Source organism: Conger conger, chromosome 6 (assembly GCF_963514075.1).
Source record: "Conger conger chromosome 6, fConCon1.1, whole genome shotgun sequence".
NCBI lineage: Eukaryota > Metazoa > Chordata > Actinopteri > Anguilliformes > Congridae > Conger > Conger conger.
In genome coordinates this window covers 47,997,659-48,118,722 of record NC_083765.1, presented here as the reverse complement: position 1 = coordinate 48,118,722, position 121,064 = coordinate 47,997,659, and the positions used below count along the sequence as shown (strand labels likewise).

Below are 121,064 nucleotides of genomic sequence, written 5' to 3'. Positions count from 1 at the left end.
TACCTATGGGCAATTTAAACTTTCCAATCAGCCTAACCTGCATGTCTTTGGACTGTGGGAGGAAACCGGAGTACCCAGAGGAAACCCATGCAAACACGAGGAGAACATGCAAACTCCACACAAACTCCCCGGCCGACCACGATTCGAACCCAGGACCTCCTTGCTGTGAGGCGGCAGTGCTACCCACTGCATCATCTGTGCCGCCCCTTACTTTAAATGTTGCTGAAAATGTACCAATAGCTGTGACCTCACCAGTCTGATTAACACATAGCATATTAACTTCTGATAAGGAAATGCCTAAGTGTGTGATGACATGATCCTCACACAGACTGCACTGACAAATTATGGAATGAAAGATTAGCTTGTGCAATTAAATTAAGTTTCAATTTAATTATCCTCTGCCGAACCTTTCTGAAAATGGGAAATTGCCTTTAAATTACACAAAACAAATCATGGCATGAATCCAAGTAATTAAAAGAAATCCTTAAATGAATTTTAATCAAAGGCCAAATATGCAAACAAGTACTTGACTGTTGCATGATGGACCGGTTTGAACCAATTCTCCCATCTGTGTCATACAGTAATGTCAGGAATGCAGAACAACAGACCCAGTAGCGAGAGTAGCTTTGTGTTTAGAGTCTATTCATAATTTGGTGTAAACAGGCAGAGGTCGATAGCCAGCAAATGGGAATAGCAGGGAATAGGCAGTTCGTAGTATAGTCTCCAGACAAAGGGTCAAGACACCAGCAAACAGAGATAACAAAGAAAATCCAAAATTAAATTTTGGTCACAGGCGAAGGGTCGACAACAAGCGGGCACAGCAGACAAAAACAAAATCCAAAGACAGGTCAAACTGGTCGGTAAACAATGGTTCGAAAATAGACTGACGGGATAAGCTAAAGGCGGAAGTTGAACAAATCAATCAGATATAAACTGAACTGTCGGACAGACTACGGTGTGAGGGTAATAAAACACAGAAATGCTAAGCACTTAGACAGAAAAACTAGACAATGAAAAACACAGAACCTGACACAGTAGTCTTTCACATGGTAACTGGGCTCTTCCCTGAGAAGCATACTTGGATAGTACATCATGTCCTCACTCTTGTCAGTCTGAAGACTTTCCTCAACTCCTTGCTTTATTTAGAGAGTGATTTTATTTCAGGGGCGACATGGCTCAGGCAGTCAGAGCAGTTGTCTGGCAGTCGTCTGGCAGTTGGAGGGTTGCCGGTTCGATCCCCCTCCCGGGCTGTGTCGAAGTGTCCCTGAGCAAGACACTTAACCCCCAAATGCTCCTGACGAGCTGGCCGGTGCCTTGCACGGCTGCCAATCGCCGTCGGTGTGTGAGTGTGTGTAAGAATGGGTGAATGAAAAGCATCAATTGTACAGTGCTTTGGATAAAGGTGCTATATATAACCATTTACCATTTTTATTTAGAACCACTATCCGTTTGTCATTTGAAATGTTTCTGTCCTATTTGTTCTGTTAAGAGATGTTTGACACAGAGTGGGGTGGTGTTGTGTTGGGTATGTACCTGTATTTTTCAGTGCTTTCATAATGTACAGTATGTGGAAGGTAGCTTTTATAAATAGTCCTGACAGTTGTGACAGTTAGAAGATTTTTTCATGAGAAATCATTTGACAAAAAATAACCAAAAAGGAATAATTAAAAAAACTATTTCCATAGTAACAATGTTCCTGTCAGACCAAAGCTGCTTAAGAATTATAACAACCTCTCTCACTCTTTCAATCTCATTCTCTCTTTTTTCTGTCTCTTTTATTTTGCTCATTCTAACACTCCCCATTCTCTTTCTTGCAATCTCTTTGTCACCAGCGGGGGGAAGCAAACACTTTTTCAGAATAATGCAGAAAACCGTATTAGAAATATGATGGGAAGAGAGTGCTATGATCAGATGAAACAAAAATTGAACATTTTGGCCATACACACCATTGGCAAAGGAGGAATGCATATAAGGAGATGCACCTCATACCTACTGTCAAATATGGCGGTGGGTCATTAATGGTTTGGAGATGTTTTGCTTCTTGGCAGAAAATGCTAGGAAGCTGAAACTCAGTTCTGGGTAGATTGTCAAGGAGGGCAATGACTCCAAACAAATACCAAAATCCACACAGAAATCGTGAAGCAAAAACAACATCCATGTTCTGCAATGGCCATCTCCATAAGCACAACCGCAAGGATATCAATGTTTCTGAAAAGTTCTGCATGGAGGAATGGTGAAAAATCACTCCAAATGTGACTTGTCATCTTTGCCAGAAGTGTTTGCACAAACTATTAAACCAGGTGTTGCAATAATTGTGGAACCTGTTTTATGGGGAATCATTTTATTATGAGTCATTAAGTCATTGTTCAGAGATGCTCTTCAGCATACCACTGTTGTTACTTTTCTTATAAAAACCCCTCTGTTTGCAGGTTTAGTTGCCAGATTGTTATGTGACAAATCCATACTCTCCAGCTTTTATATGTGATTGATACCTGGTATGACCTGTTTCCACTTCTGCATTCTGCTTATCCTGTCTGTCTAGTGCTGAACTGCTGTGTATCGGCCTGTTTTTGTTTTTTTACTTTGTTCTTTGGAGTTCTTTTGTCTGATTTGCCCACTTGTTTTCGACCCTTCGCCTGTGACCATGACTATGATTTGGATTATCCATGGACCTGTTTGCTGTGGGTATCTTGCCTTCTCAAATCTTTCAGTCGGTAACATTGTGATTCTGTGTGATATAGAATGCTGATTTTCACAATGTGGCAAAATGTATTGAAACATTTGAGTGTGCTGAGAGTGCAAAGGAAATCAGGTCTGTGCTGCCGGAATAGAATGCTCAAACATGCCATAGATTCCATCAAGCTTTATTCGAGTGAAAAACTACACAGATATTTTCTAGTTGTGAATAAACAGAGAGTTTTCATGGGCTGAGTGGCCTGTTCCACAATTCAGGATTACCGAGTGAGACAGATAACGGCACTGAGTAAAACCTAAACCTTGCCCAAATCTTAGACCTGGACTGAAGTAAAAATAACTCTGGGTTTTACTCTGTGCAGTTATCCAGCTAACTCAGTCAGCCTGCTTTGTGGAACAGGCTCATTCTCATGATTATTCTTTCTTATGAATTTATTCTGTTCATTATATTTTATAGCATATTAATGACTATTGTCCATATTGAAAAAAGTACCCGGAGTGCTTCCATATATTCAAATGTATCGTATATTTTCTTTGCATAAGGGACAACTAATAAGGTTACACTTTGGGCTCATAAAGTTAACAACTTAAGGCTTATAAACTTGAACCATTCTGCCTTTTTAATGGGGCACTTTTAAAAGGTCTCTGTCCATGTAACTAGACATGCAGCTTTTAGTGTTGAAGCAGCTTCATTTGGAAATAGAATGCCACTTACAGGAAGTGCCCAAGAGGCCTGTATTAAACAAGTAGTTCCTGTTTTCTCACCTCAATATTATTTTCTCATTGTTTATTAATCATCCAAATCATATAATAGTGTCAAATCATATCTTAGGGACAGTGGAGTCAAAGGTGGAAATTGAATTCATTTTGGTATGTGAAACAACTCCAAACAATGCTCCAAGAAAAAAACGAACCATGCAAAAGAATGCACAAACTGATGGCAATGTAACATTTGTGAAGCAAATTGGATCTTTTATTTATAATATTTTATTTTTTTATTTTTTTAAGGCGTCTAAAATTGATTTTGTAGAGGCACTATGCTTTTCAGTGGCTTCCTAATCTTCCTGTCTACACTTGAGAAATCGTTCTTATCTTGTAATTGCAGTCTTCAAAGTGTTGAAGAGTGGAAACATTAGAGTAGACAGAAGGAATTTCTTCACTGGGTATAGATCATTGCCATTTCAACTTGTGTCAAGTTTGAGCTAGCTCTTTTCCTCTCTGAATGAAGTGTCTTGATTGAATGAGAATATAAACATGAAGCATTATACGCCTTTATTGAAATGAGGGAGAGGGACGAGGAAATCAAATATCTTTATTTCTACTTTTAGAAGGCTTGGACTACTGGGGGGAAAATGTGAGTTCCATGAACACATGGCAATGAAATATAAGCCCTGAAATTCCTCCAGTCAAAGTAACACAAGGTCACAGAATTTTACTATATAGCATTTTTACATTCAGTGAGCAATTTATTGGGTAGAAACTGTACACCAGCTTGCGAATGTAAATATTTAATAATGTGACAGCAACTCAAAGTGTAAAAGCATGCAGACATGGTCAAGAGGTTCAACTGTTGTTGTCTGTTGTTTGACCTGACTGGTCAAAGCTGACAGGAAGGTGACAGTAATGCAAATACAACAGTGGTATGCAGAAGAGCATGTTTGAACACACAACAAGTCAAACTTCTAGGTGGATAGGCTACAGCAGCAGAAGACTAACAAATACCTAATAAAGTGCTCACTGAGTGTACGTGGCCACACAGTCACCACATGTATACATCTGCAGTGCTCAAGTTTCACAAATGGAAAATAAACTTCCTAAATGATGTATGAGATGAAAACATGAATCGCCATCCTGAAAGATTACAGGAGCAATTCCCAAAAAGAGGATGTTTCTTTTTTAATTCATGAGGAAATGAAAAACGTACCACCAGAGCTGGCATTGAGTTCCTACAAACACAGACCTCAAAATACAAAAAAGCAACTAACTAACGGATAAATAAAGAAAGAAAGAGACAAATAAATAAATAAATCAGCATTCTACTTTATAATATTTTAAAATAACTTTTACTTTTGTTTCTAGCTCTCATGAAGGCTCAAGATGAATAGAATTACTGTCACCCTTGATAAATATGCACATGAAATGCTGTGAACTAAAAAGTAATGCAATTACTGACACACTTTATTTTTCAAGATGTGTAATATAGTATGCTTTATTAACAATTCAGTGGAATCAAACAAAGTCTTGATTTTTTTAAATTAAAGAAAATACTCCAAAAAACAGGTTTCACAATTATTGACACATTGATATCCCTGGGTTTGTGCATATGGATGCCCCTCTCCAGTTTAGACCACAGGTTTTTGAATACATTTTAAGTCTGGAGACTGAGGTGACCATTGAAGAACATAGATGTTGTTTTCACTTAACCATTTCTGTGTGGGTTTTGATGTATGGCTACCTACAGCCAAGTCTCAACTTCCTAGCGGAGACAGCCTGATTTTCTGCCAGAATTTCCTGGTACTTAGCTGAATTCATTGTGCCATTGATCTTAAATAGTGCCCCTGGACCACTGGCAGCAAAACATCAATACCTCTATATTTGACAGCAGATATGAGATTCTTCTCCTTTTTTTGGCATTTCTCTTTTGCTGCAAAACATGTTGAGGGTGTGTATTAAAAACATTAAATTTTGGTCTCATTTGACTATTGCACTCTTCCATAATTCCAATTATGTATGGCAAACCCCAAATGCTTGGTTTTGCTTTTTGTGTTCAGTAGGGACTATCATCGTGCCACCCTAGCAAAGAGTTTTTAAGTATGGAGGTGCCATTTTATTGTTCTTTTTGATCCAACAAAACTCACTGCTATTGTGATCCTTGGGTTCTTTGTGGCCTCCCTCACCATCTTCGTAGGGACCACTTACTTCCTCTTCCTCACAAGCTTTTTTCTTCATCCTTCCTTGAAGTTCCAGAGGGAGGCTGTGTGGGTGTAAATGAGATTTCTCAGCTGAATGCTTTGGTACTCACCTTCATGGTGAGTGCTGCAAGGGCTGTTCCCAACGAGAGAAAATCTAAAAGTAAAATACATTTTGTGAAGTTTTAGGTAAACAGTGGTGCATATACTCTCAAACATCTCAGTAAGATTTTATAAATTGACTGGGTCAGGTAAGTGACATGTTCTGCACTGGCTCATAGCTGGACAGCAGACTTTGGTCTTCACTGTTCAGTAGGGTGTGAATGGAGCTATGTGTTAATTCAGCACCAGTCAAGTGTGGACAGCTCCTGGGAGTACTTCGTTGTGTGCGTGTCACTAGTTGGTAGCTATACTCTCAGAAATAACTCTTTATTTCGCGAACCCTTTCTAGTTCTTTATGGAACGTTCAGTAGTAGAAGTGGAAAGGGTGAAAGCTCCCAGTTTCAACATTTTGCCCAAAAAATAACGTTTGAACAATATAACAGGCAATGTGAAACATTACCTATCAAGTTTATATAGCACATTTATAATGTGCCAACGTGATTTGTTCAATTTTTACAAAACATCTGTGCTCAGACATAAATGAAATGGATTGCACATCGTGCAGCCCCACGATAATACAGTGATCGTAAATAAACGCCGCTCTGGAGTGGGGCCTGAGCCGCTCGCGCTCCGTGGCTGCATTTTTGCACTAAGGCCGTCAGACGTTCGTTCAGACCTTTTGAACGTGCTTCCTCCTCAGAGGGGTCAGGGAACGTTGCAGTCTCAATGTTTCTCAAGGAATCCTTTTGAATTCAGAGCCTAGGTAAACCGGATGAGTGCATTGCATAGACTAGGGAATCTAAACGCAGGTCTAGAATTGCCACATGATATGCTAGTTCTTTTTTTTATACTGTCACTTGAACATTTCATTGACATGAACTCACCCTGCTTCATATTTGTGAACTCGTTGCTGACGTCATGTAAAAGAAATAGCCTACATAAAAATGTCTGCCACATTTTAGCGTCTGATCAATGCAGCCTACACTTCAGGTTTTTGTCATTCACAAAGTAACTTGAAAGTAGTCACATGCCTTACATGAGATGAAAACACACACTTCATTTATGCATAAATGCATAAACTATATCACTTCGAAGTTGCACAGACATTCCATGACTGGCGTCTACTGGCGTGCATTCCAGCGGAGACACCGACGTAACAGGAACAGTAGCCTGTAGGCGCCGGACTTTCACTAGAAAAACATTGGGGAAACCAGTGAGTGTGTGTGTAGATAGATAGATAGATAGATAGATAGATAGATAGATAGATAGATAGATAGGTAGACAGAGAGAGAGAGAGAGAGAGAGAGAGAGAGAGAGAGAGAGAGAGAGAGAGAGAGAGAGAGAGAGAGAGAGAGAGTCTGCGCGTGGTTAGTAGCAACATCCTCCTGTTCTTCTCCCCCAGACTCCAATTTACGCACAACGATACAGGGGATTCTTTCTGACTGAAAGGGGAAAATGCTGCCTCGAAAGTTATGGGAATTTTCTTACATTGGATTCTATCTTTGGACGTCATTCCTCTTCAAAGGTGGGCTATGCCTTAACTTTTGTCTCACTTAATCAATCTAGGCTACGTAAAGAGAGTTTACAGCAAAATCTCTTGTAAAATGTTTGTTCGCACTTGTACTTGTGTTTGATCTGCACTTCGTTGTACGTCTGGATAAGAGCGTCTGCTAAATGCCTTGTAACGTAATGTAATGTTTGACAATGAAGTCAGTGCAACTAAAATCATTACATTTAACTACACTGGACTTGACATTACATAAGTCATTGCATATTACTTTAACATGGCGATGATGATGATGACAACAACAACGACAACAACAATAATAATAATAATAATAATAATAATCACCATCATCATCAAGTACTTTCAAAATCACTTAAAATGACTTCTCTGCTCTCTGAGCCGTGGTAACATTTTAACTTGTGTGTTATGATACATATATAACTTTTGCTAAGTGGATTTATGTAGATATAGAGTATACTCAAGCTTAATCGTCCTTCTAAACTAGAATCTGTTGTCAGCCTTTGGACTGTGTCATGACGTTTATACCGGTCTGCTTCGCTCGCTCACACTTTTTGAGATGATATTTATTTCCACAGCGGATACTGTATGTTAATACCAACATCTGCAGATTCTGTCATGATATAGTTTAACGAAGGAAGTAACAGTATTTACTGCTCCATTTAGCCAATATAAAAGTGCCGAGAGAGAGAGAGAGAGAGAGATTCCGTTGGATTCTCCGTTCGATGCACAGAAATTGTAATAACAAGCCAACAACTCTAACGAACACAGGGAGATTGCGTCCATTGTACGCCTCATAAAAATATCGAGCAATAGCTTACCTTCTGCACTATAATTTGTGAATAATAGTTTCGAGAAAACGTGACAATACGGAGGGGATGGAGTTTAGCATATTCTGCACAGTGCGCTATAAAGAATCGGGTCAGAAGCTCAGACACTCAAATACCCACCGCATTTTGTCCTATTTCTGTTGTATGTTAATGTATTTTCCTTGGTAATTGATGTATTTATTCAGTATGAGTTCTGTCTTTGACATGCAGTATTTAAAAAGGTCTTTTAAAATTTTTTCTCTGTCTGCATGACCTCTAAGCGCCTGACAGGTCAATTTCAATTTCATTAATGCTCACAAATACAAATAAAATCTAAAATATTAAAAATGATATGATTAAATAAGTCATTTTAATGTATAGGCGGCACGGATGGTGCAGTGGGTAGCACTGCTGCCTCACAGCAAGGAGGTCCTGCGTTTGAATCCCCGTTGGCCGGGGCCTCTCTGTGCGGGGTTTGCATGTTCTCCCCGTGTCTGCGTGGGTTTTCCTCCGGGTACTCCGGTTTCCTTCCACAGTCCAAAGACATGCAGGTTAGGCTGATTGGAGAGTCTAAATTGCCCATAGGTATGAGCATGTGAGTGAATGGTGTGTGTGCCCTGCGATGGACTGGCGACCTGTCCAGGGTGTATTCCTGCCTTTCGCCCAATGTATGCTGGGATAGGCTCCAGCCCCCCTGCGACCTTGTTCAGGATAAGCGGTTAAGATAATGGATGGATGGATGGATTTTAATGTATGAAAGACATGCATTAACTTCAAAAGTGGATCTGAATCCATGGTGGGTGTTTACTCCAGATGTGACGTGGGTAGCTTGCCAGGAAGTAGCATAAGATGGATGAGAAGTAATGATGATTTATTGGTCAATGTACTTACTTCCTGTTTGGAGGACACATCTTCTTTCTCATCGGCTGAAAATGGCTATGATATCTTAATAAATAAAATTACAAACCTACTGGTCTTAATTTTACAATCTTTACTGACGATGTGCCTGAAATGACATACATCATTTTTATGGATATCATTTTTCAATACTTACACTTTATTAAGCTGGTATCTTCTGCTTAGGATGTCCATAAGAGGAAGAAAATGTGTCCAGTCACAGGGCTACATATGTACTGTATTTTTCTGAGAAAAATTAAGGGCCATGTGATGGATTGGCATTGCATGCTGGGATAGGCTTCTGCCTCTTGCCCACTGCATGTTGGGATATGCCCCCCCCCCCATGACCCAGACCAAGAATACGCAGTTTAGAAGATGGATGGATGTTTCAAAGCAAAATAAAGAAACTAAATGGCAGGAATGACTCAGAAATGCAGAATTGTATTTTTAGATTGTCAATACGGAATGTTTTAGCATTCAAACTGAAAATATTCACACAATCCTTTGAGCACCCTGGGGTGAGTACAGTTTTAGTCATGTGGCTGTACTTACATGCAGTATGTGCTGTAGATGGATAAAACATGGATAGACTGAATAGACATAAACCAATGCTGGGAGGTTAAGCCATATGATCTAGAACAGGGGTCTTCAACCTTTTTCAGCCCAAGGACCCCTTGGCTGAGAGAGACACTGAGCACGGACCCCCACCCCAAATTTAGTATTGATAGGCCTATTCATCTTATATTTGAAACGAGCGCCCGCAAGCACGCACACACACACGCACACACACAACATGATTATACATTATCTGTAACGGGTGCTTTATACAACTCGTTTCAATTTATTCTGTTTATTATTGACATTAATAAAACAACGCAAAACTTCACAATGAACAAAACATACTCCCCAAAGTTCAGTGCCCATCAGTCCCAACATTTAGCAACTGAATCAAACAGTCCAAACGTAAATTAAGTCTCAAACTGATCTCCCGGAATCGAAAAGAAGGGTTTGGCTTACGGTCAGATGCCGCCAAAAAAGAAAGCCCAATTTCGACATTTAACGCACGTTATTTCCTAACGTGCGTTAAAGGATCCTTTACTCGCCGTAATCCAATAACTCTAAAATAAAATAAAAGATAATCCACAGCGATCGGTAGATACACAAAAAGGGTCACATTTTAATTATGGAGGGACAAACAATTAAGCTAATTGAGTATGGATGGAATATCTCATAGGCTACCTAGTGAGAGGACTGACCCTGGTGAGTGACACAGACCTTCTCTATTCTAGGACAGATGGAAGTTGTGATATTGGGAGCCACATCTTTGACGAGCGCATTAAAGGCATTTAAGGCAACCATAGCTCCATAACCATCGCGACACATTTTGGCCAGGGTATATCATGTTCACGGAAAAAATCATCGATCACTTTGAAAATCTCAGAACTTGTTGTGCGCCCAGGCAGCTGCTTACACAAAATAAATTCCTCCTGCATCTCATTTTGGTCGACAAACCGCACAAACGCCAAAAGCTGAGCGTCGTTTGACACATCGGTGGATTCATCTAATTCCAGTGCAAAATAATTAGATGAATCCGGCGGGCGATGGTTGTGTCTGACAATGGGATGCTTTTCAATTTTTTAATGTACTCATCATTCCCAAACATTGTTTTGCACATATCACTAGCTGCAAGCAATATTAAACTTCCCGCTATTGTGTAGGGCTTTTTTGTCTGAGCGACACGTAACGCGACTTGATAAGATGCTTTTTAACTTTCGCTGATTGTCTCATCAAGGTCTGTTGGCCCGCAAAAGCTTTAAAACGGGACTTGAAATATTCAATGGTTTTTTCCTTCCAAGTGAGAATGGTGTGTCTCTAAGTGTCGTTGCAGCTTTGATGGCTTCATACTTTCGTTTGATAGCACGGCAGAGCAAACTACACACATTGGTAATTCAACACCATCGGTCTCCAGATGAAGCCAAACTGTAGATAATTCTCTGAATATTTACGAGTCCTCTCTCGTTTGCGTTTATGGCTATTCATTGAAGGGGTGTTGGCATCCTCTGAAGGTGGGTCACCCGAACCGCCATAAGTCGTGTTTGACGTGGAGCTTTTGTTCCGAGAAATTACAAAACGATCCATCATTTCACATTTTATGGTTATCGCTAACGTGTTTTGGCACAGGATAGCTAAATGTTGCACATGGGGATCACATGATCGCATGCATGATTCATGGGTAGCCTACTATGTGTTATTATAAACGAATAGGAAGCGTTTTTCTTTTCTATATTCTGTTAGCCTATGACATTTTTAATTTTTGGAAGAGGGAAAAATGCTTCAGGTGAAATAATTTGTAGTACCGCCGCGGACACCCTAGGTGTCGCGACCCCCCGGTTGAAGACCGATGATCTAGAACCACATCTCCATTACATTCAAAGCTTTAGTATAGCACAGGGGCAACTGTATTCATATGAAAAATATATTTAGATATATTTAATACATGTAAAGTGTTTAAAATATGTGAACATCACCTCATGTATTTCACTTGATTTCATGTTTAAGTGGCTATTTCTGCTAGTATAATTATTGTTTGAATAGACTGAATATGATTGCTTGGCAGTGCTCTCTTTTTGCAGAAATCTGTCTATTAATAGCAAAGTAACTTCCCCATAAAATAGACAGAATGGTCGAATAAAATTGTGGATGCCTTTAATAGAGTTAAATGCATTCTATCTGTGAAACACATGTGGTCTAGTTACCCCTTTTTTATTACTACAAGCTCATGTTCTGAAGTTTTGACCTGGAAATGAATCAATATTTAATCAGCTTTCTTTGTTATTTATATATTTAATTTAACCTTTTATGGTTTCAGCGAGTGGTGTAAATCAATACTGTACTTGAGAACGACCTTCAGCTCCTTTTCTGTTCTCTAAAGTTGTAGTGCAGTTGTTTTGCCTTTTTCTTCAAGGTCAGCTTGGTGTGAGATTGGAATCTCCTATCCCTACCTGCAGCATGCATTGAATGTGGACACATCTGTTTGTGGAAATGTATGAAAAAAAGCATATCCCCAATACAATTTCCCAGTCCTAATAATGTCCTAATAATAATTCATAATATAATGTTCTTATAATACGTTTGTAATTAGCTTGATTTAAAAATCCATGTGGGGACTTACCATTGGCTTTAGTAACTGAATGATGATCACAATAATTTGCATTCATATCGTTACTTGTCTCGTGACTGGTTGAAGGCCAGTTGGGTTGGCTGAGCTGTATTGAAAATAACGGGGGTCTCTTCGATCTAGCATGGGCTTTGGCGGAATGGCTTAGTTTGGAGGGCTACGTCTCGACATACTGTTAGTGTGATTATATCAAACAGCAAATTTTTAACCCCCCAAACAACCATCTACCAAAGGTGGTAAGAGCAAACATGGAGAGCTTATCGTTTAGTGACTCCCAGAGGGAGAGAGAAAGAAGCGCTGCACCTTGATACATCAGCAGAGAGGCGCTGCCTCAACATAGGCAAGACACGGCAAGGCAAAGTTTATTTGTATAGCACATTTCATACACAGAGGCAATTTAATGTTAATTAGTTAAAGTTCATTAGTATTTAGTATTTAGTAGTAGTAGCACCATACACACTAGAATTTAGTAGTAGGCACATGAAAAGAGAAATGTTTTTAACCGGGATTTAAAAATTGCTACATCTGGGGCACATCTAAGGTCTTCTGGCAGTTTATTCCAGTTGCATGCAGCAGAACGGCTAAATGCTGCTTCACCATGCTTAGTGTGGACTCTGGGCTAGCCCACCTGAGTCCATGGATCTAAACATAGCCCACAAAGAAGCGCTGCCTCTTGATACATCAGCAGAGAGGGGCTGCATCAACATAGCATCAAAATACAGAAATTCCAAATTATAAATAACTTCCCAAAAGTAAAAAAAAATCTACCTCTCAAAAGAAGAGAAATGTGCCATTTTCAAGTTGAAATGAACCTGGCAACAATAGGGACCAACTGCCTATTGCTGCCAGGTTCATTTCAATCTGGCCTAAACTGAGCGACAGTGAGTGACCACCCCTAATAAAATAAACCTGAAAAAGTTCTAAAAAGTAGCAAAAAATGCTTGTTTGCAATTGTAAAAAAACAACTGTGAAACAAACCCAAAGTAGGTTATAATTATATATATATATACATACATTTTTTACAGTATTCAGATTTTTTCTATGATTCCACTCTCTTCTACTGTTTCTATTATTCCCTTTATTTACAACCAGAAAAAGACCATATTGAAACATGTATCAAGTATTTTTTCATGCTATAGTGAAGTATTGTAAAAACAACTAAACAGTGAATTGATAGGTATTTGTATTGTATTTTGTGTGGGCGATCTAAAGAAATGCATAGTATTTCATGAAAAATGAGGAATTTCAAGCAATGAGTTTGGAAGTCCAAGATTTCTTCAAAGATAAGAATGCAAAATGCATGTTTTGAACAGGCGAACGGGCAAGTGCTTACCATCTTGAGTGTTCAGTTTTGAAAATTGAGCACAAGTTTGTGAGATTAGGGTCGAAGTGATTGTAAAAAACGTAAATGTTAATGAAGGGCATTGCAGTTGGATTGAACAGATTCTCAAATGTAAGGCCTCAGATTCAGTTTTCTGCCTGCTGTAATTGTCTCTGGTTGAACGATGTTTGAGTTGGAACCAGAACACCTTCTGCTAGTACAGCAATGCTGCACCAGTTAGACATCCATTACACAAACCAGCATGTAATTTCCAAGCATTAGGGAGCAGCAATAGGGATTAGGACCCCCTTTGATTTTCTACCTGCTGTTGAATTTCTACATACAGATACTTACCAAAGATACTAAGGCACAGAAAACAGCAGAAACCAAGATGCTACACTAATTTCCCAGAAACTAATTTCATGGGTCCAATAAGATAGAAGTCCTGGGGTTGTAAATGGGGACAGCACTCCATTACCAGAGGGCAAATTAATGTGTGTGTGTGCTGATATATTGTAATCTGTTTTCTTGCACAATGCTCCTGTTTTTCAAGATGGACAGCAACATTTTTATCCCTCTGTCCCTATGCCAAGACATGCAGGGGAAGCTGCTCAGCTCTGAGACAGACTCTGGGGAAATTGAGCTGTTGTGTGTCTTAGCTGCAACTCATTGATGTGTGTGTGTCTGTTTGTGTGTGTGTGTGTGTGTGTGTGTGTGTGTTTGTGTGTGTGTGTGTGTGTGTGTGTGTGTGTGTGCAGGAGTGCATATGTGCACGTGTGCATGTGTATTGTGTGCGTGTGTATTGTGTGCGTGTCTGTGTGTGTGTACGTGTGTCTGTATGTTTGTGCCTGCATGTGTATGTTTGCGTGTCTGTGTGTGTGTGTGTGTGTGTGTGTGTGTGTGCGCCTTGTGGTGGGAATTTTAATTTATTCCTGTAAGAAAACACTCAGAGACAGAGACAGTAAATAAAATCCAATCTTTACTATGCGCATAGGGTCCAAGTTACATGCAAAAACAAGGACAAAGGTTTTTCTCCTTTGTCTGGATATATGTATGTGCAGAGCACAACAAATGTACGCCCCCTTTGAATAGTAATATTCCCAATGATCAATATTCAAAGACAATCCACCACTCTTCTCCTTTTACATTACATTACATTATTGGCATTTGGCAGACGCTCTTATCCAGAGCGACGTACAACAAAGTGCATACCCATAACCAGGGATAAGTTCGCTGAAAGACCCTAGAGGGAAGTACAATTTCAACTGCTACCTGTACAACAATGATAAGGACAAGGGCCATTTTTTTTTTTTTTTTTTTTGAACAAACAAACAAAGCAAAAGTGACCAAAGTTAACTATCCAAACACTGCTTACCTAGCCAACTAAAAATACCGATACACAAAGCAAGTCAGAGACAACAATTAAGGTTCACAGGGAGGTAGGGACGGATGGGGAGAGGTGCTGCTTGAAGAGGTGTGTCTTCAGCTTGCGCTTGAAGGTGGGGAGAGATTCTATAGTTCTGACCTCAACGGGGAGTTCGTTCCACCACCGTGGAGCCAGAACAGACAGTAGTCGTGAGCGTGAGGTGGAGGTTCTGAGAGGGGGAGGTGCCAAGCGGCCTGTGGAGGCTGAACGAAGAGGTCTGGCAGGGGTGTAGGGTCTGATGATTTTTTGCAGATAAGCTGGGGAAGACCCTTTAACTGCTTGGAAGGCTAGCACCAATGTTTTGAATTTGATGCGAGCCATGACAGGCAGCCAGTGGAGGGAAGTAAGCAGGGGGGTGACGTGTGAGTATTTGGGAAGGTTGAAGACCAGACGAGCTGCTGCATTCTGGATGAGTTGGAGGGGTCTGATGGCGGACGCTGGGAGGCCAGCCAAGAGGGAATTGCAGTAGTCCAGGCGGGACAGAACCATCGCTTGGACCAGGAGCTGGGTCGAGTAGGGGGTGAGAAAGGGGCGGATTCTCCGTATGTTGTATAGGAAGAACCTGCAAGACCGGGTCACCGCCGCAATGTTCTCGGAAAGGGACAGTCTGCTGTCCATCACCACGCCGAGGTTCCTTGCACTGGGTGACGGCGTGAGTGTGGTATCCCCGAGGGAAATGGAGAGATCCAGATGGGGAGAGGTATTAGCAGGGATGAATATCATTTCAGTTTTACCTGGGTTGAGCTTTAGATGGTGGTTGTCCATCCAGCTCTGGATGTCCCTCAGGCAAGCAGAGATACGGGCTGAAACCTGCGTATCAGACGGCGGGAACGAGACGAAGAGTTGGGTATCGTCCGCGTAGCAGTGGTAGGATAGCCCATGTGCAGTGATCACAGGGCCAAGGGAGCGAGTGTAAAGAGAAAAAAGAAGTGGGCCAAGGACTGAGCCCTGGGGAACTCCTGTGGCGAGGGGCCGAGGTGTCGATACCGAACCAGCCCAGGCAACCTGGAAGGAGCGACCAGAGAGGTAGGACTCAATCCAGTCCAGGGCTGTGCCACAGATGCCCGTTGCTGACAGGGCAGACAGGAGGATGGAGTGATCCACAGTGTCGAAGGCAGCAGAGAGATCTAGAAGAATGAGGACAGAGGAGAGGGAGGCTGCTCATGCGGCATGGAGTGACTCACTGACGGAGAGGAGCGCAGTCTCTGTCGAGTGGCCCGATCTGAAGCCAGACTGATGGGGGTCTAGCAGGTTGTTGTTAGAAAAGAAGGAAGAAAGTTGAGTAGAAGCGGCTCGTTCTATAGTTTTAGAAAGGAAAGGAAGAAGAGATACCGGGCGGTAGTTCTGGATGATGGAGGGATCCAGGGTAGGCTTTTTTAGCAGCGGAGTGATGTGGGCCCTCTTGGAGGATGCCCGAAAACAGCCGGAAGACAGGGAGGAGTTGACAAGGGAGGTGACAAATGGGAGAATGTCAGGTGTGATAGTTTGGAGAAGAGAAGAGGGGATAGGGTCAAGGGCACAGGTTGTAGGGTGGTGGCAGAGCAGGAGTTGAGAAACATCAGAGTCTGTAAGGGGGGAGAAAATGGAAAAGGAAGGGATGGGCCTAGAGGGGGGGAAGGGCACAGTGAGGGGGGCGGTGGTTGTAAAGGATCTGCGGATGACTGTGACCTTCTCATCGAAGAAATCAGCAAAGTCATCAGCAGCGAAGGAGGACTGAGGAGGAGGAGGCGGTGCGTTGAGGAGAGAGGAGAAAATGGAGAAAAGTTTCCGGGGGTTAGAAGCGGAGTTCTGAATTTGTGTTTGATAGTATTTTGCTTTGGCGGCAGTGACATCGGAAGAGAATGCCGCCAGGAGAGACTGGTAAGTCATGAGGTCTGAAGCGTCTCTGGATTTCCCCCACTTCCTCTCCGCTGCGCGGAGGCTGGCCCTGGAGGTACGGAGGGTGTCAGATATCCAAGGACTGGGAGGGGATGTGCGAGGTGGCTTTGAGACAGGGGGACAGAGAGAGTCAAAGGCGGAGGAGAGAGATGAAAGGAGGGTGGCAGATGCAGAGTCAGCGGGGAGTTTGGAGTAGGATTCGAGAGGGGGGAGTGAGGCGGTGACGGTGCTGGCAAAGGAAGAGGGTGAGAGGGAGCGGAGGTTACGGCGGGCTGAGGAACTGTGGGTGGGAGGAGGGGGAGGAGAATGGGGAGGAAGAGGGAGGGAGAATGAGATGAAGTGGTGATCAGATGTATGCAGAGGGGTAACCGTGAAATCGGAGCATGAGCAGTTCCTCACAAAGACAAGGTCTAGGACATTGCCTGCCTTGTGGGTTGGAGGAGAGTGTTGCAGGGAGAGGCCGAAGGAGTGGATTAGCGGTAGGAAGGCAGCAGACTGGGAGGCTTCTAGGTGGATGTTGAAGTCTCCAAGGAGAATCAGTGGGGTGCCATCCTCAGGGAAGGACCTGAGAAGGGTGTCTAGCTCATCAAGGAAGTTTCCCAGGGGCCCTGGAGGACGGTAGATAACTGCAATGAAAAGGTTAGTAGGGTAGGATACTGCAACAGAATGGAATTCAAAAGTGGATATGGACAGGTCAGAGAGGGGGAGAACAGAGAATTTCCACGAGGGGGAAATTAAAAGACCAGTACCTTACTATAGATTGCTTACTATAGATTGTTTATTCATATCTCCCCCTTCAAGGTACTGTCTATGCAGATACATGTTCTCAAAACATTCCAGCATGATGTATACGCAGGGGCCTGTGCAATTAATTGCGCGTCTGAGAAATCTATCTTATCTTGTTTTAACTCCCTATTTCCAGGAAGATAATCCCCATGGTAGCTTCCGTCATGAGGTCTTATGTTTTTGGTTCTGCAGGCTCTCAGGCACCAATACAAGATAGTCCAGAACACATAGTTAATGGCCGTGGCCTTGGAGGCCCATGGTACAGACAGGGAGAGACATCTCCACTCACCCAGTTACAGAAAATAATATTCATTAGCACAAAGCAAGTTATGGTACTTTAACAATTATGTATGATCTGGATCACTCCAGCATAAGCAACTAATAATAGGATAAGCAATTAATAATAAAATAATCACATGAATATATAATTTCAACAACAGCCTGCATGTGTGTGTTTGCTTGTGGGTGTGTCTATGTGTGTTTGGAATGCCCAATGTGCTTATTTTGGGATGCTCCTCCATTACATTTATACATAATTGTTTATGACATTTCGGTTTGTTATTGGTCTCCCTGATATTACAGTTTTTGCCGATTGCTAACACACTGAAAGTGAATGCTTAGACAAAAGCATCGAAACCTTAACTTTTGTAAGCATGCCTTAAACAAAGGCACCAAATTTTCTGCTTTGCACCTCGTTTGCAATTCTGCAACACACTTCTTGCAAAACGCTACACACTATTTCTTACATTAGACACTTCATTCAAGAATGAAATATCTTCCAATCATTGGGAAAACACTGTGTAGGGACTACAACTTCCACATTCCCACAGGAAAATTCTGCGACGTCCACCACGAATGACGTCTAACTCGAATGACGTCTAACAATCCCGTAATGGCGGGAGCAATAAACGGTCCCGTATAAGAGCAAGACACGTACTTGGGATCTCTCTTCGGCTTCTTCTGCTTTTTCTGCTTCTTCTCTTCGACGCAACCTTTTTGGCCATTCGCTTCAGCTCATCTGCTCCGAGACTCGGACAGAGGCTGAATGCTGCACAGCGCACTACCAGGCCTACGGACACACCCAGTTACCTCGCGGTAACTACGTGGCCTATAGTAACTACGCGGAACGATACATCAGTTTACCCCAATAAAGCAACAAACTTTTACACCTGGAAAAGGACCAGCGGATCAGACGACAACGCGCTGCTAAGACGGGAACACCCCAGTCTGCGCATCTCTCCTGGACACCATTCACAGCACCATTGCCGCTTCTACAAGGACAGCATGTCTTTTGGATCCAGCAATGCGTAAGAAAACGAAACATTCAGGCATAGCCAGTGTTTAGTTTAGTCTTAACTGTTTTTGTGAATCTGTGTTTCAATATTTACCGTCCTACCATTGTAATGTGTTTGGTTAGCTACATATATATGTACGTGAATTGATTTGCCGTCTTTTGCGCATATATAGAGTAAAACTACATAAGTAGTCCCTACTCACAGCTAACTCTAACTCATTACCACACCCAGAACTCTAGCTTACTCAAGCTAGCTACTCCCACCTTTCCTTTGTTCAAGCGACACGTGCGCTCGCGCGCGCCCACACACACACATACACGCCCTAACTTAACCTACTAACTTCCCCTACTAATTCCCGTTAGTTTATCTGTTATGTATTTGTATGTTTGTTTAATAAATATTTTATTAAACCCTGGTGTCCGTTGTGGAATCGCATAGACGAGAGAGCCGAGTTAAAGCAGTCTTTTGAAGAACTTCCAACCTTCAGGTTATCGGTATGTTTAATCATTAATATTGGTTATTTTAATTATTAATTAAAATACGAAATTTGTGGTTAGATATTTCTGATAATAGTAATTTTATGAGACTGATTACTTTTTGCAGTTATACTGCTACACAACGTTTAACTGGCGCCCCGGTTTCGTAGAGAGTAAAATCCCTGCGTTATTTGGCGGCCTGTGCGAGGACCCTACATAATTTGGAGTCCTGTGCGAGGACCCCTACAACTGCTATTCAAAATATAAAACATACCTGAAATTGGCAATACCCACGCACACATGAAAGCACTTATACACCAATTGAACACCAATCAGTCTGAGCCTTAGCACTATAAATAGATCTATTTTGTGAGAAGTTTGCAAACATGGAGGCAGTGAGGAAGAGGAAGAGGAAGAAGACAAAGACAACAAAGACAACAAAGACAAGAACAAAGAAGGGGACCAGGCAATAGACAGAGACATATTTCCAACGACATTAGGGCCACTTTGGTGTACCATGTCATAAAGCATGACGAGGGAGGTGGTTTTTGGTTTTGATTGCAAAGATTCATTTTTCCATAGAAGTGAGATGTCATTTCTCAAGTGTTGTGTCTTATTTGGCTTGTGTGTTGACACATTGTTGACCCAATGAGCCAAATTCCGCAAAAAGTCTGTAAGCAATCGAAAAAAACTGTAATGCACATAGCAGAAGTATCCTTATGAATCCTCTTTGTCATGTCTTCATTATTAGTTCTGTTCACCTGCTTTATTTTTCACAATTTTCCCTACTCAGCCTCTCTCTTTGGAGCGGCATAACTGGCTCGCTGCTCCAGAGGGAGGGTCTTGGCAGGGTTAGCTGATCGCCGCAGAATAAGCACCTTGGACGGCTGGGAATCACGGACACAATTATGAGAGATGAGACGTCTTGAAGAAGGCACGTTGCTCTTCCTCGAGCTGCCAAGGGGTGGGGTGTGGACGGTGTATCTAACACTAACTCTAGTTGGAATAGAGGGGGTTGGCTACCAAATTGAGAGAAAAAGGGAAAAATCTGAATAAATTTTTTTTTAGCTTGAGCTGGTCTGAACTGGGCGGCACGGATGGTGCAGTGGGTAGCACTGCCGCCTCACAGCAAGGAGGTCCTGGGTTCGAATCCCCGTCGGCCGGGGCCTCTCTGTGTGGAGTTTGCATGTTCTCTCCGTGTCTGCGTGGGTTTCCTCCGGGAACTCCGGTTTCCTCCCACAGTCCAAAGACATGCAGGTTAGGCTGATTGGAGAGTCTAAATTGCCCGTAGGTATGAGTGTGTGAGTGAATGGTGTGTGTGCCCTGTGATGGACTGGCGACCTGTCCGGGGTGTATTCCTGCCTTTCGCCCAATGTATGCTGGGATAGGCTCCAGCCCCCCTGCGACCCTGTTCAGGATAAGCGGGTTAAGATAGTGGATGGATGGATGGTCTGAACTGGACAGCCAGCTAAACCATGTCAAGCTGACAGCTGGTCTGAACTGGTCTGAACCAGCTACCAGCTACCAGCTACCACCTGTTTTTCAGCAGCCTTTATACAAAGCGCTGTACAATTGATGCTTCTCCATTCACCCATTCATACACACATTCGACACAGCCCGGGTGGGGGATCGAACCGGCAACCCTCCAACTGCCAGATGACTGCTCTTACTGCCTGAGCCATGTCCCCCCTTGACACACACACTCACACACACACTCTCTCACAGACACACTCACACACACACACACACACACAAAACCATAGTAAAACTGAATTTTGTACATCTACGTTAAAATCACTGTCAAATGCTCCTGCATTCAGTGATTACCCAGAATTTTGCAGTGAAATATCCAGTGTTAATTCAACTCTATCAGAGTGCACATGAACATTTTACACTGAACATTTAGACCCAGGCCTCTTCTACACTCTGCAGTCCATCCTTGGTGCAGGCCATCCTTGGGAGTTTGTTCAAACAGAGGTGGTGGTTAGGGGGAAGGTGACTCATAATATCATAATTTCCTGGAGTCTCCAAATGTTCTTTTTGGAAAACTGCTTAGACATAGCTTAGAAAAAACTATGCAGAATGCTAATATTTGGAGATATTGTCATGAAATTTGAAAGGGGATTTGTCCAGTGTTTTGACTTGGCTGCTTTGTATTTCTATGCATGCCAGGCACCGCCACAATAATCTGTATCCACTGAAAAACCGAAAATATTTTCAGTGGGAAAAAAAATATTCCACTTCCACTGTGTTTGAACTTCTGTAACTTTGTTTTAGTAATACTTACAGTCGAGGTTCAACAATAGGGTTCAAGAATAGTAAAGGTTCAAGAATAGTGTTATTTTGGGTATGCAATTCTCAAGCTTGTGTCAAGAAAAGGGGTGATACTGAAAGGGTTAACTTGTGGTAAGATGTGAAAATATTGGATTTTAGTGTCTTTATCAAGTCCCACACACACACATTTAAAATATTGTCTAAGAAAAAAAAAACAGAACAGCTGGAACTTTATGGCTTTGGAGGGTGGAAAAGAAAAGATAAATAAAAATGTGGGTACAGCATTGTAATTCACCAAGGTGCTACACAACACTTTAAAGAAGTTGCCATAATGTTTCATGGGTGGAAATAAGCTACATTGTCAAGAGTAGCCTTGTCCACAGGAACTGTGGGAGAAAGACAAACGCAGAGGCTAAAACTGTGCATGCTAACGCGTGTTTGTGAGACCGGCGCCCATGGCAGTGCTTCAGTAAATTGTGTCTGTATCAGCTATGGAGTAAAGGCCTTGAATAACAAAGCTGCGGTAATGAGAAGACGTGGAGTGCAGCCAGATGAGATGTCAGCTGGAGCAGTCGTGAATCACTGAAACTTTTTGCTGCATTTCACTTTTTAATCGTATTTCAATCGCTTTGATCGTGACAAGCACTATTTTTTTTTCCGGCGGACAGCCCATGTGCACCGTTTATGGCCCTGAACTCCGTGATGAAGTTGATTTCAGTGTTTCATGAACGAAGGGTATGTAAACGCCACTAATTCTCCATTCCGCATGCGATGGCGTTCTGCAGTGCCTTGATGGATCCCGCCATCTGTTGCCGATGGTCTGTTCCAGTCGCAGCTATAGAGATGTTTTTATGTTGTAGTTTCCATGTTATCCCCTCCGCCTCAGATCGCGTGCAGGGGAACTTATAGCTAAGAGAACGACAGCAGGGTAGCCTAATGCATCACTGCATTTTCCGCCTATTTCTTTGAGTACTTACGAATCCTATCAGTTTTTTGGTTCCCCTCATAAAGGAGGACACATAGAATGTTTTACTCTACAGTTACCTTGCATGTGAAAAGGGAAGACAGTGTACAGTTCCATTAACACTATTCGCCTAATCCTCACTTGGGTTCTTCCTGCCACTATCAACATATTTCAGAAAAAAAAAAAATCGGTACACATTATTGACTTGTACTCTACCCATTATTGATTTCCCTTCTGAAGATTAATCATACCATGACAAATAAGATTCTCACATGTGCAAACAAATGTACCAACCATGTGTAATTACAATACATGCACACACACACACACACACACACACACATGTGTTTGTGTTGTGTGTGAATGCTCATGCTATCTTGATTACACAAGACTTGTTTGTGGTGTGTTGTGTTAAAAGCCTGCTTATGATTTTGTTATTACAATTGCGCATCAGAAAAGTATTATCCCTTTCAGGGTGACACACTGATCGGTTCACTCAGTCTAAACTGTGCAGGACTAATTTGTCTCAGGCTTCAGGGGCCTTGATTACAGTACAAACCACACTCCTGTTTCAGTGGGGTTTTTTTTGCTCTGTGCATCAGCATTGCGTGTGGCAGCTGTCCTTTAGACAAGTAATTCAAAAGGTTAAAGAACCAGCATTGCAACCGCTAAGCCAGAGATTTCCAGAGTTAATGCAAATGTGCATATCCTAATGCTCTCCATAGAGCCGCTAAGCAGGATATTATGGAATAAGTATGTACACTAAAGTCTGCACGACACAGTCTGCAGACGAAGCAGTATGAAAATCAGTGATTTTTCAGTGTGGCTGCCATCGGACCTCAGTTTAATTTTTTTCCCCTCATATGTGACACATTTAGGATGTTTTTAGAACACTGTAAACAGCAAAAGATTGCATGGAGTCACATGTTTTAAGTTCACATTTGTCCTCTTTATGCGGGAATAATTTTGCTGGCCATGTGTCTTTTATGTGACACCTGTGTGGATGCATAAATGTTACAAAACCGTGTGTGATTTTCACCATTAGACTGTCTTTTTAAAATCATAAGGCATTTAAGACATTAATAAAGAATGCCTTCCATATGCCGCATGCACTGCACGCCCCACCTCAAATCATAGATATGGCGTCCAAGAGTGGTCATGCTGTAAATTGTAATGTCGCACTGCAGAACTACACATAAACTGCCTTTTTATTCTGGCTACAAAGAAAACGTGAAATGTCTATGGCTAATGCCATCTGTCTGCTCCCTAAGCTGAATGTCAAAGGAACAAATTCGCATTTCCAGTTCAGCTCACCTGTGATCAGAGGTATCATCAGTTGTGAATTCATAGTGTGGAGCCTGAGAAGGGACTCTGAAACCTGTCAGAAATATCCTGTCAATCTCAGCATGTCAAAATTGAATGTCTGGGAATAATATTCAATGGATGTTTTCCAATGCACTATCATCTTTGAAGTACATCCATATGCATTCAAAAATGCTTATTTGTATTTTGAGATACTTTGTATCTTATTTGCTTCAAAGAATCTAAGCAGAAAATTAAAAATATGACTTTATAAATGCCAACCATAGTCTTGATCAGAGTCAGAGTTACCTCATGGGGATGGGGGCAGTGGTAAACATGGCTTGGTGAATTAATTATTTTTGGCATACAACCCAATTCCAGGCAGAATTCATTTTGAAAATGATCGCAAACATGTTTAAAGCAGAAAAAGCAGGATAGGAACTATTGACTATACAGTAAATGTTGATTCAGCTGTGAGCAGAGCAAGTACATATGAGCTCAATATGTACCACTCTGCTAGAGTTCATTTAACCCTGGACATGTTACTGTGTGTAGCCATTGTTCTAAAGTTCCACTGACTACATTTCGATACAGCTCAGAAATGGGCTTAACTGCTGTTTGCCTTTGGAGATTGCAGAAGGCTCAGGCTCGAATGCTAATTGTTTACAGGCCCTTCTGATTTTGGCTGGTGCAGTCAAATGCAGTTCAGCAGAACCAGACTGCAGAACTTTGCATTCAAAGCATTTATTACTTAGGACTGCCATTTTCAGGATTAAATACTGCCACAGTTGATCAGACTATTGCTACATTCAGTATGGGGGAGACAAAGGAACAGGGGCACAGATGAGGTAGAAGTTGGATGCCAAAATATATATGAACATGAAAAAAACAGTAATGGGCTAGAAATTGCAATAACACACAATGAGCTGCACTGAATTTGTAGAGTCAAGTGGTGGGAATAACAACAGTGGGATTTGAAAGTTAATTTACCTAATCTTTCCGCTCTCTGACTAGGTGACAGGGCCTTATTTGCACTGCAGGCAGGTAGGATGTCAGAACAGGCTGATACTCACCCAGACTTTCTTATTGCCATGACAAAGAGAATTGTGCTGATGTGAGTTGTCTCAATATGCCCCATTGACTTATAAAGCAGGGCATTTTTTTATCAGACTGTAATACTTTGTATTCTCATAAACAGTAGAAAGGTAGAGCTCATAGTGATTAGACCCACTGTACACAGAGCCAGCATATCCGTTTGTGTTTAATTGCAGTGTTTACCAGGGTAGAATGCAGCTCGGAGCTGTGGTTTTAGAATCTGATTAGATCCCAGATGGGGCATTGCTGTTTCCTTCAGCAAGTTATTTAACCTGAATTGCTTCAGCAAAAACACATCTGTGTGAATGGAACAAGGTGGAAGCTCTCTCATAACCCCAGATCTGTTATGCAAACATGCAGCAATACAGCGCAATACAGGGCTTTCCCAAAATACCCTCTCTGTGCATGTACATACAGTATGCTTCACTGAAATTCAGGGCATTTCATTATTGTCAGCTCTTGTCCTATGAGCATTATTCCTGCTTTGAAAGTCCCCTGGGAATTTTACACTTACACTTACTTTAACACTTTGAACATTGTTTTTTTAATGCTTTTATTTTCTAAATTCTAAGTCAGCATTCCAGAACTCTGTTGCTTTCAACCAAAAGTGGTGATTGTAAGATCAGCATTAGAATGTTCTAATCATATAATTTAGATCAAGGGTTCAAATCCGGCAAATGCAAGCCCAGACATGGAAACATACCATATAGTTTAACACAGATTAAAGGGATGATTCATTGTCATTTTCATTTTAATGTTATATTTTCAGCTGGACTAGCCATATTTTTGTGCATTTTATTTAGAAAGGTTTCAGACAACCTGATAGTTTTAAAATGGTGGGTACTGTAAAGACCATTCAGGTATTGGTTATTCTGGGATTTGTGGTGTAAAGCAAGGAAATACATCACAAAGTGACTTCAAAGCATGTAAAGTGATGTTATGTTGCTCGTGGTTGTAGGCATGGCATGATTATTTTACAAAAGTGCAAGAAAGGACTGCAGGTGATTTAAAGTACTTTATGTGCTTCAGTTGAATTGTTCTCACACAGAAACCCCATCATGTAGGGTTAACAGGAAAATAAATTTAAACTTAAATTAATTGGGAGTCACTCAAGTTTCTCCTACACACCCCTGCTGAATACAAATAATATCAAAGGACCGAGTGTGAAACTCTTCTTTGAATCATAAATTGGGTTTATCTCAGGGTTTATTTCATAATTCATATTCTCAGAAATCAGAATGAAGAAAAGGGAAAAGAAGGCAGCTGTACAATATTTTTTTATCACCAAGGAAAAAGAATCCCCATGGTGAATTAAGGAGTGATTCGGATGCATATTATCTGCTTGCTTGCTATTGGGGTCTTGCTACCGGTGCTCTGACGTACGCCTCCTTCTCTGAGACGTTTTACGAGTCTATTTTTCACTCGGAATCGGATGTCTCTTAAATTCAGTCTTATCACTTCAGTATAATTAAAATTGAACAAAGTAACACCATTTAATTTTGTCCCCTTTCATTTTGAGAGAGTTTGCAGGGCTCATTAAATGGCCAGGCTGTGCAGTTGGGGCTCGTAGTGTAGTATCAGTGCCTTGCTGTGGATAACACTGGTATAAAGTACATTCAGGATATCCTCTCTCCCTCTACTGCTCCATCTCTGTTCTACTGCAGAACAGTGGAGAAATGCTTCATCACCAGATGAGCGGAGGGTCAGTATGAACTCATCTTGCAGCAACCCACTCTTGCAGTATGAACTGATATTCCAATCATAAAATAAGTTTCATATTAATTAAATAACCTATTCCCCCCTTTCATTTTAAGTTCATTTGAATGAACATAACATTTTTGAACTGAGAAAAAAAAATATATATATAGGTGTTACTTCATTTTTATTGAAGTAAAAATGTAGTAGAGGTTTATCCAGTGAAACATTTTCCAGTGAATGTAGCGGTAAGTGGTGGAGGAGTCGCGGCGGTCCAGAGTGGAGGTGAGGGAACCTGACCTCCCTGTGCTGAACTCAGCAGAGCTATGGGTGACACAGGCAGGCAACCGTATTTTATGTGCTCGGTTATTAGGCAAATCCGACCGCCCCCACAAACCCATTTTAAATGATCAAACAACTACTCTCTACACTAGAATGCCAAATGCCAGGAAGCAAGGTGACATTTGCCAGATAAATAGAATAGAACTGAAGCATTTCTAGGCTTTATCTTGTAGACTTAGTGGCAGATTTGTTGAGGATCTTAACTCTTAAAGCATTCACTGCTCACAACCTCATTTAGAAGAGAGAAAAATACAATTTACAGTTTCACAAGTTCCAATGTAATTTGGCAGATGTGTTTAGCCAAAGCAAATAACAAAAGCGCATTTCACATGGTGAGCAAGTAGCGCTGGAGATAGCCTGAGTTACAATCATGAGTGCCTTAAGAGCTGCAATATAAAGGGAGAGAAGGGTTTTCTAAATCAAAACATAGTAGTACTCTGTAGTCTGACCTCTGTGGAGAAATGCTAATGTGAATTGGCCTTTGTGAATGATTAGGAAAGTTTGTTTTGGTCTCTTTAGAATGTATCTTATAATGAGCTGGAGTACAGGTCAGGTAAATATGTGACCGTGTAGGTGGGTATTTCCGGCTGACCTGGCACAACATTTGGTAGCCTGGTATGAGGCTGCTCCCTGGCGCTCTTCAGATGATGCCTTTAAAAACATTGGCAGCATTAAGTGTGAGAGAATGGGGTGGGGGCTGACATCCCAGATGTGATAACTCCATTGCATCTTGTGGAAGCTATGCATCCATCTAGCCCAGGTATTTTTTTTAATATTTTTTCATCTTTGCTCTGATCTGTCCATTAAAGTGGATGTCTGTGTTTTTTTCCTGGTGTGAACCTGATGGTCTAATACTGCACATCCATGCTGCTGGAGACTTCAAGGACTTCCTGTGAAAGTCAGTGCTCCCAGATCCCCATGAGCCCATATACTCACAGGCTCTCTCTCTTTCTCTCTCACTCGCGCTTCCTAACTCCTTCCCTGTATGTATGTGTGTGTCACACTTATCTAAGCGAGTAAACTGCCCATAATCAAACCAAGCAAATAGCCTGCATTGTGATGCACAAAGGAATGACTGTGCAAAAAGCGCATATAATAAGCGCAACAGATGGATGTTTGGGTGGTGGAGGGTGAGTGCAATTCTATGATGTATTTTTCCTTCATGGCAAGCTACTGTTTTCAGCAAATAGCAGACACTGTAGAACCTTTATTTGCAATGGAAACAGTGGTGGTCATATAGGCGGTGCAGCAGGTGCAGTTGCACCAAGCGGTTTGTTCATACATTTGCGTGTTGTGGTATTACGGAAAAAAATAAAAATAAATGATGATCAAATAGGCCCTGGTCCTTATCTTTGTTGTGCAGGTAGCAGTTGAAATTGTACTTCGCGCTAGGGTCTTTCAGCACACTTATCCCTGGTTATGGGTATGCACTTTGCACTTTGTTGTACGTCGCTCTGGATAAGAGCGTCTGCCAAATGCCATTAATGTAATGTAATAATGTACTTTTTCAGGAGAAAATTCTGCTACATTTGGCTGAAAAGTTTTCTAGTAGTTTTCTACCTGGATATAGCATGTATATAACCCTGAGCAGTATTGAGGTTAACCTAGTCTGTCTATAGGTCAAAACATCTCTCAACCTATATTTCCACTGTTTTGCTCAACGCAGTACAGTTAATGTGAGAACTTCATTCTTACATTGCTCAATCTTGTAATCATTCATTAACATTCATTAAGTCCGTAAATGTACTTCACTCGCATTGCATTCAAATTAGCCAAGGAAGCTGCTAATTCTCCCAGCAGTTACCGTGAATTCGATTTGTTTGTTCAATTGTTGGACTGGTTTTCTGCTGTAAACCTAGCGTTCCACCAATGTTAGGTCAGGGGGCTGTTTTATAAAAAACCTTATGATATAGAAAGTATAAATTGTATCCCTTAACAGAGATGAAGTGAACATATATGTTTGTTTAGTTTTAGCAACTGATGGATGAGTTACATCCATACTAAGAATAAGTACCTGCAATACATATACATATGCTGTACATTTTTCTAATAATAATGACAAGTTGAAAGATAAAACAAGGGCTAAGGAAATAAATGATTTTCAGATATTAATTCATATTTTATTGTACAAAATGCATTCAGTGAATTAGGCATAAGAACACAGTGAACATTCAGTGAATTCATTGTGTTGTGCTTTTCCTCTGATACTGACACGAGTAGCATATGCCTTAGTTTAGTTATGTAAACATCAAGTAGTAAACATAGTTGATTTGTTGACTTGTTGATTTGCTTCTATGACCATCCACTTTGGTCCATGGTTCTGACTTGATTAATACACATGTTCACAAATGTATCGCAAACGATGTAGCCTGTGTCCCAATAGCCAAAGTTACTCATGAGCCAAATAAAATCCAAAGTATTGTCTTTAAATATCTGTCTAATGGTGCTGTGTGTGTGTGTGTGTGTGTGTGTGTGTGTGTGTGTGTGTGTGTGCATGAGTGTGTTTGTGTGTGCGCGCGCGCGCACATGCCTAGGTTATATGCATTTGCGTACGCGTGCCTGCATCTTGGTTGGCATTTTTTGTCAGAGGAAGGGCCCATAAATAAATCTTGCACCGGGGTACATTCCTAAATACCTGCCGCCACTGAATTATGGAAAATACCAATGTGTGGGTGGCAGAAAAAGTTCAATGGGAATGATGTTCCCAGGGGTCAAGGGCACTTGAGCGCTTGCCGCGACTCCCATCGAACACATGCTAAGAGGAGCCAGTGAAATCCAGGCTAAAGTACCCATCCAGCCATGCCATAATTTTCATTCTGACATTATAAAATGGGTGGAATTATATGCAGAAATGGATTCATCCACTAACAGATAATTGTTCCTGCCCTCAAGAGTGAAATGTGGAATAGGGTAGGGCAGTAAATGACCAGCGGGGGATCAGCCGCCCACCAGACCTAATGCTGCATCCATTTAGAACCCTACTACTGTGTGACTGTTTTAAATGTTCTCAATCACTGTGGTTGATACCAAGATGCATGTCTGGTAGGAGCTATACAATTAAGTTATTAGAGTGATCATAAAACGTACATTAACTACAATTATTATTATTATTATTATACATTTGATATTGCAGTTGTCAACTGTCTTGTAAAATGAAGTGATCTCCGTGGTGTATTCATGGTTTAATAAAAGCTAAATAAATATACAAATAAATAAACTTTTCTCTCTGCTATGCACCAGTAATGCATGAGACAGAAATAGTGCAGTTGGTTCAGACAGAGACAGTGCAGTTGGTTCAGGCAGAGACAGTGCAGTTGGTCCAGGCAGAGACAGTGCAGTTGGTTCAGGCAGAGACAGTTTATTTATTTATTTATTTATTGTTTTTATTTTCTATAAGAAAAGAAAATGGAAAACCTTATATTGTACTTCTCTCAGAACACTGAAGTCAAATAGCCAATCAGGACAGAAGTAGGCTCAGCAGCTGTGTTTATTTCCAGCTCTGGCATGCTGTAAAATAAATTAGGAATGTATGTCAGTCCCATAAGTCTATAATATATAGCAGACACTTAAATGAAAACGTAACTGAACAGTTCCTGGAATGTAGATTAGAATTTCACATTATATGCATAAATTGACACATGACACACTAATTTCTACTATAACCCTGCAAAAAACACTGAGGGAGTGGGAGCGGGAGAGAGAGAGAGAGAGGGGGGGAGAGAGAGATGGAAAGAAAAATAACAAAAATTCTCAGTTCCGCCATTGGAAATTTTGTCTTGATGTTCTTCGCTTTGGTATTGCATTTCTTGTCAACTATTAATAGAAAGGTAAATATAGAAATATATTCAGGCATCTATGAATAAGACTAATATTCCCGTCATCTGAATGGTTTCAAGCCAACAGTGATTTTTCACACATGAACCAGCACAGAGAAATCTTGCTGTTGTTCTCCTCCGGGGGGGAACCACAAAGAGGCTTCTAGGTCCTCTTGTGATTCACAGTAATATGGTTTCACATTGTCTGTCTTACCACGTATGCCTGGGGTTAACAGTGGAAAGAGCTGTGAATGTTTCTTTTATGTAAAAACTGCAGAGAATATTGTATAGACCACTCAATCTTCCATAAAGTAGTGGACCAAGATGTAAACATATGGGGATTATGTGTGTGTGTGTGTGTGTGTGTGTGTGTGTGTGTGTGTGCACATTCATGCAATGATGCGTTTGTGTACATGTACAGCGTGTGCAAATGTGTTTATACATATGTTTCATATATCAATTTCTCAAGCTATCCTATTTTTCAAACAAGCTAACTGGCATATAAACATTGAACAAAAAGTTCGGAAATTTGCGTTTGGTAGATTATTTCTCTGTTGTAACAATGCTTCTTGGCAATAAATCTTATGCTGTTGGAAAGCCTGTTTATTTCCCTTTTAAATTGTCCCCCATTTGTAAGGAACATGCATTTGTGGGATGAGGAGCACAGCTGAGTATGTGGGCAGCGCTGGTGTCAAATTTGCCAAATCTTCTCTGCCAATGCCAAACAGCTTATTCTGCTGTTGCTAGTGACTCTTGTTTGGTGTTGTTTGGTGGATTGGATGATTGAAGTCTATTTAGTAACAAGGAAGAAACAAGACATTTTGGCAATTTTACAATTTATTCATTTAACAAACAGTCAGGAGCCTCAGTAGCATGTGGAAGAACCGTACACAGCCACAACAGCCTGGCACCTCCTCCTCATGCTGGTCACTAGCCTGGTCACATACTGCTGTGGGGTGGCATTCCACTCCTCAACCAGGATTTGTCGCTAGTCAGCCAACGTGGTTGTGTTGGTCACTCTAGCACGAACAGCACGCCCCAGCTGATCAATTGGGTTGAGGTCAGGACTGTTGGCAGGCCATTCCATTCTCTCTACTCCCAAATTCTGGAGGTAGTCTCTGATAAACCCCGCTCTGTGGGGGCGAGCGTTGTCATCTTGGAGGACTGTGGAGATATGGGATTGCCACTGGTATATAAACAGGCTTTCCAACGGTATAAAATGTATTGCCAAGAAGCATTGATACAACAAATATAAATAATCTACCAAACACAAATTTCCGAACTTTTTGTTCGATGTTTATATCTCATCTGACAAAATAAATCATACAGTTCTTTATGTTTATTATTGTAAAAGAACACACTGGTATACAGCTGAGTACTTTATTAACAGGTTGACACAGGACTATAAAGCTGTTCATAGCATGATGAACAGAACCGGGTACAAACACTGACTCACTCACAGGGAAACACAATACTCTCTAATCTAATCAGATCTCTCATCTCTAAGTACAGTAGTAATGAAAACACCATCTTCCACTTATTGTCCTGGCAAGTTCAGTGTGAAGTCCATAATCACAGAGCCTCTGGCTATACAACCCTGTAGGCTTCATCAATAATGCAAGTCTATTTATCCCTTGGAGTGATTTCAACTGTGGTAAGTACTGAGAGGAAATACATTTCTCACAAATAAGAGTGTTTCTGCTGTACATTACCACAGCACAATTATGTGAAACCAACATAGCTTTGGTGGGGCTCTGAGCACTTTCTTTCACAGCCTGATGATGACACAGCTTGGAAATGTGACTGCTCAAGACCCAGGCTCATGATACATGAGGATTATAATACCTTTTAGTTACATTTAGCATTTAGCCATGCAAGCTTATATTGCTATCAAATCTATTGACTTGCACTTTCTTAGGGCCAGGTTAACCACATTAGGCAGTGCAGTCAGATGCTGAATTTAGAAAATTGCTTTTGTTCTTAACTGAACATTCTTATGCCTTTTTTCATATTCATTACTGGTCACAGTAGTGGAGTTCTAGAATATTGGCTGAAAATGTTTAAAACAAAACAAAAAATAACAACAAGCTTGGCCACCCCTGGGTTACACAGTTGAGAACTGCATTATAGGCTTGTCTCCAGTTCACTGCATGAGTGCTCCAGGAGTGATGCTGTGTGTTGCTGTCCTGTTGATTGGTGTGCCAACCCCTTCTTTTTGTGACAGGATCTCTCCAGGGGGAGTATCAGCGGAAACTGTACAACGACCTGCTGAAGAACTACAACCGCCTGGAGCGGCCCGTCCAGAATGACTCTGCCCCTCTCCTGGTGGAGCTGGGCTTGACTTTGCTGCAGATCATTGATGTGGTGGGTAGCTCTCAATACGATGATGTCATCCCAGCTGACTGAAACCCTCTCTCCCTCAGTGATGCTGATGCTAATTGCATGTCTCCCTCTGGGTCTGCTGGCCACAGTCTGATTCGATGCCACGCCATAATATTCTTATGCTGTTTCTCCAGTTGTTGCTGTAGTTATAATTGAATACAAGGAACGAGACTGCTTTTTTGTGTGATGTTAATATCATTTTAAATTCTCGGAATGTCAGGGCTGCCTGATATTCCCACTCCTCCTAAGTGGTGTGCTGGCTGATTCTTAGCCTGTTGCTCAAATCCCAGCCTGGCAATGGGACTAAATACAGAAGATTATTGCTATGAAACACATGCAGCAACAACAAATCCCAATATTTAATCCCTCTTGTGGAAAGATGGATATACTGTATCGTGTTGGGGTGGGGGAGGGGCAGACAATTGTTACTGCCATGCTGGACAACATTTGGACCAAAATTGTTGTCTGCTGCTTCTTTGTAGTATTGCCAGTACTGCTTACCTCGATATAATTTTCTGGTATATTCTGGGTCTGTATGAGGGGGGGTTATCATATATAATGTTATTAATTTATTGCTGGTTATTAATGGTTGGAAACCATAGCTGTCAGTATGACCAAGTCATCACTCGCCTTAAGTGCTTCATCGTTTCACTACCCACAGCCCCCCTGCAGTTTTCTGTCTCTCTTCTCTTTTCTTTTTATCTCAGCGGAAGTGCTGTCACTCTTCTGCATTCTGTCTGAGTCCCTCTCTATCTTTCATGTGGCTGATTAGCATGAGAGGGGAACTGGGGAACCCTATGGCCTAGTGGCCGAGGCGCTTGACTGAGACCTGGGAGGTTGGTGGTTCTAGCCAAATTGTAGCCACTAAAAGTTCAGTGCAGCTGTTGCTTGGATAAAAGTGTTAGTTAAATACTGTATTGTAATGTAATGAGGGAAAATGCATTTTGGCTCATAGCACATCAACGTGATGCATCTCCTGCAGCTCCTTAGTAGAAGGCTCCTGCAGCTCTACTGAGGCTGCTCGGCCACCCACCAATTCAAATGTAGAGAAGCTGAATCCTAAAATCCTAAAATAGTTATTATTAGTAGTACCATTTTCAGTTTCTTCAGACATGGGCAGACATCATCCCTTTATAATTTAACATGCAATTTATTATTAATTACTTCTTTCACAATTAAGTTAAACCCAGGACAATGTCATACCCTCTACCTCTGCCTACGTATGTAATTCCTGTTTTGTCGTGTTACAGTAGAAGGAGACAACTGAGAGCATATTGGTTGTGTTTTAGTGGAGTTGTTTTTCATACTTTAAAGTGGGAGGTTAATATTAGTTTGCATTTCAAAAATCCTATATTATAAACAAGGTAAGGTGGATTTGTTTTTAAGGTGAAAATCTTTATGGCCTTTAGGGGACAGAGAGGGACATAGGTAAGGGCAGGTTTGAGGTTCTGCAATTTGTGGAATTAGCAGAAAATATTAGGAGCAGAACCTCCATGGTAGTCTTCTCCTGTTCCACATGCAAGCAGAGGGAAGCAGAAATTTATCTGGAGGTTTAACACGTGGCTACAAACTTTTTGTAGGAGAGAGGGATACATGTTTATAGGGCATTGACTCCTTTTGGGACAGGGGTGTGCTGTGTGATGGGCTGCACCTGAACCAGCAGGTAACTTTTGCACTGGGTCAGTGTATGCTTAGTGTAGCACAGGATTATTTGAACTAGGGACTTGGGGAGCAGATTGGATAGAGAGTGAAATGGGCAGGGAGGCACAGACTGCCCAGATGGTAATGGTCAAGACTACATATAATGGTGAGAGCACTAATAAAATCTCTTTAAAGCAAGATTTTAGTGATGGTGGCTTGGGACAGCAGGGAGTGAAGGGATGGGAGAGGATGAGTAGAAGCAACAACCTACATTTTTGTTTAATTGCTATAAGTATTTTTGGATCTTGAGGCTGTTAAAAAGAGTGGGGGACATTGTAGAGATTACATTGTAGGGATTACAGAGACATGGCTTGAGGATGAAGATGGCGAAGAATATAATATATTAGGGGTAAACTTATTAGTTCTAGGCGGTGCGGAAAAGTACATTGAAAAAGCAGTCTCCACAGTGAATGAGTAAAGTTATATGAAAATAGAATAAACTGTATGAGATATATAAAAAGAACATTACTGACATTAATAAAGCTGAATATTATAATATGTGAGCTAAGGTTAAAAAATAACGAAGGTTAGCCAAAAGGCTATTTGAAAGGCAAATTGCATAAATGCTAAATGTAATCTTAAGAATTTATTTAAATACTGTAATTGGAAAAGGAAAATTAAAGAGAAGGTTGAGTGCAAGAACAACAAAGAAGAACTGCTGTACAGTATAAGAATAATGATATTGCTGATGCCTTAAATGGCTTCTTTGTTGAGACTTTTACCAGGGAGGAGAGTTACACCATAGATTGTAAGATATACTCAATGCTCAGAATGTCTTAGCCGATATTGAGATAAGAGCAGTTGGAGGGCTGCCGGTTCGATCCCCTGCCTGGGGTTTGTCGAAGTATCTGGTTGGTGCTTTGCATGGCTGCCAATCACTGTTAGTGTGTGAGTGTGTGTATGAATGGGCGAATGAGAAGCATCAATTATAAAGGCGCTATATAAATGTCAACCATTTTCCATTTGCCGTGATGGCATAGTCCCAAGGGTACTCAAAGAGTGAGATCATTTTTAAACCACTGGTGTAAGTATTTTTAGACAGTCTTTAGGCAGAAACTAGACAGAAACTAGACAAATACCAGATGCCTGTCTGTCTTACATCACATGTACAATATTGTAATCTATTTTCAGAGACAAACTGGAATTATTTATTTAAAATAATAATATTCTAAAGGACTTTTATCAGTAAAACATTCTGCAATTTGTCATGTCAAAGTATGTAGGTGAGAGTAAATTCATCTGTTTGTGGTGGCCTACTTAGAGTCCTGTTATATCTAATGGAGGACAACTGTAATCTAATGTAATCCAATCTCTACACACAGCACGCAATGTTCACATCCCCTAATGTTAAACCTCTGAGGGCAGAGCTTTCCTCCAGTGTCACCAAGCTTTCTAAGGCAACAAAAAAATATATTATTCTAAAAATGCCATCAAATATTATGTTAAAATGCATTATCAACACAGTATTCTTAAAAATGTATGTCTGCTGTGTAAGAGATTGATTCAACTGCTGTCTTCCCCCTGCATCAACAGGGGCTATTAGGGTCAGTTGTTTGTAAAGATTTAGTGCCAGATAGAGAGCGCCTTTCACTGGTTTTGGAAATTTACTGTAATTGTCAAATGGTCACAAATAGTTAAGGCTGGCAATTTGTGCTAAGATTTACAGCTGATCTACTCAAACTGTCAAATGTAGCTGCCAAAGATGGTACTGTAAAGTACTGTCATTTATTTAAGCAAGAAAGAAGTCATATATTGAATTAGTGCTGAAAGTTTGTAGAATTTGCTAACTCCAGTTTAGATTTCACACTTGCAGTCATTTTTCTTCTTGGGTAGTTGTGTCAGATGTTTTTATATCACAATTAATCATATTTATAGAAAAAAAAAGAGTCACGCTTCTTTGGAAAATATATTTGGCCACAATTACAGTTGAATTTAGTTACAAACAAAACTTTGCCGGTTTCTAATTACTCACTTGTTCTTGCTAATCATTCAACAAACAAACTTAGTGAACTTGCGGGCACCTGCTCGACAAATGGGGGTTGCTAATGAACAATACAGTGCTGTAATCCCGACTAACTGAAACCCATCACCCATCCCTGGGTGATGCTAGAACTAACTGTACATTGTATTGCAGGTCTGCCAGACAGTGCTCACTGGAATAGTCCGGATGCGTTTGTAGGTTTACTATACAGGTGGGAAAAGAAAAAAGCAATTCAGTCATTCTAGGGCCATTCTGAAAATTCCTTTCACGTCAGAATGTGTCTCTTGACTGCTCTTTTAGTAGTCAGTAAGTCCTCATTCTGTCCAGCAAATTATTCTGCCCCCTGGACACAAAAACGTGGTGTTAAAGATACAGCAGCATTTATGACTGTGAGAGCCCCATATGCCCATGTACCTGTCAGTTCCCACTCTGTTGGTGAGAGGGAAGTGTTGGGGGGTGGGGGTGGGCGCTTGTGGTTGGCATGCTGCCCACTGCCTCTCTGGAATTTTCAGCTTTTTCAACTTCAAAAAGCCACAAAATGTGCTTTTCAGTGGACCATATGTCAGTGTAGATTTGCCACCTGGGTTCTGAGGTAGTCGGAATAGAAATGTACTGTTTAGCAGAGATTTGCTTCACCCGAAGGACTCTGCCTTGCGGGCATTGTTTTAATATGCTGTGCGACACTATGCACTTCCTGCCCCACTCTTGGCCTAGTTCACAAAGAATCATGCTAATAACCGGGCTCTGTGAAACCACACACACCTCTGACCTCAGCCAAGAGGGAGAGGTCAATGCAGAGTTAGGGGTTATGAATGAAGTACAGGGCATTGAGTGTAACGCATGATTCATTCAGCGGGCATTTTCATTTCCTTTGGGCTTTAAAACAGCTACCTCCAGAATGCTAGCATTTATGCTGTTTAACACTGATTTGACCTATCATTATTGCTGTGCTATTGATTTCAAACACACTAATCCAAGTGTTAATACTAGTGTGCCTTTAGCTGTCCTCCTGTCTAATTAATATAAATACTAACGACTGCTGATGCAGGTGCGGTGGACCTAGATGCTTATCTTTAACTTCCATCACCATTAAGCCTCTAGGCTTATATGTAGGGTTAGACCATATACAAATTGATCTTGTGAGAAGAAAAAGGAAACATATACATGAAACATATTTTGGATTCAGTGGAAAACCTTTGCAGTGTGAAAGTTTTATACTGTTTATAAATCTCATGGCCACTGCATGTAATGGAGACTGCACTATGAATGCATAATTGTCAGTTTCCCCAGTGAAATAAACAGTACTTATATCATTAGAAGAGGTGACAGATGTGTGCATGGGCTTGGGTGGAATGCAATATGCCAAGCAATCATGTGTTATTTCTATGTTAACGCTGTCAACCCCATGCAGTATACACAATGGAGCATGATTGGGGGGGGCTACCATTCCAGAGGCTGCATTTCAGCTCAGAGTGGGAACTGACAAAATGGCTCCCCCAGCCCGAAGCTAGTCTCACACGATGGGCACATGGATGGGTGCATGTGCGGAGCTGAAAGCGTGTTTTTCCGACATGGCTACATGTGTGTGCCCACGGCTTGCTTGGCGAGTTCTGACTGCTTGTTCGGTTCCATGAAGCATGACCATCAGCCTAATGAGTTACATGTTTACTCTGGTTGCAGTTTAAAGTGCACATGGCCATTCACACTGCAGGGAAGGGTAACTTTTTTACTGGCTTGACTTACCACCAGCGGTGTTTACACCAGAATTTTTAAAAGTCACCTTGCCAGTTGGGGATATTTTATGTTTTTCAGAGCTGCATTTCTATTACATATATTGCATTTCTTTTCTTTTTTTTTGCGAAGTACGTATGTCCCAAAATCAAAAACATCTAATAAAATCAAAATTCAGTCATGGTGCTCAATCTTCAAACACATCAGACACATCATGTAGTTTATAATATATTACACTGTATGTATGAATGTGCACTGGATGTAAACAGTACTGAATATTATTGTACCTTACTTTTAATATACATGCAGTATATACATATAACACCCAAATCTCAATGTTTCACCCACTACAGAAAATATGGTATGCAAAAGGTTTAAATGTTTAAAGGACCTTTAATCTATGAAACAATGAAATAGCATATTTAATCTGTGAATGCCATTATAACCCAGCAGGGAATGAGCCTGCTATTATGAATTATACTGCAAACTGATACAGTGATTGCCCTGATGACGGGAAGAAAGGGGAAGTAATTACGAAATGCAGATGTTAAGTATGAGACATCTCCACAGATGTTCAAGTTTGGGATAATTAATCCTTCACATTGATTCAACAATGCCTGAAACAGTTAATTTTCCCTCACATTATCGCAGACCCAGATTGAGGGTAATTATAATGTGTATTTTCTCACTTTACTATGAATGAGGAACTTAAAGCTTCTTAGTGCATATTCTTAGACATTTCTTAAATAATATATAGTGTATTATTTTTACTTATTTTTTTAATTAGAGTGGCTGCTTAGTGATGTGTCCTTTTTTGTAGTCCCACCCTTGTGTAATTATAGTATATCCAACTAAGACCTATGCTGAAACCTACATGACAAGGCAAAAAATCTGATAAAAATACAGCATTCACTGCAACATGTTTTAACACTTTTGTGTTAGCTAAAGAAATGTCAAAAATGTTCTGCCTGGTCTCAGGTGGATATTCAAAACCAAAATGGATAACACAGTCCAGGTGTATCAGTTGCCAAGTTTTAAGATTCCTAGGCTCGGCTCAAGCCTCCATTGTGGGCCCAGATGGCCGAGGAGCCCATAGGCCACGGCTGGGAAGCTGTAAAACTGCACATGCATGACTTCCTCCTAATCAGTACATGGGTGTGGACAGCTGCTGCAGCCCAGGCATATGCTAGTGCGGGGAGTGGAGCAGAGCAGAGCAGGCGAGGAGAGATAGACAGAGATGTGGTGGAAAAAGAAACGAGTGGGAAGACTGATCAGAAAAGGCACCGGTGGCACACGGCTAAGGCGTTGGACCTTGATGCAGGCATCAGTCCAATGCAGTTGCACACTGAGGACTGGGGTCCTGGTCCTGGCAAAAGCCGAGTACGGCCAGCACACGAGGGAGTGGTATAATTGGCCCTCCCCTCTAAGGTTGGGGGCAGGGACGGGGCATAGAGATAATGCAGTCCTGCAGAATGAGTGTCCATCTCTTCCTGGGCTGCCGGCGGACTGGGTCGTAGACGTGTTGCCCATGTATCCTCAGCTAACATGGGCAATTGGAATAGATAGGATGCAATTGGCAACCAAGTTTGGAGAAAATGTGGAAAAATCTGAAATAAAAAAAAGAAAATAGAAAAGACTCGCTTGCGCTGAAATGAAGGACTGAACTCCTTTTGTCCCTGTCTTGCATCATTATGGCTCAGTATGTATTAACACCTGAGAAGCAGCAGCTTGTGATGGACCATGCTGTTCTCACACAAGTTCATCAATATAACTGTATATGCCCTATTATACAGCAATGTACAGTCCCATTTCTCCTTTACAAATCTCTCTCAAGTTTTAAATACTAGGTCTTTGTTCTTATACTGTAATTTGTTAATGGCCAGCATTGTACTGCAATTACCATAAATTGTTGTTTCAAAAAAAGCGTTTCGATTTTGGGTCTCATTCAGGGCATTCAAATAATATGATAATAATAACACATTGGGAGCTGTTGTTTTTCCTCATAGTCTAAAACATGCATTCATGAATAGTGTTGCAGTGAATGGGAAAGAAACGCATGGTGTGCAAGATGGCTAATGGCAAAGTATCTGAACTGGTTAATGCCATAAGGCCAATGAGAGAATACTATGTGATGTTGCTATAGCAGGCTGGTCACAAAGCCTGGATGTGGACAGTGAGCAGGCACGAGACCAATGGCTACACGGACCTTATGTACTGTAAGTGTCATGGTGTAGTGACCGATTGGGGCTACCAGGGGGCAGGGGGCTCATTGCCTTCACCTGGCCCTCATTAGTGCCAGGGAAGCGTTCCCCCTCACACTTCTCCACTGAGGATTCTCGTGTGTCATTTATTTTATCCCTGTTGACCGGGACTGCTCTGACCTGGGCGGAGCCGTTGATCCGGGCACAGTCTCCTATAATGAGTCACTCCCAGCTCCTCATGAAAGAAATTACACGGGTGTTTGACCACAATATCACTGGCAAAGAGGCGGCGGCCTGGTTAACTTATATGAAACAGAGAACCCAGAGTGTCGCAGAGTTTTCCGTGGCATTTCAGGCTCTGGCAGGGGAGACGGGGTGGGCTGACGACCCGCTTATGACCCTGTTCACGGGCACTTTATCTGACCCTGTCCGGGACGCTCTGGCCACCATTGAACCACCTGGGAATTTAAGGTCGTTGATTTCCACGGCGATCCGTATCGATAACCGTCTCCGGGAATGTGAGAGAGAGAGAGGGGGCAGAAGGGGCAGATTCAATTGGCCGGTTCCGCCTCCATCAGGCAGGGGTGTTGGTGCCGAAGGGAAACAGGGGGCACACGCCGGGGAGGAGCCGATGCAGCTAGATAGTGTAGGAACTACAACTTCCACATTCCCACAGGACAATTCCGCGACGTCCACCCCGCATGACGTCTAGCTTGGTTCAGCCAATCCCGTAATGGCGGGAGCAATAAACTTTCCCGTATAAGAGCAAGACACGTTCTTGGGATCTCTCTTCTGCTTCTTCTCTGCTCTTATGTCTCTCTCTTCTTCTCTTCACTCTCTTCACCCACTTCTTTCGACGCACCCTTTTTGGCCATTCGCTTCAGCTCATCTGCTCCGAGACTCGGACAGAGGCTGAATGCTGCATAGCGCACTACCAGGCCTACGGACACACCTAGTTACCTCGCGGTAACTTCGTGGCCTATAGCGAGTGGAAACTGGTGTATGCGGAACGCTACATCAGTTTACCCCTGCAAAGCTCACCAAAGAACAACAGCAACACACTTTTCCACCCGGAAAAGGGACCAACGAACATCCTTCCAGCAACCGAGTGGACCAGAAAACAACGCACGGCTAAGACAGAAACGCCTCAGCTTTGCGCACCTCTCCAGGACACGCATTCAAAGCACCATCGCGGCTCCTACAAGGACAGCACATCTTTTGGATCCAGCAATGCGTATGCACTCAGTAAGACTAAACAAGCATTTGCAGGCATAGCCAGTGTTAGCTTAGTCTTAACTGTTATTTTGAATCTGTGTTTCTACATTTGCCGTCATACCATTTGAATGCATTCTGTTAGCCGTGTATGTACGTGAATTGATTTGTCGTCTTTCACGCATATATAGAGTGAACTACACAAGTAGTCGCTCTTCTCACAGCTAACACTGATACTCATTAACATACCCAGAACTCTAGCTTACCCAAGCTAGCTACTCCCACTTTTACCTTTCCTTTGTTGAAGCGACAGGCGTGCTTGCGCGCACCCACACACACGCACACACACACCCTAACTTCCCCTACTAATTCCTGTTAGTTTATCTGTTCTGTGTTGGTACGTTATAATAAATGTATTTTATTAAACCCCGGTGTCCGTTTTGGAATCACATAGACATGATAACAGTAATTTTATGAGACTAATGACTTTTAGCAGTTATACTGCTACATAACATTAACTGGCGCCCCGGTTTCGTAGAGAATAAAATCCCTACATTATTTGGCGGCCCGTGCGAGGACCCTACATAATTTGGAGCCCGTGCGAGGACCCCTACATATTTTGGAGCCCGTGCGAGGACCCCTACAATAGCACTACGCTAGTGCGCCCCAGGAGGCAACCCTGGAGAGAGAGGGGCTGTGTTTTTATTGCAAGCGGCCGGGGCATCAGATAAGGAACTGTCCCGACTTGAAAGTAAAAGAGCAGTCCCACTAGTGGAGCGAAAGTCACTAGTGGGACCTATCAAAGGTACTAACTTTCACACTGTTCTTCCCGTCGAACTGACGTGGAAAGGAGTCGTAGTTGGGACAGATGCCTTCATCGATTCAGGGGCGGTGGATAATTTTATGGACCGTCAGTGGGTGAAGCACAAGAAACTGCCGGTTCGGTCCATGCCGCACCCCCAATCCATTACGGCGCTTGATGGGCGTCCATTGGGGTCCGGGGTGGTACGCCACATGACCGAGCGGATGGTTATGCGGATCTCGTTTTGGGGGCACCGGGAGCGTATATATTTTTTTTTAGTGGAGTCACCGGCTTATCCGATAGTTTTAGGACATGTCTGGTTAGCCAAACACCAGCCCCAAATAAACTGGGGGAACCGGAGCAATCCGGTCTCCCGGTGGGGTCCGCAATGCACTGGCCACTATGATTGTGTGCACACTCCCTCCGATCCTCCCATAGAAACTGAGATAGGGTCCGAATGGGACGAGGAGGAGGCTAGGGGGTTCCCTAGGTTAGGACACCGGACAAGGAGGAGCATGAGGGGAGTCTGGAGTGGGACTCAGTCTGTGACTGGAATCTCCATATTGACGAGGGTGAGGGTAGTGACGTCACAGACTGGGACACAGAGAGCCTTGCCCAAACATCAGGCAGTGGGGGTGAGGACAGGATGGTTGCTATTGCGTTCTCGCTGCCTTCTAATGTGCCGAAGGTCTATAGCGAGTTGGCTGAGGTTTTTAGTAAACAACGGACGACCACGTTACCTCCGCACTGGCCGTACGACTGTGCGATCAACTTACACCCGGGTACAGTGCCGCCCATGGGTGCACTCTATTCGTTGTCTGTGCCAGAGGGCAGGGCCATGAAGGAATATATTTGTCAGGCCTTAGCGAATGGGTTCATCAGACCGTCTTCGTCACCGGCGGGGGCGGGATTCTTTTTTGTAAAAAAGAAAGACGGGCGCTTGAGGCCATGTATCGATTACAGAGGGTTAAATGCAATGACTATTAAAATTTGGTACTCCTTGCCACTGATGAACTCAGCATTCGAGCACCAGCAGACGGCATCAGTATTCACCAAACTAGACCTCCATAATGCGTACAACCTTGGGTGATGAGTGGAAAACGGCATTTAACACGCACACCGGCCACTACGAGTATCTGGTTATGCCGTTCGGGCTCACTAACGCTCCCGCTGTATTTCAGGCGCTCGTAAATGATGTGCTCAGAGAGATGCTGGAGAGGTTCGTGTTCGTCTATCTGGATGATATTTTGATCTTCTCCACCACCATCTGAGCACATTCAACACGTGTCGCAGGTATTAACGCGCCTGTTAGAGGCTCGCCTTTTTGTTAAGGCTGAGAAGTGCGTGTTTCACGCCAGTTCCGTGTCTTTTCTCAGTTTTATAGTATCAGCAGGCAAAACCGAGATGGATCCAGCGAAAGTAACTGCCGTTAAAAATTGGCCCACCCCAGAATCTATTAAACAGGTGCAGAGATTCCTAGGGTTCGCCAATTCTTATCGCCGGTTTATTAGGAATTTCAGCACGGTAGTCGCGTCCATCAGTGCGCTCAAAAAAAGGACTGCTCCGATGCGCTTTGTCTGGACTCCTCGTGCGCAAGCGGCGTTCGATGAGTTAAAAAGAAGGTTCTGTTCTGAACCTATCCTGATTACCCCAAACCCGTCACTTCCATTTATTGTGGAGGTCCTTGCCTCCGAGTTGGAGGTGGGTGCTATTCTCTCCCAACGATCCCCCCAAGACCAAAAGGTACATCCCTGTGCGTTTTTCTCTGGGTTGCTGTCCCAGGCCGAGAAAAATTACGACGTGGGGGATAGGGAACTGTTGGCGGTCAAATTAGCCCTGGAGGAGTGGCGTCACTGGTTGGAGGGGCAGAGCATCCGTTCACGGTGTGGACGGACCACAAAAACCTAGAATACATCCAGACCGCTAAGAAGCGCAACTCGCATCAGGCTCGCTGGGCGCTGTTTTTTTGCACGTTTTTCCTTTACGGTAACATATCGCCCTGGTTCAAAGAACATTAAACCAGACGCCCTCTCTCGGGTTTTTGATATGAAGGACAGGGATCATGCTCCAGAACCCATTCTCTCTGGGGCTCAAATCATAGCGCCAGTGACTTGGGCGGTTGAGTCGGCAGTGCAGAGAGCATTGCGGATCCAGGAGGGGGTCCGCCTCACTGCCTCTTTGTGCCCGCTGGGGTCTGGTCCCAAGTGCTACAGTGGGGACATGCCTCACGGCTGGCAGGGCATCCCGGGGTTCATCGCACCAAGGACGTTTGGGAATTTGTGGCTGCCTGTCCGGTCTGCGCACGCAGCAAGGGCTCGCACCGTCCTCCCTCAGGGCTGCTACGCCCGTTACCGATCCCGAGGCGCCCTTGGAGCCACATCGCCCTGGACTTTATTACGGAGTTGCCGCCATCAGAGGGCAAAACGGTCATTTTGGTTGTAGTGGATCGTTTTTCCAAGGCGGTTCATTTTGTGGCGCTGCCTAAATTACCATCATTACATTACATTATTGGCATTTGGCAGACGCTCTTATCCAGAGCGACATACAGTTGATTAGACTAAGCAGGAGTCAATCCTCCCCTGGAGCGGTGCAGGGTTAAGGGCCTTGCTCAAGGGCCCAACGGCTGTGCGGATGTTACTGTGGCTACACCGGGATTAGAACCACCGACCTTGCGTGTCCCAGTCATTTACCTTAACCACTACGCTACAGGCCGTCCATCAGCAGTGGAGACTGCACGGCTGGTGGTCGACCACGTGTTTAGGCTGCACGGCCTGCCTCAGGACGTGGTGCCTGATCGTGGACCCCAGTGGACCCCAGTTCGGTTCTGGTGGGCATTCTGTTCCCTGTTGGGTGCCTCAGTAAACCTCTCATCCAGTGCTGTGTTTGTTCCTGATTGTCAGGAAGATTGTCAGGAAGATCACAATACGCTGCAGAACGCCTCCACCGGTCTCTCACCTTTCGAGGTTCAGTTTGGGTATCCTCCACCACTGTTCCCGGAACTGGAGTCAGGGGGCGAAGTGCCCTCTGCTGAGGTTTTTATTCGGCAGCACCAGGCCACCTGGAGGAAGGTGCGGGCTGCGCTCCTAAGGGCTACAGTCAACCAGAAAAGGCTGGCTGACAGGCGTCGCCGGTCGGCGCCCTCCTATAGGGTGGGGCAACGCGTGTGGCTGTCCACGCGTGATCTGCCGTTATGGGTAGAGTCACGCAAGCTCGCTCCTCGTTACGTGGGGCCATTTAAGATTGTCAGGAAGATCAACCCGGTTACTGTGCGTCTCCAACTTCCCTGGTCCATGAGAATCCACCCCACGTTCCACGCCTCCCGCCTCAAACCGGTATTGATAAGTGCGCTGGCTCCGGCGGAAGTTCCTCCGCCACCTCCATGGCTTATTGACGGTGCATCGCATCCTGGCTGAGCACCGCGTGGGCAGAGGCAGACAATACCTTATTGACTGGGAGGGTTTTGGTCCTGAGGAGCGCTCTTGGGTCCCCTCTACGGACATTTTGGACCCAGAGCTTATTTGCGATTTTCACAGGCAGGGGGCTGAAGGAACATCTGGGGTCGCTCCTTTCCAGCACCCTAGAGTAAACTTTCCCGGGGAGGCTGTGGAGTGTGATACCCCGATAATTGGAGCACACCCTCCTGTCCCCCTTCTTGAAAATGGGGACCACCACCCCGGTCTTCCACTCTGCAGGTACTATCCCCGACCTCCACGCAACACTGAAGAGGCGTGTCAGCCAAGACACCCCAACAATGTCCAGAGCCTTCAGCATCTCAGGGCGAATCTCGTCCACACCCGGCGACTTGCCGCTGAGGAGCTTTTTGACTACTTCAGCAACTTCCGCCAGGGATATAGGTGCAGATTCCGCCGAGTCTTTGGGCTCTGCCTCTTCCACAGAGGACATGTTGTTGGGGTTCAGAAGCTCCTCGAAGTGCTCTTTCCACTGCCTGACAACCTCCCCAGTCCGGGTCAGCAGTTCTCCTACCCTGCTGAAAACAGCCTGAAACAAGCCATGCTTTCCCTTTCTGAGCTGTCGGATGGTTTGCCAGAACTTCCTCGAGGCCAACCGAAGTCCTTCTCCATAGCCTCCTCGGGGACGAACTCAAGTACTCCGAACGTTCTGGAGCCCTGGTAAGTTCTACTGAACTTCCAGCCCAGTCTCGAAGTGAAGGGTGTGATGCAAATCTGGTATACGATGTCCTGTATTCAATGTATTCCTCTAAAAGAATCTTTATCACATATGATTATAGTAAGATATACTTTATTATAATCAATCAAAAGAATAGAGTTATACAGATTACAGGATATATATCATCTTTCAGTTTGCTGATCACATGCAAGTTACATATACCCCTTTAGCTCTTTCTAATTTACCTTTCCACCATGATGTTTAAAAGTCAAGGTACACCCCTCAAATACCCATCATCCTCTTTGGCCTTTACCTTATCTTATGGCTCCCCCTTCATGGAGATAAAAGCTGCTGAACTTCCATTAATACAATGGGTACGAACACCCCTACTCTACTACTTATTTATATCGTATATAGTATCTTACTAAAAAATAAAAGACATAAAAATAAAAGGAAACTTATAATGTATTACTTCTATGTACTACTTTTCCTACTTTTACAAGTAATATAGATTATAATTACCACCCATGCCCTAAATATAGTCATCTCGTTTTCTGTGGGATTTGATCCCTCCTCCTTGCTGTTGATGAGCTCTTTGAACAGCTGCATTGGTTTGGGAATCTGGGGCAGGATCAGGACCCAGACTTTCGAAAGACGTGACTTTGCACTTCGTACTTCTCCTGCCTGTTGTATGGGATGTGCACTGGTATGTCTTCGAACACGTCAGGGGTTTTGCAGTGCAGCCGCAGCATATGCCTCTCCTCACTGACACTGAGGTTAGGGGGGGAGGCTTCAGGTTCTTGCGTGGGTCCAGCAGGAAGGTGTTCTGTAGCGTGGAGGAACCCCGCATCCCGTCTGTTGGCCTCCAGGTGCAGTTCACGGCTCCAAGCATGTCGTAAAAGCCCTTTAACTCTTTCACCAGCTTTTCTGTATGATGAGGGATGCGCATGAACACCTCTTCGACATCAGTCCTGCTGCCACAACTCTTGTCCGCACCGCGTACGTCACTCCACTCTCCATATCCATATCCTCCCTCTGCGCGCCACTCCAGCTTGACTACAGCTGCCGTGCGTTGCTCTTTCTTCAACAGCTCATAGATATCTTGTGAAGCAAAATTCTAAGATGCTATCCTAAGGTCTAAAAGCTTATTCCTTATATATCCTTTTTGCGTATAAGAGTGTACCTTTTTTGATAAGAAATGTCCCCAATATATCGAGTGGGAAGACATTTATCTCTTATGCAACTTTTTAATGACCATATTCATCACTTCTGTTTGTCCCACTGTCATTTTCTCATACCTCAAAAGAAAATTCCCCAATACTTTATCTCATGTGCCCCTCCGGTTGGGAATTTCCACCATCTCAATATACGAGTGGAAAAACACTAGCTTTTTTTGTATTTTTTTAAGGAATCTATTCATCACTGGTGTCTGTTTCAATTTCATAGTCTCTCCTTGACTTCCTCCACACCTTGACCTCATGCAAGCCAGAAGTTAGTGCCTGCCACCATCTCAATACACTCTTCAGGTGCCCCTTTTTGTGGCGCCTTAAGGGATCTACAAAAGAAATCCAGCTAATAGCTGAGTGTAATTCATCATTTAACTCCTCCACTGTTAGTCCTTTGAATCTATCCGATAAATTATTTGTGCTATAATCAGGAAGGCCCTTAAAGCCTCTTAATATTCTTTCGGTATTGACATCCCTTCCGTTTTCCTTATCTCTCCTACATTTTTCCATCTCCTCATACTCTTTGATCTCCCAATTATCTTCATTGTTTTCCTCATCCTGTTGCTTTAACCAGGCCTTGTGCTCCTCCCCTGTAGGAGCAAGCCCACACATGTCAACTAACTATGTTATCACATCTACCGTTTCCTTGAACGCCAAACTCCCAGGGTCACCAATTTCCCGTTCAGCATGTTGAGCATATTCCACGGTCATGCTAGAACACATTCTACGCATGGCCTCAGTCAGACCTTTAGCCTTGCTCTCTAAAACCCTAAATCTAAGTCCTCTGACTTCAGACTCCTCTACTGACAAGTATGGCTGCTCATTATCTCTGAACTACATATTTTTCCTCTTACGGGCGTTCTTGCTACCACCTCGATGGCATGTGCGAGGGGTTAACAATGCATTCCTTCCTAACCCATCCCCCGTCAATCTCTCATCAGGGGGGCCTAGGGCCGGGTCCTCGACAAGGTGCTCTGGTACCAAGTACACTTATGAGCTACCCTATGCTCCAGCACAGAAGTCCAATAACAAGACACTGCTCAGGTTAAGATCAGGCAGGCCATTTCTCCCAATCACCCCTTTCCAGGTTTCTCCGTCGTTGCCCACATGAGCGTTGAAGTTGCTCAGCAGAACTATGGAGTCTCCGGGTGGCACCCTTTCCAGGATGCCGCCCAGTGACTCCAAGAAGGCCGGATACTCTGAACTGCCGTTTGGAGCATAAGCACAAACGACAGTCAGAGCTTTCCCCCCAGTGACATGTAGTCGCAAAGAGGCAACCCTCTCATTCCCCGGGTAAAACTCCAACACAGTGGCACTCAACTGGTAGCTTGTGAGTATCCCCTTACCCGCCCGGCGCCTCTCATCCTGAGCAACTCCAGAAAAGAAAGTCCAGCCCCTTTCCAGGAGTTTGGTTCCGGAACCAGTGCTGTGCATGGAGGTGAGCCCAACTATATGTAGTTGGTACCACTCCACCTCCCGCACTAGCTCCGGTTCCTTCCCCATCAGAGAGGTGATGTTCCAAGCATAGCTAGTCTACCCAGATCAGTGATTGGAGTGGCAGCCTTTTCAAAGAAACAAACCTGTAGGGGAAACTGCCAATCTGTGGAAAAGCAGAAGTAAAACGAAGATGGTTGTGCATCCAGCCAAGATGCAGAACTGCAAGCACAAAAGCCTAACAGGTCGTAACACTGGGAGTCAGATGTGAAGACAGTCTGGCCAATCAGTATCACTAAATGTTAAGTTAATTACCAAGGAGAAAAGAAAAAAAGGGTTAGATTTCCCTGTATTACATTAACAGGTATTTATGGTGGGTCTGTAGTAAATTTAAGTGGTTGCAATGCACCATTAACTCTATGAATCAGCTATGTTTGTTCAATTCACTTGGAAAGCATTTGGTGAATACTTGAAAGCCAGCACTATACTTGGAATTCACAGATTCTTTTGGGATTAATTATTCTCAATTGAAAATTATGAATTGTTAATGGTTTGATAAAGGGATGTACGAAGGGGTACATATAGGAAATTTATTGTAACGGGATAAACCCCATGAGAGGTATACCTTCGTTTTCGAGGGGGGCGCAAAATATATCCCAATATATAAAGATTCTAGAATATTTTAAAGCAGAAAGCTCTTCTCAACTTTCAGCACCTGGTGGACTTCTGGCTCACACTGAAAATGTAAACAATTCAAATTCATTATTCAAAAGAAAAATTTGTATTTGCGTGAGTTCTGGGGAGTTTCTGGTGGCGTACTCACATCTACAATGGATGTTTCTGTTGCAAAAACATACTTTTTGGAAATACTTTTTTGCCATGGCCAAGCTCTGGAGAATAACATTTGCTTCTTTGTTCATTTAAACAGACACACAACACATTTTTTTCACTAGGGAAATACAGAAATATGGCTAGTTCCTGCAATGCTTAGGGTTGATCTTGGCCTGTGTTCATAGAGTCACTGATCTAGGATCAGCTTGACCTTATTCATATGAAAATGTGCCAGGGATCCTTTTGAAAGCCTTTAGATGATTAAAGTACCATGAGCTGGATAACACAAAGTAAAACTTAGAACAGCTATTTTATTTCAGTCCATGTTCCTGATTTTGTTCCTCATGTCCAGTTATCTGGCTAACTCAGTAATCCTGCTTTTTTGGAATAAGCCCCAGGTGTATTGCTTAAATTGCGTTAAAAAAAAAACAACGTTCAGCTGTTAGAGGGAGACTGGTGAAAAATATTGCATGTCTTCTTACTTGCAGGAAGAGCTGGTCCTGTATGCCTGATTGTCTTGGCCAGTTGAAACAAAACTATTCCTAAGAACAGAGAACTGTTTAAATGAAAACTAATAATTAATGTAGTTTAGCTCAAGTATGTCATATTTAAATGCACTCTGAAACGGGGTTGACAGAAGATGAGTGTATCATATGTGTAAAAGGACAGATTGATTATTTGTCATATCCATACCTCTCTATCCTTTTTGTGTTATAATCACATGCCTGTATTAATATGCAAATGGTCTAGCTGGCTCTTGGTGAAAAGTAATCTGTTTCTCTTGGCTAAATGACTCTCTGTGGATGCCTTATCATCTCAGCAATAAACTTGCACTTATCAGCTCTCTCAATGTCTGCCATTCAGTCCTCCAAAGATGTGATGCTTGAGTGGCCCCGATTTGCACACCATTACAGGGTATCAGTATGTACCTCAGCAAAGCAACTCAAATGGGTGAAAATTATTTTTCCTTGCAGTTTCCAAGAGCTGATATGAACTTGACAAAGTGTGTTCTTATGCTATTATAAATGTAAACACGCTCATTGTTATTGCTTATTTCACTGTGTGCCTGTAGGTTATTTAGGAGAGAGAGTTTTTGAGCTCAGGATCTGTATCTGGTCATGAACACTAGATGTTCCTGATTCCTCTAGGTATTTGACTGGAAACTGGCCCAATTGCATGGTGTAAGACTGCTGTGGAACTCCAACTCCAACTAATTGGTGTATTTGTTCAGGTTGGTTTAGAAACATTGTGTGAACAGTACTTTATCTTTTTATGTCAGCCATGCTCTATGGGCTTCATGGATGTGTGGTCATAGCACACGCATGATGTAAAGTGTAGAGGTCGCCCAGTTGCAGTGTGCCTGGGGAAAGCAGATGGAACTGTTTGGCACCTACCCATTCCATAATGCGCTTGCAGTAGTCAACTGGATGACTGATTTAAAGGTTGTTTGATTTGATAATTCATTAATAGTCATAAGAACAGATTCTAGGACAATGGGCTTTTGGTTGTTCTTTTCCTTTAGCAAAAAATAAAAATAATAAAAAATCAGAAGGAAATTGACAATATTCTGGTTTTGTTCTCATTCCAGGTCTAGTCACTCTAGGTATATTGGTATTGGAGGTAGAATTTTATTTGAGCCTGTTGTTTGCTGATGCTGCAATGGTTTGTGTTCTGTAGGGAGTATAAAAAAGAGATTTGATTTAAATTCTGGTGTAAAATGGGAGGAGGTGTGTTGCAGTGTGTAAGGTGGCTGCATCCTGAGCCATATATGAGTCACCCATGTGGATGGAGGTCAGGCGACCTGCCATGGCATATTCTGAGCTGTGATCCCTGCTCTATCTGTACCCTCTCTGCTTTCTATCTGCCTGAATAAAGCAAATGCGAAGTACGTAAGCTGGCCAGATTACTGTTCACTCACAAATGTAGTTTAGCCAGTTCATTTTGGTGATTGCTCAGCTCATTAATTGCATTGGTCACAACAAAAATAACCCTAATATTTAATTATAAGGTTAAAGCGACAGATCTTACAGATTGTATCCTTGTCCGAGCCTCAGCTGTAGTTGCTTAGGAACAGAACGCAGTAGCCAGCCTTTGCGCCTGTGCTGATTTCCCAGCAGCCTTCACTGAACGGGCCAGGAGGAACAGGCCCACAGCAATCAGGCCTTGGGCTTTATCTGGCTGCCAGAGGCTTGTGATCCCTGCCATCCCCATAAGAAAGCACCAGGAACAATCCTACTGTGATGAAAGACAAGGCTGCTTTAATTGCCTAAATTACAAAATACCTGCAATGGCAGATTTCAAGGCTACAGTACAAGCCCAATGCAAATGCACAAAAATGTTATATGGCTGAGAATATTTAAAAAAGCACACTGCATTTGCAATTCCAAATCAATGTAAGATCAATCCATTGATCCCTGTTTTCCAAATGAATTCCCTGCAGCCTATAGTTTCTGCAGCCAATCTGGTCTTTGTCTTCTGATGTGGAATTGTCTCTTCTTAAGCAGCTCTTGCTCACCAGGTCCCTGTAACACTGAGTCAGCAAAAATAACCACACAAATACTCTCAGAGAAGTGTGTCAAAAAGTGTTATATCTCAGCATAAGTAAAAATGTTATATTGCTTGGGATTAATATTTTCCAGTGATTATCCCAGTTCCATTTCTGTATGTTTAGCATTCAACATTTTTATTAAAATCAGGACTGGGTCTTTATTCTGAAACCACAGCTATTTCTTTCCTGGGAAAAAATCAATTTACATTTGTATTGCTACTAAAAAAATGCTGATGCAGTGCGGGATCTCCTGTATCTGTTGTCTGGGATTTTCTCCTGTACAATTGTACAATTGGAATTTTCTTGGATGATGGCCATGATTAATCCTTCTTCACCACTTGATTAATGGAGGAAGCTCCATGATGAAGCAGATGCTGTCTGCCTTCGTTACATGCTGTGGGCCCTAGTGACTGGAGCTGGAGGAAGTGGTTGAGCAGTGGAAAGTGGTGGTAGAAGGGAAAGGGTTGTTAGAATGAAACATTATTTTGTGATTGATAATTGAGGAAAATTATCTAAAGCATTAACAATTGAGTCACTGGAATAATATCTTACCCTCCTTTAAAACCATCATTTAGATCACACATTATTATAAAACTCTGTGACGCACATTTGTCAGATGTGATAACTAACATTGCTTCAGGCCACATGTGCAGTGTAAAACTTTGAGCAAATCTTTGCCCTGAATATGTTATCTTTTTTCATAGGATGAGAAGAACCAGGTCCTGATGACAAATGCTTGGTTGCAGTTGGTAAGTTGAGAAAGAGCTGATATCATACTGAATGTTTATGCCTTGGGAGAATTTACTATGATAAATATATATATTTGCAGACTGGTAAACATGAAAAAACTACTGCAGCCTGCGATTTATATTATGCTGATCTTAGTACAGGACAATGGGGAAATTACAGCAGTGATAACTTTAAATCAGAAGCAGCACACAGAAATGATCTGCTGGTACATCACCTCCAGTTACTGCAGTTTTAGAGTTGCCAGAAAAAGATGTCACATTTTGGCGGTTGGATGAGTGGTGTGGTTGGAGTTTGTAGTAAAGATCTTGATCAATGAGATTAGATATTCAGTGAAGACTCATGTTCAAAGTTAAATGTGATGCAGTTAAGTAGATGTTGATTGGTTCTTTTTCTGCTCATTATATTGTTGTTACACAGGTAATAGCAGGAGTTGAATCTCCACTATTGCTTTGAGTGTTTATCAACAGATGTGTCCATTCAGGGAGAAATTGATTAGTTGAACGGACATGGAGATTTCCCTTTCCCATGACTCCATGGTAACCCAGCCTCAGCCAGTCTGGGAATCTGGTTACTACATAATCATTGGACAGTAATGGACCTGTCAGCACCACTTGATGTGAACAAGGCTTTTTTTTCAATCAATTATAAAAGTCTCTGGGAATCAAGCCATCTCTTTTCATTTGTGGAGGGCAGATGCTGTGCAACATGAGCAGAACATAAACACTTGGTTAATGGTCATCAAGTGTTACAACAGTGACCTGGGTCACTCTGGGCATCATTCTGCCTCTACGGCAGAAGCAGGATTAGCATGGGAGCCATGAGGACAGCACACTTTGACACACCCAGAATCAAACTGCCAACCCTCCAACAGCCAGATAACAGCTCTTACCTCCTGAGCCAATGTCTCAAGGTTCATGTTTCAAATCAAATATATTCTGTAGCTCCTGCGGAAATATAAAAAAAAAACCAACAAAAAAATATCAGAGATGAAAATATTGTGGCTACTTTTTTGACCACCAAAACATTCAGTGCAAAAATCGCAGAGTAAGAACTGGCAGAGTATGTTTCACACCGAAAAACTGATATTATTATCCCACAGGGGCTAATTTTAACTAATTAATTAACCCTGGATATTCTACTGGGATACAAATGCAAATGTTTCTACTCATGTGTGGACCGGAATTTAAACTGTCTTTCTTAAGATGCCCATTGGTGTCTGGTGTGTACATGAATACATTTGCATATAGGTATGGCATACTGTTAAGCACTGAAACTTATTTGTCTGTGTTCATGGAGGCATTATGACAACATAAATATTGGGAAAATGTAAATTTTCATCATAAATTGTGTTATATTTCGCCCGCCTATCCAGACGGTTGTGATATCATTGTTCCCCAGCTTTCAAAATATTACTGTTGCTCAAATTAGATTGAATACATCTCCAACATCATTACAATTAGCGTTAGTTAGTTTTGATAGATTTGTGATGTGAGTCATGATTTATAGACACCACAGAGTTGAAGTGCCAGCCGCCACAGTAAAGCAGCTTAATTAGAAAATGCACAGGATGAGAATGTGACGATAACTCAATCAGAGCCAAGCCTAGACATGATTAACTAAGGGGATTGATTGCATTTTTCTTCCTCTCAATAAAACTCCACTCTTCCCTCACCTGCTCTCCAGTGTTAATGACGGTTTTGCCATCGATAATGACAGAGTCAGTCACCCCATGGTTACACCTACAGTGTGTTATTACTAATGACAACTTTGCCTTTTCTCTCACCACCAGCACTGGACCGACATATACCTCAACTGGAATGCTGACAACTACCCAGGGGTCCAAAACCTGCGGTTCCCCTCCAACCAGATCTGGGTGCCTGACATTCTCCTCTACAACAGGTAAGGCAGATCTACACCTGGTTTTGGTTACGGTTACTGTATATGGTTACAGTTGTGGTACATTTAAGTTCCTCTCCTGTTACTGTCTCTGTGTTTGCTCCCTAATAGGAAGCTGAGTGTAATATGAAATTTAAGACTTTAGTTGGTCACTGAAGACTAATTTGTATTTGTTCTGGCAATCAGTGAGGATTTCCATTAAAATAGACACACTTCGCTCACATCCTGATGTTGATGGTAAACCTGTGGTTAAGCTCACTGTTTCTGGCTGCCCTGAGATACCATGCTGATACACATCAGTCAGCATCACGGCACCTGCACAAAAAACATCAAAGCAACTACAAGCAAATACAGCTCCCAGCTGTTCGTAGCTCTAGGAAATGTGTCCAATTTGTAAAACTGCAGGTTTGCTTTGGCAGCCTTGGGGAGGGATAAGGGTCCTTCAGCAACAGGCTGCCGCAGGTTGTGTTGAGTTAAATGTGTCACATCATGACAAAGGGTGTATCATCAAGTAGTTATCACTTTTATAGAACACGTAAAAAAACTGAATACAGATTCGATTCTGGTCAAAAATGGTCAAAACATTCCCTCACGATGGCGCTACCCGTGTTCCAAACAGAACCCAGGGAAGTGGCCACTTCCACCAGAAGTTAAGGTCCATTCAGTGGTAGTTTCTCTCCCAAGAAATGTGGTTTATAATTATAGTTGCTTATTGACTATCCCAAACTTATGCCTGCCCAGTTCATAGTCTCTGGTTAGCAATAGCTTCCCCACCACAATGCCACTGTGGATCAGCATTACCATGTCACTGTCTGCTGAAATTGATTGGGTATGTGACTCATACCAAGTTTTTATGAAAACGGAATAAATTAAACTTTACACACACAAAAACCAGAGCTGATCTTGAAATAATTTTTTATTTCTTCGTCATGAAAGTTGCACTGTTCGGAACACAGTGAGCTAACTCGACGAGTTAACGTTACCATTAAGCCAGCTAACTTTACTGCAAGAAATAATAGGTTGTTGTTGGAGATCAGATACCATTTCTTCAAGCCGACAGCCTTACATTATGTAGTTTGGGCGTCCAATTACAAAGTGCGTTGATAATGACAACATGCAATCATGAATAAAAATAGAAGAAGAAAAATAAAGAAAAGAAATACAAAGTAAAGCAAGTAACTTAACATTATGGTACAACTACCATATAGATAACGTTAGCTGCTGAAAATTTTTGTGGTGAAACGTCAGGTGAAATCCTGTCTTGGTTTTTTGGCGAAAACCCATCTACATTTGATTATTGTTATTGTATATTGTTATATATTACAATTGAAACACTGTATAGGCTCTGAGAAGTGAGTCTGCAGCAGGACAGGCAGAGCGCTGTTTAGCAGCACATAATAGCATTGAAATGCGTCACTGAGGACAAGTCTGGCTGAATCAAAAACTGTAAATGCCCCCATTAATAAAAAGGTTTCAGCTGTCATCACAAAGACAGGTCAGAACAATATATCTACCGTGTACAATGTACCAACTCTGGTGGTTTACCTCAAGGACACAGGATAAATGTGGAATAACCTGCTGGTACTTTTTCCCCCAAAAAAGTCAAGTTCCTCTACAAACACACTTCCCGTTTAACCCTGTAAAGCTAACTGTTAAACAGGTCAGAATTTACGTATTGAATTCACAGGAGAATTCTCATGCCTAAGTCTCGAATTTACTCCTAAATCTGTGCTATTTTGCAGCTGACAAATCTCACTGTTACACAACCATAAAAATCTAATTATCCACAGCGGGATAATGCAGAAAACCTGTAATACAAAAGGACGAAAGAGGGATTGCGATGGAGGTCTAGTCTGTCTTGTTTCCTTGCAGCAGAAAAAGGTCTATCTTCTCTCTGTGCAACAAACAGCGTCCTGGCTTGGTGTGACTGAAGTTCTTGGATTCTTTGTTGATAAAGAAATTGGATGGTGTGGATTTGATGGAAAAGAAAAGGTTCTCCAATCGTCCCCGCTTTTTGCCCATCGCTGGCTCGCCAGTAAATGTAGGAATTTTGTCCTTTGTGACAGACTTGTAGTCTGATATTCAGGTCAACAACAATTTATTAATATAGCAAAAATCGTCTTTAATTACAGTATGAAGCATACCGGGTAAAAGCAAGGCAGTTGAGGTGTTAGGTGACCACCCAAGAACAATGAAGCAGGAAATGTATTCTTCCCTACAACAGGGACTCAATTCAACCTGAAAGGTGATTTAGAAATCTCAATTGAAATTAGGAACCGGAGCAGAGACTTCTTTTTTGTGCGTTTGTTTTGGCAAAGATTAAAGCACTAATATTTTCTCAGTCAAATGGAATGGTTATATTAAAATGCAAGTAGAAAGGTCTTTTGATTTCATTAAATCATTCAGCTAAGTTCCATGTGTGTGAAATGGACAGAAGCACAATGTCGGGTGACCTATTTTCCCATTCGTACGTGGTGCACTGAGTTTACATGAAAAAATATTTCAAATTATAGCATAAATTGTGAGATGGTTTAATGGTTTCTGGTTGTATCCCTTATAGTGCATGTGTGCTTCATGATGAGGAAAATGAATGACTTGTATTGTTGTAATAATATTATATAATTCAAGATGAGTATGGCTTTGTTACCAACAATTTATGAGGCTTCACAAGCAGTATATATGATTGGATGACTAGTCGGTGTGACTTTGGTTGTCTGGACTGGATGCTTCTCTATACTCTCCAGACAATGTTGCAGTGATACTTGCCGAGAATATGATTGGGAACAGAGTAAAATGTTCAGTTCAACTCCAGCAGTGTACACAGAGTATGAGTCCAATAGGGAGCATATGTACTCTGTAAGGGATGATTTATCATAAACACTTTACTGTGCATTCCAAATAGGCTTGATTCAAAAATTGGTTAAAAATGCAAACGTCTTCACAGTTTGAGGTTTCTGTAATTTCCTGCAGGAGTTGGATGTCTCAAAAATATTAAATACTGAAAACATTATCCGTAAAAGCACATAATCAGAGCAAGTTAGTGTAAGAGAATTGCACACAAGTTATGTTTGTCTCACACATAAGTCCTTTCTGAATGCTTCCTTGGTCAGAAAACATAATGTATTACAAAACGTTCTTACACAAATGCAACACATTTTTCTGATGTAATTATGTGAATTGGCAGGGCGAGTACACTTGTAAACAAATTCCTTTGCCATTGCCTCAGGCTGCCATTGATTTATGAGATGCCCTACTTGGCAAAGGACACATTAGAGGCTGCCTTCAGATTTGGCTGAAATGAAATAATGTGTTTCTTATGTGGTGGCACGGATGGTGCAGTGGGTAGCACTGCCACCTCACAGCAAGGAGGTCCTGGGTTCGAATCCCTGTCGGCCGGGGCCTCTCTGTGCGGAGTTTGCATGTTCTCCCCATGTTTGTGTGGGTTTCCTCCGGGTACTCCGGTTTCCTCCCACAGTCCAAAGACATGCATGTTAGGCTGATTGGAGAGTCTAAATTGCCTGTAGGTATGAGTGTGTGTGTGAGTGAATGGTGTGTGTGCCCTGCAATGGACTGGCGACCTGTCCAGGGTGTATTCCTGCCTTTCACCCAATGTATGCTGGGATAGGCTCCAGCCCCCCTGTGACCCTGTTCAGGATAAGTGGGTTAGGATAATGAATGAATTAATGTTTCTTATGTCTTCTGTTTTGTGCCTGCCTTGGAAGATCATATGGGCAAACATTAAAAAATAAAAAATAAAAAAGCCATGCTCTTACCATGTAATTATACAACACTGTCATGGTTACATACAGTGCTATGGCACATCTTGTTACAGAAAACATGCCCAGACAACCAATAGCAGGATGCATCCAGTGGAACAGCATCACCGTGGTGAGAAGCTGTGGCTTCACTCTAATAGTGACAGGATAAAACTGGGCCGGGTCGGGTAGCCCTTGGGTGATATGAAATGATAAGCTCTATGCTCCTTCCTACTTGTAGGGCTCCAATAGTCTGTAAGATCAATGTTAGATCAGGATTTCTGAGCGCTGTTTCTGCTAGTGCGGAACTATAATAGTATAACACACTGGGCAATCTATATTTGGCCATACTGATGGATACTTTCATTATTGAAACAACATATGCATTATGAACAGGACAGATTTTTACTTTAAGCAAAGTTAATGGACAGATCATGCTGAATGGTTTGTCTTTTATCTGTGTGTCCCACTGAACTAATGGAGGATAAAATATGGTATTTTCCTGTATATGACTTTGGGATATTTATTGGCAATAGGGTTTTCTTTGTTCAGTCACATTTGTGTAGTTGGGGATAAGGGGATCCTAAGGAGGAGTTAATAGATGTCATCGAAGTTGCTCTTCTGTGCTCCAAGCCTCTGTAGGCTGTGTAGGGGCTGTGGAGCTTGGTCAGAAATCCTTTGTCCAGGTTTGCCTCTTTTGTTGCGTTTCCTCGTTAAAGTTGTCGAGGACCCGGCCCTAGGCCCGCCTGATGAGAGATTGACAGAAGATGGGTTAGGCAGGAATGCATTGTTAACCCCTCGCACACGCCAATGGGGTAGGAGTAAAAGCTCCCGTAAGAGGAGAAGTATATGGTACAAGATAAATGTACAACCGTATATGGATACTGAGGAGTCTGAAGTCAGAGGACTTAGATTCAGGGTTTTAGAGAGCAAGGCTGAAGGCCTGACTGAGGCCATGCGTAGAATGTGTTCTAGCATGACCATGGAAGCTGCTGAGCACGCAGAACGGAAAATTGGAGACCCAGGGAGTTTTGCATTCAGGGAGACGATAGATGTGATAACATACTTGGTTGACACGTGTGGGCTGGCTCCTACAGGGGAGGAGCACGAGGCCTGGTTAAAGCAACAGGATGAGAAAGACAATGAAGGTAATTGGGAGATCAAAGAGCAGGAGGAGATTGAAATATGTAAAAGAGATAAGGAAAATGGGAAGGATGTCAATACCGAAAGAAGATTAAGAGTCTTCAAGGGCCTTCCTGATGATAACACAAATAATTTATCGGATAGATTCAAAGGACTGACTATAGAGGAGTTAAATGATGAATTACACTCAGCTATTAGCTGGATGTCCTTTGTAGATCCCTTAAGGCGCCACAAAAAGGGGCACCTGAAGAGGGTGTTGAGATGGTGGCAGGCTTTAACTTCTGGCTTGCATGAGATCAAAGTTTGGAGGAAGTCAAGGAGAGATTATGAAATTGAAACAGACACCAGTGATGAATAGGTTCATTAAAAATTACAAAGTGTTACCACATACAGTATGAACCTTCCTCAGGAAACACGCTTACCACATACTTTAATCCAGGCCCCTGAACTCCCCCCCCCCCCCCCCCCCGCCTTTTAGGGGCCTGGATTAAAGTAAATTAAAGTGAATTGAAATTAAAGTGGACATGGACAACGACCCTCCTCACATGTCGCAGCATAGGGGTGTTCTCGCCTTTGCAAAACTGACATCACTGCACTCTCATATCAATATTACATATGCACTGCACTGCACCCCAGTTGGCTAAAAATAAGGGTGATGTAATGCATTATTGTAATGCATTATTTCACTTTCACTCAAGTGAGTATAACTGCTAGGAACATGTGTCTTATTCCTGGAACATGGACACGGACAGGGAAACTGTCGCAGCCATTTCCTAAGTGTGTTTTCTTGTTTCTCCACATTTGGGGTTTGTGCAGGAAGGAGGAGGGACATGCCGTTGGTTTTCAAGAAAACTGTTGTGTGGATGACACAAACATTTCTTTATCTAGGTGGTATAAGGTGTTCAGAGATTAAGAATACATTTGTAAGCCCCCCACACACCCAATGACAAAGTTAGCTGTGTAGGGTGAAGGTATCTGCGTCTGTCCTTCGGGTGCTGTTAGGAAGAGGTTGATGTTGTTAAATATTTTGAATTATTCTGTGGAGAGCCTATATCAGTCAGTAAATAAACCAAGTAACAAAGACAGTAGTACCACTTTGCCTTCCGCTTTATAGTGGTATGGAATGACCCAGAACCTCTGAAATAGTGCGCCTTTTAGTTCCTATAGCCTTTGAATCTGTATCACTATATCTGACTCCAATTTTAGAATACTCTTGATTTTTGTTATCTAAATAACAAATCTAATGGTATATTTGTTATTCATAATTTAGACTTGATTGCTACAGGAATCCTGTATTGTTATGTACTCCCTGAACAGTCCTCTGCTGGTCCCGCTAGACATTGTGTGTTATGTGCATGTTTCACAAGCTGGCTAGATATCTCCTGTCATTACAGAGATGGCAGGAATAGCTACTTTTGGGTGTGGCCGATGGCGGCTCAGGGACCCAAGAAGACTAAGATTAGCTATGACTGTTCTCAACATGAATGAACTGACACACGGAGGTGATTGATTTACTGTCAAAGGTCTATGGGTGCAACACACCATGATACATTAAGCATAAATTTGCATCCTCCCTAGACCAACTTGAGGGGGGAACCAAGCATTCCCTGTGTAACTGAGTGTCAGTAATTGAAACCAAACAGTTAAAGTATAGCTATTTATTTTGCCAGGTAGGTCACTTCTTTAAATTACAATCAAATCACAAGGTTCCAAATCTTAATACGAAACATAATACAAGTTTAAAAAAGTACAAAGTACAAACGAGTACAAAGTAAAGATATTATTATACCTGGCAAGGGTTTCGGCACACATGGTGGGTATGGGAGTCTGGCTACAGACAGGTGGGTATGGGAGTTTCTTCCCCTTAAAAGGACAAACCAGGCCTATAAAATCCACAATTAACCATTTGACATTTATAACCATTTGGAATTTAGAGCCATACCTCCCCAGCAGGTGGGATTTAGTCAGAGGGGGTCGTGGTAAATGGCTTTCACTGGGACAGATTTCTGCAGTTTTTCCTAGGTTCCTGGATGGTTGTGATGTCCTAGGTTTACTGTTGTGGAAATTAGACCATTGCACCAGTCACACTGAGCCAAGGAAAATCATATCAAACATGAATATTATCTAAACTGGCTTTGCCATGAAACATCCAATGCTTTATGCATCATTTCAGTGACTGAGATCTGAGGGAGAGAGTAATAAATGGGGGGTTCAAGAGATTAATGTCTGTTTTCTCCAACCTTCCCATGCCGTAAAGGATGTTGCTCCATGTGGTGATGAGTTTGCAGACTTTAAGACCCCACTACCAGAGGAATACAACCTCACCCACTCATTATTACTCTGTGAATGTTTAACCATTAGTCAGCCTGCCTTACACATTCATCCATAGCCCACATAAAAGAATAGTCAACCACCTGGCTTTCTTTTTTCGATTCCTATTTTCTAATGTTCCGATTGCTATTATTAACCATTTCCTCTTTGCCCCCCCTAGAGGATAATTTCCACCTATTTTGTAGTAGTCCTATACTACCTAAACTATCAATATCTCAAAAACGATTTACTGCACACACATGGTTGAAGACTTAAAGTAAAGAAGAGGCTTGTACCATTCAGAAAGTTATGTCGGAGCATGTACATACAGTGTACACAAAAGGTACACTAAAACACCAAAATAAATCCAAAACGCCTTATGTTTTAATAGTTTTGAAACTGAATATCTCAAACGAATTTATATTTGTGCACAAATCTGATGTCAACTTATGTACAAAATATGGTAAATATATCGACAGACATTGAAGTTCCCAACACTGTACCCAGATGTCCTCGTGTGTCCCCAAATCTCTCTAAATACAAAGAAATCTGCATATATTTTTGTCCAGAAACAAAATGTCAAGAAAATTTACCTTCACAAGATTATGTTTTCATAAAACATGTCCAAAGTCCATAAAGCTCTCCAAAAAGCATTACTCAATCTAACGCTTTCCAACAAATCTGCATCACATTAAAATGGAACTTTAGTTCAAAATTAGGTTAACTAGGTCTTCGTTAGCCCCTTTAGCCAGTACAAGTACAGGTTTACATCTATAGCAAATCCAAATCCTATTATAATCCTGTTATTACCCACATCTATATAGTCATTCTGCTATGCGAACGCAGCAATATTAGTCTGATACTGAAATGAAGGAGCAATGCATTTACGCAAAAATAACAAGTAGTTAAAGACGGCATTTGCTTAGGTATAGTCCCAGCAAAAACAGATAAACAAATGAAATAAACAGTCAGTCACGAAACAGTCATGGCTTCATAACCAGGTGGGATATTTGGTTCCATAAATATGTCTGTATCTAATAATTTGCCAAACAAACTTGTATTTCCAACAACTAGAAATATGTTGGCAGAGGAATAAAAGTCAGCAAAGAAAAAAAACAATGGGCCTCATTTATCAATATTTTCGGAAATCCGTGTGGAAATGTATGTGGGATCGGAAACTAACACCTTTTGCCAGATTCATTTTTTGTATGTTGATGAAATAAATTGATGCCCCTAAAACACCATATATGGAATTTCGGCTTTTTAAATAAATAGTCGAAAAAAGAAAAAAGCTTCTCTGAAGCAGAGACTGAAGGTCTGTTAATGGAAGTCCAAAAAGCCAAAAACATACACCAAACAGCCATAACATTAAAACCACCTGCTTAAACAAGTTTTTTCATAATTAAAAATGATTTAAGCTGTATAAATTTGTCTATAAACACTTAATAGTGCAATTTTTGTTATTTAAATATCTTGATACGTACTGGTGTTCATGACCACGTCTATCTTAACAAATGCTCCAGGACTTCAAAGACTTTCAAAGAAGACCGGCATATTTAAAAATGCATGGGATCTATTCCGACAGAAGTTTCACCACATGCGGTAGCAGCATGTAATTCCAACGGAAGAAACTTGATTTCTTAATTTCTTGTTGAACATGAAAAATTCTACAGGTCTACAGGACAAAACAGTGCACCCCCCCCTCCAAACAAGCTTCCAAGACTTCCATTTTAATTTAAAAATTAAGCTTTTGAATGCAGTTCACTTATGATTATCTGCTTATATACCTGCTTAAGGTGTCAGAATGTTGCTCCATATACAAGTCTTTAATATTTTAATGGCCATGGTTTTCTGCTGCAGTGCTAAGCATGTGAATAAATATATAAATAAGTCTGAGTTAATGGGAAAACATCAGGGTAGATATTAACTTAGAGATTCTGGCCCAAAATATGAGACCAGCACAGTGAGGTGAGGAAGGTTCATGAATGTGAATGTGAATGTGCCACCTGATGTAGCACCGAGAGTCATGGGTGATGTCTAATGAAAAAAGAAAATGAAAGGTCTCTCATAGGCTTTTTTACACCTGTGGACTCTGCAACAGACCTGAAACACCTCTTTCTTCTGCATTTCTTCCTTTTCTTCTGTTTTTGTATCACTGTGTATATCTTTCTTTTTTCTTTCTCTTCTTTATGTTATGTACGGCTCTGAGAACCCAAACGCAGACCACAGGATAATCCAAAGTCGTTGTTTATTAGTCCGAAATCATAGCCAGGAGATCCAATACAATGACAAAAACGAAAGGCAAAAGAATAGTCGAAAACAGGCGAGGGGGTCAAAAATCCAGAAAATCAAAAGGCTAAAGTGCAGAAGGGCAAAGGCAAAAATCGAAATCAGAAAACCAGAAAAGATCGGATCGGTCTCTCCGACCGACGTTGTCTGGCACGGTTGTCCAGGCAGATCGTGGTGCGCACGAGTTGGTCGAACTGGGTGATGGGGTCCAGTCGCACCAACTCGTCCTGGAGCATCTCACTCAGGCTGGCCAGGAAGAGATTCGCCAAAGCCGCATCGTTCCAACTAGTGGCCGCCGCGAGGGTGCGGAAGTCGATGGAGTGGTCTGCCGCGGTCTTCCGTCCCTGGCGCAGAGCAATCAGTCTCTGGGATGGCTCCTGGTCGCTGGATGCGTGTTGGAAAACCTTCCGAATCTCCTCGACGAAGGCCGGGTAACGAGGAGGGGATGAACCCCCGGTCCACACCGCAGTAGCCCAGTCCAATGCCTTCCCCTTCAGCAGTCCCATCACATAGCCTATCCGACGGTCGTCGCTGTTGTAGGTCTGGGGCTGTTGCTTGAATACGAAGTCACATTGGAGTAGGAAAGCCTTGCACCTCTCAGGTTCTCCACCGAACCTCTCCGGGGGGGGTTGTTGGGGCTCCCGGAATTGCCAGGTTTCCATGGGGTTGAACGCTGGGGATGCGGGTGGGTGGGTAGGCTCCTCCCGTGGTTGTGGCAGGACTGCGACAGCGAGCTTCTTCATCTCCGCACACAGTTCACAAATCTCCAGGTGAAGCTCGGAGATTCCTTGTGAATGCTGCCGGACGATGGCTCCTTGTTCCTGGAGGGCGTGGAACATGGCAGTAGAGTCAGCAGGGTCCACTGTGGCGAAATTGTTCTGAGACGGGTGCGTGGGGGTTGGACCCAAAATGCACGACTCAGAAACAATGGTTAAATAAAGTCCCGTGAGGGCTTTATTCGGGACGAATCCCAGGAGCGTAGTCAAAACAAGCAAAGTCCATACACGAAGATCCAGCCAAACAAATAACAAACAAACAAAAAGCACGGTGCCGAGGGAAGAGGCAAACTCGTAGTCGGTAGACGTGCAGGGAGGTCCGGTAGCAGGAGAGCTGTCAGCGGGGCAGATGAACAGGCGGACGGCAGGCAGAGGCGTAGTCGTGGGCGAAGCGGGAGTCGAAACCATGAAACAATCAGCGAAGCAAAAGTACAAAACGGTAGGCGAGGACGTGGTCAAAAACAAACAGTGGTCAACAAAACAGAAATCAATAGACAATGGTCGGTAACAGGCTTGGATCGTAACGTGTAATCAAACAGTAAATAATGCTCAAGAGTTGCATAGTAAAACTAGAGGCAGACAATTTCGCAGTGAACAGTAGCGCGACTGGGATATAAATGCAGATGTAGACAGGTGTAGACAATTAGTTAGAGCATAGCAAGGAAATGGAAAACAGGTGCGATGGATGACAAGTTTAACAAGGTGATTAGTAATCGTTAGTAATAAACCTATCCTGCCCTAGCATTAGTAAATTAGTAAATGACATGCACGAGAAACATAAGGTAACATGAACACATGATTAGTTTGTTAGTTTCTACCCAATCCTGATCTAGCGTTAGTAGTTTTAGTAAATAGACAAATGGAAACAATTAGGGAGTGAATTACAGAAAGAGAGAGAGAGAAAAGGCGGAACGCAAGGTTTGCGGAAAGACATGTAAAAGTGTATGTTTAAACAGTAGCCAGTCTACGTGACAATAAACATAAATCAAAACATAACACAAAACGAAACTAAGACGATAACCATTCAAACATAAAAAGGTAATATAATCGTAACGAAACATAACTAGACATGACGAGAAAATAAATCGTAACAAGAAATAAACTAAACAACATGACGAACCTAGACTAACATAATACATGATAAGACACTACGTGACTAAGACAACATGAATAAACATAAAACATGGCAAGACAGACCTGAAACGTGACAATTTAACTACCAAGAAAAAGCAGGAAGTAAGAATCGCAAGTTAGGAAGGAATTTCTTGAAAACCCGAAAATACCGTAAACACCCAAATAGTGGGACACGCAGACAGGGGAGTGACTCGGCTGGTAAACATTCAGACACAGACATAACAGGGGAAGACAAATGAGAACTTTAATGGAAAACACTAACCAATGATCTATGAAAAATGAATAATTAACTAGAATAAACATGAATACATACAGGACAAATACAGAAACATTACAATTTATCTCACTCCTCCAAAGAATGCAGAATGTCAATATGGATAATAGCCTTGATAGCCGCACACTCCATTTGAAAGCAGTTTGAGTCATAGTCCTTTAAGTCCTGTCGTTGTTATCATTTTCCCTTCAAATTATAATCTTCACATTCACACTTTTTAGCATTTCCACCGCCTTTCAGATAATCAAGTTGGCCTCTGCTGTCTTTAAAATGTCACCAGTCAGAGTGCATTTAAAAACCCAATCATGGACTTGTGCTTTCCATTAGACCATTATGTCAGTATGAATCAGCATTTTTATGATTAAACTGTTTTAACTGGCTGTTCCATTTCATGCCATAGTAAAATAGATGGAATTTATGATAGTCAAAGTGCTCATTTTTATAATAATTGATCTAACATTTACTATTATACAGACCATAATATAGAGCGTAGTCATGAGCAGAAATGCACCCATGCATGGGTTGAGGTTTGACCCATCATGGCACCATCTGAACTGTGATCCCCTATCTGTGACCCTCGCTTCTTTCTGACTAAAGCAAACAATACAACAGCTGGGCCGATTGTCCACTCTCCTTTTAAAAATAAATATTGTCCTACTTAGAGTACAAGTAATCATATTACCACTATAAACAATTTGTGTGACAAGTATGTTTTAAATAATAATTTCTTCCCTCTTGGGTGTTTTTTATTCTTGCCAATGTTTAAGTGTTTTTCTCCCCACTGGGGAGCTTTTACCTCAATTCCAATTTTTTAATTCTCTTCCTCTGTAAAGCGTGACCGTTTTCATACAAAATGAAATGGTAATAGCCATGAATTGGCATTAACAAATGTAATTGGTTACTAATTAACTATTGAGAAGTCAATGTGCATAGCTTTCTTTATGTATTTGTACATCATTAATCCATGTTAACAATGACATTAGTCATATTGGAATGAGAAAAAACATTGACAACAGTCAAATTTATTTGTTAATGGTCAATTAATTATATAAGAAGTATATCGTATGGTTTGCTAATGTATAAATATTCATTTCACAAATACATCAGTTAGTAGTTAACAAATACATTATCTAATGAAAAGTTAATTTCATGCTTCATATGTTTGTACCTCAATTAATTGACCATAACAACTACATTAGTTAATGCCAATTCATGTAACCTTAGTGTAAGGTTTAACCAAGGAAATTAATTGCATTGAATTAAGTGCAGCCCAATTTCCCTTTGTTGTAATGTATACAATAGATTTATATTATTCACAAGCTTTTATTGATGCAAATTAAGAAATTCCAACAATTACGCTATACAACTGTTAATTAAAACAATTCAGCTTGATTACTTTTATGGACTAATAATTAGACCATAAAACATCTTAAATTTTTGGATTATGGTTACAGTATTTATTACCATGCATTTCAGTAGATGAAAATTATGGATAGGAAAATGGTGTGGGATTTTAACAGTGTATTTCTATCTGTCTGAAAAGTACAGAGAAAATGAAGACTTACTTGGACTGTGCCATATTTCAACATTATATAAATGTTTGTCTCCTTGGTGTGCCAGGTCTTGGACAAGATGTGCTGATGTCCTTTGAAATGCTTCAAAGCCATCTTCTAATTCACTCTCTCACATACTGTTGGTCTGGGCAAGCTCCCATACATAACCATTTCTCAAAAATACTGTTGAATGATTGCATTGTCCTCCACAGCCAAACATATTTATTTTAAAATAATAAATAATAATCATCATCATCTAACATTTGATTTCAAGACAATTTTTTGGGGCCTTTTGCTGTCTGAGATTACACCAACTGGCTTGAGAAACAAAGTCCCTGTTACATTAAAGCATGAAAATGAGGAAGGCAGCAAATACTTGTAAAATCATTGGCTTAGATTCTGTCAACATTCTGTGTTTTCTGTTATCTGTTTTGTCTAAGTCTTTAGCATTTCCCTGTGTATAAAAACCTTTGTTAGTTTACTTCATTGCCAGATTGTTATACAGTACTGTGCAATATTTTGGAAAGAAATGTGAAAAAATGCCGCAAAATAACAATGCTTTTAAATATAGAAATTTTAATAGTTTATTTTTATCAATTAACAAAATGCATGAACAGAAAAAATATATAAATCAAATCAATATTTGGTGTGACCACCCTTTGCCTTCAAAACATCATCATTTCTTCTCGGTATACTTGCACACAGTTTTTGAAGGAACTCGGCAGGTATGTTATTCCAAACATGTTGGAGAATGAGCCACAGTTCTTCTGTGGATTTAGGCAGCCTCAAATTCTTCTGTCTCTTCATATAATCCCAGACAGACCCGATGATGTTGAGATCCGGGCTCTGTGGGGGCCATACCATCACTTCCAGGACCTCTTGTTCTTTACGCTTAAGATAGTTCTTAATGACATTGGCTGTATGTCTGGGGTTGTTGCCGTGCTGCAGAATAAATTTGGGGCCATTCAGATGCCTCCCTGATGGTATTGCATGATGGAAAAGTATCTGCCTGTACTTCTCAGCATTGAGATAACCATTAATTTTGACCAAATCCCCAACTCCATTTGCAGAAATGCAGCCCCAAACTTGCAAGGAACCTCCAGCATGCTTCACTTTTGCCTGCAGACACTCATTCTTGTACCGCTCTCCAGCCCTTCGGCGAATAAACTGCCTTCTGCTATAGCTAAATACTTCAAATGACTCATCAGTCCAGAGAACGTGCTGCCATTTTTCTGCACCCTAGTTCCTGTGTTTTCGTGCATAGTTGAGTCGCTTCGCCTTGTTTCCACGTCAGAGGTATGGCTTTTTGGCCGCAATTCTCCCATGAAGACCATTTCCAACCTGCCTTCTCCGCATAGTAGATGGGTGTACCTGGGTCCCACTGGTTTCTGCCAATTCTGAGCTGATGGCACTGCTGAAGTAAGCATGATGTGTCTTTCCTTGGCCGACCACTGCGTCTACGTTCCTCAACGTTGCCCGTTTCTTTGTGCTTCTTCAACAGAGCTTGGACAGCATATCTGGAAACCCCTGCCTGCCTTGAAATGTCTGCCTGGTAGAGACCTTGCTGATGCAGTACAACTACCTTGTGTCTTGTTGCCGTGCTCAGTCTTGCCATGGTGTATGACTTCTGACATTAAACTGTCTTCAGCAACCTCACCTTGGAAGCAGAGTTTGGCTGTTCCTCACCTAGTTTTAACCCTCCTACATAGCTGTTTCTATTTCAGTTAATGATTGTGTTTCAACCTACATATGAAATTGATGATCATTAGCTCCTGTTTGGTATAATTGGTTCATCACACACCTGACTATATGCCTACAAAATCCCTGACTTTGGGCAAGTGTACCTAGAAGAACTGATACTGGTTTGAAGGCAAGGGGTGGTCACACCAAATATTGAATTGATTTAGATTTTTCTTCTGTTCACTCACTTTGCATTTTGTTAACATTTCTATTTTTGAAAGCATTCTTACTTTACAGCATTTTTTCCACACCTGCCTAAAACCTTTGCACGGTACTGTATGTCGGGACCATATTATATATATATATATATATATATATATATATACAGTGGTGTGAAAAAGTGTTTGCCCCCTTCCTGATTTCTTATTTTTTTGCATGTTTGTCACACTTAAATGTTTCAGATCAAACAAATTTTTATATTAGTCAAAGACAACACAAGTAAACACAAAATGCAGTTTTTAAATCAAGGTTTTTATTATTAAGGGAGAAAAAAAATCCAAACCTACATGACCCTGTGTGAAAAAGTGATTGCCCCCTAAACCTAATAACTGGTTGGGCCACCCGTAGCAGCAACAACTGCAATCAAGCGTTTGCGATAACTTGCAATGAGTCTCTTACAGCGCTGTGGAGGAATTTTGGCCCACTCATCTTTGCAGAATTGTTGTAATTCAGCCACATTGGAGGGTTTTCGAGCATGAACTGCCTTTATAAGGTCATGCCACAGCATCTCAATAGGATTCAAGTCAGGACTTTGACTAGGCCACTCCAAAGTCTTCATTTTGTTTTTCTTCAGCGGTGGACTTGCTGGTGTGTTTTGGATCATTGTCCTGCTGCAGAACCCAAGTTCGTTTCAGCTTGAGGTCACGAACAGATGGCCGGACATTCTCCTTCAGGATTTTTTGGTAGACAGCAGAATTCATGGTTCCATTTATCACAGCAAGTCTTCCAGGTCCTGAAGCAGCAAAACAGCCCCAGACCATCACACTACCACCACCATATTTTACTGTTGGTATGATGTTCTTTTTGAAATGCGGTGTTACTTTTACGCCAGATGTAATGGGACACACACCTTCCAAAAACTTTTGTCTCGTCAGACCACAGAGTATTTTCCCAAAAGTCTTGGGGATCATCAAGATGTTTTCTGGCAAAATTGAGACGAGCCTTAATGTCCCTTTTGCTCAGCAGTGGTTTTCGTCTTGGAACTCTGCCATGCAGGCCATTTTTGCCCAGTCTCTTTCTTATGGTGGAGTCATGAACACTGACCTTAACTGAGGCAAGTGAGGCCAGCAGTTCTTTGGATGTTGTTGTGGGGTCTTTTGTGACCTCTTGGATGAGTCGTCGCTGCGCTCTTGGCGTAATTTTGGTCGGCCGGCCACTCCTGGGAAGGTTCACCACTGTTCCATGTTTTCGCCATTTGTGGATAATGGCTCTCACTGTGGTTCGCTGGAGTCCCAAAGCTTTAGGAATGGCTTTATAACCTTTTCCAGACTGATAGATCTCAATTACTTTCTTTCTCATTTGTTCCTGAAGTTCTTTAGCTCTCGGCATGATGTCTAGCTTTTGAGGATCATTTGGTCTACTTCACTTTGTCAGGCAGGTCCTATTTAAGTGATTTCTTGATTGAGAACAGGTGTGGCAGTAATCAGGCCTCGGTGTGGCTAGAGAAATTGGACTCAGGTTTGATGAACCACAGTTAAGTTATGTTTTAACAGGGGGGGGCAATCACTTTTTCCACACAGGGCCATGTAGGTTTGGATTTTTTTTCTCCCTTAATAATAAAAACCTTCATTTAAAAACTGCATTTTGTGTTTACTTGTATTGTCTTTGACTAATATTTAAATTTGTTTGATGATCTGAAACATTTGTGACAAGTGTGACAAACATGCAAAAAAAAAAAAGAAATCAGGAAGGGGGCAAACACTTTTTCACACCACTGTATATATATATTGTGGTGCCTGGGGGTAAATCCTGAGGCTGTGGGTGGGCCCAGCTGAAATCCAAGACACAGGAGTCAGTAATCCAGAAAAAATTAGTCTTTTTATTTTTTCTGTTTTCTTTTTTTTTTCGTTGGGGTATTGCTGATAGCGCCCCCCCTCAGGGCAAGGGTAGTAAAACGGGAGAAAATAAAAGGGCCGTTGAGGCAAAACTAAATTAGGTTCTTCCCAGACCGGGGTATTCTTCAGGGCCTCCTTCCTTCTTCCCTCCGGGGCCGCGTCAGGGCTGGGGGAAGCACACAGAGATAGGGTGAGGTAAGGGGGCTCAATTATCCTCACGTGTCCGTTGGTAATGGTGGGGCCTCCTTTTAGGTTTAATCCTCCAGGTCAGTACGGTAGAGGATCTTTCCTCTGCTCTTCCTTCCTCAGCATAGGCGCCGACCGACTCCGTTTGCAGCCTCGACCGCGCCTTAAATATCTTCCCCTGCTCATTAGGGAAAAGAGCTGCAGCTGAGTCAGTAGTTTTCCACCGTGTTCACTTACGTGCGCTGTCCGGGGTCCTGGACCTGCAGGTAGAGGGTTCTCTCTCCATGGTGCTGATCTCCCCATCACTTCCCTAGGAAAATAGACCCCTTCGCATACCTCTCCCAATGCATAACGGTTGCAGGGTTGCGTTGTGCGGGCCCTTCTGGGGTTCTCTACCCACGTGGCGCAACATGCAGGAGCAGGGGCGCCACATATTCCCCCCCTCAGCTCCAAGCCCCGGGCGGGAGCGTCTGCCCCTAGGCCATCCTCTCTCCTGGATAGCGCATCAGCATTCTGGTGCAGCTTCCCAGCACGATGCTCCACCTTGAACCTGTAGGGTTGCAGCTCTAAAAACCAGCGGGTCACTCGGGCATTGCTGTCCCGGTTAAGGTACATCCATTTTAAGGGGGCATGATCAGTCACCAACAAGAACTCACGGTCGAGTAGGTAGTAGCGTAATTTACCTACTGCCCATTTGATGGCGAGGCATTCCTTCTCGACCGTGGCGTAATTCTTCTCATGGCTGAGGAGTTTCCGGCTGATGTACGTCACTGGGTGCTCCACTCCGTCCTGGATCTGCGAGAGTACAGCCCCAAGTCCCACTTCCGATGCGTCGGTCTGCAGCACAAAGGTTTTCTTAAAATCAGGGGTGATCAGTACCGGTTCCTCCCCCAGGGCTGCCCGTAAGTCCAGGAAGGCTGCAGTGGCGAGGGGGTTCCACTGGACCCGGTTGGGCTGCTCCTTTTTGGTGAGGTCGTGGAGCGGGGCTGCTCGTGCTGCAAACTCTGGAACAAACTGTCGGTAGTACCCCACCAGACCCAGGAACATTCTCACCTGCTTCTTGGTGGCCGGTTGGGGCCAGGTGACGATGCTGTCGACCTTGTTCGACTGGGGCTTCACCCGTCCCCTCCCGACAGTGTGGCCAAGATAGGCCGCTTCCTCCAGTCCGAGCCGGCACTTCGCAGGGTTAGCTGTCAGCCCGGCCTCCCTCAGTGACGTCAGCACAGCTTCGATCCTGCCGACGTGACTGTCCCAGTCGGTGCTGTGTATGATTATGTCATCCAAGTAGGCTGCGCAATACATCTGGTGGGGCCGTAACACCTGGTCCATCAGTCGCTGGAACGTGGCTGGGACTCCATGTACGCCGAAGGGGAGGACTGTGTATTGGTAGAGGCCCGTGGGGGTCGCAAAGGCCGTCTTCTCCCTGGCACGGGGGGTTAGGGGAACTTGCCAATATCCCCGCGTCAGGTCCAGGGTGCTGATGAATCGGGCCGGTCCCAGCCGCTCGATGAGTTCGTCCACTCTCGGCATGGGGTACGCGTCACACAGGGAGATGTCGTTCAGCCGGCGGAAGTCGTTGCAGAACCGCCAGCTCCCATCCGGCTTGGGGACCAGCACCACGGGACTGGACCAGGCACTGCGGCTTTCCTCAATGACCCCGAGGTCAAGCATTTTCCTCACCTCCTCCCGTATGGCGTGTCTGCGAGCTTCCGGGATTCGGTAGGGTCGTAGCTTCACCGTCTTCCCTGGTTCGGTGCTGATGTCGTGGGTGATCAGGTGGGTGCGGCCAGGCATAGTCGAGAAGACGTCCCGGTTCCGGTCGACCAGCTCACGTAGCGCTTGCTTCTGCCGGCAGCTCAACTGTTCTCCCATCCTCACATCAGGGGTCGGTGGTGGGACACACTGGGCGGAGAGGGCTGGGGTCGGAGCTGGGGGTGGCTCATGCCATCTCTTCATCAGATTAACATGGTAGATCTGGAGGTGGCGTCGTCGCCCCGGCTGCCTCACCCGGTAGTTCACTGGTCCCGTGCGCTCCACGACCTCATACGGCCCATGCCATTGGGCCAGAAATTTACACTCACTGGTGGGGACTAGGATCATCACCTTGTCTCCTGGGACAAATTCTCTCACCTGCGCTCCCCGGTTATACAGCCTGGCTTGCTCTTGTTGGACCTGTTCCATGTGGGCCCTCATCATGGGCCAGATCTGGGCCATCCGCCGGTCCATTTGTTCCACGTGTTCGATCAGGCTGCGGGTTTTGGACGGTTGCTGTTCCCAGGCCTCCTTTGCCAGGTCTAGTAGTCCCCGAGGTCGTCGGCCATATAATAGTTCAAATGGAGCGAAGCCGGTTGTGCTCTGGGGTACCTCTCTGACTGAAAAGAGGAGATAGGGTAAGAGCTGGTCCCAGTCCTTACCGTCAGTCTCGATTGTCTTCCTCAGCATGGACTTGAGGGTTTTGTTGAATCTCTCCACTAGCCCATCGGTTTGGGGGTGGTAGACGGAGGTCCGCAGTTGGGTCACGTGTAGCAGCCGGCACATCTCTTTTAGGACCCCTGACATGAAGCACGTCCCTTGGTCTGTCAGGAGTTCCTCCGCTATCCCGACCCGGCTAAAGAGCATGAACAACTCCTTGGCCACTGCCTTTCCTGTCGCAGTCCTGAGCGGGATAGCTTCTGGGTAGCGAGTCGCATAGTCCAAGATCACCAGGATGTACCGATGTCCCCGGCTGGACTTCGGCAAGGGCCCCAGGATGTCCATCGCGATCCTCCTGAAGGGTACATCGATAACAGGAAGGGGGATTAGTGGGTTTCTCAGGGTTACCTTAGGGCTATGGAGTTGGCACACAGCGCAGTGGCGACAGTAGTCCTCCACAGCCTTTTTCACCCCGGGCCAATAGAACCTCGCCAGGATCCTCTCGTAGGTCTTCTCCCTTCCCAGATGGGCTCCCAGTAGGTGAGTGTGGCCTAAATAGAGGACTCGGGACACAAACGGTTGGGGTACGAGCAGCTGCTCGACTTCCTCCCCCTGTGGGTTACAGACCCGATAGAGCAGGTCACGTTTTACCCTGAAGAAGGGATAAGCTGGTGTACTCACCGCCCCTTGGGGTACCCCGTTAATGTCTCGGGCGTCTCTCCAGGCTTGAGCGAACTTGGGCTCGTTTAGTTGGGCAGTGCCGAAGCGGGTGGGCGCTTCGGCCTCCTCGCTCGTCTCTCGGGGCCCATCCGAGAAGGCCAGACGGACGTCTTTCTCCGGGGGCAGGGCCTCCCCAAGCTCTTTTTCGGTCGCGGTGACGGTTCCACTGGTGGCCGGGGGGTTTGGTTGGCGTTCCCACTCTGGTAGCGGGGCCTCTACTTCACTGTCCCCAGATGTCACTGCCCAGACTGGAAGGGGGGTGCGGCGGGCCGCCCGTCGGGGCCGTCGTGGCCTCATCTCGTTCGGAGACCGGGACCCCTCCTCCCAATAGGTCCGGAACAAAGGGCAGTCTCTTCCCATTAACACAGGTACGGGTAGATTTGGTACCACTCCTGCTCTCACCGAGTGGGTTCCCCGTGGGGTGATTAGGTCCACCCACACCGTGGGGTATTTCCTGGTGTCCCCATGGATGCATGCCACAGCCACCTCTTCACCCCTCTCTTCTCCCGCAAATTCTGGTCGCAGCAGGGTGATGGCGCTGCCCGAGTCGAGCACTGCTTCAGTGTCCCGGTCCCCCACTCGTACCGGGAATCTGGGGGCCTCCGTACTCTGATGTGCCCAGCAGGTGGTCAGGTACAGGCAGGGGTGCACGGGGCTGCTCGCACCACTGGCGGTGGGCCTGGACACCTCCTTCCCAGGGCAGTTTCTGACTAGATGCCCCTCCTCTCCGCAGTTGTAGCATCTCCACTCAGGCCGTGGTCTCCCTGTATTGGGTCTGCCCCGGCGATTTGGGTTAGGGAGGGGCGGTGGGTGCTTCACAGGTTGTGGGCCCTGGGTTGGTTGGCTCTGGGTTTCGGTGCGTTCTGGTTGGAGCATCTGCTGGGTTACCTGATGGTTTTCAAGGAGGGCCACTAGGAGGTCTACCGAGGCGGGTCCCACCTGGGCTACGTATTGTTTGGCCTCCTTCGGTAGGACGCGGGTGCATCGGTCCAACACGACCCTCTCCAACAGGGGTGGCCCCTCTCCCTCGGCCAGCCAGCTCTTAGTCAAGCGAGTCAGGGCGGCGATTTGGGACCGGGTAGGCTGGGAGGCGTCATATGACCATTCGTGGTAGCGCTGGGCTTGTGCGGGGAGGCTGAGCCCATATCGGGCCAGGATGGCTTTCTTCAACTTGAGGTAGTCGGTGGCATCAGCCACGGCCATATCCCGGTAGGCCTGTTGGGCCTCCCCCATTAAGAAAGGGGCTAGTATGGCAGCCCAGTCTGCCGGCGGCCATTCTTCACGTTGAGCTGCTTGCTCGAACACGTGGAGGTACGCCTCGACGTCATCGTCGCCCGTCATCTTCATCAATACATCTCGTGGGGTCCATCTCGACCCGTCGCGTGGAGATAGGCGACAGAGTTCAACCACCGCTTCCTGCAGGGCCCGCTGGGACTTTGCCAGCTCGGTGATGACCGCTTCCAACATCATCCCTCGGGACTCCTCCTCTGCTTCTGCCTCTTGCATCTCGGCCAGGGTAGGTGCAGCCAGCCGTGTCCTTCGTCTCCCTTCACTGGGGGGTGTGGCCTCCATTCGCGTTGACCTCAGTCGCGTTGATTCTTCCGTCCAGACCAACTTTCCCAGCGTGGCATCAGAGTGCCCGCTTTCTCCACCATATGTGGTGCCTGGGGGTAAATCCTGAGGCCGTGGGTGGGCCCAGCTGAAATCCAAGACACAGGAGTCAGTAATCCAGAAAAAATTAGTCTTTTTATTTTTTCTGTTTTCTTTTTTTTTTCGTTGGGGTATTGCTGATAGCGCCCCCCCTCAGGGCAAGGGTAGTAAAACGGGAGAAAATAAAAGGGCCGTTGAGGCAAAACTAAATTAGGTTCTTCCCAGACCGGGGTATTCTTCAGGGCCTCCTTCCTTCTTCCCTCCGGGGCCGCGTCAGGGCTGGGGGAAGCACACAGAGATAGGGTGAGGTAAGGGGGCTCAATTATCCTCACGTGTCCGTTGGTAATGGTGGGGCCTCCTTTTAGGTTTAATCCTCCAGGTCAGTACGGTAGAGGATCTTTCCTCTGCTCTTCCTTCCTCAGCATAGGCGCCGACCGACTCCGTTTGCAGCCTCGACCGCGCCTTAAATATCTTCCCCTGCTCATTAGGGAAAAGAGCTGCAGCTGAGTCAGTAGTTTTCCACCGTGTTCACTTACGTGCGCTGTCCGGGGTCCTGGACCTGCAGGTAGAGGGTTCTCTCTCCATGGTGCTGATCTCCCCATCACTTCCCTAGGAAAATAGACCCCTTCGCATACCTCTCCCAATGCATAACGGTTGCAGGGTTGCGTTGTGCGGGCCCTTCTGGGGTTCTCTACCCACGTGGCGCAACATGCAGGAGCAGGGGCGCCACAATATATATATATATATATATATATATTTCCTGATTTTCAGTTTTTGTTTCTGGATTCTGTTTTTGTTTGGATGGCCCATGTGATATCAACCCTTTGGCTGCGACATCGATTCCACCTCGGATTATCCCTACTGCATCTGTTTGCTGGTGTACCGAACCTTTGCCTGGACTTTTGTTTACGATCTGCCTAATCTCTGTTACTACTGATTGCTGGTTATCGACCATCTCCTGGTAAATAAAGACTTTAAAGTTTACTCCTGTGGTCTCACTACTGGGTTATTGTTCTGGTCCCTGACAGTCTTGCAAGTCAGCAATTATAGAAATGTACATTTTAACATCTTGATAAGTCATAATTGAGAATTATCTCTAACTATATTTGTTGAATCCAGGGCATTGTTAGATGTTATTCTGCTGTTCAGCAGTCTGGTTGTGACAGCTCTATCATCAGAGCCTCTTAATACAAACTAACGCTGATGCACTTTTTTTATCTTTCCCCGACACAGAAACTTCATAAAGTTGTGTGAGGCAGGCATAGCTTTCAGTCAGTGGGAGTTTAATGCAGCCTTTATAACAATGAAGGCCAGTCTAGTCTATAATTCAGCTCAATGTCTGGTAAGGCATGGCTGTCTAAGTACCCTGACACTCCAATTTACTCTGCTCTTAGTTTTTATGATATGCCATAATTTACAGCAGAAAGTATCACATTTACAGCAAAAAGGTTCCCTGAGTGAACGCGGTACTGTATTGAAAGAAATCTTAAGGACACAACAGCAGTGACCCTGTGTAGATGTGATCCTGCCTTAAACTAATAAGCCAGCATCACTGAGGAAGGTGTCATGCTGACAATGTTTCACCAAGGTGTAATTACCAACTGCGCTGTAATTGCAATACTACAGCAGCTGTCAGGCAGTTTTCAGCACAATCTGACAGGATGTAAATTGCATAGCAGGGTGACTTAAATATAATGTTGTTGACAGGCTGGTGGAACATCACAGTGACAAATGGTCAGCGATCAATCAAGGAATGTTTTTGGTCTGTTGTATACTCTTCCTTTAGAGTAGAATGGAACTTGAGGGCTGCCCATAATATGAAACAGAATGCACTGAACGTGTTCATCACCTTTACTCACGTCTATTTCCAAGCTAGGATAGAAAGTTGTGGGAGCAGTGCATTGTCACCTACATGTAAACCAAGCTAAGAATAACAAGTTTCAACTGTGTGTGTGTCTGTGTGTGTGCGTGTGTGTGCATGCATGCATGGGTTCATGCATGTGCAAGTGAGTGTGTTGGTTTCAACCATCTCCTCAGTCCCTTATTTGAATGAGATACCACACCGATTGTGTGAAAGAGAAAAACATTCCATTTCATAAATCTTATTTTATCTCACTGCATAGTTCTCTGCATTTTATTTCACAAACCACCGTGTTTTCTCACTGTCGTTTCAAGTGTAGAGAAGACCCACTGTCAGCAAACAATATTGGACAAAAGAAAATTGTGTGTTTGTTTTGTTTTTATTTGTTTGCTTGACTGATCCAACAGCAAATCAATTTAGAACAACCTGTGACAGTCTCCAGTATGGAACATTAGGGAACCAAAGTGAGCCACAGACAAGCAGAGTCACTGTATATCCAAGCCCAGTGCTTGAAATAGGGGTTCAGCAGTGTTTGTGGGTAGTTTGTTCAGTCTGCACATGACTGGTATTTACTTGCAGTGCAGGGGAACCCCACAGTGTCAGGGCAGGGCACTAAGATCACAGTCTTAAAATGAGTCTCTATTTATTTTTGCCCTCAAGTGCAGATGAAAGATTTGATGCCACCTTCCACACCAACGTCCTGGTGAATTCATCAGGGGCATGTCAGTATATACCACCAGGTGAGTGTGTGTGTGTGTATGCGCATGTGCGTGTGAGACTTCCACATTTTAATCCTGCTATAATTTACATTTATGTTTTTAGAATTTAAGTTATGTTTGTGTGAATATGGTTCATAGCACAATATCACAATAATGCATTAATAATACAGTTATTAAGAAAAAACAAGCCAGATGAGTGTGTGTGCACATGTGCATGCATGTTGTGTGATTTTGACACGGAACCCTACCCCTCTCCCACACAGGGATCCTGAAGAGCACATGCTACATTGATGTCCGCTGGTTCCCCTTCGACGTGCAGAAGTGTGACCTGAAGTTCGGCTCATGGACGCATAGCGGGTGGCTCCTGGATCTGCAGATGCTGGACGTGGACATCTCTACCTACATCCCTAATGGGGAGTGGGACCTTGTGGGTAAGGCTGCCGCACTGCCAGCATAACCTCATCTTGCCCTGTCTGAGTGACAGTAGGCTTATGAATCCCATAAACGGAAAAACAAGGAAAAAAATCACTGGTAACATCAGTGTTTGATATGAGAAATATTATTTTTTTTAGACTGTAACTTATAAATAACTTTTTGGTATAATATCACCAGTACAATTCTGAATTTCATTTTGTGACATGCTAAAGCTAAGCTAGCTTTCCTGGGAATTTCACTTGAGGAGTCTGAACTGTGAGAAAGAAAAGTTTGAAAAGCTAGAGGTGTGCATGAACTATGTCACACTTCTGAGAGCTATCCTCAGAGAATCTCAACATGGGCTCACTCAAACAGCACTGGCAGTAAGGTCGGTCTCTAAGTATTTAACAAAAAATCTCGGGCCTGAGACTGTGTTTTGTTAATCCCTTTGAAATGCGGTGGTTGGAGCTGAAGGTGGGTTAGGAAGAAATGCATGCAGTGATTCAATATGTTTAACAGGATTGGTGAGATAGGAATCATGGAGGTTATTTATGGAGGCTGTTCCCAGAATAAGCCTTGAGGGCACTGCAGGAAATCACTTCAGTACAGATGTCACACAGATACCAGATAGTATTTACTGACCCAAAGAGTTATACATAAATGGGATCAATCAAATCACAAATTCTATAAAATCTGTACAAATGTTTTCTGCTGTGATCTGATTGTACAGTTGTCTGAACAGTTGTCTTAGTTCAGATATACACGATGTACTTATGCAATTTGGCAGTGATTACCTCTATTTGTTTCTTTTACAGAGCATTAATTACTCAAAAGTAACAGGACACATAATTGGTACATTTCAGTACATCTAGCAACAAAATACTTACCTAATGGATTTCTAGAAATTAATCAACTCCTGAATTCCTCTGAAAATAATGTAATTAGTTGTTGATTCAAAGAAAATATTTGATTGAATCCTCAGCCTGCCCAGTGTTACATGTTGTTTAGTCGTACAAGTCGTACAAGTAGACCACCATAGTTACAGTACCCATAGCAGGTATTAATGCACTGTGTGTTGGAAGCCTTGTCAGTGCTTTGGTCAAGATAATGTTCTCGGTGCTTCTGTGAATTTCCAGCTTTTTTCGGCTTTTGCTAATCATTATCTCTTCTTTAAAATATAGTTTTTGGGTTGAATTTCCTGTCTTTTTCTGCTTTTGCCAACCATTATAACATTCTCTCTCACTTTAATCACAGTTTTTGTGTTGAATTTCCAGCCTTTTTTATGGAAAGGTACTGTAATCATATGTTACAGTATCATAGCTATCCATCTAATTAATGTAGCAGTGGGCAATGCAAGAGAATGAACTGAGAAGATGTCATGCCTCAGGCCAAGATGTGCTAGCTGTTGATATCTGTAGGAAACGTTACATTAAGGCAATGTTGTTTTGTAAGCTTGGTGGTGACAACTAGTCTACTGCTGTTGTTGGTTTAATGTATATGCTTTACAAGACTTACAATAGCAAATAGGATAACACAGCTAGCTAGCTAGAAGTTGCCATCGTAGCTAAATTGTCCTATTTTACATACCTAGCTAGCTACCACAATTAGCTAGTAATGTTAACGTCACTTTACCACCAAGCCGATATACACTAGCTAGCTAAGCATAGAGCTAGCTAGCTATCCCAACAAGACGCACCAATAGACATTCGATGGCTAGAATAGCTACAGACTAACCAGAAATGCTGTTTTTTACTACATTTCCCATAATCCCACAGGACAATTCCACAACATCCATCATTCCAGCATGACGGCTAGTTATGGTTTAGCCAATCCCGTAACGGCAGGAACAATAAACTTTCCCCAAATAAGAGCGAGGTACACTCTTGGGACCCTTTTTCTTTCAACGCTCTTTGCTCTTTGGCCCTTCCCTTCACCTCATCTGGCTCCTGCAACATCAATGCCCCCTCTCGACACAGAGGCCTCTCCAGCACACCACCAGGCCTTACGGATACACCTAGGTAACTTAGCGAGTGGATAATGGTGTACGCGTACCGCTACACCAGTTTACCACTGCAATCCACAGCAACAAACTTTTCCACCCGGAAAAGGACCAGTGGACATCTTTTCAGCAACCGAACGGACCAAACGACAACACGCAGCAGAGACAGAACCACCCCAGCTTTGTGCACATCTGCCCAGGATCATTCACACCACCATCGCCGCTTCTACAAGGACAGCGCATCTTTTCGATCCAAAAATGCATATGGACTCAGTAACATTAAACATTCCAGGTATAGCTTAGTCTTAACTGTTATTGTGAATTCGTGTTTTTCTATTAATTAAAATACTAAATTTGTAGTTGGATATTTCTGATACATTTTATGAGACTGATTACTTTTTTCATAGAGAGTAAAATCCCTATGTTATTTTGCGGCCCATGTGAGATCCCTACAAAAGACATGATGTTACTTAGTTATTTTGGGAAATCAGATCCAAGAGCAGCAGGGCAACTTAAGCCTGAAGTACGGATAGATAACTAGCTAGGTAAGTAACACATTAGTTGGGGTAACACATATATATTAAAGCCTTTTTTACATTTGGTGTCAGAAGTGGGATTTAGCCCTTATCCCTGTGGGGCAACCCATAAAAAAAGAAGAAGAAGGATTTTAAGGATTTTTACACTGAGTTTTGATTGCACTTGGACGGTGTTGTGGACATGCCAAGAACTGGATTTCCAATCAACGAGGTCCAAAGGAAGATCCAGATGGGGCTGAAGGTGGACCATTGAGGACCCAGACAGAGCAGGGGGGCCCAGAAGTGGGAGCAGCTGGAAAACCCCTTGATTGGCTGGGGAGCTGTAGCTGGCTCTGTTGGAAGTGGTAATGGTACGGAACCCTATGGGACAGCAACTCTGAAGGCCAGTATGAGGAGCCTGTAGCCCATTGGGAGGTAGTATCCTTGCCGTGCAGGGTAGTTTATGCCAGAGGGAGGAGCTACCTAGTGTCCCTAATCGGGGGGCTAACCTCGACAATCTGGGAGAGGAGCTACCCAGTCGGATTTCACTATCATGGACTGTTATCAGTAAAATACAATGTTCAGAATTAACTGCTTGGGAACATCTGCCCCTTGCCTTGCAAACTGTGGTATGCAAGACTGGAGAAGGGGGAGGAAATGTGAAGGAGTGGCCCTTCACCAGCCACCAGAGTTGGTCAATTAATAGAATTTAATTGGTTGATTGATTTACTTGAAAGCGAGGTGTTGGTGTTTAAAATGGAACACAGCTGTGTAAAACCCCACGCTAACCCAACGACGGAATTTAGCGAGGGCTGAAGGTATCAGCATGCTTGTCCTTCTGGTGTTGCTGAAAGAATATTAGTAGGGTTAAACAGTAGTGGCCCCTATGCAGAGAGTCTAGATCAGCCAATAAATAAACCACGATACAAAGACAGTAGTACCACTCTGCCTTCCGCTCTTTACTGGTCAGGGCTGACTAAGAATCTCCACAATAAGGCCAATACATTCACCTTCATTATATCTGACTCCACTTAGAATAATAATTTAGATTAGTTATCTACCTTTGGTAGATTTCCTATTTATAATTTTGACTTGATTGCTACGGGAATCCTGTGCTGAGAGTGAATCTCTGAACAGTCCTCTGCTGGTACCGCCGCATGTCACATCGCGCGTTATGTCGCACGTCTCACAAACTGACTAGATATCTGCAGTCATTACAGAGGTCGCAGGAATAGCTACTCTTGGGTATATCTGTTTACAGCCGAGGGACCCAAGCAGACCAACATAGCTACAGCTGTGCTCGACATGAATGAACTACCACGCGGAGGCAAGGGATTTACCATCAGAGGTCTACGGGTGCTATACGCCGTGATACATTAAGCGTAAATATTCATCCTCCCTAGACCAGTTTGACATTAAGTGTCAGTAAGGAAAACCAAACAGATCAAGTTTAACAATTTCTTTTACCAGGCAGGTTACATACATAATTACACACTAGTTCCAAATAAAATATGAAAGCATTAGAAAGGAAACCAAATTACGGAGTCTTGAAAGTCATACCTGGTAATAAAAGCTACATACGGGAGTCTGACTACAGACACCCTGTACGTAGAAGTGACGTGCACGGTGTGCACGGGAGTCTGATTGCATCCTCCCCAATTGGTTGGTTTGGTCTCCTTAAATCCAAAACCAGGCCTTTGATGTTGACTCTAAAAATGGGTCCGCAATGAACCAATTAACCATCTGGCGTTGTATAACCATTTGGAATTTGGAGCCAGGCCTCCCCAGGAAACAAGATCTGATCAGGGGGGTTGAGGCACATGGCTTTCACTGGGGCAGAGCTCCACACAGTTTCTCCTTGGTTCCTGGTTGGTTATGATATCCAAGGTTTGCTGTTGCAGAAATGAAACCATTGCACCAGTCGCACTGAAACAATCAGAATAATACCAATCATGAATATTATCTAAACTGAATTTGTCATGAAACATCCAATGCTTTATGCATACTTTCAGGGAAACTGAGGAATGAGGGAGTAAGGAAGGGGGGTCCAAGAGAATAGTCTGGGCCCAACAGGCAGTGCTTCCTGAAACCTTCCCGGGCGGTAAAGGATGTTGCACCCTGTCATAACGAGTTTTATAGCTGGAGGCCTGATTAGACAATGAGACAAGAGAGGGGGTAGATCCTCAAAAAAACAGATGCCTGAGTTTTCCCCCACAGGCTCCTGCCCGTATGGATGCGGAGACGATGGGGGCTAATGGTGTATGCTCCTGGGGTTAAATTACTTTACAGCCACATATTGCCACAGTACCAGAGGAAGCCAGCAAGCTGACCAGCGCACTGAGTGACAATGCCAGATTTTAATAATTTCTGCCTTACAGGTGCAACTATTTGTCTTTGCCATTCAAGTGTCAGTTTGAAAAGGAGATGGAAAAAGGCTAGCCACTATGTTCACTTGTGGGTTTGCAAAATAAATGATTAATTTTTATCTCAGTTGTTTTTAAAGCCTTTTTTACAGGGACCATATAAAGTAGATATTTTGTAACAGGTGTACTGTACCCACCCCCACTGCTCCACTTTCTGGACAGTGCCAGATGTTGTGGGTTGGGTTTTCATAGTAGCCTATGTGGGTGTGAGCATGATGAAGTCACCCACAATTGTGAAAAGACTAATGCTAAAAGATTGTGTTACACAACGCTGGGGGAGTGGACGAGGGTGGAGTTTTAGCCAGCTAATGGGACGCACTCGTTGTCATGACAGGCTATTTCTGACCACTTTCAAGATAGTTAGCTCCGTTAAGATTAGCTATTGATAGCTTGTTAGTAACTAGTAGCTAGTGATACAACTGTACCAAGCTATAATTAAGCTAGTCAAATTAAATAAATATATATAAATATTATATATATATATGTGTGTGTGTGTGTGTGTGTGTGTGTGTGTGTGTTCCCCCAACTAATGTGTTACTTACCTAGCTATCTATCTATACTTAAGTTGCCCTGCTGCTCTAGGAACTGATTTCCCAAAATAACTAAGGAACATTATGTCTGACCCTGGGTCAATGGGTAACATATTTTACACCACAAATCTGGTTAGCCTGTAGCTATTCTAGCTATTCTAGCCATCAAATGTCTATCGGTAAGCTTGGCAGTGACAACTAGTCTGCTGTTGTTGGTTTAATGTATATGCTTTATAGGACTTAACATAGCTAGCTAGCTAGAAGTTGCCATCATAGCTAAGTTGTCCTATTTAATGTTACATAGCTAGCTAGCTAACGCAATTAGCTAGTAATGTTAACGTTACTTTACCACCAAGCCAATATAGACTAGCTAGCTCTATGCTGCCATGCTTAGCTAGCTAGTCTATATTGGCTTGGTGGTAAAGTAACGTTAACATTACTAGCTAATTGCGTTAGCTAGCTATCTATGTAACATTAAATAGGACAACTTAGCTATGACGGCAACTTCTAGCTAGCTAGCTATGTTAAGTCCTATAAAGCATATACATTAAACCAACAACAGCAGACTAGCCAAGCTTACAAAATGACATTGCCTTAATGTTACATTACCTCCAGATTTGCAGCTATCAACAGCCAGCACATCCTGGCATGAGGCATGACATCTTCTCTATTCATTCTCTTTCACTACATTGATTACATGGATAGCTATCATAGCTAGCAATATAGGCAGAGCTAGCTAGTAAGTGTCTTTAACCATGCAGTTTAGCTAGTTTGAACAGTAAAGTTCAAACACCAAAGTTCATCACCTATGTTTGGTTGGTCACGTGGCTAGCTAGAAAATATATTTAGCTAACCTGTGTAGTCAGCAGCTATTGAAATTATCTTATGATTGGGCTCCCCAAATCCTAATCTTAATCATAAGTAAATGAAAAAAAACAGACCCTAGATTGCCGACAATTGCTTCCGGACAATTACCGTAACTTCAACTATTTCATTTTTGACTCAGAAAAGGCGGAAAAGAATGTGGTTCAAGCTTGTTGGCTACTTCATTGAAGCTCTTGCTGCTGTGATGTTCATGTGTAAGGGCCATTATGTATTTCATAAGTACCAGTCTTAAACTACATAAGGTTCTGTTTTCTTTTTAAATGGTCAAAAACAAATTATATTAGTCATTAATAGCTCAAGTTATTACGGCAGATTTATTCAGAACGCAAGTGTAATATTGTAAAATGCAGATTTTGAAATGGTTTACTTTCTTAAAACACAAGATATCAACAGTCACGCCATTGTTGATATAGTTATGATTACATGAACTTCCCGTAAAAAAAGTCTGTAAATTCAACCCAAAAATAATGTTTGAAGTGAGAGATAAACGGAATCATGATGAATTTCTATAGCCATACTGTTGTTTAGGCTGCATGTGACAACTGAAGAAGCAGTATTATCAGGGGCAGACAAAAGGATAGTGGTTACTTCATTTATTTATTAATATATCGATAAACTACCACGCCTGAGCCAATGTTTTGGCAAAGCCTTTCTCAAGATGGCTGTAGAAAGGCTTGCCAAAACCTCAGGACTGGTGTAGTAGGTAAGCATTACCATGGGCTGTGATATAAGATGATGGTCAATAACAAAATAGGGGCTGGTTACATGAACACAGATTAATCTTAATCCTGGACTAAATGCAGTTTTGTATGGATAATCTCCAACAGAATTTATCGAGAACTAGGCTTAATCTGCATCTGAAACTCAGTAATTATAATTATAACTTCATTTGTAGATACAAAGTGTTGAAATTTCAATCACGTTCCAGTATTGGTTTATTAATATAATCTTACTTTTTAATTTTTAAATGAAAGGTGACTGTTAAGCATTTACCTTAAGCATTCAAAAAAATCAAATGAGGCTAGATATCGTTTATGAAAGAAATCGGGAGCTATGATTTTGGGACTACATCTACATTATGCTATAAGAATATCTTGAATCCTAAAGAATGCCATTGTACTATTGCATAGCAAAATTATAAATCTTTAATAATCATAAAACCGCATGCAACTACAGTACATGCCAAACTCGGGTTCTAAGGTAGCTTTTAATGTTAACTTCAATTACAAACAAGCTTACTCGAAAGTACAGTTCATATTTGGAGTGGAATACCAAACAATGTCCACGCAAATAGTGCATAATGTCACCTAACAAGACATTCAAAATCACTTGCTGTCCTGCTTGCATATCGATCTTAAAAACCATACTGAAAGTTTTAGTGCAACCCTTGATCGGGCTCCAGATCAAAATCCCATTACATGGCCGTGAACTGCATTGACAATGAAAATGCATGGGGCTTTTCAAGCCAACCGAAAGAAGTTTGTTTTAACGTTACTGTACCTTACACTCCTGGTTCTCTAGCTTGCATAGCTTTTCAAGATCAACCATTTGATCTGAAATGTGTTTAACACAACAGTTTAGCCAAGTTACGTTAATGCAACTCTGAACAGCGGTGGGATCAGCTCCAGTGCTAGTAAACTGACTTACCTTTTCGTCGGCGTTTTCAAATGTCTGTTGAAATTTGACGTGGTTGCTCCCACATCTTTTATTTTAATTCTCCACATTTTGCTCATTGCAATCATTTTGTTTGGCTTGATGAGCCTGAATTATTTAAACTCAAAGGCCACAATATGCGGAACTGTAGCTAATCTCAGCGAGCTATGCTGCAAGAAATACAGCGTATGCTATGGTTGCAAGTAAAAGGCGCACGGTGTGGCACATAAAACAACGTCGGGTGTGTTTTAACGAAGGAATATCTTTCATATAAATAATTGAAATTGGCATTGACATTATTCACTTTGTTATTTTCATGATGCCATTTGGCAGACTCTTATTGCTCACAAGTCCTTATTGACGAGTCCGAGTCGAGTCTCAATCATTTTGGTCCGAGTCGAGTCTGGAGTCCGTGTATGTGCGACTCAAGTCGAGTCCCCATCTCACAACCTAGATAACCAGAAACTATTGGCTATGAAGTTTATTTCAACCAGAGGTGGGTATTTACAATGTACGATAGGCCTATTGTCCAATCACAGTATATCAAAAAACAGATTCGCTGTCAATAAAATTGGGAGTTCTGGGGCGCAGAGAGCCGCGTCCTGTGGAAAATCTAATGAAGGTTAGGCTGATTGGAGAGTCTAAATTGCCCGTGGGTATGAGTGTGTGAGTGAATGGTGTATGTGCCAGGGTGTATTCCTGCCTTTCGGCCAATGTATGCTGGGATAGGCTCCAGCCACCCTGCAGTGGGGTTAAGATAATGGATGGATGGATGGATGGATTATTCAATTATGTCTTGTTCAATCTTATTCAATGAAGGGGAGTGGGGGCGGCGCCCCAGCGCCATCTATTGGCCAGCTCACTGTCTCACACGTTTACATACCATTTTCATTTTTTTTAAGCATACATTTACTTAATTTTTTTTAAAGCTTAATGTTGGATCAGATTCTTTTTTTTTTGTGACTGTTGAATTAGGTAAAAAGTTCTGTGGGCAAAAATGTGTTGTTAATGAGAGAGGTCAAAGGACAGAGACCAGTCGAAGCTGACAGGAATGTGACAGTAACGCAAATAACCATGCATTACAACAGTGGTATGCAGAAGAGCATCTTTGAACACACAAGTGTCAAAGATAAGTCCAATAAGTCTAAAAAACAAGTCTTATAAATACCTAATAAAGTGCTCACTGCGTGTATGTCTTGCACTGTTACCTGGACAGGTGTCAATACCTCCTTAATTCTGTTAATTTAAGAAAGTAAATTAAATTGATTAATTGGAAATAAACAGAGACTACACTGCATCCACATCCATATCTATGAAGATGTCAGCAGTTGACATAACATAGGCTTAATGAAGTCCACCTTTTAACACACTGAATGCTGATTAGTGCGTTTGAATTATTGGCATAATTAGTGTAGCTTGTGTTCAGATTTCAATAAGTGTTCAGATTTCAATAGTTAGTCATTTACATGTACCTTGTTAGTTTGAACTTGCTAATAGTATACTGTACAGTAATTATTCAGCCTTGGTTAATGGATATACTGTAATAAACATTTTAGGATGCCTGTGCTTTGACATTGTACCATTCCACACCACTCTCCTTTTCACAAATTGAAACACTCTCCGTGATGGATCAATATCAGTTGTGAGAATCGATAGAAAACAGGCTTTAAAAAGTGACCACTTTATGCACTCAAGCACCTCTGCTGAATCGAGTCAGTGATACATTCTGCAAAATGAAGAGCTGCCATCTTATTATTGAATATCCTCCTCGTTTTCTGACAGGTTGAAGTCTAGGCAGGTATAATATATAGTTTATGTTATTACCCAGAGCATCTCAAAGTCAAAACAACAATGTTTTATAGGTTGAACCATTCCAATGCAATACTAGTGTTATATTCATACTTTATGCAAGCATAAAATTAAAATATCACTGTTATAAAACAATCAATATAGTTCCATAATAGTTTCTACATTTTCTAGGTGCTGAATATCAATCTGACCTAATCCCTTTGGTTCCCTGTGGTCAGACATCAACTTATCAACCCAAGGGTCAGGCAACCGGGCTGTTAATGATATTCATGATATGAATATTACGCAAATTGAAAAAATAGTTTCCTGCAAGGCACATATACTCCCTAGACCTTTTTTGTGTGTCTGAGGGACTTCATTGATGGGATTAAGCCATTGGCATTACCTCTGCCCACTTGTTAGCCCAAATTCCTATGGGCTTGCGTCCTCCAAGCTCCATAGTGGGCAGTGAGGTCCCTGTCAGTGCGGGTGCAGAGTGCTCTAATTGTCCATATTGTTGTAATGACATAATTAGCGCCGGCTGCCAGAGAGAGGCAGAGAGTGGCAGATGGCGGCCGGGATCCTCGTCTGGACATTGACCTCGCTGGTGTTGCTGGCAGGGGCAGACGCCAGCCATGGACAGAGGCATGGCTGGGTGGACTGGGGGCACAGGGGCAGACGCTTTTGACACGGCTGGGTCCAGCGCTCACACAGAATCCCCGCAGGAGAGTAAAAGAGGACATGGAAAAGTCCTGATAACTGAGGCGGAGGGGACATTCAGTTCAGACATTTGTGCTAGTTTCAAAAACTGTTACATGGCATCATGTGTCCTTTATTGAGGGGGGGGGGGGGGGGGGGGGGGGCACAAAATTTGTCTCAGTGAAACTAATCTTTTTTAGATTGTGTGGGATGAGCTAATCAGGAAATGTGTAAATCAGATTAACAGTGTCTTTCTGAAAGTGTCTGTGAAGGCAAGTGATAATTATGTAAATTTATGAAATGTTATATAACATGCATTAATAATTACTTATTCACACATATCCAAAACTGTATCCAAAATATATTATTTTAATCTGAGTCAACAAATATTGAGGGTATTCAGTGGAGTAAAAAAATGGCCTGGATAGCATAATAGATTATTCATAAAAAACCTGGCAGACAGCCATAGTCCCTACACCCTCTGCAGGCCTGCTTACCTTAACAGAAGCTCATTACATTACATTAATGGCATTTGGCAGACGCTCTGATCCAGAGCGATGTACAGTTGATTAGACTAAGCAGGAGATAATCCTCCCCTGGAGCAATGCAGGGTTACAGGCCTTGCCCAAGGGCCCAACAGCTGTGCGGATGTTATTGTGGCTACACTGGGATTCAAACCACCGACCTTGCGGGTCCCAGTCATATAACTGTCATATACCTTAACCACTACACTACAGACCACTGCAAATGCAGCTCAAATGCAGTTTGATCAATGAAGCACACTGACTCCAGAATGGAATACGCTTGATGGTTTTAATTTTCTCCCTTTCAGATGGAATGATATTTTACACTTTAACGCACGTACCCAATCGCTTTCGGCCTTCCTTAACAGTCACATCATTACGGACTCCTCTTTTTTTTAGTTCCATTCATTCCATGAGATCTGTTAGTTATCAGTAGGCCCAGATGGAATCTGCTGACTTTTTGGGGGTTTTCTGAGGGTTTTCCTGCCGAAAATGTTTTAATTCAAGCTGAGAGGATCACAGTGTTACAGGAAGATGGCAGTTACAAACGGCTTGCATTTTAACACTACAAAGGCCATCTGGCATTTTTGACTTTACAGACATGCTGAAATCTAAATTCACTTTTTCCTCACCTTAGTAAATTCTACATACGAACATGTCTCGAAGTATATATTCCAAAAACATTATAACATTTTAATACTTGTGTATTTTCACACCGTTTTTTTCCATCAACTTCCTGGAAAACAAGATTTTACAAGATTTGGCATCAGTGTGCCAGCGGGCATGTATTCAGATGAAATTAATGTAAATTTTCTGTCCTTTCAGGCAACGGCGCATATTCTTCCATAGAGACATAGGCTACAGCTCTGTTTCCCCCTCTTCATTTAACGGCAGTCAGATCGACTCCCCACCCTCCAAAAATTTCCCCTGAAAGAGCCGTTTCACTCACGTATACGTCACATCGCGGAAGCTAGTGCTGCTCTAACTTCTGTTCAGTGTATCTTTAATTTTAATATTAAGTGACAGAAATAGTGATTAGAGATAATCGTTCTGACAGGCAAATCGGTCTAGTGTTATCTTCAGCGAATTTAGTGATAAATTCTCAATGAATTCAAAATGTTAGCAAGCTAGTAGTCACTTGGTACTTGCCTGAATCAACCACTCACCTTCCTGCATGTTGTGGAAGTGACTTGAGATGCACAAGTAGCGTCTGCCACTTGAGGTAGTCTGCATAGTGCTGACAAACTACAAAACAATGTACACTCCCCCATTCTAGTAAAAGTCCTTGCCGTATTCATTGTACATAGATTGACCCTCTACTGCATGCATTATGAAATCGTTGATTAAGAACTTTGGGACAACATGCAACAAGGAGTAAAAATAAAAATGCCTTTAATGAAGATTTATCTTTTCTATTAAAAATGAAATTGCATGAAAGTATATCAATCGAAAGGCAAAAATATGGAAACATTCAATCTGCAGAACAAGCCAATCGGTCATTTTAGTGGAGGTATGTTACCGACATGCAACAATGCACAAGCCAAAAAGTACAGCTTGTAGGTATTCTAGCATAGAATAGACAAAGTCACGGCTGCTTTGTCATGTGGTCCTACTCAAATTCAGCTTTACGGCTTATGGAAGTAAAGGAAATTAAGGAACACTTCATACTTCAAGCACTGGACCTTTGGTGATGCCCTTGCATCCAGGGAATTTGCATCTTCCTCTGCTCTCATGGTAGACATGTCAGTGGTCTGTGTTGTCCAGATGGATAGGGGCAAGGTGGCCTCTTTTGTATTTTGCATCAAGGCCTAAGCTAAATCAATAAAACGGATTATAATATATTGTTATTTATCATTTTAACTTCAAAAACAAAGTATGTACTGACTGTTACAAGAATTATTGGTGATTTACTAATGTCTTAGTGGCATATCACTAAAAAGCATGAAAACATTATCGCATGTTGTTGCTTTGAAGCAACATACCCATTTTATCAATTTACAAAATATATACTTGAACACATAATACAATGATACAAATTTAATCAGAACCTCAGATTGTGAAAATATTTTTTTGCTGATATAAATCTTCAAGATGGTGCTATTTGGTGCTAACTTTTGGGAGACGAAAAATATGGCTGCCACACATGCTGCACATCGAGGAAGAGAGGTTGAAAAAAGGAAGGAAAAGTCATGATCAAATACAAGTACACGATTGGTTACCTTTACTCTCACCCTTGTAGAAAGGGCATTTATCATTGGACTATATTTTTTGGTGTGTGTGATGAAGGAAAAACATTGTTACCTGGAAGCAGCACCATGCGATTGAGGGTTAAGCCCACTTGGCTCCTCTATCGTAGATCTACTTTTGAACATTGTTTGTTTTCCTTCACTTTTTATACAACAGATTAACAATAACAATATTTTAATCTGTTACTGTTATGTACGGTACTGAGGACCCAAAAGCAGACCAATGGATAATCCAAAAATATAGTTTATTCAGTCCAAGTTCAGAGGCAAGAGATCAACAGACTATACCCAAATCAAAAAGCAAAAGAATGGTCGAAAAGCAAAGGTCGAAATCTGTGAGGGAGCGGGGGCGGGAGACGAACATATGGGGCCAAACTTCCCAACGATTTGGCAACCGAAATTGAAGAGGGCTTAAGCAACCAAAATAGAGAAGGTCCAGGGGAACCGCCCAACCCAAGAAAAACCGAACTACTGGTCCCTATACTTCTAATTAATTTGTAAAGAGATAACTGAATGCTTTTCCAAACTAAAAGCAATTCAGTCCTCCAACTACCTCTATACCGGCTCAGTGTAGGTGTCAAAATGAAGCATTAAGCCCACAGCAGTGCCAGGAAGAGACTTAAATAGCGATCCACGCAGCTTGATTACACCAGCATTCCACATGCAGAAGGTAATTTCACATGCAGAAGGTAACACCCTCTCGTGGTCTAGAGAGGTAAAACCCGGAATTTCCAGAAGTAGGTTGTGGAAACCATGACAGAAATCCAGGGGTCCGAAAAACAGAGGTACAAAAAGGACTGAGGCAAAAATCAAAGTCGAAGACGTAGCAAAATCATCAAAACCAAACAAACAGATGGGCAACCAAAACAAGAGGGCAAGGCAAACTCAGAAATCAAATCAAAGGGGTGTCATATATGAATCTCAATAAACAGTCAATGTTCTGACAAAGAACACTGTGGAGACTAAGGTTTAAATACATGAAGGAAGGTGACAATCTAGGTGGGGCTCAATAGAAAAGTGGGAAACATAATGGGGTAATGATACAGTAACGGGGAGACGAAAAATGCGGACTGGATGCACATAGAGACACATCTAAGACATACGGCTCCAGAAAAGGGAGTGAACATTTGCATAGAGTTGGAGACATAGTGATAGTAAGAGACAGGTGCGAACACTCGCTGAAACTAAGCAAGTAATCAGAGATAGCATAGGAAGGTGGAGTTATAGAACAGCATGGAAAACTAGGAGATGATAATCAGTTATGTGATTAAATCTAAACTACCCAATTTCAGTGATTGTTAGTTTGTTAGTTAGACAGACAGTAAGTGTATTAATCGGATTAGTACTGTACAATATCTAAATTAGTATTAGTTAGTAAGAATAGTGCTTTTATCTACCAAGAGAAGCCGGAAGTGAGGAAGGCGAGGCTGGAAGAAATGTTGAAAACCCGGAAGCTACTGAAACCACCCGAATAGTGAAGCACGCAGACAGGGGAGTGACTCGGGCTCAGAAACATTCAGACACAGACAACACAGGGGATCACAAATGCAAAAGCTGTAATGGGAACAATAACCAGATGTGCACGATATGAATAAATAACAAGAATAAACATAAATAAACTTGAAAACAAACAGAACAAACTCAGAAACATTACAGTAACAATATTTTATAACTAGCTATCGAGCTAGCTACTACTAACTTGCGAGAGGGGACAATGTTGTATTCACTTGCTGACTTTCAACGTTCAAATTCAGCAGAATTTGGTGGAATTTTCGTCCGAGTTCTGCGTCCGCGGATTCCGTGCGGGCCTGGTTATCAGGCATTACAGTTCAATTAGTTCAGGAATTTGAAAGACAATGGTACTTTGTAGAGTTCTAAGAGTCCCAGGTGCTTTCATGGTCTGAACTTTTTTGTTAAAATTGCAATGCCATTGATTTTATTTTCTTATTTCACTCTTGACTAGGGGGATTTGGCAGGATATTGATTTTTGATAAAATGATTGCAGTTCCAATTTGGAGTTAAATTTCAATGAATTAAAACACACATTTGTACTTTGGTATTCCTACAGGTTTTATTATCAGATGGTTTTTCAGGTTTTCGTTGGTTTGCAAACTGCAATAAGTTACTATAAGGTACCTTAACCACTATGCTACAGGCCGCCCCCTATTAAACAATTATAACTGAATATTCTGTGTAATGTGAAATATATTTGCCAAAACCTCTCATACGCTTGTACTCAAGCAATACATTAAAGCTCTGAAGGACAATCCTTTCTGAGACAGACTCCACTTTGAAAGTGAAAAGAAAAGGTTCCCCCTGTGTTATTTCATGGAATTTTCCATTCCACATTTCCGTATGTGTATGTTTGCGTCTGTGTGTATTCCTGTTTGTGTGTGAATGTATGTGTGCTTATGTATGTCTGTGTGTGCTTGTTTCCTAGCGGTCCCGGGTAAGAGGAACGAGCTGTATTATGAGTGCTGTAAGGAGCCGTACCCAGACGTGACGTTCACGGTCACCATGCGCAGGCGCACGCTCTACTACGGTCTGAACCTGCTCATCCCCTGCGTGCTCATCTCTGGCCTGGCCCTGCTTGTCTTCCTGCTGCCTGCAGACTCTGGGGAGAAGATATCACTGGGTGAGAGACTGGGAGAGAGCCTGTGGAAGCCACACGTTGCCTCCTTGTCAGTACAGGGGTCCCCAGTCTTATCCAAAAATTGCCGGTGGGTGCACGTTTATCCCAGCTCTAAGACACCTGATTTTACTTATTAATGTCTTGTATTCAGACCATGATTAGGTAATTAGTGGAATCAGGTGTCTTAGTGCTGGTCTGAAACAAAAACCTGCACTCACACTGGCCCTTTTCTGATAATATTGGGGACCCCTTATTTACACATCCCGTGGCGTATACGTACCTCACAACACTTTTCAGAACAAAGATTATGTTCTCAGAGGTAAACTTTGCTGCAGGTTAAAAGGAACTGTCCACTAGGAGTAGTAATTTAAGGAATGTAACATTATGAGCATTTTCTAAATCCTCTTGAGATTCTCATTTTTCTGTTAGTTAGACTTGTGCCAAGTGTATAAATATTTGTCTATAAATGTGGTTTTCAAACACAGATCACAAACGGAAGTAGCTGACCACTAGATTGAACCACTTGTGGTGACCCATGGGGTGAGAGAGGAAGAGAGAGCGAGAATAAGTCATCAAAAATTATATTTATTAATTTTTCTAAGTGCCTTCAGGGCACATTCCAAAAGTCCCAAACAAAAACTTTCTTTTTCAACAAAAAAGGAAAAAAAGTCACCGGTCCTCCTGGATTCACGTGACGGTGTTGGCACGTCCGTATTCGTGGCGGGACCGTCCAACCCACGCCTTTCCTTGACTCGAAATATCCGCGCCTCCACCTTGTCGTGCGTCTTTTAGTGATACGCTGTTTACATTACATTACATTACATGGCATTTAGCAGATGCTCTTATCCAGAGCGACATACAACAAAGTGCAAATTAAACACAAGAAGTGCAAAGAGGACCTGAGAGGACAGTATAGTTCCGAGTCCTAGTGTAAACATGCAGAAAATCAGAACCCTTTAAGAGTACAATCAACTGTCAAACTAGCATACCACAATTGCAGCTAGAATACAAAAATAACAATACCTATACAAGTAACAATATCTATACAATCTATACATAAGTGCCATTACAGTCTAAGGCTAATTATGGTGGTGAGTTGGGGAGGGAAAGGTGTAGCCTGAAGAGATGGGTCTTCAGTCTGCGCTTGAAGGAGGTCAGAGACTCTGCCGTTCTGACATCCACCGGGAGGTCATTCCACCACCGTGGGACCAGGACAGACAGCAGTCGCGAGCGTGAGGTGCAGGTGTGGCGAGGAGGAGGCGCCAGACGGCACGAAGTGGCAGAACGGAGGGGTCTTGTTGGTGTATAAGTCTTGATAAGGGATTGAATATATACAGGGGCTGATCGTTCAACTGCCTGGTATGCGAGCACCAAAGTTTTAAATTTGATGCGAGCCATAACAGGCAGCCAGTGGAGGTTGCGGAGCAGGGGGGTGACATGTGAATGTCTGGGAATATTGGATACCAGACGGGCTGCAGCATTCTGGATCAGTTGTAGGGGTCTGATGGCAGATGCTGGAAGGCCAGCCAGCAGAGAATTGCAATAGTCCAGGCGGGACAGGACCATTGCTTGAACAAGGAGCTGAGTGGAGTAGGTGGTCAGATTCTCCGGATGTTGTACAGGAAGAACCTGCACGCCCGGGTCACCGTAGCGATGTCTGAGAGAAGGATAGCCTGTTGTCCATCACCACTCCAAGGTTTCTTGCACTAGGGGATGAGGTCACTGTGGTATCCCCTAGTGAGATGGAGAAATCAGAGAAGGGAGAGGTTAAAGCAGGGATGAAGATGACCTCCGTCTTACCTGGGTTGAGCTTTAGATGGTTGCCCATCCAGCTCAGGCAGGCGGAGATACGGTTAGAGACCTGTGTGTCTGATGGGGGGAAGGAGAAAAAGAGTTGGGTGTCATCGGCATAACAACGATAGGAGATGCCATGAGCAGAGATAACGGGGCCAAGGGATCTTGTGTAGATGGAGAAGAGGAGGGGTCCGAGGACTGAGCCTGTAACAAGTGGGCGAGGGGTTGACACCCCTCCAGCCCAGGACACCTGGGAGGACCGGCCAGAGAGATAAGATTTGATCCACTCTAAGGCTGTGCCACAGGTCCCTGTAGATGCCAGGGAGGCCAAGAGGATGGAGTGGTTGACCATGTTGAACGCTGCAGAGAGATCAAGAAGGATCAGGACAGAGGAGAGAGAGGTAGCTCGTGCAGCCTGAAGGGACTCATTGACAGAGAGGAGTGCAGTCTCCGTCGAGTGGCCAGGTCTGAAGCCGGACTGGTGGGGGTCCAGCAGGTTATTCTGAGAGAGGAAGGAAGAGAGTTGGTTGGAGGCGGCTCGTTCAATGGATTTGGATAGAAAAGGAAGGAGAGATACCGGACGGTAGTTTTGAATGCAGGAGGGGTCTAGAGTGGGTTTCTTTAGGAGCGGGGTGATGTAGGCCCTCTTGAATGATGAGCGAAAGCAGCCAGAGGACAGAGAGGAGTTAACAAGGGAGGTGACAAACGGGAGGATGTCAGGCGTGATTGCCTGAAAGAGGTTTGAGGGGATGGGGTCCAGGGCACAAGTAGTAGGGCGGTGGGAGAGCAGGAGGTGAGACACATCAGCATCTGTAAGGGGACAGAAAGAGGAGAAACAGGGGGCAGACACAGAAAGGGAGGCAGGCATAGAAGTGGTAGTGGTCGCGAAGGTGCTGCGGATATCTGCAACCTTCCCGTCAAAAAATACCGCAAAGTCATCAGCAGTGAGCGAGGACTGAGATGGTGGGGGAGGTGTGCTGAGGAGAGAGGAGAAAATGGAGAACAGTTGATGAGGGTTAGAAGTGGAGTTCTGGATTTTTGTTTGGAAGTCATTTCTTTTGGCAGTGGTGATAGCGGAGGAGAATTCCGCCAGGAGAGCCTGATAGGAAGACAGGTCCGATGGGTCTTTTGATTTCCTCCACTTCCTCTCAGCTGCACGTAGGCTGGGCCTGGAGGAGCGTAGAAGGTCAGAAACCCATGGGCTGGGAGGGGATCAAGCAGGCCGGGAGACAAGAGGACAGAGAGAGTCAAGGGCTGAGGAGAGAGAGGAAAGCAGTGCGGAAGATGCAGAATCAGTGGGTAGTTTGGAGAAGGATTCAAGAGGAGGGAGGGAAGCGGTGACTCTGGGGGCAAGGGAGGAGGGTGATAGAGAGCGGAGGTTACATTGCACAGAAACAGTGGGGGTGAGAGATGGGGAGGGAGGTAGAGGGGCTCGGGGGATGGAAGGAAATGAAGTGGTGATCAGACTTGTGTAAAGGGGTAACAGTGGGGTTAGAAGAGCAGCAGTTCCTCAGAAAGATCAGGTCAAGAAGGTTTCCAGCCTTGTGAGTTGGGGGAGAGGGCTGCAGAGAGAGGTCAAAGGAGTGAAGTAGTGGTAAGAACGCAGCAGACTGGGAGGCTTCCAGGTGGATGTTGAAATCTCCCAGGAGGATAAGTGGGGTGCCATCCTCAGGGAATGAGCTGAGTAGAGTGTCAAGCTCATCAAGGAAACTTCCCAGGGCACCTGGGGGACGATAAACGATGACAATATAAAATTTAACAGGGTGAGTAATTGAGACAGCGTGGCATTCAAAGGTGGATAGGGATAGGTCAGTGAGGGAAAACGCAGAGAATTTCCAGGAAGGGGAGATCAGTGCCACCTCCACGGCCAGAGGGCCGGGGGGTGTGTGAGAAGGAGAAGGAGGATGAGAGGGCAGCGGGGGTGCCGGTGTTCTCTGGTGTAATCCAGGTCTCAGTGAGGGCAAGGAACTGTAGGGACAGGAGGGAGGCATAACCAGTAATGAAGTCAGCCTTCCGTGTGGCAGACTGGCAGTTCCATAGCCCCCCTGCAACTGTGAAGTTGTCACAGGGGGTCAGTGAGGGGTAGCAGAGGTTGGTGGGGTTCCGTCGCCGTGGAGGGCCACGTTGCTGGAAGCGAGTTCTGAAGGGGAGAGAACAGACTGTAATGGGGTGCTGACACACCATACCATTCCAAAATGGGAGGGAGCGAGCGTCGCTCTGAGCACGCCAATATAAACTGCTAATTACTAATGCAAACTAGCGATCTAATAATTACCCTAACAATTGCAGCGTCCAAAGAATCTAACTGATTCTGATCACCTAATCAGAATAACAGAACCACGCCCGTCTCCCTCAGTACTCCACCCCGCTGTGTGCTCGCACCCGTCTCTCTCAGTACTCCGCCCCGCTCTGTGCTCGCACCCGTCTCCCTCAGTACTCCGCCCCGCTCTGTGCTCGCGCCCGTCTCCCTCAGTACTCCGCCCCGCTCTGTGCTCGCGCCCGTCTCTCTCAGTACTCCGCCCCGCTCTGTGCTCGCGCCCGTCTCCCTCAGTACTCCACCCCGCTGTGTGCTCGCACCCGTCTCTCTCAGTACTCCGCCCCGCTCTGTGCTCGCACCCGTCTCCCTCAGTACTCCGCCCCGCTCTGTGCTCGCGCCCGTCTCCCTCAGTACTCCGCCCCGCTCTGTGCTCGCACCCATCTCCCTCAGTACTCCGCCCCGCTCTGTGCGTGCGCCCGTCTCCCTCAGTACTCCGCCCCGCTCTGTGCTCGCGCCCGTCTCCCTCAGTACTCCGCCCCGCTCTGTGCTCGCGCCCGTCTCCCTCAGTACTCAGCCCCGCTCTGTGCTCGCGCCCGTCTCCCTCAGTACTCCGCCCCACTCTGTGCTCGCATCCGTCTCCCTCAGTACTCCGCCCCGATCTGTGCTCGCGCCCATCTCCCTCAGTACTCCGCCCCGCTCTGTGCGCGCCCATCTCCCTCAGCACTCCGCCCCGATCTGTGCTCGCGCCCGGCCTTTTGTAGGGCGTCTCACTCCCTCTTGGACTCGGTCCAGCTGCGCCTGTCCAATCAGAAGTTGTTAGAGTTTGTTGTTTGCATTCCCCACGCGCCTTTCCCCGGTGTTGCTGGCCTTGGTGCTGACTCTCCTCGCCAGCTCTCTCCAAGGTGCTGACCTGTTAAATACGAACTCGGGAAATACACATTGTAAATTATTCTCCCGAGCACTTGGCGTGGTGCACGGGTTGTTCCACTCCCATGGTGTACCGATCCCTGATCGGGCCGCCACACACTACTCTAAACCACTAGTCGTCACACTTGCCTCCTGAGTTTACGTGCCACTTCTCCAGTAATTTAAGGTCTAAACTTGCCTTCAGCACCCTCAGTGGACATTTGACTTTGAAACTGCAGCAAAATGTATCTGTGAGAATGAAATCTTCATTCTACCTCAGTGGTACATATTTGCCATATGACTGGGTAGGACCTTGATCTACTACTTGATATGCTGTAATACCAATAGTCATAGCAAAGTGTTACACATTTAATTTGTGGCTGTTTGTACTATCTTAATAAAGATCAGAAAAGTGTTTTTCTTTGCAAAATTTCCTGTGACTGATACTTCAGGCTTCATTCATACCGTTAATGCCCTATTTGAAATTGAAACAATTTTCTCAGCAGCAAGACTGTAATTAGTCCCAATTAGTCTGTTCTAATGCTGTAAATATTGGTTCCATGGGATTACTTAAATTCTGTGCTGGCAACGCTGAAATTCTCTGGTGTTGCAGTATTTTTAAATTAAGGTCCCTGGGTGTGGTGTGTACTGTATGCTGGGCAAATAATCGAGCCAGGTTGGCATGCCAATAATTTATAATTTAATTAACCATTCAAAGAAAAAAGACTAAATCTACCATACCTTCAGTAACACAGCTTCAACAGTAAACAGTGGCAATAGTTTCAGAACACCTTATTTATTTGATGTGATGTTGCTTTCTAAACTAGTGTCTTCAGCACAAGACTTAACTGCGGCCATATAGCCATAGCACACACTCTTCCTATGACTACCCCTAACCCTGAGTATATGCATTGCTGTGATCTATTTCTTATCCTTCTGCTACCTTGAATCTGTTGATTACCCAAAACTCAGAATAGAATTGACCAAACCTTGACTACCCCAATTACCTAATCTGTCAGTTGAATCTAATGAGCCATCCCCCCATTGGGAGCGTTGTCACTATTTAACTGACCTCAACCTTGAGGAGCCAATGCTTACAAGCCTGCTGTAAATCAATGGTGGGGAATACGTGAGATGGTTTGATGATTTGGATTGATGGATGGGCCCTGTATTTCTCCCTCACAGGGATCACAGTGCTACTCTCTCTCACCGTCTTCATGCTCCTGGTTGCGGAGATCATGCCGGCTACTTCTGACTCTGTACCACTCATAGGTAGGTAGCAGCACCCAAAGCTGAGATTCTCATGTACTTCCATCAGAGAAATGAGAGACTGTACCATGTGGTTCATAGCACAATAGGCACATCAGCATTTCTGAAATTTTACAAGTGTGAGAAATGCCAGTGTAATATTGAAACATTGTATCAGATGTTCAGCTTGAAGGAGCGAGATAGCTGGGGAGAGAGAGGGGAGAGAGAGAGATTGAGAAAGAGAGAGACAGAGAGAGGGAGAGAAAGAGACAGGAAGCAGGAAGCCCTTGAAGTCTCCAGCAACACGGTTGCTTCACTAGCGAGACCATCAGGTTCACACTAGGAAAAAACCCCAGACAGTTGCTTTGATAAATGGAGCACAGCAAAGATAAAAAAAAAACATTTTAAGGGCTGCTGGATCGCTCATTTGGTGAAGGCCCCACACTGTACAGAGAGAGCATTTCCTCTCAAAAACCATTTTACAATTGAATTGGATTTGAGAATAGAATAAATAGAATACAGGCCACCTTGTGTACAGACTTGCAATTGATGTTGTATATCCCAAACTGATTTTAGAATAACAAATACAGATATAGGGAGTGTGAATTTGTCAAGGCGAGCAAGTAGATTACCAGTACATCGTACTGTTGGTATGTCTTAGTATGGTTATTTTATAATATTTTCAAGTCGGATATCCTGTACAGTATGCCTTTAATGAAGTGAAAATAAAATCAGAAGCAAAATGTGTCTGTCAGGGATTTGGCTTTGACCGTTTCTTTTTGGTTCTGTTTGATTTATTTTTGGGAGTCGTGCTATCCAGAGGGAATGCCAAATACTGAAGAATTAATGGATGGAATAATTTGTGTGCTGACATGAAAAAGCTGAAGGGGAGAAAAAAAGGGGGGAGGGATTCCATTGAGATACATGCATGAGAATGGAAAATTCCATGAAATAACACAGGGAGAACCATTTCATTTCTGTCTGTCTCAGATACCAATTCAGAAAGGATTGTCCTTCAGAGCTTTAATGTATTGCTTGAGTACAAGCGTATGAGAGGTTTTGGCAAACATATTTTACATTACACTTAGAATATTCAGTTATAAATGTTTAATAGGGGGCGGCCTGTAGCGTAGTGGTTAAGGTACATGACTGGGATACGCAAGGTCAGTGGTTCGATCCCTGGTGTAGCCACAATGAGATCCGCACAGCTGTTGGGCCCTTGAGCAAGGCCCTTAACTGTGTATTACTCCAGGGGAGGATTGTCTCCTGCTTAGTCTAATCAACTGTACATCGCTCTGGATAAGAGCATCTGCCAAATGCCATTAATGTAATGTAATAGATCATTAATAATGGTATTATACAGTACTGTGCAAAAGTCTTAGGCACCCTAGACTTTATGATATATATGTTCATTTTTTTGTGTGTGTTAGTATAAAAGAACACATTTGAGATTTCCAAATATTCATTTTCCAAAATATTAAATTTTACATTGTTGTGTAAAATCAGCCTGTGGAGGCTGAATGAAGAAGTCTGGCAGGGGTGTAGGGTCTGATGATTTTTTGTAGGTAAGCTGGGGAAGACCCCTTAACTGCTTGGAAGGCTAGCACCAATGTTTTGAATTTGATGCGAGCCATGACAGGCAGCCAGTGGAGGGAAGTAAGCAGGGGGGTGACGTGAGTATTTGGGAAGGTTGAAGACCAGACAAGCTGCTGCATTCTGGATAAGTTGGAGGGGTCTGATAGCGGATGCTGGGAGGCCAGCCAAGAGGGAATTGCAGTAGTCCAGGCAAGACAGAACCATCGCTTGGACCAGGAGCTGGGTCGAGTAGGGGGTGAGAAAGGGGCGGATTCTCTGTATGTTGTATAGGAAGAACCTGCATGACCGGGTCACAGCCGCAATGTTCTCGGAGAGGGACAGTCTGCTGTCCATCACCACGCCAAGGTTTCTTGCACTGGGTGATGGTGTAAGTGTGGTATCCCCTAGGGAAATGGAGAGATCCAGATGGGGAGAGGTAATGGCAGGGATGAATATCATTTCAGTCTTACCTGGGTTGAGCTTTAGATGGTGGTTGTCCATCCAGCTCTGGATGTCACTCAGGCAAGCACAGATACGGGCTGAAACCTGTGTATCAGATGGTGGGAATGAGATGAAGAGTTGGGTATCGTCCGCATAGCAGTGGTAGGATAGACCATGTGCAGTGATAACAGGGCCAAGGGAACGAGTGTAAAGAGAAAAAAGAAGCGGGCCTAGGACTGAGCCCTGGGGAACTCCTGTGGCAAGGGGCCGAGGTGTTGATACCGTACCAGCCCAGGCGACCTGGAAGGAGCGACCAGAGAGGTAGGATTCAATCCAGTCCAGGGCTGTGCCACAGATTCCCATTGCTGACAGGGCAGACAGGAGGATGGAGTGATCCACAGTGTCGAAGGCAGCAGAGAGATCTAGAAAAATGAGGACAGAGGAGAGGGAGGCTGCTTGTGCGGCATGGAGTGATTCACTGACGAAGAGGAGCACGGTCTCTGTTGAGTGGCCAGATCTGAAGCCAGACTGGTGGGGGTCTAGCAGGTTGTTGTTACAAAAGAAAGAAGAAAGTTGACTAGAAGCGGCTCATTCTATGGTTTTAGATAGAAAAGGAAGAAGAGATACCGGGCGGGTTAAAAGCAACAGTAAAGAAGTTAAATGCATACATGCTTTATCTGTAAGAAGAAATGCATCCAGCATCTTCGTCTCTCTGTCTGTGTCCCCCTGTCGCTTCAGCTCAGTATTTCGCCAGCACCATGATGATTGTGGGCCTGTCCGTGGTGGTCACCGTCCTCGTGCTGCAGTTCCACCATCACGACCCCCACGGGGGCAAGATGCCAAAGTGGGTAAGTTGTTCATTGAAGTGTGGGAGGAACTCAAGGTACATGTGTATGCCTGGTCCCTGAGTGTGGTTGCCATTTTGTGTTTGTGATGTGTTCTATGAGACAAATCTTGCCACATTGCACACTGAGTTCTCAGCAGCTGGAAATGTTTCACTCACACAAGGTGCACACACCATCAAAGGTATTCCAAAACTGTACATGGCAACAGTAACCTCAGGCAAACACCCCCCCTTCCCCACCACCACCACCTTTCCTCAGCTGCCACTCACCACAGCAATAACACAGATGAATTGCAGGTAATAAATCATGCATCAGCCAGGGATAATGTCTCCTTATGGGCTATGTGCTCGTATACTGCATACTTTTCAAAAATCTTTATTTGAAGTGTCGTTTGAGTACATTCAAATGACACTTGAGTGAACAGTACAGGCATACACAGTAAAATGTTCAGTGTTATGGATTTGACTCTGTTACAGTTGAATAAACACTGGATATTTAACTAAGATCTTTACGGAGCTTTCTTTCTGACCATTTAACAACATTTTGGAGGCCATCACTGTATTGTTGTAGTGCAGCCTCAAAACATATAACAGGTTATTGACTTTTTTGTTTGATAAAAATATTGAAAAAAGTTATAAAACTTTTATATCATGATTCTGCTTTATTAAACCATATTTTGATAAGATGTCCAAAATCAAGTACACATAAGAACTAACAATGTATAAATATCCCTCATCATGACATCTAACCACACTGCAAATCAGTAGAGTGCTACTAGCTCGATTGTCCAACTTTTTGGGAAATTAACTTTTTTACCCATCATTGGACAGCACGATCAATACCAATTTTATCCCTGTGCAACCAGGATAAAAATATTAGAGAATATCTATGGGCTGTGTTATGCCTATGAATGGCTACAGTCGGAAGCAATGCATACGCATTCCAGTATCTCCAAAATCTGAGAGATTGTCTATTATTTTTGTGCTGGACTCACAGGGATGAATTTAAACATTATGCCTTAATGTTTAAGTCAGCTTCATATATTACATGATACTCATCTCAATCTCTGCCCTCCAGAGTCAATCTTTGCAATTGCCACAAATGGCCAGGTTTCTAATTTGGCTGGCTAAAACCAAAAGTGACAATGCGAAGAAAACCAATATTTTGAAAGTGGGAATGGAAACCTGGCCACATGCCCTTTGCATAGATAGGGTAATGCCTGACTTTGTGTCCCATGAAGAGATCTCACATTGGGCCCCACAACCCCAGCTCACCCCCCAAAAATCCTACATTCTAATATTTCTTGAGGGACCATGTTAATCAGTACCCTTGGAGTCATCCTGACTCCCCGCTCCCCTCCCCATATGGCAGCCCTGCCTGGCCATTGTGACAGAAACAGAGCGACACAGGACTGCATGTACACACTCTCATCACTGAGCGCTTTGCTTGTGTTTCCCTGTGTCCTCAGATCCGGGTGGTCCTGCTCAACTGGTGCGCCTGGTTCCTCAGGATGAAGAAGCCAGGCGAGGACCGCAAGCTGATTGGCTACAAGTACAGCCATGCCCCACAGCACCATTCCAGTGCTAGCTCCATCCAGCTGACGGCAGTGGGCGGCCAGCCAGCCAACACCAATGGCAACATGAACATGTACTTCGGCTACCATGCTATGGAGAACCCTTGCTGCCACCCCAGCAGTGACTCGGGTGTGATGTGCAGCCGCCCCGCCAGCTCCCCGCTGGACGACCGGGAGCCCCCCGGGAGGACCCCGCTGGCCGGGCAGATCCCCGAGATCTCCAAGATCCTGGAGGAGGTGCAGTACATCGCACGGAGGTTCCGGGAGCAGGACGAGGCCGAGGTCATCTGCAGCGAGTGGAAGTTTGCAGCGGCCGTGGTGGACCGTCTCTGCCTGGTAGCCTTCTCGCTCTTCTCCATCATCTGCACCTTCACCATCCTCATGTCTGCACCCAACTTCATTGAGGCCGTCTCCAAGGACTTCACATAGAGCCACCAGCACTACATGTAAGAACTTAGGGAAGGTAAACAAACTGACTATAAATGTTTACAGAAAAAAGAAATCCAATTATGTTTTGTCTATTGAGGAAAAAGAAAGGTAAAATTCTGAAAATATTTAATCATTAAAAAAAAACATGCTATATTTTGAAAATGTGGCCCCCTCTCCCCCTGTGGGTCCTAGATTTTGGCGAAATTCCTTTACTGTGGTGTCTGGGCAAATTTGGCACAGTGCCTCACTCATTTGATGCCGTTTTTTCATGTCATAAACGGTGTCCCCGGCCTGGAGATTCAGAAGATACGTCCACTTTGCCCTTTACTGACATTGCCCTTCTGTCCCGTATTTGTCCACAGGAGGCAAATTGTCATCGGTAAGGAGACGTTTCACTGTGAACCTGAAACTTTTCATCATGGCTCAGACCATTACACTTATCAACTGATATTCTTTCTAGTGTTCTTTTCAAACCATCTGCACTCAAATGAGCTTGTGTTTTCTCTCTGCTGGCCACTTTGTTGCTCTTATGACAGAAAATAGGATGTTGCCTTCAGTATTTTTAGTGCAGGACTCAAGATCTTTGGGACATATTCAGTATTTCTGTTATAGGGTGAGAAGGACCCTATCACAAATCACTGGCATTTATCACAAACCAATGGGACTCATTTTCCTCACAAGATTTAATGGTCACGCTTGCTCATCTTGGCACAAAAGTGCGGCCTGTTTCTCAGGAAGTAAACTAATACTGGAGGATACAGGAAAAAAAATTGTCATGCCCAAAAACTTCTAAAGATTACACAGAATTCATAATTCAAGCTGGATTTATGTGAAACTTCTCTCAAAGACTATATAATGGAAGGCCTGAGGTTGGGGTATTATGAATTTTTGAACAATGAAGTGGAACTGGATATGACTGAATGGAGGTGAATTTCACATGGATTTAGTTCAACTGTAAATAGAGAGTGTGCTGTGCTTCTGATGGCGTGCCTGGTTGTATTGATGTATTGCTGTGTGAGAACCTGACTAAATGAATTAACCATTGCTCTAGGCTACACGGCTGACAAACAAATAATTATGCGAATTCTCGCACCATCTGACAAGCAACCATTTTTTAAGTCAATAAGTTTAATTTAGCAGAAATATGTAGCACATGCTACATGAGTCTCTCTATTTGGTAAGAAACTGTTTGGCTATTTTAGTATGTGTCAAATAAGAAACATTTACAGTGTATCACGTGGTTTTGAACATACCACAGCCAAAGCATCCTGGATGCTTCCGTTTTCAAGCAGTTTTTTCCTTAAATTAGATTCTATAATTACCTTCATTCCTGGATAAGCACTGTGAAATAATTAGATTTTAATAATTCATACTATTTTCCACAGAAGTGCTGCGTCTCTCTGGTTGTTCCCATTTCTTCAGAGGCTTTTTCAGAAAGCAAACACATTACTCCTTTTTCTCCCCATAGTGCCAACAGGAGCATTCTCTTCAGTACTTTTTATTATTATTTGGGGCATTCCTTAATACAAATATTACTTATCATGTTCATATCCACAGTCAGTGTGAGCTGTTTCTAGGTATTTGATGCTCATTCTAATACTATGAATTGTGGGTCACTCAGTTCAAGGAGCAACAGGGGTAATAAATGTGTGGCAAAATAATTGCAAGGGGCTGCAGAATGTTTGCATGGGGGTATATCCTGAATCAGCCACTATCAAGGCAGCAAGTGTGTCATTGTGCGTTATACATTACTGCCTGGTGAATCTCCTAAAGCAGAGCACCCCTCACCTGGGAGCTCTATTAATTAAATCAGTTCACACAATAATAATACAAAAACATAACAGTAACTTAGGCATTATATCTGTATCTGTGACCAGAGTTTTATCTTATTAGTAGCAGTAGCAGATGTAATTTTGGTACTACAAGCTTTTCTAATCAGGGGTGACTGTGTATTGGCCTGGCTTATGAAAAACAATTAGAGATCAAAGTCATTCATCACATCTTTATCTGAACATGTCCTTATTTTGAGCCTGCTCCTTGCCCCCCTTGTTTGGTCAGGGTCTCAGTATCTGGCATACTGAAATTCCCCTGCATAGTCTCAATCTGTCCCAAGAATGCGGGGCCACTGGCTGTCATTTTGCACTTTAGACACAACTGTCGGTGTGTTTTCAAACTTCAATCATATTTTCTAACCAGATTTAAAAAAAAAGGCTTCAAACAATGGTACATGAAGATGTCAGAAGCTGAGGTGGTTCATACATTTATTTGGTTACAAAATGGTAAAACCTACCTAGGAATTACTGTGTTAGACAGATAACTCTACTGAGTAAAACCCAGACCCGCCCAAATCTTGAACATAGACTGAAGTAAAAAGAGCTGTTCCGGGTTTTGTGCAGTTATCAGGCTAATCCAATCCTGCTTTGTGGAACAGGACCGTGATTTCATTACTAATTAATATTTGATGGTATTTGCATATGATCAAGTTGTTTTGACTGCGGAAGATCCGGAACGATGTTATTATAAGAAAGATAAAATGTAAACTTCCAAGTTCAAGTTCAAAGAAAGTGAAAATAGACATAATTGTACAGAAATATAAATAAATGTTCCTGCAATAAGTATTTCAAAGAAGTACTTTAACCTCAAAAAACATTTCCCGCAGAATGTTTGTAATTTCCAAATGCAAGGGTGTGTCCTGAGGGAATTCAAACACAGAATGGATGTGCTAGTACCTGTATTTTCAACCGTGCAACCCTAATGATGAGCTATATATAGCTTTCCAAATTAAGGGTAATTAAAGTATGACAGTTATGATAAATGGGTATTTGTGAAGCATTGTTCTTTCAATGATATTATGAAAGATCATTTATTTTTCCATTAAGACAAGGTACTTGCTGTTTCCAACACATAAAAATAAAAAACCAGAAAAGTTTCTCTATCCATCTCAGCAGACTCAGCAGCCTTTTGTGGCAGTTCTTGGTGAGGATGTATTAGCAATATGGTTTTCTTAAGTGCTCAAAGTTTAGCTCAAAAATTAGACTGAGCTGATTCGACTCATTTTTGTACAGTGTGTAAAATGGGCTTATTATTGCAGGACAGATTTCAGGAATCTTTCTCTTTTTGTGGCTAGTTTTTGGGTTGCACACTGATATATTTTCATTTGCAAAAGAGTTGGGCAATTGGAACACAATATGTTGCTTGTGCCAGGCAGAATATCTAACTGGATTAACATGAATTGCATACATTTCCAGCACACACATCAGCACATATAGCATATCTTCAGAGAGCACTGTAAATTCTTTTCAATTTCATTTTTTATGTATTATCATATTTTATGTATTATTATAACCAACAAAGTGGCCATTGTTCATAAACATGACAAACATTTAGTTCGTGAAATTAAACTGAAAGTATAAGTAAATTTATCAGAAAATAAAAATTTGACTAAAAAGCAGTTGATATTTGTATAATCTTCTTACAAATAAAACTCAATAGCAGCATTCTTTGAATAACAGTCACATAATGTACAAGCCCAATTCCAAAACAGTTGCGACGCTTTGTAAAATGTAAATAAAAACAGAATGCAATGATTTGCAAATCTCATAAACCCATATTTTATTCAGAATAGAACATAGAAAACATATCAAATATTTAAACTGAGAAATTGTACCATTTTAAGGAAAAAATAAGGTAATTTTGAATTTGATGGCCGCAACAAAAAAGTTGGGACAGGGCCATGTTTACCACTGTGTAGCATCCCCTCTTCTTTTAACAACAGTCCGTAAATGTCTGGGAACTGAGGAGACCAGTTGCTGGAGTTTTGGGAGAGGAATGTTGTCCCATTCTTGTCTGATAAAGGATTCTAGCTGCTCAACAGTCCTGGGTCTTCTTTGTCTTATTTTTCGTTTCATGATGCGCCAAATGTTTTCGTTTGGTGAAAGGTCTGGACTGCAGGCAGGCCAGTTCAGCACCCGGACTCTTCTTCTCCGAAGCCATGCTGTTGTAATAGATGCAGTATGTGTTTTAGCATTGTTTTGCTGGAATATGCAAGGCCTTACCTGAAAAAGACGTTGTCTAGATGGGAGCATGTGTTGCTCTAAAACCTCTATATACCTTTCAGAATTGATGGTGCCTTTCCAGATGTGCAAGCTGCCCATTCCATAGGCACTAATGCACCCCCATACCATCAGAGATGCAGGCTTTTCTACTGAGCGCTGATAACAAGCCGGATCATCTCTCATCTTTAGTCCGGAGGACGCGGCGTCCATGGTTTCCAAAAAAATGTTTGATTCGTCTGACTACAGAACAGTTTTCCACTTTGCCTCAGTCCATTTTAAATGAGCTTTGGCCCAGAGAAGACGACGGCGTTTCTGGATCGTGTTCACTTATGGCTTCTTCTTTGTATGATAGAGCTTTAACTTACATTTGTGGATGGCACAGCGAACTGTGTTCACAGACAATGATTTCTGGAAGTGATCCTGAGCCCATGCAGTGATTTCTGTTACAGAATCATGCCTGTTTTTAATGCAGTGCCGTCTGAGGGCCCGAAGATCACAGGTATCCAGTATTGGTTTTCGGCCTTGTCCCTTGCGCACAGAGATTTCTCCAGATTCTCTTAATCTTTTGATTATATTATGTACTGTAGATGATGAGATTTTCAAAGTCTTCGCAATTTTACGTTGAAGAATATTATTCTGAAATTTTTACACAATTAGTAGACGCAGTTTTTCACAGATTGGTGATCCTCTGCCCATCTTTACTTCTGAGAGACTCTGCCTCTCTACGATGCTCTTTTTATACCCAATTATGTTACTGGTCTGTTGCCAATTAACCTAATTGCAAAATGTTCCTTTCTTTTTAGTACTACTTACTTTTCCAGCCTTTTATTGCACCCGTCCCAACTTTTTTGAGACGTGTTGCTGCCATCAAATTCAAAATTACTTTATTTTTTCCTTAAAATGGTACATTTTCTCAATTTAAATATTTGATATGTTTTCTGTGATCTATTCTGAATGAAATATGGGTTCATGAGATTTGCAAATCATTGCATTCTGTTTTTAGTTACATTTTACAAAGTATCCCAACTTTTTTGGAATTGGGCTTGTATTTTGTTCGACCAAGGAAGCTCATCTGGCCCTTGAATTCAGATCAGGTCCTGGTTTTCTTTTCTTTGAGGTAATTTATTTAACAGTTCGTTTTACTGATTGGCTTCACACCCCCAGGTAGAACATCCTTACTCCCAGGTAAAGCGAGAGTAGAAAGGCAGTAGGTCTCAGCCCTTAAGGAATGTGTATTGAGTAACAGGGGGGTTAGATACAGTGGGGTGTATAAATTTGGGCACCCCTGGTTTAAATTGGGCACTCCTGTCTGTTACAATGAACAGTTAAACATGAGACCTTTCTGCAAATTATAAAGCAAGATTGCTTTTTATTTTAATTTTTTTATGGTTTATAAATCATATAAAAAAGGAAAAGGCCCCTGTGCAAATGTTTGGGAACCCTTTTAGATTATTCTTTGTTACTTTTTAGGGAGATGATTATCAAGGCCCAGACCCAATTTACTCGTTAGGGCTTCAAGTCAGGTGAGTATAGTTTTAGGGCTGAATTTTTTAACTCTTTCAACATTTCAAGGCACCGACCAGCTCGTCACAAGCATTTGGGGGTTAGGTGTCTCGCTCAGGGACACTTCAACACAGCCCGGGCAGGGGATCGAACCGGCAACCCTCCAACTGCCAGACGACTGCTCTTACTGCCTGAGCCATGTCACCCCTATGAAACCAAAATGGAATTGGTTGGCCACCACCAAAGACATTTGGAGAAAGAATTGTGAAGCCTTTGTAGAGAAGAACACCTTGCCAACTGTTAAGCATGAAGAGAGGTTTATAATTCCCGCAAGACAATGATCCAAAGCATATCTCAAAATCAACCATGAAGTACCTCCAGGAAAGACAGATGAAGGTTTTGGAATGGTCACTGGTCCCCAGACTTGAATATTATTGAAGGGAGGTGTTCTGCCAGGAAGAATGGGGAAAAATTCCAAAAGCAAGAATTAAAAGATTCTTAGCAGGCTATAGGAAGCATTTACAAGCTGTTACATTTTCCTGAGGTGTTACAAATTTTCCTGACAGGGTTCCCATACTTTTGCACAGGGCTTCCTAATATGTTGCTCAGTGAGTTTACATCTACAATGAACTGTATCAGTCTTCCATTACATGTTTAATGTACATTAACCTGTTAATGTCCTCTCCAAGAAAAAAGCAATGGAAAAGTTACAGTATGTGTGCTCTACCACACAGTCAAGCAGAACATTAAAGAGGTGGGTCCGAAACGAAATGATGATCTAGGGATGTGTACAGGATTCACTGGCCTTGGTCGGATGGAAGTACTGTAAGTCCATATACATATATATATATATATATATATATATATATATATATATAGGTACTCACTCAGTGTAATACCAAATACCATTACAATGATTCCAGTGTCATAATTATTAGGTTGCCAGTATGGTTAACAGTACAGTATGAGCTGTTATCTTTTCTGATAGTGTCGTACCCTCCCCCCTCATATACCTTCATTTTTTTTTTCTTTTAACTAGTGTTTTTATGTTTTTGCAGCTGAGACACACACAGGCCTTGGTAAAAGCCATGACAGCAGTCATGGATTGCGGTTTGTGCCAGTTGTGCTGGGTTGGCTAATTGCCTAATTTGTATTGTAAAATTGTTGTGAGCTCCCCGTGAGTTTTCTGCTGAAAGTGATTGCATCGATATTGACTCTTTTTTGGATATACCTCTCCTTTTGTTTTTTTAAGAGTACAAGTAATTTACAACTCATATTTCCAATATAATCCTGGGGCCTGTTTCACAAAGCAGGATTACAGAATTAGCCAGATAACTGCACAGAGTAAAACCTGGAATGGTACTTTTTACTTCAGTCCATTTTCGAGATTTGGTTGGTCCAGGTTTTATGCCGTGCAGTTATCCAGCGAGCTCAGTACTCCTGCTTTGTGGATCAGGCCTGCTTTGTATTATAAGACATTTTTTTGGGGCAAATCTAATGCTGACAATCTAAATGTTGTTGTTGAATGTTGGACGAGAGAAGAATAACAAGTAAACCATTTTGGTAGAAGAAAAATGACATTTACAAAATACTTTAAAACAAGCTTTGCACAACCTGTCAATGAAGAAGAGTTTGATGAAGATATGTGAAGGTAGTCATATACTCTACACACACTGGTTCTGTACTGTATATGTTGTGGTTAAAATTAATATGTACTCTAGAACAAATATAACCAGACGTCTCAGTTGTATCTCTGTAGTTTTGAGTGCTTAATCAAAACAAACATAAAGTGCACTCGTGCAAACTACAGAAACCTTTGTTGAAATTGTCCTTATGAAACCTTTATTAGACTGTGATTATGGTCAGTCATGATGATTATACTTATGATTATGAATATAACTACTTGTTTTGCTGTGGCCACATCACCACCACTGTCATATGTACATTTCTGTTCATATATATTCTGCATCTGTATATTTTAATTTCATTGTGAAGTATCTTTCTTTTTGTGACTATTTTCTAAATGTTTTCTGTTTCCTGTGCAGTTGACTGAAACCAGCCATTCTCCAATAAAAACATAAACACATGACAGCACAATGCGTGCTTTGTTTTATGGGGATGCGTTTGCATCTTCATTACAGGCATCCATGGTAACATCTTAAAGAGAAGGCTGGAAAAAGAAAATTAAATGTGTGTGGTTTTGCAAGAAAGGAACTTGCTAATCGCATCACATCACACCCTGCCAAGTAAGATTAATTCACTGCCTTTCAGTTAAAATATTCAAATATACATATAAATATCCATCAGCTTCTAATTAATGGATCATTGTTGAAGTTGAAAAGAAAAGTATATGACACAGACATCCACAGTTTTACACACCCAACCCATTTATGGCTGAGATCCACACCCCTCAAAATCACCTTAAACGTAGAAACCGTCAGCAACTCTACATGGACTCTAACCCTTATAAAATGCTTTGTAAAATGCACAATATAAATGAAATTTGATTGATTGATTAAATAAAACCAACCTTATGTCCCATAATTATCAAGTATATGACCCTTGGAAACAACAAATTAAACTTCAGAGGACAAAAAACTATGTATCTTCACTTTGAAAATAATGGAAGTCAGAAACCTATTTCAGAGGTGGTTGAGATTGATTAAAAATAAGGGTTCTTTACTTCCAAAGGTATGGTAATCACAGTTTCTCTCCCGGGATCCAATGTTTCTTTTTGTCCTGATTGCAGGGCTCACTTAGCCTGGACCTCCATGTCTCATTTGTTTTTTGATTGTCCTGCAGTCTGTCACGTGTGGAGCCTCTCTCTGTTTCCCTGATGCAAATTGATGTGAGCTTTGTTTAATCACGGCATGGTTTAAAAGCAAGGACATAATCTGGGCAATCTGAAAACCATTTATATTTTGTCAAATCTGATTTGATTATTTATAAGAGTCAACACATTGATGAGATTGAAGAAGGAAAAAGAAGCCTTGATGGCTGGTAGGTGATCCAGCTAAAGGTGGCCCTCCAAGGTCAAGCAGTCCTAACTATGGTCACAGCCATACAGACGTGCGTATACTTAACTGTAGCTCCACCCAGGATGGGAGAGGCTTCGTTCACGCGATATTCCTCGTGTTATAGAGTGACCCCTGCTGGCCGATCGGGTGTCCGCTGACTTTGAGTGAGGACATTGCTCAGGCAAATGGTAAATGGTTGGAATTTATGCTTCTCATTCACCCAGTCATACACAGACTCACACCAATGGCAATTGGCTGCCATGCAAGGCACCAACCAGCTCGTCGGGAACATTTGGGGATTAGGTGTCTTGCTCAGGGACACTTTGACACATCCAGGGTGGGATCAAACCAGCAACCCTCCGACTGCCAGACGACTGCTCTTACCGCCTGAGCCAATGTTGCCCCATGCATCCCATTAACCAATCAAAACAGTAGGAAAAATAAAAAATCTGAATAGAAAAAGTTAAGTTAAGGTCAGTCATTAGTGCTTTAAAGTCACTCTTTGAGGAAAAAATATATTGAGTGCCCAGCCCTGACTGAGCAGATGAAATTTCTTTATCCTCTAAAGAATCATTGATACAGTTCACAGAGCCTCACAGACATCTAGGATATATTATGGATATATGGAGATGGTAAAAGCCTGTCAAAATGCCAGCACTAGCACCAGAAAGGTCATTTGAAGGTGATCTTAGATGAGCCAATCTTCCAATTTATTATTCAGCTCTTGTGCTGATGCCTGGACACTGCTTTGGCTCCTCTTTACAACTATCCCATCTCGCAATTCAAGTCATTGCACAGTGTACACTTTTCCCAGGGAAAACACAAAACAGAAATACAAAACCAGAAGCAAATGATTTCCCTGACTCTGTACTGTGAGGAAATGGTGGCCTATGGTGTGTTCAAGTGATCAATGTTTTCTTGCAGCAGCAATTGTTGATCGATTTCAAATCGAAGTTTCTATCTTGTTCGCCAATGGTGTTGATTTAATGAAGATGAATCTAACAATGAGTAGAAGAGAGATCTTCACGTCAGATCGATTGTGGATCGCTTTTGAAATTTAAGAATAAATATGACAAGTATGATTGCAGCCAAAGGTGCGTCCAGCTTCAGGTGGGTGTGTGCTTCTTCTGCAGCCATTTTTTTGTTAATTGTGAACAACCTTTTCTGACTGATACCCAACATTAAGCAAACATTTGTGGTCAACAGATAAAAGTGGGAATTTGTTCCCGAACATTGACCTCGTATAAGACACATCTGCACTCCATTTCGCACATTCCATTTTAATTATTTAATGCTGCAGCATGTGTGAGATATCATTGTGAAAGCTTGTAAAATGTTTGCTATTGTTTTCTTGGGGGTGGGGGTATCCTTGGAGCTACATAAATTAGTACAAGTACAGTGGGCTCAAAAAACATTAAGAAAAAAGTAAACAACACAAATAATCTATGTGCTATGTTCAAACATATAGGAGAACTATACCTTTATTTCAATACATTTGTTCTCATGTTACAATGTTTTTTATAAAGTAATCTCAGTTTTACAAAAGAAAAACATAGTTGTCAAAATTATTGGCACCCCTAACAATTATTGTAAATAAAATCAAAGTGAAATTGACAGTAAAGTATAAATGTACTTAATCTAGTTAATCCCAGGAACTCACTAATGGAACTCACACACAACTCAGTGAGCACTTTATTAGGTATTTATTCGACTTATCTTTTAGACTTAAGTCTTCAGCTGTAGCCTATCCACTTACAGGTTTGATGCATTGTGTTTAAAGATGCTCTTCTGCATACCACTGTTGTAATGTGTGGTTATTTGCATAACAGCTACCTTCCTGTCTGCTCGACTAGTCTGCCCATTTCTGCTGACTGAACATGTTGTGAGGACATGCTGTTATGCTGGGGGGAACAGAGGAACCAGAAGCAGACAGGGGTGCAGAAAAATGGTGATTTAATATCAAAAGGGGCAGACAGAGCAGAGTCGAAAAACATGCCAGGGTCAAAACCAGGGGGTCCGTCCAAAAAGGCAAAGGTACAAAAATCCAAAAAGCAAAGAGTCCAGGGAAGCAGGCAGGGGTCAAAATCAGAAAACCAAATAAACTAGGGCAAGGACTCAGGAAACAAGGCAAGGGCAAGGGCAAGGGCAAGGGCAAGGGCAAGGGCAAGGGCAAGGGCAAGGGCAAGGGCAAGGGCAAGGGCAAGGGCAAGGGCAACAAGGAGGCTAGAACTGGGGGGGACGGAATCAAGGGCTCGGGAACAGAAACAGGACAAGACGAACTAGCCGCGTGCAACTGAAAATGACAGGTATAAATACACAGGGGAATGAGACAAACTAGGCGGGGCATGGGAGTGAGGGCGGTCTAACAAATAAACATCAGGTGAGACACATGAATGGGTAATAGGACAATAATGAGGGGGAAAAGAAAACGCGGACTGGATTCACAATGACACATGTAATACAAACGGCTCTGGACTAGAGAGTAGACAATTGCAGAGAATCAGGAGATGCAGAGATAGAGAGAGACAGGTGCGAATACTTCGCTGAAACTAAGCAAGTCATCAGTGATAGAATAGGGAGGCGGAGTTACAGAACAGAATTGAAACTGGAGATTTGTTAGTAAGTTAGTTAAGTGATTTAAATTACAAATACCCAAAACTAGTGAATGTTAGTTTGTTAGTTTGACAAACATATTAGTGTGTTAGTATAATTAGTATAATTAGTACTGTACAAATTCTATGTTAGTTGGGATTAGTATATTAGTGCTATGTACAAACATGAAATGGAGAGAAAACAGGAAGTAAGGAATGTAAGATTGGAAGGAAGACTGAACCCCGGAACTACCGTAAACACCCGAATAGTGGGGCATGCAGACAAGGAAGTGACTGGGCTAGAAAACATTTAGACTCAGACATCACAGGGGACGACAAGTGCAAAGACTAACAAATATAAACAGAATACCAGACATGAATATGAAAAATAATAAATTACAAGAATGATGATAATAAACAATGATAAACTAACAGACAGAACACAGGAACATAACACAAAGTATTAAACCAGGGGTATATAATTGTGAACCCTATTTTGGGGGAATAATTTTTTATCTTGAAAAAGACTGATTCCATTGAATCATGAATAATGCACACTGCTTTACACATGATGTAAAATATTATTTTTTAGTTTACAGTATTTGAAAAAACTAACATCAAAACAAAAAAACATCCAGTGAGTGGCAGTTCTGTGGACAGAAATTGAGAGATGTCAACAGAGAAGGGCCAGACTGGACGAAGCTGACAGGAAGGTGACTATCACTCCCCTCCAGGAAACACGCAAGGCCAAAGTTCTTATTACATTATTGGCATTTGGCAGACGCTCTAATCCAGAGCGACATACAGTTGATTATACTAAGCAGGAGACAATCCTCCCCTGGAGCAATGCAAGGTTAAGGGTCTTGCTCAAGGGCCCAACAGCTGTGCGGATTTTATTGTGGCTACACCGGGATTAGAACCACCGACCTTGTGTCTCCCAGTCATTTACCTTAACCACTACGCTACAGGCAGCCCCTTATATTAGCTTATATTACTGATGGATTTATTTTCTTTCTTTAATTCATCTTTAATCCACCGTCGAACTGTTTAAAAACAGTAGGATAACACAATGAATAGACAATCCAATCACACAATCAAAAGAGCAAATAAATCAAAGAAATAAAGCATCATAAATACACAAACATACCTCGCTGGCTGCATGCCAACTGAGAGGGAAATGAGTCCAGGATAAATAAGGACCTTTTAAGAGTAATGATCACAAATTTAAAACTTCAGTGTACCAGCATAACCACGAGTCGGCATCTCAAGTTTCTCCCTCAGGTGAAGTGAGCAACAATAAATGTGTCCGTGTGAAACCTGACCCACATGACGTCACTTCCAATTAACCAATCAGCACATAATGAATAAGACATAGCATGCAATTCATATGCTGCAAATGTAAAATAAACAAATATGTATCAGCAAGAGAAAATAAACAAAACAAAAAAAACATGGAATTTAAACAACAGCTAAAGTGACAGTAACGCAAATTACCACACATTACAACAGTGGCATACAGAAGAGCATCTCTGAAGACATAAAGTGTAAAATCCCTAAGTGGATCAGCTACAGCAGCAGAAGACTGAATAGGTCTAAAAGATAAGTCAGATAAATACCTATTAAAGATGTTGTATGTACTGTTTGTTGACTAATTCACAGAATGAGAAATAGACCATAGAATAGGTTGTCCATCTAGCTGAAGTATCTCCTGGGGCTGTAGTCAACAAGGTATAGGTAAACATCAATGTACTTTCTGGAAGAAAACATGTCACCACATATCATTATATAATCACCTTTATGTCTCGTGCTATGACAAAGAATTAGGCACTATACTACAATAGCTCACAGCAGTCCCTCTCTACAGACTCATAATCTCATGAGCTTGGGCAGTTTGAAACAAAGGTGAGATAAGTCCACCTGATTTTTGGGGATGTCTTCACTAATAAAGTAATGGCCCATCACTTGGTAAATGGTAAATGGCAGGCATTTATACAGCGCTGTACAATTGATGCTTCTCCATTCACCCATTCATACACACATTCACACATTGACGGCAATTGGCTGCCATGCAAGACCCCGATCAGCTCGTCAGGAGCATTTGGGGGTTAGGTGTCTTGCTCAGGGACACTTTGACACAGCCCAGGCGGGGGATTGAACCGGCAACCCTCCGACTGCCAGATGACTTACTGCCTGAGCCATGTCGCCCCTACTTCTTAGAGTCACTTCTATAATGTTGTACAGGTGGAGCTCCAACAGTTCTGTCACCAGTCATGTGTCAGCGAATCGCTTACTGGAACCAATCTGATTTATTTTCTTTTTTTTTATCGAAACCAATTCCAT

General features: G+C 42.8%; 1 protein-coding gene across 1 annotated transcript; it reads left to right on the top strand.

Annotated features, from left to right (window-relative positions):
- Positions 1-32,997: 32,997 nt before the first annotated feature.
- LOC133130385 (neuronal acetylcholine receptor subunit alpha-7-like) lies at positions 32,998-107,558 on the top strand (the record flags this gene model as incomplete). The annotated part of the gene is made up of 9 exons (XM_061244949.1): positions 32,998-33,147; positions 53,665-53,709; positions 55,500-55,609; positions 80,124-80,203; positions 80,446-80,613; positions 96,299-96,493; positions 102,633-102,719; positions 105,450-105,559; positions 107,025-107,558. Coding segments are annotated over 9 exons (1,479 nt in total), but the record flags the coding sequence as incomplete, so codon positions are not given.
- Between the last annotated feature and the right edge of the window lie 13,506 nt (positions 107,559-121,064).